At 33.1% G+C, this 144,179-nt stretch overlaps 3 protein-coding genes across 3 annotated transcripts; 1 reads left to right on the top strand and 2 right to left on the bottom strand.

Annotated features, from left to right (window-relative positions):
• Positions 1-45,004: 45,004 nt before the first annotated feature.
• LOC129225627 (glycine receptor subunit alpha-2-like) lies at positions 45,005-101,431 on the top strand. The gene is made up of 8 exons (XM_054860094.1): positions 45,005-45,053; positions 45,781-45,783; positions 61,920-61,987; positions 84,669-84,895; positions 92,124-92,206; positions 94,135-94,269; positions 96,151-96,542; positions 101,261-101,431. The coding sequence occupies exons 1-8, from the start codon at positions 45,032-45,034 to the stop codon at positions 101,429-101,431; spliced, it is 1,101 nt and encodes a 366-aa protein (XP_054716069.1). The 5' UTR covers positions 45,005-45,031.
• Positions 101,432-124,253: 22,822 nt separating this feature from the next.
• Positions 124,254-131,359, bottom strand: LOC129225804 (polycystin-2-like). The gene is made up of 4 exons (XM_054860312.1): positions 131,248-131,359; positions 128,268-128,512; positions 126,779-126,950; positions 124,254-125,734 (listed from the first exon to the last, which is right to left on the bottom strand). Exons 1-4 carry the CDS (start codon positions 131,357-131,359, stop codon positions 124,254-124,256), a joined length of 2,010 nt encoding a protein of 669 aa, XP_054716287.1.
• Positions 131,360-131,951: 592 nt separating this feature from the next.
• LOC129226803 (polycystin family receptor for egg jelly-like) lies at positions 131,952-136,253 on the bottom strand. The gene is made up of 4 exons (XM_054861431.1): positions 136,085-136,253; positions 134,856-134,982; positions 133,320-133,606; positions 131,952-132,011 (listed from the first exon to the last, which is right to left on the bottom strand). The coding sequence occupies exons 1-4, from the start codon at positions 136,196-136,198 to the stop codon at positions 131,952-131,954; spliced, it is 588 nt and encodes a 195-aa protein (XP_054717406.1). The 5' UTR covers positions 136,199-136,253.
• Between the last annotated feature and the right edge of the window lie 7,926 nt (positions 136,254-144,179).

The raw sequence follows: 144,179 nt of genomic DNA, 5'->3' as shown, positions 1-144,179 counted from the left end.
AGAATAGTAGATTATCTACCTTTGATGCCAAGAAAAAATGTTCGGAGAACCTTCACCCGGAATTTCTTTTTGAAATTTAAATTCTAAAAACGAAATTTTACATGATCTTTAAATTATGTAAAGAGAACAGTAGGCACTTCTATGAAATTGATTTTCGATTTTAAAATCCATAAAAACGACCTCTTGGCTATTTTTAATGAAGTTAGGACGCTGGATGGGGTTCAGGACTCTTTTTTGGAATGTTCCCAAAATTAAGACCTAAAAATGCAATTACAGGACAGGCTGGGTTTAGAGAATCGCTCACAAAAATTATTGAAATTGAAGTTCCAAAAACGAAATTTTAGACGACTTTTGCTGATGTTAGTGGGAGGTAAATTAGATGTTAGAGGGTGAATATTTGTAGGGATGGAAGTTCCTAAACCAAAATGAAAGATGATCTTAGAGAGCGTTGGGAGATCAGGTACTCTGGTATAAGGGGGGGGGAGGGGTGATGCAACCCTATAGCCCTTTTCCTTGATTCGCCACAAGGCTCAAGTATTGATACCACTCTAAAATGATACTATGTTTCCCTTATTTTTTTTAATTTTCAATAGTGATATATTTTTTAATGTAGGGATAATGTCGTGACCCCATAAAAAATGCTTGGGGGCCGCGACCCTTAGGTTGGGAGTACTTAACGTGGCATCCCCCAACCATGTTCCGAGCCCGGGTAAAAGGAGGATAGCCCGGCCTGTTTGTCACGGTGGTCCCGCTACTGGTCGTTTTCCTCCTCAATAGAAACTTCTCTGCAAGAAAGTCCCAGGAACTGGTCCACAAGCACTTGATGCTGTGAACATGCAGATGTTGAATAATGGGCTTAAAAAGTTAAGTGAGAGATGTTCTTACTTTTTCGACACCGAAAAGAAGTTCAGTTAGCATTATGTACTCTGATTTTTTTTTTCCTTTTAAGGAGACGCCTGGGCCCCCTCTCGGGCCGGGCCCAGGGAATTTCGCCCCTGCTCCCCCCTCTCGGCGGCCCTGAGTGCACAACAATCAAAATTGATGCAGCGCTCTAGTTTTTGAGTTCTTCTAATCAAATTAGCCTACATCTTATTGTTTTTCCAGTCGTCAATATATTTTACTTAGAGCTGAAACAGGCAGTGTCAAGATCTCCGTGGCTTTGTAGTGAAAGATTCGCTTCATATACCGGAGGTCATCGGTTCGATTCCCACCGGTGCTCTGCGTGTTACTTCTTCTCCATGTGCGGTCAATCTATCTTGTGTTCTCTCATCTGAAAATAAATAAAGAAATCCAGCCTCTCGAGGCAATGACCTCCAAAGTTTTCGCAGTGTTTATTGACTACGGACGCGGCGACGTCAACAACAGGCTGTGTCACTTGTGTTTCAAATTTTGTTTTAATAATTTTAAATTATACATTCACTAGTTGTAGCCATGCCCGTACTAAGAAGTTAAAGAATTTCCCTTGAATACATGAAAATCCCCCCTTCTCGCACACATTATTAAAACGAGCTGATGTGTGCATCACATGACTTCCTTTTACTCCAATTTAATGTCATTTCCCCATTATTCGCTATTTTAATGTGATTCAATATTTATTCTCTAAATATCACCAACAATGGCCAAATTGAAACCAAAAAAAAAAAAAAAAAACTCCGCCAAATTTGTCGCCAAGTTGGCGACAAAACTTGGCGACCAAAAGACTGGCGATATATCGCCAAGTGTCCGACAAATTATAACGCCACTTGAGTTTACATCGAAATTAACAATGATTTCCCCCCAAAAAGGTGCAAAAGACCCCCTTAGGAACATCCGAAAGCAACCAAAAGGGGAGGTGCACAACTAGACCCCACTACGAGTCTATGTACCAAATTTCAACTTTCTAGGACATACCATTTTTGAGTTATGCGAGATACATACGCACATACGCACATACACACATACGCACATACATACAGACGTCACGAGAAAAGTCGTTGTAATTACCTCGGTGATGGTCAAAATGGATATTTCGCGTGTCTATACATTCTTAGGCACTTTTCCGCATGTGGTCGAATCGAAAAAAAAACTCAACATTCATTTGGGGGTGAGCAAAATGGAAATTAAGGGCGATTTTTGAGTGAAAATTTTTTCGCGAATACAATACTTCCTTCTTTGTAAAAGGAAGTAAAAAGCAGTAAAAGTCTCTTCACAGTTAAAAATATTTCACCAAGGAAACAAAAAGCATTAAATTACGTTAACAGTTGCTTTATAATGTCAAATAATCCACCAACGCCATTGTTTATCGCCTACGTTGCCAAGCGACCAAGCTACCAAAACCCAGCCGATTAGAGAACAAAGCGAGCTTCTTCAATAAATTAGCGATTTGATCTTTTTAGTTTGAACGTTTAAATAAGCACCCCGCTCTCTCCCCTTTCCTTCAAAGGAAAATAACGTGAAAAAGAAATACATTATATCTAGAAAAAATGTAAAATCCCGTCCCCCGTAGAAAGAAAAATAACTCAAATACACGCAATGCGAACTACATAAAATTATCATTCCACTCCACCTAGAAAAAAAATGTTTTGAATTAAAATTCACATGTCGAATACAAAATGAAAATCTTGTTCATCCGTAGAATAAATAATTTAACTCAAATACGCAAAGTAGTTTATATTAAACGAGGAACGATAAAAGTATCTATTTTGATATAAGAATCGCGCGTGCCAGAATAGCTCGCTGATGGCAGAATTTTTCCTACTTACTTGACATTTTTTGTTATACATTTTAAACAATTCACACAATATCTTTATAAACTACTAGTGATACCCGCACGGCTTTGCGTTCTTAAACTTGGAATAGAAAGAAAACAAAATCGAATTTTCGAAAAATCGCTTCTAGGTGCACGCCCCCATGCTACAAACTAACTTTGTGCCAAATTTAATGAAAATCGGCAAAACGGTGTAGGAGCTATTAGCGTCACAAAGAGACATCCAGATAGACAGAGATCCAGACTTTCAGCTTTATTATTTGTAAAGAAGATAGCCTATGTGTTATTTCGATGTATAAGTTATACTGTTGTTACATTTCATCAAAATCCATTCAGTAGTTTTTTCGACAAAGAGTAATAAACATCCATATATCCATACATACGAACTTTCGCGTTTATAATAGTAGTAAGATTACTAACGTAGCATGCGACAATAATCTCTTGAAGTGCTTCCAACTTTGCTGGGCTCGAACATGAAATAGAGCCATATTGATAGAGCCGGAACAAATTAAGAAACATTGCAACCATTGAGAAGGAGAAATGGAGAGAGCGACAGCAAATGTCTCAATGAGATAAGCTTGCCACCCGATGTTTCCCAGGTCAGGTGACTAGTTTGGCTGGGAAGTTGTCGCGTTTTGGCACGCAATCGCTCTTTTGGCTTTAAACATTTTTCATGCGACGCGCTATGATGTCGGGGCTACAAATAAGAGCTGAAGAGTTGTAGAAAAAATAACAGACTCTGGCTCCAACTCCTTTACCCAAAACACAGTCCGACTATGATTTCAACTCGGAGTTTAAAAGCCGTGACTCTTTGCATCAAAATCAGTCGGGCTCAGAGTCCGACTCCACAGCCCTGCTACTAATTAGGGATGCGGATGAGTTGGAAGTAAAATGACCAACTCCGAGAATTTAGAGCATTCAAATCCGACTATTTTACTTAAAAATCAGTCCGACTCCGCAGCCCTGCTACGAATTATGGTTGTGGAGTCGGAAAAAAATGCCCGACTCCGACTCAGGGAACTTTAGAGCCTCCAGCTCCGACTCCGAATCCTTTACGCAAAAAGCAGTCCGACTCAGATTTTGACTTGGAGTTTCAAAACCTTTGATCTCTGACTCCGACTCTTTAACTTCAAAATCAGTCCGGCTCCGACTCCGCAGTCCTGCAGCAAATTAGGGTTGCGGAGTCGAAAGAAAAAGAGCCGACTCCATCTCAGGAAATTTTAGAGCCTTTTTTGACTCCAACTCCAACTCTTTCATTCCAAAAGCAATCCGACTCCGAATTCAACTCGGGAGTTTCAAAACCTTCAAACTCTGGCTCCGACCATTTTGCTTCAAACTTAGTCTGACTCCAAATCCGGGATTTTAGAGCCGACTCTGATTCCGAACACGCAAAACTAGCAATCAGTAGTTGTACACCAAGCTTACCAAAGTAGCAAATAATATGCAGTGCAAATCTTTTAATAAGGACTGATTTCGGATGAATTGTATTTTGAATTGTGTTTCTGCACATAATGTAAAGATTTATTAGTGTTTTTTTTTTTTTTATTATCTTGAATTTCGACTCTTAAACGTTGATTGTTTACCAGAAGGTTTTTAGAACGTGTCTTTCTTCCTGTTTTAACTATCTACGTAAATAAATATGCAACATTTATTAGCATTACTAATTTATATATAATTTTTACAAACATTTTCTGGTGGATTGAGACACTTTGTGAAAATTAAAAGTATCTCTTTATTTTGGTAAAGTCTGCCCGACTCTGTTCAGTTCAAATGAATATGAATTGTGAAAAAATATCGTCTGCTTCCAAGTAGCAATATTATTAAAAAAGATTAAAGCCAAGCAAGAAGAAAACAAAGTAGAATTATTCAACTGCTCAATTTTTTAATTTATCGTCTGCGTAAATTTATTTTTATTATGTTTTGGAAACATGTTTTAATAAATAAGAGTATATCATTTTTTCTGAGAACATTAGATCGACCAATTGCGTTGTGAGTAAGCGAAAGTTTTCAGCCTGAATTATTGTGATGAGTTTTTATTGTTGTTCATCGTTACAGTTAAATTGAGCGCGTGTGTGTGTTTTTTTAAGAAATAGTACTGAAACTTTCCCTATAAGAATTATTAGAAGATTAACATAGTTTTGAGCAATGCTGAAAGATAAGTTCTAAAAGGTATCGTTTCTGATTATTGTTACTGGCAAAGGCAACGCCGCCAACCTTTTTCCAGATTTAAATAATTGGACTCCCCCTCTCCCCCTTCTTCCCGGACTTTAAAATATAATGTAACTGCATTGTTCATTTGTTTTGATGTTTATTCCTTGTAATGACGGGTATATAGAAATATATGTTTAAAATGTTTTGTTATTGACTGAAAATTTATGGATTCTTATGTCTTGTAATCAATATTTTGAAATTATTTCATACGCAGGCATACTAATGTTTAAATTCAATCAAATCTAAAACTTGTTTTAAACGCATCAACTGTTCACAGGAACTTGGCGAGAAGCTACTCGCCAACAAAGCAAATGTACACAAAATACTTGAGAGCCGTTAAATCAATTAATAGTTAAGTAGAAAGTGTTTGTATGGAGCTAAAATGTTATTTGCATTCATGATATACAATGTTTTATTACATTTTTAGGTAAAATCAGTACAAACACTTAAAAATTATAGACAACTGTGGGATATGTACTCGTTGAATGCATAGATAAATTTTCTTTTTTTATTTAGAAGTAAAAAAACATTCGTACATACCTGTGAAAAGTTACTGGACCTTCTGGTGCATCTTTTTTTTCAGTTTATAATTCTACAATGCTGCACTAATGCCATAAATCTAATTTTTCCCTTCTACAGTTAAAAGTTTTTATCATTCATGGCTTTAGCTAATGAAAACTCCTTCAGCGGTTACGGTCAATTCGATATTGCTGCCCATGTCACATGGTACTGTTGCCGTATCAGGATAGTAGGGTTGCACTCTCTCCATCGATTCCTTCTCAATGATTGCAACCGCTTTTTGCAAAACTAGTATTTTTGATAGTAATCGGTGTTGTTCCAAAGTTATAGAACAAATTCTCACTTTGTTTGTTTTGGAAAATGTGAGGATGTGGAGATGCTTCATTATTCTTTCCAAAAATCAAACACACTCATGCATATTAACACAAAAATACCCCCCCCCCCAAAAAAAACGCACCTACACATACTCACACATCAATGAAAAAAATAACAAAACATAAACGCACACTAATACACAAAAAACAACAAAAAAGCACAGACAGAAACAAAACAAGTTTTGTGCTTTTCTTGGCAAGTTCCCGGTTTTTGTAATAATATATATTTTTTTCTGCTGATTTTGCTTTTAGTTTATTGTTTTTTATGATTTACTTATATGAAATTCATCAATTTAATTTACTGTATGCACAGATTGTTATGTACTCAGTGTTATTCATTCAGTATGAGGTGACTTCTGAATATTCCTCCTAAATAGATGACTCCCGAGCGACATTAATGAATAATGCAAATTTAAGACTGAACGGCAAATATTTTAATCTAATTGTTAATAAGGAGTTAAGAAAAGAAGAAGAGAGTTTCTCTGTGGTTACTAAAAGTTATGTAAATTTATCTTGAGTTAATATAAAATAAATTAGGGAGAGCGGAGACTGGATAACTACTTTTCCCTGTTTACATTCATTAAACTTGGAAGTAATGACCTGACCTCAATCAATCAACCTTGAAATAAAGAAAAAATAGCTGTTCGGAAAGGAGTACCGAAACGAAGAACATAGCTCTCAATAAACTGTGGAATTTTAGCAAGGAGATTTGCTTTTTATAACCGAAAGAAAGTATCAGATTTTAATTAAATGCTGTATGGTTTATATTAAACATAACAACTTGGAATATTAATTCTTAAAGAAGAAAAATACTTCTAGAACTTATCTCAAAAAGTAACCAGATTAAATTAAAGAGCTCTTGCTTTACATAATGGAAAAATGACGAAATAAATAATTATCTTAGACGTTAGCATAACTTGCTCTATTGCTGTTTAATGTTCTTATTTCTGATGATCTGTTGCCCTTTAATGATCTTATTTCTACATAGAGTTCGGCAAAAGTTTTTTTTTCTTTTTTTTTTTTAAATATCGTTTATCAATAAAAATTACTTTTATATACTTCATTTAGTAGCAATTTCATCAAGTCAAAATATTTTGTGCAGTCGAAAATCTGAAAATTGGCGATTCGAAAGCGTCCCGTGTCATTCAGTTACGGTTTATGCTCTCTAAATTTAAAGTTTAAAAAAATTGTAAAGATTTACCTTCTACTTATTAAATTACGTAAAATAACGCACCAGACCTAATTCTTAAATTTTCGAACAAAAAAGAGGAAAATTTGCATTATTATTTATGTAAATATAGATCTTCCAACTCTCGTTGCTTACACAAATAAGACAAGTCCTTCTCTTCAACGACACTCACATTTAATTTCACACTAAACACAAGTACACACTTAAGCACAAAAGTTGACACTGAATGTTCCCATCTGGAACCATAACATAATGTTCTACAGAGCTCCCGTCTGGAACACTTGCTTGTTTCGACTCAAGCCTCCGACTTCTCTCTCACGCGTTTTCTCACTCTGGAAAGGGTTTTCTCACAAGAGGGCGCTTTGTACAACAGTTCTTTACACAAATCAAAAAACAACACTGCAAAACGTAAGTTCACAGCTTCGGGCATCCTGCAATACTGGCGTCCTCGTCAGCATCACATCAAAAGAACATCTACTTAAAAGAAAAACTGAAAATATAAGAAAAAACAAATTAAACATGAAATTAAAGGATATTTGTAGACCAGGGTTTCATGTGGTCAGCTGCTGTACTAGTTTTGTTTGGTCCGTCGTGGTGTCCAATCTTCACGACATCATAGCGATCATGAGGCTTCACTGCTGTCACACGATACGGTCCGAAAAATTTCATTTTCAGTTTCAATCCAGGACCAAATTGAGTGCGCTGGATGGCTACTAGGTCATCTGTTTTATACTCGCGTGGTTTTTTCCTCTTTCGATTAAACTGACGGCAGTTTTCTTGCTGTATTTTTAAGATATTGTTCTTAGCTTCTTCTCGTAGTTTTTCTCTGTTTGCCATAACACATTTAACAATTTCATCTTCTAACAACTTCTGAATCCTCACATCTTCTTTATTTTTCATCTTTACTCCGGTTAAAAGTTCGAATGGTGTAAACTTAGTACTCTTGGTTGTGCTACTGTTAATGATTCTCTGAACTGTAGCTACGTGTTTGTACCAGTGCTGCGGGTTATCGAGTGAAAGTTTTGAAAGAACTGGAATTAATATTGCGTGAATTCTTTCAATTTGTCCGTTCCCACGAGGAATTCCTGTCGTTATTTTAACATGCTCTATATCTTCATCAGTACAATAATCTTCAAACATCTGAGATGCAAAAGCTGGACCTTTATCGGATATTATCCGCGATGGACTACCGAATACATTGTTCTGTAACTGCAGTTTTTCAATAGCATCTTGAGATGATGTGGATTTTACTGGATAAAACCATACAAATTTTGTGAACGCATCTACCACTGTAAAAATATGTTGGTACTGTTTGTTTGTGGACCGAAGAGGTCCAATAAAATCACAGTGATAAGTGTCTAAGGGGACATTATTCTTAGGGATTGGTTTTAGCATTCCTTCCCCTTTTCCTCGCTTCTTATTGCATAAGATACAGCTTACACAATTTGCCACTACAGTCTCTACTGATTTTCGTGCATTAGGAATATAAAAGTCTTGTTTAAGTACCTCCTCAGTTTTCGATGCGGAAAAGTGTCCTTGATTGTGTATGTTTTGTATAATTTGCAATTTCATAGCTTCAGGTATAACTAACAATTCTCTACCGCTTTCGTATTTATACAATACACCATTTTTAAGAAAATGACCGTTTTGTTCACCGTTTTGTTCAATTAGTGTTTTAAGTGTTTTGACGTAGTCATCAAGTTCTTGAGCGGCTGCAATTTGTGTTGTAATGGCATCTTGCGAACGCGTTATTACGCAAGCAACATTACGGCTTAAAGCATCAACATGCTTCATTCGTTCACCCTCCCTATGTTTAATTTCGAAATCAAATTCTTGTAAGAACATTACCCATCGTGCTATTTTTGGGGTAAGATCCTTCTTGTTCAATGTCTTTTGAAAAGCGCTGCAATCTGTAATTATTTTGAATCTTGATCCCAGTAGATAGTGTCTAAACTTTTTAAGAGCTTCTATTATTGCGAGAGCCTCCAATTCATAACTGCAATACTTTTCTTGTGCGGGTGATGTTTTCTTACTGAAGTAATAAATTGGGTGAAATTGTCCTTCTTCCGATTGTTGTAATAAAATTGCTTCAAACCCATGACTACTAGCGTCCGTGTGTAACTCTATAGGGGCTCCTTGGGTAAAAATATGTAAAACTGGCTTCTGTATCAACATTTCCTTAAGTTTAACAAATGATTCTTCTTGTTCACAATTAAATTCGAAGAGTTTGTTACCTCGCAGAAGATCGCTTAGGGGTTTGGCTATCTGCGCGGAATGCGGAGTAAATTTTCTAAAGTATCCTGTAAGGCCTAAAAATCTTTGAACTTGGCTTCAATGTTTTTGGTCGAAGAAATTTTTGAACTGCATGTATTTTCGTCGGAGATGGTTGAATTGTGTTGTTTTCTATTATGTAGCCCAGAAATTCAATTCTTTTCTTTAAAATCTGAGATTTTCGGAAATTGAACTCTACTCCATACTCGGAAGCTATTTTAAGAACTCGTTTCAATTTAATAAGTCCCTCTATTTCATTTTCTGATGGAATAATTAAATCATCCATATAAATAATGACTGTGTTGTCGCGCATTAAATCTCTGAATATATCGAAAATATATCTTTGGAACACGTTCGGCGATACAGAAAGACCAAATGGAGCTTTTAAAAATTCATATTGACCTTTTGTTGTCACGAAGGCAGTATATTTGGTACTTTTCTTGTCTATGTCCACATGGAAAATCCCATTCTTTAAATCTAACGTTGTAAATACTTTAGCTTTTTCAAGATGATCCAAGACATCTTCAATCAAAAGCAACGGAAATTTATCCTTTATAATTTTTTTGTTTAGTTGTCGGTAATCAATGTATAGTCTGTATGATAAGTCTTTTTTTCGACGTAATACCAACGGCGCGCTATAGTTTGAAGAACTATGTTTTATGACTCCATTTCGTAACCATTCTTCAATCTGAACATCAACAATTAATTGTTCCGCGAAAGAAATACGTCTGGGAGATAAACTAACAGGTTTATCGTCTGTCAAAATTATATTCATTTTCACTTCGGAATTCTTTATCTTGAGTGGTTTATAACACTTAATTAATTCTAAGACCTCTGCTCTCAACTGTATATTAACAATATGAGTCAAATCTAACTCATTGATATTTATCCCGTTAACAAGTGTAGCCAAAACGTTGACGCAATCATTTTGTGATTTGCTATCGTTTATTTCAATATCTTCTAGGCCCACTACTAAAGATTCACTTGGGTTTCTTACTTTTCCCTCCTTTACTTGGCCTCAGCTGGAAAACTTTGACCTTGCATTTCGGCTTTTGAATTAATTATGCCCTCTTCAACTGAAATGAGCGGATCATTTCTTCTCCCTTCCAAGGTCATTTCGCTTTGATCCCTTTTTTCTGCTAGCTGATTTGACATGGATACATTGATGGAAAAAAGATTAACTGAATAATTTTCTCGCAATCCTAGAATCTTTAACGTAGACCCCGATAATGAAATATTAAGTTTGCTAATTACATCCATTTCAATTAAAATATCACAACAAAGATTTTTGAGAACAAACAGTTTCACGCGAATTTTAAAATTATCAACAACAATATTTGAATAAAAATAACCAATAGACTTGACATTTTCATTTCCAATACCATTCAATACTATATCACAAGGTATTAATTCGGGCTTTCCGAGATGCTCATAAAAATTGGATTTGGCAATTGACGAGTCTGATCCGGTGTCAAAAATTGCATTTACAAATTTATCCATAACTTGAATATTTTTGAACAATTTCTCATTTCTATTACTACATGTATTAATTGAAGGTTTATTTACATCATTGATATTAACATTTTTATTACATTCATATTTCCGATGACCATATTCATTACATTTTTGGCACTTAATTCCCCTTGCTTTGTTAGGACACTGAGAAATTTTTTGACCCATAGCATTGCAACCAAAACATTTGATGTGCTGGTTTGAAGAGCTTGCTTGCGAACGAGCTGGCGATGGTTTGGTTTTACCTTCATATTTCAAATTATTTTGAATTTCGTAGGATTTTGGGTTTTTTGAAGTCGGTTTTTTAAGGTGAAATCTTGCAGTCACATACTCATCTAGTTTATTTATTAAATCGGTTACTTTATTTAATTTTGGCAATTCCTCAATAAAATGATCTCTGATTTCAAACGGTATTCTTCTCTTAATTTGATCAGCAACAAAAAGATCTTTTAATTCTTCAAAGTTGTCGATGTCTAATCCCTTAATCCATTCTTCAAGAAAGTTGTTCAATTCGTAAGCGTAATCACGCTAAGACGCATTTGCTTCTTTTTTATGAGTGAAGAAATTCTGCCTAAATTGCTCTGGTGAAAGTTTAATAAGATCTTTTTAACATATTCATAATCGCTGGCTTGTGGGTCCGGTTCTCGCGCTACTAAATTAGCAATGTCTAATGGTAGAAGGCCTAAAAGGTAAACTACCCAATTGTCTTTTGGAATGTCCAAACGACTTATCTGTTTTTCAAATAATGAAAAATAAATGCTCAAGTCACTGTTTTTATCGAAACGAGACATAAGCTTAGAAATGTCAATTTGAGGTGACGGTGTTAAACTTGTAAGCTGTTTAGATTCTAATTCTAATCTCTTTAATTCATATTCCCTATCCTCGAGTTCCGATTTTGCTTTTTCTTCTTTTTCATCCTGCATTCGCTCGAGAATAGCTCTAGTAAACTCTTCATCATATTCTTTCTCACTCGTTATTACTTTAACTAAATCTGCTACTTTAGGGTTTTTACCGACTGTCAGCCCAAGCTCGTCAACTAGAGTAAGAAGATCATTTTTTCTAACTCGGGCTAGGTACGCCATATTTCAAAATTACAGAACTTGGATAAACACAGTAAAAATAAATCAGTAAAAAGTACTCACGGCCACTTCTTGAGACTTTCCAGAACTATATCCGAATTCTATACTAATTCCATCCTAATTCCATCCCGGTCGGGCCCCCATGTAAATATAGATCTTCCAACTCTCGTTGCTTACACAAATAAGACAAGTCCTTCTCTTCAACGACACTCACATTTAATTTCACACTAAACACAAGTACACACTTAAACACAAATGTTGACACTGAACGTTCCCATCTGGAACCATAACATAATGTTCTACAGAGTTCCCGTCTGGAACACTTGCTTGTTTCGACTCAAGCCTCCGACTTTTTTCTCACGCGTTTTCTCACTCTGGAAAGGGTTTTCTCACAAGGGGGCGCTTTGTACAACAGTTCTTTACACAAATCAAAAAACAACACTGCAAAACGTAAGTTCACATTTATAGTTTTTGTTAAACTAAAGAAGATAAAATAATATTTCTCATCGTCAGCACAGTCACAAAGTTTGTCATTGAACCACTTACAACAATGTGAACGTTCAGCACTGGGTCATTTTGTAAAAAACCCATAAATGCTTAAACTGTCAAACAAAAGGAAATAATAATATTATTTTTTACTCAAAGCTATAACGTCATTTTTTCTAATTTACCAACAAATAGTTTCATTGAAAATAGTTGTTTTCTGAAACCTTTAAACAGAAAACTTAACGATTACAAGATTGCGTTGTTAGTTGAAGCTTCCTGCTGTTTTTATAGTCATACAACTGAGATAAATATTACTAAAATAAAATTAGATGAGAAATCAAGAAAAGCAGTAAATTTTACCTACCTTCATTTTTACCTTCTACTTATTACATGACTTAAAACTACACCCAAATCTTGACTCTTAAAGTTTCGAAAAAAAAAGAGAAGACATTTTGCATCATTTGTAATAGTACAAAGATAAGAGGAAAGAAAGAAAACGAAGAGAAAGACGAGTTTTCAAGCATACATGTTTACTTAAAATCGTTAATAAAGGATTGATGCATTTCAAGTCATGTCTAAACAACGTGGTTAAAAGGAGGTTTTGTTATTTAACTTCTTATTTTAAGAAATTAAAATAAGCTGTCGAACACGCATAAATTAAGCATTATATTTTCTTTTCCAATCAGTGCAATATTTGCCATCTTTATTATTCCATTAAACAAAACACAAGGTTCTATCAACAGGGAAATCTTATTTTCCGACCGTCTTTCTTGATTAGGACTAAAACAAACAATTTAAGATAATTTCTAAGACGGTGAAACATGTTTTGAGGGATTTGATTGTCTTAAAATTCGAGTACCAAATCAACAATTCTTGAAACACCCCTAATGCCAATTCCACACCGCTTTGTCCTTTGTTGTTAAAAGCAAATTTTCATTCCTTTGAGGAGGGCTTTTAAGAATCCTTTATCTGATGAAGTATTGGATGAATACGGTTTGCTAATAGAATGTATTAACTTGATAAACTTACTCGTAACTCAGATTCATATGAGGTCATCTATTAATCGAGGCACTGAAAAGCAAAGAGAAGTTAGCACCAAAATTAAAAATTTGCAAGTAACCAGTAGACATGGTAGGAGAACCTCTCCTCTGTCTTGGGGCAAGAGTTGTAGCTCTGGTAGGTGCTGCTGTACAGCATGAATTAGGAAAAAAATCAATAGAAGCGTACCTATGAACTTATCTTTAAACGCGTTTAACTCAAAACTTTAAAATATCCACTTAAATCCCATTGCTTCTCGCTACCTCAAATATGAATTCCTTTAGGAATGTTTACATTGTTTTTAAACTTAAAGCACAATATAACTTATGTTTGAAATGCGTAGTAAAGTGTTTAGAAACATAATGAAGAACGTCTCGTTTGATAATGATCTAAACAATAATGTTTTTAATTAAAATAAATTCGATCAAAAAAAAAAAAACACGCTATTGATAATGGTTAATATTTCGCATTCTTATAGCCAGAGTCCAAATATTGGATTCTACTGCTCTGTAAAAATCAGCAGAAAAAAATAACATTCGGAGCCATTCGATTCTAAATACTTTTTAACCAGTGTGGTATCTGGATAGTATCATATCTGTCATGCTTCGCAAGAAAACTGATTTATTTTCGAAAATAAGAAATGAAGCAGGAAAAAAAAACTTTTTTACTTTGCTTTTATTGAATCATGTAACATTTTCATGACGAACATGAATTAAATTCGTTAGTGTTGAATATAAGTATTTCAGAAATATTAAAAATTTTGTTAATTAAGAAATTGTCTCTGGCTTAAAGGTAAGGCTGCTGTAATTAATCTTTTTTTCGGAGATACATAAAAATTATATGTATTAGTACTGTCGATGCCTCATAATAAATAAATAATAGTGCTCATTAAAAAAAAAATTATCGTTAGATAACTTTGCTTAGCTTAACAGAGAACGGCACTGTGAGATTGTAACCAGGGTTGCCAGAATTAAGAACAATAAATACGGGACAGGCTTCTAGGGTGAAAAGGTGGGAGGGGGAGATATTTTTGAGCAGTCTGTTCATGATAAATCATCTGAAAAATTTAATCGCAACAAAGCATTAAATCTCACGAAAAGTCTCATTATAACAATCGTTTTCATTGCGATTGACGACGCATGCGCAGAGATATATTTCCAACATTAGTCAAAATGAGTAAAGAAGAAGCAACCATTCGGTTCCTCATGATCTGCTGCCAAAACAAAAACATACAAACAAAATCAAAACAAAAATAATTTTTGCCTTTGCTGCCACATGATTTTTTTATTGCTCATTATTTCACATTTTTTTGTTTTACTTTATTTTTTTCCCTTTATATAATGCCTCGTTCTGTAAAATATTGTTATCAGCTAGAATACGGGACTTCAGCCGTCCCGTATGGAAGTTCCCCGGGTTCGGGATAATTTTTCAGAATACGGGACTCTCCCTTGAAATTCGGGACGTCTGGCAACCCTGATTGTAACTGCTTGAGATTAGAAAGAAGGTGTAAGGTCTGACTGTTAAAGTAACACCTAAGCACAATGGGTGGCGTTCAGACACCTAATATTTAGATTTTTATAATTTTTGTATTTTTGTTACTAACGTTAGGGACCCAAATAATATTTCATGTAGTGCTATTACTATTTTGTTATCAAATGATGATTTCAAAACCTTTGTTAACGGTTTTTTTTATCCTCATATATATAATAGCCAATAATCGAGTAACGTTCCTGGCGTCATCAACAATGAAATTTGCGCCACGGAATGATCATTTTATAATATTTTTTGGTAATGTTTAAAATGCAGGGAAATGCTTTATTGTGACAAGGTTGAACTCGATCCGGTAACTTAACTGTTTTACTGGTAAGACTTATTTCAGGGGAATAAAGAAACGAAAAAGTAGTCAGCAATAAACGCTATGGGTTAATCCACTGGAGTCATGTTCAAAATTTCAACTGTCAAAGTATCACCAAACAGGCAATTGTTTCGTTCAAATGTAGAAGCAGTTTTTGCCCGTCATGTCTTGACTGCCGATTTTCTAGCATAAAAATAATCTTTAAAATTATTTCAACATGTATCAACTTGACTCATTGTTGGTCAAGCTGATGCACAATTGAATAAACTGCTATGCAGACGCAATAAGCAAAGAAATGAAGTTCTTGAGAGTTGTTTTTAAGGAAGAGTCTTATAAAGTGATTGAAGTATTAATCCCAGTACAATGATAAACGTAAATCTGATTTGCAGCTAACACAAACAAAAGTAAAATAATCAATTATCCAACGTTTTGAAGCACAAAAAAAAAAATGCAAATCACTGCAGACACGTGTTCCGATGTTACAAGGAACACCTTTTTCAATGCAAAGAAGTGTGAGCTTCTGGATGAAAAGTCATCCGAGAAAAGCAACACGGTGGAACAGAAGATAGTATAAATACCAAAAAATAGAAATTAAACAAAACAAGAAAGATAAAATGACACCTGGAGGCGAAATTTATTACATAATTCCATCAGGAAAAAAAACCGTTAAGTAATAAATTTTCCAAGAAAACTCATAAACAATACAAATAGTCCAAAAATAAATCCACTCTGAATAAATTAGCAATAAATTTACCAGCGGGAAAAACTATGTATGGAAGCAATGTATCAAATGGAGATATGCAGGAAAAAACAGAGTGAATGACAAACAAATTGGAATTAGTTGATCACAAAATGAAATGAGAAAGCAAAAAATGAAAAAAATAAAAGTAAGAAATGTACGATAATTCACTTAAAACTAATAGAAAAACTAATAGTAAATTGTCGTACATTTCTTACTTTTATATTTTTCATCTTTTGCTTTCTTATTTCCTTTTGTGATCAACTAATTCCAATTTGTTTATCGTTCACTCTTTTTTCCTGCATTTCTCCATTTGATACATTGCTTCCATACATAGTTTTTCCCGCTGGTAAATTTATTGCTAATTTATTCAGAGTGTTTTCATTTTTGGACTATTTGTATTGTTTATGAGTTTTCTTGGAAAACTTATTACTTAACGGTTTTTTTCCTGATGGAATTATGTAATAAATTTCGCCTCCAGGTGACATTTTATCTTTCTTGTTTTGTTTAATTTCTATTTTTTGGTATTTATACTATCTCCTGTTCCACCGTGTTGCTTTTCTCGAATGACTTTTCATCCAGAAGCTCACACTTCTTTGCATTGAAAAAGGTGTTCCTTGTTACACCGAAACACGTGTCTGCAGTAATTGGAATTTTTTTGTGCATCAAATCGTTGGATAACTGATTATTTTACTTTTCAGCACAAAGGTATTTATTCGTTGCAAACAAAAGTATCAATATATTCTCCAAAGTACGCCCCTTCAATTATTTCAAGCGGAGTTTCCTTCTTTTCAGTGTTTGTGGTTATTTCTAAGAACGGAAACATATTAGGCTCATCAGCAATCCACGAACAATCAGACAAAAAATTAATTCAATATTGGCATCCCCGCTAGTCAGGGTTCGTTGATTTAAATAAGCTTGAATTAATCATGATTTAATCAAGGGATTTTTTTAAACCACTGACTTAGATCAATTGATTTTTATCAAGTATTTTTTTTTCAACAAAACCATGAATTAAAATCAGTTGATTTTTTTCTATAAATTAATTTTGTATTTCTAGAATGTGTTGTTCTTAATTTAACTACACTGCATTAAACCATCTTAACTTCAATAGGCAAAATCACACAGATTCCTCTTTCTGTGAAAAGATTTTCACTCTTGCAGTGTTGCTTTTACTCCAAAATCAAAGTTCAGAACAAAATAAAGAAAAATTGCAGTTTCTCTTATACACCATGATTATTATTGCTCAACATATTATTTTACACTAAAAACGTACATTGATGATGGAAACCTTATCTTAAAACAAAGCATAAAGCAAAATCACATCTTATCCAAGCATTGCAATGCATTTATAAATCTTAAAAATTTATTGAATAGCTAGAGAATTTAGCTTAATTTTAAAAGTAAGCCAAATCAATTCATTTATTGTATGAAATATATTATGCTTAAAATTGCAAAGTAATTAATATGTAAACATATTTAAAAGTTTTAAAAAAAATTCAAAAATATCTTATTTAAATTAATAAAATCCGACTTTTTTAATTAAAAAAAATAAACGAGCTGATGTGTGCATCACATGACTTCCTTTTACGCCAATTTAATGATAATAGCGCCTTGGAGTAGGCAAGAAAACGCTAAATATTTTCGCCCCTAGTTTCTTCGAACCGAAGCGAAAAAACGTTTTGCACAGATTTATTTTCCCATTATTGGCAATTTTAAAGTGATTCAGTGGTTAACTCTTTAAACATCACCAACATTGGCCGAATTAAAACCAGACTTAAAAATTAAAAAAAAAAAAAATCGCCATATTTTTCGCCAAGTTGGCGACAAAACTTGGCGGCCAAAAACTTGCCGATATATTGCCAAATGTTTGACAAATTATAACACCACTTGAGTTCGCATTGAAATTAACAATGATTTCCCCCAAAAAGGTGTAAAAGACCCCCTTAGAAATATCCGAATGCAACCAAAAGGGAAGGTGCACAACTAGACTCCACTAGGAGTCGACGTACCAAATTTCACCTTTCTAGGACATACCGTTTTTGAGTAATGCTAGATGCATACACTCATACGCACATACATACGTCCATACGGACGTCACGAGAACTCATTGTAATTAACTCGGGGATCGTCAAAGTGGATATTTTGGGTTTCTTTACGTTCCTAGGCATGTATCCACGTGTGGTCGGGACGAAAAAAAATCTCAACATTCATTCGGGGGTGAGCAAAATGGAAATTAAGACCGATTTTTGAGTAAAAATTTTTTCGTGAATACAATATTTCCTTTTTTGTAAAAGGAAGTAAAAAAATCAGAAATCCTGCCGCTAGTCCCCGTTCTTATGTTTTCGTTAACTTCACTGGTTCCCAACCAATGGGCGACTGCTCCCAAAGAGGCGATTCGGCTCCTCATGGGTCGATACATTCGTGAGGGGCGAAAGGGGCAGTGCGTATTTAAAAGATAAAAGAATAATAATAATAAGCCAGCGAATATCGAAATTGTAAACATGTGTGAAACCAACAATTAAGATTTCAGCAAGGAATCACAAGTTTAAAAAGAATCAAATTAAAGTTCAAGAACTTCCCCCTCTCACCTTGGTTGATCCTTAAGGAATATTTCATCGTTCAGCGCCAGCATTAGAATTTTTCAAATTTAAAATTTTTCTTCATCTTTTTTAAATTTAAGTGTCAGTGTTTTAAATTTCTAGTAGATTCCAATTTAAAAAAAGAAATAATTTCTTCAAAAATTTACTTTTTTTTTTGAAAAGTACGTCAATGATCTTAGTTAAATATGCCCCTCTAGATACCTAACAGTTCGTTTTGGAAAAGGAAGAACAGAAAAGAACGTAAAAAAGTTACTTCTATTTATTTATGCATTTTTTTAACTACAGAGTAATTGAATGAAATTGCTTTATCATATATACATTGTATTTCAAATTTGAACCAGGCATTCATGTTTTCAATAACATCGATGTTCACTAGCGCCAAGTTAGTTTTTTTTTTTTTTTTTTTCAAGGAAAAAGGGCGATAGGTGTCAGTGAATCTCTAGACGCGGGTAATGGCCTCTAAAAGGTTGAGAAACTGATTTAATTCAAACATAGTTTCTAAACAACATAACTCTAATTTAGATCATAAGAAAATAACTACATAAGAGGGAAAAACAGACAAATCCCTTTTAGTTGACGCAATAATTGTTTGAATTTTGAATCTAGCCCTAGAATGATATTTAATTTCGTGTGTAACGTTTCTCAAGAAACAAAATGAGGAAACAATTGGAATCAACAACATGTACATTACTTTGAGTACCTGTTTAGTAAGAGCTGCTTGAATAAAAAGTAAAGTGTTGATAGTTTACTGATTCAGTTAATTCATTTTAGTTATGTACCTAAATAAAAAAAAGTGAACGTGTGACGTTGAAACCGTAAAATGTTTAAATTTAAAAAAAGGAAGAGAAAAAAACAGACGGAAGAATCGAATTTTAATACACGCTCAGTCGCGTCATAGGGCAAAATATTTCATATTGCCCTAGCCATATGCTATTCTCAAACGGATTCTATTCACGAAGTATCTTTATGTATTCATAACATGTCCTCTTGGGATTTTATACAATTTTATTTCGGTGATTTTGACAATTCTTATCCAACATTATAATATTCAACAGGGAAATATATGTTTATCAACACAACTCATAAACTGCAGCTCCTTGTTATTACTAACGGTAAAGAGATTTTATTCCAACTTTGAATAATACGTTCCCACTTGTGCTTATACAGCAAAATATATTTTACGACCAAAAACTAAAACCGTAAGTTTTTATCAAATCTGCAATCGCCTTATGGCAGCAGATAAAACAAATTATGTATTTCTGAAAACAAAATTTTTGCTCCATATTTTATCACTTCTGTGAAAAACAAAGCTATTTACGTGGAAAAAAAAACTCGAAAAAGTTTTACGTTTTCCGTGTTTGGTTGAGTAGCATTTATTCGCGTTTCCAGTACAATTATTTCCAAGGTAATTTTGAAAGTTATGAAACGGGTATTGTTCGCAAAAATCGAGGGAACTTTGCAGTAAAGCCGAAATGCTAAGATAAAAAAGTATTTTGTGAGGCTTTTAGGATCAATGTTTAAAACATATCTTGAGATTTCAAAACAATGTTCCAAAGAGCAAATAGAACGTCAGAAAAAGAAACATTTATTATGTCTATTTCATGAATTGACGGCAAAAGTTATGAGAACAACTGCCTAAAATAGTCTGCACTGTTCTTTAATATGGATACATTTTAATCTAAAAATGAATTTTAAATAAAAATTTAATATGTGTCATTTATTTTATGACTCATTTATTTTATTTCCCGGTTAAAAAATAAGTTGTGCTGCTCATTTATTAAACAAAGTTTAATAAATAAGCAGCACAACTTATTTATTAAGTTTAAACATTCCTAAAAAACAGTTTGTGTTGATGCCAATTTCTAAATTAGTTTCAATAATTAGTATTAAACATCAAAAGGTTCGATTTTTTCATTAAAAAAATTAGAACATTCATCAGAATTTTGCACGTGGTAAAAAATAATAAACTATTTATTTAGAAATAATTATAAAAAAACGAAAATTAATTTTGGGGCAACAAATATACATTTAGCTATTGGAACTACATTACTTTTCTAAAACTACAATATTTCTTAACTAAATATGTTAGAATTCTTATTTCTTACAAACTAATATGAATGATTTCGAAATAAGTTCAGTAGAAAATACATGTCTGGTACTTTGATTTCCAACTCATAGGAGAAAAAAATTGTCTACATTAAATGTGTATTTTAACATCATTTGTAATGAACAAGAAATGTTACAATTTATGTTTAAATTCCATCTTGAACGTTACTTAATTTGACTAAAATTTTAAAATACTTCATGAATATTATATTTTAGGTGGGCTCATTTTTATATCTTATATTAATATGCACTATTTTTAAAAATAACTGATATCGGTTGAGCCACATTACATCCAAATGCAAAACAAAAAAAGGATTCTCTCGTCTCGACTTCATTTAAGATTATATCATTACAACTTTATATCTTACTTCATGTAATATCATTCCAACGTTATATCATACTTCATATAGTATCATTCCAACGTTATATTTAACTTCATTTAATATCATTTCTGCGTTCTATCTGCAGTTTAGTTTAGGTTTTAACAATACTTAGCGTAAGATTTAAATTATCAATTGATTCATATAACATATTCAATGACAAGTTTAAGTTTTGAACTTTAATTTGAATGGGGCCGCACGTTGCATCTAACAGTAAACTTAAGTTGCACTACTTGTTGTGGGCAACTATCTCACAATAATGTAACAGTTCTCTTGCGCAGTTGGATTTAAACGTTTTGATGTTACATATAAAAAATAAAATTAGAAATCTGCAAAAACTAAATTATTAGGAGTCAGGAAGAGTTATAGTCTCCAGACAAATTACTTCTCAGAAATTATTAGAAAATTCATAGTAATATGGCTTCTGAAAGGTTCTTTTTCTGAAAAGCTAATCGTCAATGTACTCTTACCTCCCGGGCTTTGTCAAACCCTGTGTTTTTTACACACACACACACACACACACAATAAAAATTCAAAAAATTGAAAGAATTAAACCAAAAACCGAGCTTTTGCAGTTATGTCATCCATTTCAATTCCAATGTTTCTTACATTTTTTTTTTTTTTTGGTTACCGCCGCACTCTTGTGAGTTTTTTTGTTCCATTTTAGTTCCTATTATAAGGCTCCCGGGGAAGTTAGCATGTTTTTAGAACCTTCCCTTACGTTAAATAGAAAAAGATTTGCGAATTAAAAGGGCTGGTCTTCCCCCTGATGACGTATCAATTCCTAGTTCAAGTATTTCACTTTGTATTCTTCTTAAATGTGTATCTTGAAATTTTAGAGTTCTCTATTTCCTGGTTTTCTTGAACACACACACACATACATATATAAAATACACATAGAGAGAGAGAGAGTGTGAAAGGTAAATCAAACAACAATTCAGTCTTTTGGAAAGAAATATTGATAAAAAGTTTCGAAATCATGTTTTACTCCAGATTTTCAAACATTTTGAACGATTCATATGCACGGTTTGTAGGTCTAATTTTATTTCTTTTGGAAGTAGTGTTATGATTTTCTAAAATCTGTATTTATATGGATTCTTGAACACAATTCATACACTTCTTCTATTCTTACCGGGCAGGAAAAAAGTAGAGGAGGGTGGGAGATGTTTCATAATCATTCTTATAGATTTCAGCACGCATTTTATTTGCGTTATTCGTCGTAATACGACTTTTACGGAGAAACTCCTTTAGCAAACGTAGCAATAATTTACAGTAACGCATATTACTTTTGGACTAAAACTCTCTAGTGCAATTCATCCGCATTTTCATTTAAGCGATGGATAGAAATCTCAGATCTCCCCTCCCATGTTTTACCAATATAAAGAATTGATTACGCAGTATGAAGTTTGCTAATAAGTAAAACAGTGTTAAAAAGAAGTGATAAAAATACGCTTACTTTACGACAGTAAGATAACTGTTTTCCAAAAAAGAAAAACTAGTTATTTCACCTAAAAAAAAAAGTTCACAACAACTATCACACAAGCAAGAGAAGTATATTTTAGCTACATGCATCACAAAATAAATACATTATATCAGAAACGAATTTTACTTTAATTAAAATATATATCTTTTGCTGCTTACGTATAAAATGCCACAGAAAAAGCTTGCTATCAGCTGCATTTTAAAATGCAATTGAATTTGCTGCAAAAAGAAGTTGAGTATTTACTCATGCGGAAAAAAAAGAATCAAAATGACTGGAGTCAGTTTATTGAAGTTGAATAACACATAAAGACTAGGTAAGGGAAGGTCTTTCTTCTTGATTTCCAATGAAGACGTGAGGTAAAAGGCAAAGATAGGGAGAGAAGAGGGCGTGACATTTCAATTGTAAGGATTTAAGTTGAATCTGGAACCAATTCAAAGTTTCAGAGCAACAGTGGTGCATATTGTGGTGATGTTTTTTTGACGATTTACGCTTAATCAATTGAGGCTCGGCGTAATTTAAAACAACTTTAGGGTGATTCCATAGAAATGTCAACCTCATCCTCAGAAATTTTTTTTCCACAAAGCCTTAATTGTGACCTATAATTTCATTCAACATACTTTCTTGTATATAAATGCAGTAACAGTTTGCAAAATTTTCCTTCGGTGTTTGTCTTCTGGCTCTAAACGAGCGAGGTTGTAGAAAAGTCTTAGCATGTGCAAAAAACATGCGTCTACGTTTTCTTGTGTAATGTAAAAATTTTTGCAAATTTTTAAAAGAACTATGTTTATTCTAAATTATTAGATGTTGACCCAATAAAATTGACTGCTCTTTTTGCATACATTATAAGATAAGTATTTTAATTAGTTTGGTTATTTCGCTGAAAATATTTACGTTACGTTAGTCACGAAAATGTATTATTTTCTGCTTAAAAACGAAACCAGATGATTGAACCAAACAGCACTTTTTATTTTCTTACATCAGTGTCATATCTACTGAAAAAGTGCATAATATTTATTTTAGTATTAGTAGATATAAAATAATTAGTGTGACTAACGTAACATTTGAGCTGTGACTAACATAACAGTTTGCATGTGACTAACGTAACATTTTAACCCATTCTTTGCACCGGCCGATACAGGATCGGCCGCGCAGTTTGTGTTAATACTGCCCCGGCCGATTCAGGCTCGTCGCAAGAAAATGGTTCCTAACTGCCCTCGACGATCCTGTGTCGTCACGGCGTTTCTAGCAGTTTTTGCTTCGGCCGAATATGTGTCGGCGATCCTTCCAGGGGCAGAACCCTGTAATTGCGCTTCTCTGTTGGGTTCTGGAGCTTTTAGGGGAGCGGTAATCAAGCTCTGTTCTGAGACAAAAGGGATGTAATTTATAGTATTTCACGGAACTTGTTGTAATTTATTTTATTTTACTAAGATATTAACTTTTCAAGTACTCTTTGATGGGACACGTATAATGCTTCAAATAATCAGGTATTATGTTTTTATCTTTTCGTGGAAGCTTTGTTTCTTAGCGTTCTGGCATTTGAACTCCTGATGAACAAGTGTGAAAATATTCCCTTACATATTTATCAATATTTCTATGCCTGAATAAAGCAAATAAACAGAAATATGTTTTTCCTGTTATCAAAAATCCACCTTCTTACGCAAGTATCCTTCCCTAAATTGTTCATAATCCTCAAATTTTCTAATTTATTTTCGCAATATTATTTTTTAAAATTATCTTATATATCTTAATTTTGTACGAGTATGTTTTTTTTTATTATAATGTGTTTCCTACGCTTTTTATTTTTTTGTATACTATTATTATTATTTATTACTTATTTATTTTTAAATCATGATATTTTGAAACGCAAATTATATCTTTTTATATACGCGGCACCATTTGATGGATTTTTAGTGATACGGTTTTGAATATTTTTTATTTCACGAAAAAAAAATGACGACTGCATTGACTATATGTAAAAGTTGACTATGTAAAACATAAAATAGATACGACAGTACGAATAAAATGATAATATCTTGAGCTCTTTTGTTGTACGCTTTACTCATAAGAAACGAAACATTCCTTATCTCCCATTCTTTTTCAGATTTTACTTATTATCTTAAAATAGCTCCATGTTTTAATTGTACCTTCTTTTATGAGATTTTAAAAATATAAATTAAATATTTGGTTTCTTTTCAATAATCAAATTGCCATAATTAGTAAATAATCATATGAAACTAACTAAAACTTTTGTAATCATTTATCTTTAAAATACTTCCCACGCTTGAGCAACTGATATCTGGGCATTCAGAAGGGATTTAAAAGTCACCTGAATTACGATAAAAGTCGACCATAGTCCTGCCATCAAAGGGTCCTGTGTTTATTGGTCGTTTTGAAGTGTCACAATATATCAAAAGGCACCGAAGAATACTTTTTATCCTCTTAGAATATCATTCCCACACTTAAAGCGTTTTTGTCCATTCAGCGTTTTGTCCACTTGCTCACACGTTGGATCGATCAGTCAATTGTTTGAAGAATGTTTTGTTGAGGCCTTTTGAAAGATAGATCATCTTACGTTTAACAGTAAAAGAAAAAAAAAAGATATACTGAGATAAAAGCAAAAAGAAAAATAAATTAATAAAATAATTAGTGTTATGAAAATAATTTCTTTTCGTCCAATCCTCTATTGTTTCTTATTTTCCTGTTACGTACTGCGTAAATGTATGAATATTTCAGCACATATTAGCAACCTTGTATTTTATTGCACTATTTAATTCAGCGCTTAAAAACAAATAAAGCGAAGCGATTTTCGAATGCAAGCTGAACAGCAAAAACAACATTAAAATACCGATAGCAAAATGGGGAGAAAAGTGTTATTACAACGTAGCAAAAAGCAACTCCGTTTCGTTATCTGCGGCATGCGCGTTAAGGGTTTTCGGGCTGGTCATCGAATGGGTTAAAAATGACTGCTAATATGTAAATCTTATTTAATTTAATGTACATTTTCATGAACAGTTTTGAATATGTAGGCATTCTATATTGATCAAAAATTTAATGGGTGAAAAATATCAGTAATATTACATTGTAGATCTTCTGTTTACTTAGAAAAATACTTTTTAAAAGTCTTTAAAAAAATACTTCCAATTTAAAGAATTATTATAAAAAAAAAAAAATCTGAGTAAATCAAAATGGGTACTTTGCTGAATGTGCATTTAACACAAGAATCCAAGCTTAAAAATTAAGATAATAGAAATACAGTCTTAACAAAGGAGAACGTCTCTATTTTTTAGAAAATACATCTCCACCTATTAAAATGAAGTAATGGCTGCTTGTTGGAAAACATTTGAAGATGTTACATGATACAGTGACAATAAGCGCTGCTGCCATATATTTCACAAAATGCAAGAATGATCATTTTGAAATTCAAGCATTTGCGGTGATATCTGGAATTAAAATGCATTCTGCAAAAACGTTCGAATATTTTTTTTTTCAATATTACATTTTAATTCAAAAGGATGTACAACACTATTCGTTCAATGATTCAGTAAACTCTTAAAATTAATATGCCTCTGAAAAGTACTAGGAGTTTCTTATGTCGATAACTTGTATATCTGCAGAATACAAGAATTCGATGAAACTATCAACTTGCATAAGGTTAATTTTTTAAAAGAGTGATATTTAAGATTTAATTAGCCCAAAATGATGTTATTCAGTTTGTAAAAACAGTTTTTTTATTTGTTTACTTTTTTTGCACATTCAAATTGAGTTAATTGAACTGAATCCTTTCATTCAATTTCTCACACTAATATAGAAAAAAAAGTAAGAAAAGAACCATAATGCAACCCAAAGAAGTTTCCTAAAAATATAAAAGTAATAAGAGCAAGAGATTAATTACAAAAGGTTTTTTATATGCATTCATTGCTTGTTATTCGATGGTTACGTTAGTCACGTTACGTTAGTCACACACAGTTTTTCGTAAAAGTACCATTAAGGGCCAAAAAAGCTTCATCTGTAATAAATCTGTAGTACATTTTAAAAAATAGATTGTTTCGCTCTTACAAATATATCGGCCAATTTTAAATGCCTGCGTAAGTTTCAGAAAAATTTGCCTCGTAACATAAGCATTGTTTCTCAGGGTTGCAAAAATGTTACGTTAGTCACGATGCCTTTTTTGGTGAAAAAACACCTGCCAGCGCTTATTTTGCTTCAAATTCTTGGTAGAAATGTAAAATAGTCACCTTGTACATTTTAAATCTGCATATTAAACCAAAACACATTTATTTTTACTCCCGGTGTAAATAAAAAGAGTTTGAAAATCTGCTGCGAATGTTACGTTAGTCACTATGGAATGACCCTTTAGTATCTTATGTAATTAAAAACTGGGCGTATATATCTATGTATTCATCTATGTCTGAATTACTACCTGAATGCCAGTTAACTGATCATCGAACCAGGTATCGATAGATTTGTATTTTTCCCGTCCTTATGTTTGGCTATTTAACATAATCCTCTGATAATAATTAGCAGAGATATGAATTAAAAACTACATTGATTATTATACTTGGAATTCGACATAAAATCCCTATTTTTTGAAGGCTTTCCTCCATTCATATTAGTAATCAGTGCTTCATCTCAACTTTCCGCAACAATGCTTTCATTAAAACTTGTAGCGTGAAGAAAATCATGGAGAAGAAAGATGTATTGCCTTTTTTTTCTCTCGAATATGAAGAAATAAAATTCTGGCTTTTGTTCTGAGGCATTTCCTGTAATCCGAAAATTTAAAATGTTTCCTTTTTATTTATTATTTTGAAATCTGCAGGAAAAATTTAACTGATTTTTTTTCCAAGCCTGATTGTTGAACACGCATCACTGGCACTTGGCGTAGCATTTATTTTCGAGGTGGCCCGTGCAAAATCGGGGGACGCAGCTAGTCTTATATAATCCGAAACGTATGAAAAGAAAGATGTTTTCCTTTTCCTCGAAAATGAAGAAGCAAAGTTCTGGCTTTTGTTTTGAGGCTTTTTGGTTATCTTCCCGCATTCTACAACAAAATTTTACTGTTCTTTTTTTTTTTTCAAACCTGATTGTTGAACACGTGTCACTTGACATAACTTTTATTTTAGAGGTGGGCCGTGCAAAGCCGTGCGACGCAGCTAGTAATTCGTTTAAAATGTGCTTAAGAAGCAAAAGCTAATTATGAAGTAATATTCATCAGGATTGAGGGTCTCCAGTCGCCACGTTGCGACTAAATATAAAAATAGCGGCAATTAAAGATATTATTATTCGCCCCCCAATCCCCATCTCTGTAATTGATTAACGTTTATGACATTTATTCGTTACATACTATAAACCTCCATTTAAACAAATATTTTTTGTATGTTTTAGTAGCAATTTAATAGCTAATTTACTGTTTAGTTCCTTTCTTTTGGTATGCAAAAATTGGCGATTAGAAAAAAAATTGGTGATTGATCCTAGTCTCTACTAGAGACCAGAAAAAACATCCCAATCTTGACCTCCACATCCCAGTCCGATTGGGGTATGTAAATACATCTACTCTTGAGTGCATTTCCAAAATAAAATTATTAGAAAGCAATTCTTACGAAAGTAACTTCCTTGGTAAAACTACCCTTCAAATTAATAAAATTCTAACCTACAAAAAAATAATCGAAATTCCTTCTTAGTTAGATGTAAATAAATTCCTTTACGTTAGATCAAGTGTTAAAAGGAGCGAATTTGCGAAAAGTTGCAGGCAAGTATTTCGGGGCAACAATGAGGTTTTAATTTTATCCATACAAGATAAACGAATTTTTAATCCTTTTTTACTTCTACAAAAAAGGAAGTATTGTATTCGCGAAAAAATGTTCACTCAAAAATCGGCCTTAATTTCCATTTACTCGCCCTCGAATGAATATTGAGTTTTATTTTCAATCCGACCACACGTGGATATATACCTAAGCACGTATAGACACCAGAAATATCAATTTTGACTATCCACGAGTTAATTACAACGCGTTTTCTCGTGACGACCGTATGTACTTATGTATCTCGCATAACTCAAAAACGGTATGTCCTAGAAAGTTGAAATTTGGTACGTTGACTCCTAGTGAGGTCAAGTTATCCACCTCCCCTTTTGGTTGCTTTCGGATGTTCTAAAGAGGTTCTTTTTACACCTTTTAGGGATAATCATTGTTAATTTCATGCAAACTCAAGTGATGTTATAATTTGGCAAACACTTGGCAATATATCTCCACGCTTGTGGTCACCAACTTGGGCGCCAACTTGGCAACAATTTTGGCTGCTTTTTTTATGTGGTTTCAATTTGGCCATATTTAGAGAGTTAACCATTAAATCACATTAATACTGCCAATACCGGAAAAATTTATCTGTATAAAACGTTTTCTTTGCTTCGGTTCGCAACAAACTTGGGGTAAAAATATTCAAAGTTGCTTCTTTGCTTACTCCGATTCACTATTGTCTTTAAACTGGAGTAAAATCAAGTCATGTGATGCACACATCAGCTCGTTCATTTTTAATTTAGAATACCTTAGTTAAGAAAGGGTTAGGTCACTTTTCTTGAGCAAACTAAGCATATTGTGTAATTACCGAGAGTGGCAAAAATTAACTTTTAGCAAGTTAACTTCTTAATCTGCAAATTTTAATGAAACCCTTAACTTATTTTTTATTCCACGGTGCTTAACTAATTACGTTATTACTAAAGTCAATTTATCACTTAAATTGGAGGCAAAAATCACTCGTCAAAATTGATGCCAACTTGGTGATATCTTTTAAATATTTTCTCGAATCCGTAGACACAAAACTAAATGGTGCAAAACGGGGAGAACCAACGTACAAGTAATGCTTCAAAAAGTAAGTAATTTTGGATGAAGATTAATGAAATAAACGCCAAAATTAATAGGATTGCCACAAATTATGCACACAAAAACATGAAAATAGCAACTATTTACAAAATTCACACACAATACGGAGTGACCTTTAGAACGTTCAGTTTGATATCAGTTGTGTTATTTGAAACAGTATATAACCAAGAGAAATTTTTTTAAAAAGATTAAAAAAACGAATTACGCTTAATAAACTAAAGCTTCGCTTCTAAACAGATAGACTTACTCCAAAGCATCACCAAGTTAGGGTAATATTTCACTTCAAATATTCCATGCAAATGCAAAACGAATCACTATAGTCGGTGGAAGTTAAATTGAGTTAAACAACTGAATTTCAGATCAGACCTCGGGAAATGGATAACTGCGCTTGATTTCCAAAATGATGCATATTCGATAACAACTATTATCTGGAAGGTTTAGAAGTGGGTGCCTTTCACCGCCTGCTTATTTCGTTTGTGATAGTCCAAGAATAATTTGTGCTATTTCTTAGGAATTTTAGATAAGTTATGGTAAAAGAGTTGTAATGAGAGATTATCAAGATGGACTTCTTATTCATTGTACTTTAAAGCTGCTACCAAGTCGTAAAATGGATTACAGAAACACTAATGAAAAGAAACATTAAATCTCAATGCCAAATACTAATACAGTTATTTTGGATAGCAAAAACAGAAGGAAAGACAGGTTATTTATGCACAGTCCCCAAACCAATTTTCTCCTCATTTTATCTACGATAAAAACTAAACATACGAAAATAGCTTACACTCACCGTATAAGCCTCATAGTTTATATATATATTTTTATTTTTACTATTATCATTTCATTCATGCGAATTGTTACATGCAGTAGCTACTAAGTAGTGTGGATACTGGCTCATCCACACCCAAAATCGTTTAATAATATTTACACACTTTTCTTCAGTTGCAATCATTTTAGTGACATCAGCATTTTGTTTCAATAAATTACAAGTATTAATTTCAATTTCGATCACTTAAAAAAAATCTATATGAGTTTTTTTGATAAAAAATGGTTCCTTCGGTGAATAGTTTGATTTTAAAATGAAATGTACAAACAATTATTATTTTATAAACATTATCGTATACATTTTACAGAACAGTAGATGTACATCAATTAAAAAAATGCGTTATAAAATTTATACGAGGAATTTTTTTAAGTAAACGTTACGCTGCACTTTTTTTTTTTTTTTTTTTTTTTGTCGCTGCAATAAACATTAATTAATTTCATGTTAGGAGTAAAAGTAAAACCAACAACTTGTACGTAAATATTTCCCGATCTTAACGTCGCTTTTTGCAATAGACGTTTTTTTTTTCATAAAAAGTATCCACTTGTTGGAACTCTTCATGCAAGGATTTTTAGTTCGTTCATTTTTTAGCTTTATCATTAAAACATGTTATATGGTTGAAGTAATTAATTTTTAGCGTAGTGCAAGCTTTTTGCACCAAACATTTTTGCTGTCAACGCATCCACAACTAGGATACAAACTATCATATTTAGGAAAGAAATATAAAACTGGTAGTCCTGGCTACGAATGATAAATTTCTTGAAAATTCGTTGAAACTAGAATAAAGTATTGAGCAGTAAATTACCACGCTTAAACTAGGGCTAAGGCAGAAATGCGTGCAATATACCGACAGCCCGATTCTACTATCCAGAGATTGCAGTTTCGCACTTGTGTTGCTTTTCCTTCCATTTACAAGTTGAACCGTACTATGGCTGTGGGCTCTTGCTGGTGTGATAAATTTACTGTATCTACCAGTTTTTTGGCACTCTCAGTTTCAATGCGATGACATCTGCCTCCATCTCGGTTATTCCCTGTTTCAGCCTGATGAGTCCATTACAAAGCCAAAACTGCAGTCTCTGGATGTCATCACCGGGCTGTCGGTACATTTCATGTAGAATAAAGTGCTAACTTTCATGAAAAATTACTTAAATTAAATGCCTTTTGTTTTTGTGAATCAAAACGCTATTTATTTAAGAGAGACAGCTCATAAATCAGTAAATTGACAGCTAAGTTGACTTTAGAACAAGAAAAGGGAGTCATTGGGTCACGTTTCCCCATTTATGCATCCAAGGTAACGCCCATGCATCTGAAGACCCTCAAAGTGATGATTCGATTTACAGTTTTGCTTGTACCTTAATTTCGCAGACTTGTGGAGACTAGCTAATAACTTCTTAGTGCGCAAATACTGACCACCTTGCAAAACCGCAGCACCAAGGCAATATGAGACGCAGCTTTACTTTTCCGAGGCAGAAAATTAACTATTTCCCTCACACTTCTTCAAAAAGAAAAACGTAAACTGACAAATTACTTTGAAACCCTAATCAGATAAAAGTGTCTGAAAACCAATCCATCCTATTGCAAACGTGAGGAATTTCCCGATGATAGGATTTCACATTTTGCAAGCTTTCGAAATACAGAAAACGACTTTAACAGATGGAACGTCATTGTACATAATAGCTTTTCTTTGAGACTAAATTGATTATCGATAACATCCGTAGAATGGTTGATGTCACTTAGAGAAAATATTGCTTGATAATTGTTTCTAATCAGCAGGAGCGGTGATTCTTCAGAGAAAAAACTTCACCGTCAACATTTTTTCTTAAAAGCTCTTTAAAAATCTTGGATGTTTTAAAGTTATTTAAAGGGAAACTTGTTCTGATGAATAGAACTGTTCAGTCTTCATTCAATGAACCATGTTTGATTTCTATCACAACGGCCATTTAACGTAGAATAATAATAATGACGAATCCACCATTGGCAGTTATAATTTGGTGTTGAATGAGTAATTTTAAATTTATTCTTTCTTTTTTAAATTGCGTAAAAATCATACAATGGGGTTGTTTCTTTCAGTCAAAAGTACTATTTTTAGTCACTGAAATTGATTCGCAACTCCAGCGCTCGAATACGCTACCTTGCGGTAATTTACAAAACTGCCGGAAAAACTAAAACATTGCCACATTGCGTTCCACGTATGTCTGTTGACTTAAACATAGGCAGTTTGATCTGAGTATTTATTAACGCAATCGATGTGTCTTGGATTGCTTTCAGCAACAGAAAGTGTTCGAGCTCTTCAAAATAATGTTAGTTTTCATTATTTCCCTCTAAAAAATGATTTGATTGAGAAATGGTGAAAGCGCGTTAACACCAGAAAACTCTGGATTAACAAACTTGGATAACGTTATACCAGGTAAAAATTTTATTGTTTTGTGTGAATTTGTAAGAATATGGGTTTTTTTTTAATCTTAAATTAATTTAACAAACCATATTTTACAGCAGCATTTAGTTGGAATAGACAGTATGCAAAATTTTTTCGTGAATATATTATCGTAGAACGAAATGAAAAATGTTTAACCGAGAAAGAATTTATTTTGTTGCTTTTATTCTCAGCTGAAAGGTTTCGCCAAATTTGTTTAGGGTTATAGTTTTAGTATTGTGCGAGTTAAGTATCCTTAGCGAGATTTCGCGTTTTTGGTTAAACCATTTTTAATTTTTATCATGAGTGGAATAAAATGGTAGTAAGATTACAGAATTCGATAAGTAAAAAGAAATAATGGTCAATCAACTGAAAAGAAAACTACCACCGTATATCCGTGAGAATTTTGTTGATGATTCGCATAACATGACACAATTAAATTGTAGTTCAGAAATTAGAAAAATCGAAACAGAAAATTTTTAAATTAACCGATTCGGGAATTCGAGAGAAATAACTCAGCTACAAATGCAAAACAATAAGCGCTAGCCAAGCAAGGCAAAGAAGTATCATCTTCTTTTGGTAATAATTTGTAATGTCATATTGAATTATCTAGCATTAATTGTTATTCTTGTCAGGCCACAATTATTATTTAGTTTTATCAAGAATTGATAAATATCGAATTCAACATCGTGAAAATGGCTGCTTAGAACTATGAACTACGTAGTTTGTATTAATGTTTGACGTTTAGTTATGCTTCTTGAATTCTCATTTCTTTCTACGTGGGCCAGAATGTCCACAAAACTTTGAAAATTAATTTAAAAAGAATAAAGCGAAAAAAATTATGCATACGAACAAAATTTACTAGACTTATTACCATTTTCTTCGTTACCACATGCGTTTGTTTTAGTTTTTTCGTTCGCCATTAGTCAGTGACTGCAGTGCCCCCTATAGTTCGTTGGAGTTGCGAATAGAATAAGTGAAAAAAATAACATAGACCCAGAAAATATTTTTATTTTCCCAAAAGTTGTTCAATTTTTTTTTAAATGTCCAATTTTTCAAGCAAGGCGTTGTCTTGATGACGTCACAAATGATGCGTTTTGGCGCATTTTTCTACCAAAGTTTCACGTTATGATAATCAACAAGCGAATTAAAATTGCGTTCTACGCTTGCTATCAACCATATCGTTGCCAATACAAGTGAGTAGAGATGCGAATTAAATGTTTTAGTCTCTGAATGGCAACAATGAAAGGCATTTCATCATTTGTAATGTCATCGGGCAGAAACATAAACAATGAAAGCGTACCGATTTAAGTATTTTTTTTAATATCAAACTTAAACAAATTATTTTAAAAATGGTCAGATCCCATGTTTTTAAGCATGCTCTTTCATAAAAAAATACTTTTAAAATATCGGAAACGATCCCATTAGTACACTACTAAAACAATCGATAAAAAATCAAAAAGATTACATCCTGTTACAAGGCAAACACTTCAACTTCAACTTTAAAATTGTCATCGAAACCATAACTATTACGATAAATTGGAAAGAAAAATGAAACCGTTTACTCAATTGTTTTGAAATTGTGTCACTTTTTTATTCTTACATTGTTTTGCAAAAATAGACCTGAAAACGTTTAGAGCTACTAATAACATAAAACTTGAGTGGTATCGCTATGAAAATAGCCATTACGAAAATATACTTTTTTTTTTTAAAGTAAATTCAGTTTGAATTTTTATTAACGGTATCAGAATCTTGATAGCTTAAGAAACAGATAACAGTCAACACTTTAAAGTTTTACCAAAAACTTCAGATAATGATTTTGCGAGTTTTAATAAACGTTTCTATTCATTTCTCTCGAATGTACTTCACTAAATTTTAAAATTAATTCCTATTTTAATTCACGTAATTTAAGAATATACATTTTCTTAAGCTGTAGTTACCTAAATGAACTTTGAAAAAAAAGTATCCACAGAATCTTTTTACTGATATTATTAAACTCTATTGCAGGAACTAATTTTACGGCTCAATTTGTGGTGCGACCTTTAATTCGAATTACTGCAAGTCTTTAGAAATTCCAGTAATATGAATTGACTTCCACTGATTACTTCAGCTGATTTGTTTAACTCTTAAAACACTCCCTAAAGCCACTCTTAGATATTTGACTAACTAAGCCGAAGTTCCGCATTTCCAATGAGCTGGAACAATAAAGGATTTTCCATTATGCACTTAGTAATATTTTATTAACATTGAGCCAAAGATTATTGGCGGTTTAATTTGAATACTTCCATTTACGTAGTAATTTTCCTCTTAAATTATCTCATTGAAAGAGAAATATATTAAATTTATTCTAGTTGAAACTAACTCAATTAAAGACTGAAATCGTGCCTTCAATCCGATGCCACCCTAACAATCTAAATTTTCAGAAAATGCCTAACATTTTTGTTCAGAGTCCTATGTAATTTTAATGTCACCTGTCAATGACGCAGGAAGATATTACTATATAATGCCTATTCTTTTTTTCCTTGCATTTGATTTCTGTTAGATTTTTGTTTAAACTTGACTCTTAAAATCTGTATATGATTATGAAGTTTAGTTGCATTAAATATTAATTACCAATTCTTATTTACTTGAAATTCGCCCGTCAAGGTATGACAAGTGAAAATTGCTTCTTCATTTGATTGAAGCAATTGCCTGTTTGGTGATATTTTGATAGTTGAAATTTTAACCCTAACTCCAGTGGATTAACCATAAACTCCAGTAGATAGCGTTCATTGTTGACCCCTTTTTCGTTTCTTCATTCCACTGAAAAGGACACATTTTTGGCAGTAAAACAGTAAGTTACCGGATCCAGTTCAGCATTATCACAATAAAGCTTTTCCCTGCATTTTAAGCATTACCAAAACATATTATCAAATTATCATGCCGTGGCACGAGTTTCATAGTTGATGACGTCAGAAGCGTTACTCGATCATTGGTTATTATATATATATAAATGAGGATGTTTGCTTTTAAATTAAACGTGCTTTTAAGAATCATGAGTGTTTTAAGTGAAATCAGACTACAGTTAAAAAACAGTACAAAAAACTTATGAACTTACTTTGCAACCTTGCATTGTGAGAAGTTTTGGCAAAAAAACACTTTTATGTTAAGAGGTGGGACACAAATGAATTCACGCTTTGAGAAGGATGGGTTTCGTGAAATTGTGAGTTTGTGACAAGGGGAGCAGGGCTGTGGAGTCGGAGTCGGAGTCGAAGAGTCGGAGTCGGATAGATTTTGGGGTAAAGGAGTCGGAGTCGGAGTTGTTCAAAAACATTCCGACTCCGACTCCAGGCTTTTTATTTTCTTTCCTTTTCACTGATTCTTCTTGCATTTTTTAAAAACTGACTACCAATTGGTTTGATTACATGTATAAAAAGATACTAATGTGAAAATAACAGCCGTTATGGCAATCAGCTAGCTTGAGTGCTTACCGAACTTTCTGTAGCCGTCCCCTAGTTTGTTTGCTTTTGAACTTAACTAATAGCAACTGTCAGCAAAGGATTTTGTTGCCTAACATTTTCAATTAATCATTTTCAAATAAAAATAGAAATACAGTGTTTTGTTCGATCTCAGTTATAAAATAGTAAAAGAAATGTAACAAATTAGTAAGTGGAGGCCCGTAGAAGGTTAAAACGTTTAAGGGTGATCGGCAAATTCAAAAAAGTTATGCCGCGAAAGCACGAATCCAAAAGATCCGATGAAATAATCTCATGTTTTTTTTTTCTTTTTTAAGACTCTTTCTATAAGCTTGGTTCTCACTAAAAAGTATGGAACAAAATAAGTGTAAATGATTTCTTGATTACAACACTCAATAATAGCAGTTAATCTTAAAATCTTCATATTAAGGTTAATTTTAAAGCAGCCAATAAAATTTAAATTAAAAATTTAGCGAAGAAGAAATATAGGTATAGTAAAAGCTATTCGTATAAATTTGTATACCCCCGTATTTTGTGTAAAATTAGCTCCTGACGTATATGTGCCCTATTTTCGCTGAAATTTTATTGATGAAATATAATTTAAAATATATTCGCGAAAATTTTCAGAATTGAAATATTTATATTTTTTTATAAACTCTGAAATTAACTTGTGGTGTCATCTACCAGATGGGTGTCACCCAGGGCAACCACGCCCTCTCAAGAACTGGGATTTAGAAAAAAAGCTTTTTTTCTCTCAAGTTACAGCTTTCAAAAATTGAAAGCACACGATTTGATCAATATCAGTTTGTTAAACATGAAAGGGAAGGGGGCAAATTACAGATAATCCTTTTCAAATTTTTTAAAAGGGATTTTTAAGTCATCTCACTTTTCAACTCGTAACTATTGGAAAATTTGATTTTTAAATTGAATTTCTAACGTTGTATGCGTCTTAAATTTACAATAAAAAACAAAATGCGAAATTTTCATAAAAGGGAATTAATATTTAAATCTCTTTTTAGAGGTTTCTCCCCTTCCCCTGAAGGGAGAGAGGGAGTTGAAAAAATAAAATTGAAAATATAAAATAAATACGGAGTCGGAGTCGGGCGTTTCAAAATCCAGGATTCGGGGTCGAAGTCGGCCATTTTCCTTCCGACTCCGCAGCCCTGAAGGGGAGGAGAGGGCGTGGGGGTCGTCGAAGTGTGACATCACACATTTTTATAACCATATGCTTTTATAATATTGCTTGAAAAATGACAAGGGGCGGGAAGGGAAAAGAAAAGCCTGACACTTCGTGACAAAGGCTGTAGGAAGTCAACTATGATGGAAAAAAGGGTGGCCATATATGGGCAGCCCTGAAATATATTTTTAAAAATTGTTTATTATATTAACTCACAACAAAAATTAAATTGTGTATTTAAAAGGTATAAATCTTTTCTTTTAAAGCATACATTTCTCTGTCTTGTCCCACCCCGGAAAAAAATGGGGTAAGGACATTTTACTTTTTGGTGGATTGAAGTACTTGTTTTATACACTGTTTTAAAAAGTAAGCAACAATGAGTAAAATTATAATAAATCCAGACGAAAAAGGTTATAGAAGCAAATTTTTCACTGTTCCTTGTGGTGAAATACCAAAGCAGTTCAGTAGTAAAATATCTGCCTAACTATAGCTGGGCCAAAATTAATTTGGCAGTATTTTGAAGGCTACGCAGATCCTAATCACAGCATTACGACGTTACCAGGTTAGGTTTGCTCCAACTGTAGACTTGACTGAGTAATCAGGCTTGATACTGAATAGGCCAACTAGGTCATGGCCCCACTTTTCAGTAGCCCACAAACCGTTTAAATTGTTTCAGCCAATGCGCAAAAATGCAAGGTTTGACTTAGTAGGGGCCGTGAAAAAGTGTTTGGTCTAGACTAGGGCTTCCTGATATCTTAATTGGCCCCTGTGTGTAGTACAATACATGCAAAAGTAGGTTCACTGCATCACTTGCTATTTGCAGTTTTGAACTTGAATACGCCACCTTGCATTGACTTTAGAAACTAAACAAAGAGGTAAAATACTCCATTCAATGATTTCTTGAAAGACTAGAACGTCCACAAGACTTAAAATAATCCATTCCAAAATAAGTCCAATAAGGAACTTTTATAATCACGAAGAAAATTTTCTGTCATTCATGAAGTTTAAAAACAGTTTATAAGTTATTCGATTTGTTTGTTTTACCTTTTTTTTCAACCATTAGCCAGGGACTGCAAGCCCTTCTCTAGTACATTTAAACTGCGAATTCGTTATATTGAATGTTACGTGTGTTTGGTGCTCTTTTCTAACTTCATTTGCTCCCTATTTCTGATAACGAAGTTGAATCTCCTGTAGATGTGGTCACATACTCTATCGATAAATGTTTGCAACTGAACATTACTAGCCCGAGTAAGGAACATCATTGCTTATATTTCTTGTTTGAAAACTAGTAATTAATTTTCAAAAAGAAAATACTTTGGTAAAACTAAAACCTAAGCAACACTGATATCAAATTTCAAAAACATTTCAGACACGTGTTCTTGTGTTTCAAGGAACCTTTTGGATTACAGAATCATGTGAGCTTATGAATGTAAAGTCATCCGGCAAATGTTTTGAATTTTTGTCGGATGACTTGACACCCCACAAGCTCACACCTTTCTTCTATTGTAGAAATACTTTAGATTCATAAGACCACACCTTTCTGCACTAAGAAAGAGGTTCTATGATACCCAAAATATACGTCTCCATTTTATTTATTTATTTATTTATTATTCTATTTATTTATTTATTTATTTTTATTTGTTTATTTTTATTTATTTATTTATTTATTTATTTATTTATTTATTTATTTATTTATTTTATTTATTTTATTTATTCATTTATTTATTTATTTATTTATTTTGAAAATTTGTGATTTTATTACTGTTTTGGTCTTACAATTACTCTGTTGCACAAATGTGCATATTTAATCGCATAAATATTTATTTATTTTCTTTAGAAACATCAACAAAGTATGTCCATCTAATGCCGTTTTGCAGTACTTCTGGAGGAGAATAATAATATTGCACTTTATGCAGTTGAACAGCAAAGCAACAATTTAATCATTAATAGGAAACTCGAATGTCCGATTCGAATGAAATCATGGGGGTAAACACAAAAAAAGAATTATAACAACTCGACTCCTGACAAGAACATGATATCATACAAAATCATCTAATGCGAACTTATAAAATTTCTTAGAAACCCAGCAGTTTATCGCATTAAACTACCTTAACAGAAAAAGTAAGTTGTGATGACATACGGAAGAGAAAAAATACAGGAGATTACTCAAAGTAGTTTATATTCTTATTCAATCCATTGAAAGGAATTGTTGGCAAGAGTTTCTGGAGTTCAATTTCGTTAGTCACGGAAATTATGTTAGACTCGTTGTGGTGAAAGTAATGGTTTTCCTATAGAACTATTTCTGCAGAAGAATTCAAACACATTTGAGGGTTAGAAAGTCTACTACTTCTTTTCTAAGTTGTAGTTTTTTATTTTTACAGACAGAGATATTTAAAATATCTACAGGGTGTTTCAAAAGTTACTCAATAAATGAAGAAATGCTATGAAAAATATTAAAGCAAATAGTTTTCTATTACATGGATAATAGTAAAATTTTTTAGTTTTAAACCAGATTACAAGTCTTCTGGATATACGTCTATACCCTAATTTTGTTCGTCTGATATGCGAGAACTGCCACGTGTTTTTCTTTTGCACAAACAACCTGTAATCACAGAATCCAATAACACGTCCCCCTAAGCCTCCCAATTCCAAATAAGCATTATTGAAAGCTTCTTTCATTTCATCATCAAGCACTTTTTCTTTTCCGTTTATGTAGATTGTAGAACAACGATCTAATACCCGTTCTGGTGCTCCTTTCATACACAACAAGTAGCTTGGATTGCTAGAATCATCTTTTTCATGGATTGTCACGTGATATTTATTAGTAGAATTAAAAGGAATCTCACAAACTTTAGGGTTGTTTTCCCTATACGAATTAACATTTGAATGGTAATGGAATGTGGGCTTCAAAGGAAAACATATCAATGCCCACGTCAGATATACATGCCTTCTCTCAGAGGCGTCCGTTCATCAACTGACTCACTACGGCCGAGTGGCAAGCTCGCGCATGCGCAAACACAACCCACGCTTTTGATTTCTTTACATGCAGCAAAACTCCAATTATCCAAACTGCAACTATACGAGTCGCTGATTATCCAAATCGCCTTCGGAATTTGAGAAAACAAATTAGGGAGATTGCAGTGAAGGAAAAGCGTTACCTTTCTACACTATTTGATTAATTAAGTTTTCATTTTCCAATACTTTTTTCTCTCATTTTCAACATACGTACAGAATTTTTTTAAAATAGCCCTATTTTTGCAAAAATCCAACTATCCGAATGAGATTCGGTGCCAATTGATTCGGATAATTAGAGTTTTACTGTACCATCTTCGAATGCTCCTGCACTCGGTTCCCGAACGTTGTCGTAGACTCGACACCAACTCGGTATCCTAGGCCACCACTTTTCTCGTGCTGTATAGCAATTCTAAGGTTTAGTGCTAAGAGGTCAGGAAATGGTAGGAAAAAGTGTATTTTCGACGAAAGTCACACTGAATTGGTACAGACTCGTTCTTCACGAATTGTAGAACGCCAAGCGATTTTTGTTATTCAAGTTCAAACATTAGCATCCACTCACGCAATTGAATAGTCGGCAGGAACATCGTTGGATGTGATTTTTTTTTAATTGATTTACCGATGAAAAAAATGTTGGTTGCTTAGTTTAAAAAACAAATATTTGTTTATCTTGATCCTTTGGTAAAAACGTTTATAACAGTGAAGCAAAGTTTGATGTGACATTTTCTTGGCATTCTTTCAAATTTAGCTGCGCTTTCTAAAAAATCTCTCTATTGTAAAATTTGGAATTCGTAACATACATCATTGCTCCTGCCGAACGGTCAATTATTCTCTGCGTAGTCACCGTTCTAATTGAGATATCAGTCATAACTTGGCACTTCTTTTTACGCCCCTCGTCATTAGGGTGGTTCAAAAATACATGTAAAAAAAGTTTCTCTTAGATAACAGGACACCCTTCAATATTTTTAGACATGTGGATAGTAATATATTGGAAGAATTTTAGCTTTTTTTTTCAACTGAAAGAAGGTGCTCAACCCTCTCCCCCAACTTCATAAGTATGGGGTGGGGGGGGGGGGTTAAAAAATACAATGAACTGAAAAAATCAATGCTACATATTATAATATACAATAGTAATATGCACATACATTGAAATATAATTAATTTTTACATAAAAGCAGCTGGAGAAAATAAATGTTTCTAAATTTGTGGCATTTTCTATGCTACGGCAAATGCTAAATTAACTGGTCATTGAGCACTGTCGTAAAATTTGAGTAAGAAGCTAAAACTTATACATCATAATACTATTAGTAAGTTTTTTTAAAAAAATAGGGGTGTCCTGGACTCTAGCTGAAAAAAAGTTACTTTGAACCACCGTACTCGTCATAGAACACAATCACTAGCTCTTACAGCCAATTCAAAACGCTGGTTTGAGCCAAAATTTTATCCTCTGAGCTAGATTTTCATGTGAGCAAAAAGTGAAATTGGAAGGAGATTGGATTTGAAAGGCCGAATTCTGGTAAAAACAGACATTCGCCGATAATTAACATTCAAATAGCAAAGAAATCGATAAAAGATCGAATATTCTTGTATATTAATATGCATTCACCTATAAATGTTGATATCTCCAATTACGATCTTTCGCACTAACATATGTATTTTAAACTTGGATTGTTGTCTGTTCAGACAGCACTCCATTTTGATCTAAACTAATTTTAAAGATAATATCATTAAGCTTTCTTCCGACTAATTATGATTTTCTTTCTTATTTCAGAAAATCTCTCCTCGGTATCTGCGAAGAAAGAGAGAATGTTTTGCAACGAAATGTTAAATACACAACATGTTCCTACTTTTACCTTATTTATACTGTTAGTTTTTGAGCTCATATCAAAGTAAGTAATTTAAGTTAGCATTAAAAATGTCTTTAACATCATTTCGATTAAATTTTTAAGCTGTTTGAGGGGTTTTTTTTTTTTTTTTTCATCTTCCTAGGATCTCAAGGAATAAAAAAAAAATATTTAAAAAAATGTCCTTATCTTTTTCAAAAACTGAGTGCAAATTTAAAATTTGAAAAAAAAAATCCTTTTGTTGATTCACTTATACTGCCGATGGCAGGTAAACAGTAGTATAGGTAGAAATGAGTTTTTGAGATACGTGACGAAACGGGTTTCAGATTTAATACTACTAACAGTAGTGAAATTTTAGAATTCCGACTTTTTTTCGCGGGGTTTTTTTTTCGAAGGAAACTAAATAAGCAAACTTGTACAGTAAAGCTAACGTACAATAAATAACAAAAATGCAAAAAAAAAAAAAAAGAAGAAGAAGAAGAAAAGAAAATTTGCAGTAACTGCACCTAGAGTACGTTTGCTTAATTTTATTCATTAAACAGTCAATATTCTAAATATTTTAGACCAATTTAGTATCTAGGTTTGAATGCAATTCGTAAATTGGTATCCCAATGCGGAAACGTCAGGTGTGAAAGTCAGATTTTAGGAGGCACTGTATTCGATAGTTTTGACTCAACTTACTTAACTTTTTTTTAGGAGTTAAAATATCCCAAAAGTAGCCATTTCTTGCTTCATTACTATGACAAAAATTCTGGGCAGTCAAAGTAACTTTAAGCCATAATTTCTCTATTGCAGTGCCCCTCCCCAGTATTTTACAGTTTTATTATATTTGTTGAATGCGAAACAAATCATTTTAATAAAAGCAGTGGATATTTAATGCAGCAAAATAAACGTTATACATATTTTAAAACTCCCCTTTTGTACTTCGCAACACCGCAACTTTCTATAATATTCATAATATTTCAACTCCCGTTCACCACCTGTGGTGGCTCAATGCCACTGTGACAATTAATGATTTTAAATGCTTTTCAATGTCAGGACATCCCTGGATTTCCTCAAGACATTCTCAAGACTGGATGTCCGACACTTAAGGTTTAGAGGGGTGACACAGGGAATAATCACTTCCCCTGGAGAAGGTGCTATAGACGCATAGACAGACACATAGACATACGTGCACAATTTTTAATTGTATAGGATGCTCTTGATCAACTTTTTTTTAAGCACTTTTATTATACTTGGCCTGATTGCCACGGAGAAATCTGAGACCTGGTTTTGCTTATATCTCTGCAACTAGACCACTTAGATACCTCGGGATTTCACTAAATGATTTGCTTAATCTTAAGATACAACATAGCGCTGAAAAATAAAATTCTAAAGTAAAATTATTATTTCAGTTAGGATGGAAAACAGCAAATTTCATGTAATTTCCCTATTAAATGTTTAAATATAAAACCCATTGTTACAAATTTTGTTGCCTTGTAACAGTAATGTTAAAAGCAATCATAATGAAAATTTTGAATCAAGGCTTCTCTGAAGCAAGCATGAAATTAGCAAGCATAAATCCTAGAGAGGAACAAGGATTAAATTTTAGTGCCAACTGCTTCAAGTTTTAGACACGTATATAGGTTTTTTCCCTTTTAGTACCGAGCATTTATATGAAAAAATAAGGTGAAGTTTCGTGAGAGTAAAATTATTCTATTTTTGAAATACATTTACACTAAAAAGAATAAAAAACCAGATTTTTTTTAAAAAACACCAAACACTTTTCATAATGTACTCAAAAAGACAAAATAACTTTTCTGGGTCAGAAAGGACAATTTAAGAATTCCTGTGGTTTTCGAAAATTCCTAGAAAATGACACCGCAAACGAAGAAAGTGAGGTTCTAGTCATTTCAAACCAAACATTCCCAATAAGAAAAATATGCATGTTTCAACACTCAACTTTATGATTGTAAGCTAGATAATGATAAAACATTCTCTACATCACTTGAGCCGCACTTTTCTTCATTTGAGAAGTCTTTTTCTTGGATGCAATGCTTGGAATTTTCTTGATTGAAAACTACAGGAATACTTAAATTGTCCTTTCTGACCCAGAAAAGTTATTTTGACTTTTTGAGTACATTATGAAAAGTGCTTGGTTTTTTTTTTTTTTTTAATTCTGTTATTTACAATTTGAAAGTATATCAAGAAGAACTATACTATGGTAAATGAGCCAAAGGTAACTATAGCTAAACTTCGATGATTTTTCATAATTTTCTAGTTAGATGTATTTGATTTAAATTTTTTAGGTTGAACTTTACACTTATTTATTACCGATCAAGTGCTAATTTGTATAAGATAAAATTTAACTTTCACAGTACAATTTCCAAGCTGAAGCAACCTTAGGAGCATACTGCAGTGGGAAGGTAAAGAGTAGTATTGGCAGAAATGAGTTGAATGATATTTGAAGAAACGCGTTTTGGATTCCATCCTCACAATAGGGAGATTTGAAGTTCTTTGCGTGCTTTATTATCAACGGAAACCAAGTAAGCGAGCTCATATAATAAAGATAAAACACAACAAATAACAAAGTTACAAAAAGAAAAAAAAATCAAAAATTTACAGATACTGCCCTTTACCTTCCCACGGAAGAATAATGCTAAAGACTGAAAGTTTTCATTATCTTAAGCGCTATACAGATTTTAGTATGATTTATGGTTTTCTGTCAGTGTAAATCTTATGTCCAGAATGCTGATCAAAAAAGGTACCATGAATATTTTTTATTTCAGGACAGTTTCGCTGCATGAAGAGAAATTACTGCAGTTTACAGACATTCTACCAGAAGACTCCAAGTCGTATGATAAAATGAAACCACCGAAAAAAGATGGTTTGTATGTTTCGAGTCAGGTTTCACTCAGCTGTTTTTTTTTTTTTTTTTTTTTTTTTTTTTTTGAAGTGAACAGCTTAAAATTCTGATTATTTAATAATCGTGTTTTTTGTAATTCAGATTATTTTTAAATAATATGGGATAATCAAGAAAAGCCTAACTTTGTAGCAGTAAATGAATTTATCAGTATATAATAATCTACATTTAACATACTTAGGGGACTAAAAAGTAATATTTTTTACAAAAAAAAAAATAAATAAATAAATAAATTTTGTAACAAGCTTTTATTTTTAAGCAATGATATTATTCTCCTTGTCATCGAATTATTGGCATCCGATGCATAAATTTTGAATCTCGAATCAAAAAATATCAATTGGTTTTAGATCAAAAAATCTGGAGAAGACATAAGGTTATCCGCTGAAATTTCAAGCTTTTTGGTCACTCAGAAAGTGTTGTAGCCATCGAAGTAAAAGGATACAGTAAACCCTGTTTAAGCCGGCGTTCTCTTAATCCGGACAGTCATTTAGATGCCCACGCAAACTGTATAAATAAAAGGCGGGTTAGCGCAATAATGTATTTCTGTAGACTGCATTCTGTATATTTTCGTTGTACTTTTGTAATTTTCTCCTATGCAGTTTTGTATTTCATTCTCTTGAATTCAATACACAATTTTTTACTGTGTACGATAGAGTAATGGCACCAGTAACAGACAAGGGTCCGGTAACAGACAGTCCTAGTTTGGATTTAAATAATAAGAATTTTCGACTGGTATAACTCATGTTGCAGCGGCCCATGAATACGGTGCAATTATCTAGTGTTATCAGAGTGAATTTTATGAGCCAGCTGGTATTTACAAGGCAGTGGTGGCAGGTTATGAGCAGCTACCACGAGGTTCGCCGGTATTTCATTTTCATTTGAATTTAGTCTTTACTTCTAAAAATAAAGAACTTTTGCACATTTTGCAAGAGAAGAAGGGAATCTTGTCTATTTTACCCATCCCTTCTTCATCCTATCTGTTCTAGGGTATCATCAGATTTTTCTATGTCTGTTACTGGGAGTCGGAACTTTTTTTCGAAATTGAGCAAATACAAATAGTACAATACAATAACCTTATTCGGAGGATCCAGAAGCAGCCAAACGTTAGATGAGATGTAGATGCATGAGAGAAAACAAGTTCAAAAAATCTAAATAATTTAAAAGGCTCAGGAAATTGAATTAACCTGAGAGCGATGTCTTAAGCATGTCTGTAACTGGTGCCGTTACCCTAGTTTATTTACGTACCTAGGCTCAATTTACAGGTTATTTTTTGAATCCACAGTTTCACTAATTCGGATCTCCTATCCCTCGGGAGTAAGGAGGGTATAATGTATTGGATAGTGTAATGTTGGACGAGTATTTTCTAGCAAAATTCAACACAAAAGACGCAATTCTGAATCATGATTGCTCCAAATCACACTCTTCATGACGAAACCTGGAAAAATTTCAATAGTTTATTCACGCAATACTCACCCGACATTGTACCATCTTATTTCCCTTTATTTCTGTCGCTGCACTTTCAATGTGTCCAAGAAATTGAAAATGTAGCAGAAGTCCAAACTGCCACCTCCAGATATTTTACTCAAATACCAATTGATTTTTAACAGTCCTAGAGCGAATATTTATTATCTAGAGCATTGATTCTCTACTTTTTCACTACGGAAGACCATTTGGTACCCTTCCGAATCCTAAGTTGACCACCTACGATAGAAATAATAGTTTTACATTAATCATATTAGGCGAAATGAGTTAAAAACAACCGTTTTCTTTAGTAAATTTCATTACATATATAAAAAGATAAAGGATGAATTTTCACCAGATATTTGCGGACCACATGAAAATTGTTCACGAGCCACAAGTTGAGAATCACTGATGTAGAGTTTTCATTCCAAATATCAAAAGGTTGCTGATAACAAGAATAACTACAATTGAAAGTTGATTGTAATTGTAAGTTCAAAAAAGGGTTGTTTACTCGTTTTTGTCGCAACTCAAAGTTTAGCTACTTCAATTTTTTTTTCGCATAAAATATTTTCCCCAGTGCATCACTCAGTTCAATTGTACACTTAACCTTAATGCACTTGGTAAATGCTTAAGAAACATGCCTCTTAATACATTTTGTTACGTAATTTATCACGAATTGTTATTACAGTTTTTTTTAAACTTGAGAATTTTCGGTTTTTAGATTTGAACGGTAATTATGCTTTCTTTATCCCATTGCAACATGGACAACGGCCTCTGAAAATTCATGTTGTAATGCAATGTATGGTCCCTAAAAGTAAAAATGAAACATTAGATTTTACACTGTAGCATTAGAAAGACGGAGAGGTCTGTGTGTCCCCTGTCGTAGCTTGTTGCTCAATAAATAAAAGAATAAGTAACAAAACGTAATGGGGTACTTTTCAATTTTTCTTAATATGACCCTATTTCAGTGCTTAATTAATCATTTTGTCGTATGCCTAATATTAGTTAACTATTGACCCTCATGCCTAGAAAGTACGCGATAGGCCACATTGGCCCTTGAGGTATTTTACAACAGAGACATTGTTCCTTTCTTCTACTCACTTTTCACTCCAGGGTCCCCAGTACCTACCACTATTTGTGGTTTAAACCAGCTGGATTGGATCCTGAAGACAGCTCTAAGTTTTTGATCCAGACCAAGCACCCAGCACTCCCAGAGGTATCGTTTCACTTGGAGAACATTATGATCACGAGCATATTTAACGTCCCCCAGTCACCAATAATGAAGACGGTGGATCTCCCAGGACCCTCCGGTCACAAGCCCGATGCCTTACCGATCAGGCTACCATGGCCACCTCTCTTTTACTCGCTTTAACATGAACAAATTCTATTCACTCTTTTTTTCACCTTAACTCTTCTTTACTCTACTTTTCACTTCTTCTGGCAGGTTGGAATTCCAAATGCTATATACTTTACTGGTTGTAGCCAAACTTTAGCCATTTCGAAAAACAAGTTAATTCTACCTTTCTACCTTTTGATTTGTGAACATAACACCTCTGAACTTCATTACTCATTCTTCTTTATTTAGCCATAAGAGAAGGTGTATTGGGCATGCAGACTCACTAATTAAGATTTTTTTTCTTAAGAATTCAGTAAAAAATCACAAGGGGCCATACTGGCCTCTTCAGTTTTTCTAGGTGCATGTCAATGTCTTTATTATGTTAGCACACACACTGCTGACTTACACAAAGTCAACTATTTGCAAATCTAACCGAATTAGTGTTTCGCGCGATGAACGTAAAATTTCAACATGGAATAAAAATAATAAAGCTGAAAAACATACTGTTACAAATTCTGTAAATAGTAATTATTTTTGTGATTAATTTGTTGTAATCTAGCTAAATTTGGCGTTTATTCCATTGTCCTTCATCTAAAATTGTCTTAGTAACGTAACCTGTAAATAGTTTCGTGTAATGAATATACAACCCCCTTACATTCGAATGAATGAAGTATATTGTCCCTCCATTGATGATAGATAAGATTTGTGAGTGGAATAAAAAGAAAGTACGAGACATTTGTAGAATGTAATCGAAACTTCTCAATGGAATATTGTGGAAACTTTTCAAGGATTTATAAATATCCTCCGCGGCATAAAGAGTTAGTCTCGTTTTAGTTCTTGCTTTGGAAAGTGCGTTTTAGCCTTGCGCTGTGTTTTTTTGCGTAAATACGTTGTTGATCGTTGAGTATACGGTGTAATCGATATTGCCTAATTGCGATGCCTAATTGCTATGGTTAATTTAGCAGTTGTTAACGATATTTCTTGTACATAGTTGTAAATAAATCCCCTGTGTTTTCTCAAGAACTGTGTCGTCATTTAAAGAAAGTTTGAGGCTGCACGGAATTATAACAATACATTCATTTGAAAAAAAGAAAATAAACTTACATAAGGTTTTGAAAACGTAAGTAAATAATGATAATTGTAATAAATAATATTACGTAAATTGTTGAACTGCAAAATCAGCTTCATAAAATTAAAGAGGATAAAATGCATTTCTTAAAGCAAAACTTTTAAGTTGTATCATTATTTTATTTTTATTTTTTACCCGCAGCATGCATTTTCATTTGTCAAAGCAATTTATTCCAGCAAAGTCATGAGAAAAGTGTTCATTGCCAGCGTCAGAGATTTAAAGTTACAATGTCTTTTTTAATTTGTTTCTTAACTGGCCATACAGTGGAGGATAACAGGAAAAAACAGTTAATATAACAATTTTGACTTGACCACTTGCTAAAAATTGTTGAAAATTTTCCTCCAGCGTTGCACCTCGAGCGTTAAATAATTCCTTTTTCTAATCAAAATACAGAACTGAGTTACTTAATGAACATCCATCTTTGTAATTACCATTCTTTACGTAACGAAGGAACTACTTGAGGATGAAAACCATCTCTTTAGTTTTAATGTGCGTTAATGTCTTAAATACGTTTTCTAGAATCTATAAAAGTATCAAAAATAAGTTTTTAATATTTCAAAGTGGATCCATTAATTTTTCTATTCTCTCCAAGCACATTAGTTAGATAGAGAAAAATGATTGATGAACAAAAATTATAATGGATTTCTTTAATTATATTCAAATTAGAGTTCGAAAAGAAAGTAAACTTCAACAATAAATCCCGCTCGTTGTTTAACATAAATTTCTCACATATTCTGTTGTATTTTTGAGAAAGGAAGCTAAATTCCTTTCATAGTTCAAAGTAAATATCGAGGAATTTAGTTGCAAAAAGTAATGTATTTAATGTAATTGATAGCTTTTGATTGTTGGAAATGAGATAATTATTCTTCATGCGAAGTTTTTTTTTTTTTTTTGAATACCAAGTATTATAATTAATTGCTGAAAAACAAAAACGTTTTATGCATTCAAAATATAATGAGCAATATAATTATTGTTTTTGTACTTAAGTAAACTTGGAAATTATGAAAAATGGCGAAAACTCTTTTAAAAATAATCATTAGAAAATGTCTAACATATGGAAAAAAAAACATATTATGGTGATGGAAAAATTTATAATGATAAAGACAAACAGATATTTAATGAAAACATTTTATTAACAATGAACAGTTGCGAAATACTAACAGCGACATTTAATACACAATACCGAAAAAAAAAACATAACGTTGCAACATCATTGCGAAATTGTTATTTCTGTTCTAAACAACTAAGTGTTGCCATTGAAAAACTATTTTGACAAGTAGCAAAAATCTGACCTTACAAACAGGTATGACGCATTTATTCTGTATGAAATAATTTCATCAATTACATAAATCTGAGGTAGATATACATTTTCAAAGAAAATATAACGAAGAAGAACAAATATAACAATATAACAAGGAAACAAATATCATCACGTTTCAGAGAACTAACTGTTGCCCCATCTTAGTTGCAAAGTGATAACTTTCAAAGTTAAAAGGTACACAGTTGCTGATAAAAATTAAAAATAAATTTTATGTAAGTTTTATTAAAAATACGTTGTTTTTTCTGTATGTACTGAAATTTTCGAAACATTTCTGTGTAGTTAATTTTGAAAAGTGCACGCTATCTTAACTATTTCAATCGGCTCCGCATTCCTCTTCATAAATACAAAGAGCATCTCGAAATCATTAGCAGGAATAAAATCATGGACGATGAAAATGAAAATTACTTTAAGGGGGTCCGGGACACAAAAATCGTCATTTTTTTTTTTTTTTTAATCATATGAAAAGAGTGTTTTTTTTTTTTTGCTTAAAAAGAAGTTTGAATCTTGTTTATATCTTAATTTTAACGAAAGATATACAGGTAGTTATCAAAATAATGGAAACACTCTGTGACAAGTACACTCCTGTTTGTGAAAATTGCAACACCATGAAGGAAGCATCATACTTAAATGAAATTTAATACACGGTTGAGTGGTAATGGTACAAATAAATGATTACATTTTCAAACCAAACAAACAATAAAAAGTGATAGTAGTGATTAGTATTTCCTGTGGCCACCACGCGCCGCAATAAGAGCTGCTACACGACTCGGCATGGAGTGAAACAAAGTTTGAATATCTGCCTACGGAAGAGTATTCCATATTGTTTGTATGCGCAACCAAAGTTCGTCTATCGAAGCAACAGGACGAGGGTCACGAGCGAGACGTCGCCCAACGAAATCCCACATATGTTCAATCGGTGACATATCCGGGCAATATGCAGGCCAAGGAAGAAGCAGTACCTGCTGCGAATCAAAGTAGGATTTGACAGTCCTGGCGACATGTGGATGGGCATTAGGGTGGGCCGAAAAAACTTTTTTTGGAAATCTGTTTTTGGATAGTGCGGAAAAGTTGCTATATGGGCCCGTTATTACCCATAAAAAATTTCACTAAATTTGTTTAATATTTAGCCGGCGCTATTTGACCTTGAAAAACTGAAAAAAGGGCAAAAATGCACTTTTTCCAAAAAAAAAAAGAGAAAAGAAAATGGACGGGGGGGGGGAAGGGGGGTTAAAAATAAAAGTTTGAAGTTAGTTTCAGCAAACATTTGAAGTATCTGTCAGTGAATTAATTGAAATCCTCAAAGACTTTTATACATTTCGTAGAATATTTAGCTGCGCTCCTTTAAGACTGACACATGGGAAAAATGAATAAATAAAATAAAATAAAAATAAATAAATAAATAAATAAATAAAAGTAGTTTCAAAATAAGTAAATATTGAAATGTTACGCAATACGTTATTTAGAAAAAAAGTGAAAATTCAATCAATTTTTTGCGACATTTGTACGCCAATTTTAAAAAATGCACACACTCAAATAAAAAATAGTTACATAAGATACTAATTTTTCAATCTTTGGTTCCAATTGTTTCTCCAGGATAATAAACGGCGCTCAACTGCTTCTATTATTCCTAAGATTATTTTATAACTATTTTATATATGTTTGACAAATAGAGCTATTGAGTATTTAAAAAAATGTGAATCCTCTGAAGTCTTGGACATTTCGAATGTCATTGTATTATTATCTTTGTTTTGGTATACAACACGACTGTTATGTAGAAACGCGCGAAAAAGAAAGTAACGAGAGCAACAACAAGTAGTTTTCTATTTGGACCTGGTAGAGATTTGTCTCCTCCCGATGCTTTATTTCTTCAAACATATGAGGACATTATCAGATGTCACCAAATCACTAAGATGCAAATAAAGGGAGAAGGAAGTAAGCAACCATCTTTTGCAAGTGTGGCCGCTGTAGTTGCAAAAAAAGTTATTGATATTTGGGGACGTGCTTCCCTTCCCCTTGTTTCGATAAGAAGAGTGATTGGCATGATTTTATCTCATTATTCTAAATATAATAGCGCAACAAAAAATGCTAAGAATATAAAGACGCAACTTTTACAATCAAAGCGAGGCAAATTTAAAGCAGAGGCTACGACTTTGATGTTTGTGCCTGCAAATGCGCAGATTTATATTCGTGTAATTGCAGAAAAAAAGCAAAAGTCCCTGATAGAGAAAAACAATTTCTTATTGATCAAAGGACAGTAAGAAAAATTCCTATTGGAAAAGTGGATAAGGTAACAAATAATGCATATTTCGCTCATCCTGAACAGCTACTGTTGACAATGTTGTTTGACTCAAGAAAATACATTCGGGAATTAGCTGTTAGGTGCATTCTGAACTCTAGAAATATGAAGACGAAGAGCTCGGATGGTGTACGATTTTTTAAGCGTCCTAAACTCAATTTTGAAACCGTTGGTTATGTTGATTTAGTTCATTGGCAAACTGTGTTGCAACAGAGCCACCTCTTACAATGCATCTAAAAGACCAACAATTGGAAGAAATGTGCAAAGAACAGCCTACAGAGTTCACTTTCGAGAAATTTCCCTGTCACACGGAAGCTGTGAAACGTTGTGTGAAACTAATAACCGAAGCTGCAATATAAGTTCGTGGTGAAACGGCACAAGATGGATACATTCGTGCCAAACTTCAAGCTAGGAAAGAACTTCCATCATTCGATAACAAGGGACAATATTATTCCAAAAAATAATATTCATTATGCATGAGGTATTATAAATCAAATTTGAAGATTTCTTTTTCAAAATTTTATTATCTTTATATGTAATTCTAGAAAATGTATGATATTATTGCGTGATAATAATTACTATGATTAATAGTGCTATTTAATTAATTAGTCTATGATTTCAATTTAAGAAATAATTTTCACAATGGGTTTTAAAAAAATGCAATATTTTTGCATTTTTATCCAATTTTTGATGTCGGAAAGGAGCGGTTAAATGCTCATTAAAATCAATGAAACATTTTATGGGCTCGAAATGGCTCATTATATAGCATTTTCGGTGCATTCCAGCAAAATATTTGGAATTTAGTTTTTTTAAAAAAATTTCAACAAAACTTCATTTTTCTCATTTTTTTCGGTTTTTTAGTGTCAAATAGCGCCGGCTAGATATTTTTTAATATCCAAGAAATTTTTTGTGAGTGCTAACTAGCTGACCACGCAACTTTTGCGCGCTATCCAAAAATTGATTTCGAAAAAATTTTTTTTTCGGCTTATTTCGGCCCACCCTAATGGGCATTATCCTGCTGAAATACAGCCCCTGACAATCCTTTCAGGAAAGGAATAGCTTGGGGCTGTGAAACTTCGTTTATGTATCGGGTACTGTTCAAATTGCCCACAATTCGTAGCACGTGCTGTTGCCGTGAATGTTCCGTTCACCGGCATAGCGCCTGACACGAATTCGGCCATCATAGTGCCACAAATTGAAACGGGATTCGTCAGAAACGACGACCTGCTGCCAATCAGCACGCCAGCTCCTATGCACATTGACCCACTGCAGCCGCAGGCGGCGATGGTTTTGCGTGAGAGAAATCCTGTATAAAGAAATCCTTGCGCGCAGCCCACGCTGCAGCAAACGTCTACGAATTGACGAAGCACACAATGAAACACCTGTAGCTGTTGACCACTGTGCGGCCAATTGTCTAGAAGAAGCTGTGCGGTCCGTTAGCACCATACGCATACGCACCAGGTGTCTGTCATCGCGAAATGACGTCATATTTTGAGGTCCACTCCTGGATTTCCGAGCTGTCCGACCCTCGTCCGTCCACTGCTTCCAAACACGCATGATTGCGCTGCTGTTACGCTGCTCACGAGCGGCTACTGCAAGATAAGACAATCCAGCTTCACGAAGGCCGATGATTCTGCCCCGTTCAAACTTAAATTTTCTCAAATTCGGCTTTCTTTCGTCGAAGAGGCATAGTAAAGATTCAGTTAAAGTTTACTCTAGCAGAGGACTTCGCAACCGGTGTGCCGCGGCACACTAGTGCGCCGTGACAGGGAACCCGGTGTGAGGCGGTATTTTCGTAGTTATACAAAAAGAAAGAGCCTTGACGTATTTTATTTTAAAGTTCCTACCGAATAGCTTTTGTATCGCTCTGTAACTTTTCAATTCACCCTGTCGATCATGTGCAATAAGACATACGAGTCATTCCATGTCAAGTGATCCAAAGTTTTTTCTCTCACCTTTTTGTATTTCTTTGAACTTTGGCTCATCAATTGTACCCTTTGAGGAGATCAAAAGTCCAAATTTTTAGATTTTTATCTCTATTATTTTTTTATTTATAACACTTTGATTTTTCGAAAAACCCTCTTTTTTTCATAGATGCTTGAACATAAAATGGACGATAACTCATCACGAAATATAGATAGAAAGATTTGGTAAAAAGTATTTTAAAGTACATTAGTTGCTGTTTAACGGGATATGCAACATGACTAATTCCAGAAAATTTTTATTTTTTAAAAAATAAAATTTAAATTTTAAATTTAAATTATTCATAAAAGGTAAAATGAATTTTCTTTAAAAAATTCTCAAAACTTTGTATGTATTTTATGTTCATTTACGCAAAGTTTCAAGTTGGGATCTCAATGGGATCATATTTTTATGAATTTTTAAATAAAATTGGACTTATGAAATAATGACATTTTTCAGATTTTAACTAGTTAAATACGGGGTTCCCTTACTGGGGATGGTCTAGTAAGTAGTAATTGATCATGACAATGCTTGAAATAAGCTGACATGAATTTGTAGATTGGTAAGCTCCCCCCCCCCCCCACCACTTTTAATCTTTTTTTTTTTCAAAACTGTTTTCAAAAAAAAAGCTGGCACGAAAGAGTTAGAATCATAATAAACTGGGACGCACGATGCTAAACATCAGTAGTGACTGAGGCTTATAAATGGGGGGGGGGGAGGCATAAAAACTAAAAGTCAAAAAAACTTTAACATACAAATAGAATCACTCATTTGAAGCTGTTTTTTCTTTCGGAAAGTGGGACGGTAGGGAAGAGGGGGGGAGGGCAATCTGGAATGAAGATTAACAACATGGAAGGTTATGCTCAAACTAGCAAAATTTGTTTGATCTATAATTGCTTTTAATATATATATATATATATAAATAGATCTATCGCTGCATTGCTCTCCTTTACAACTGAAATTAAAAAGAAAACTAGCATTAAAGAAAAGAAAAAAACAGTTGTACTCCAAATATTGTAGAAAGAGTTTTATGCGGACAGACATATGATCTGATACTTAGATTTATTTTTCGTTTAGTGTGAAAAGAATGGAATAACACTGAAACAACACGAGCGGAAACACTCCTATTTTGCTATGATCTCGGGGCAAACTATTTCGTTCCTCCCTCCAAAATTTAAAGTTGGTGCAGAGGTAGAGGATGAAATGAATCATAACTTTCCTTATCAGATAGTGAATTAATCAAGTACACTTTATGACGTTTGGATTGAAAAAGAATCACTTGGTCTGAAAAAAAAAAAAAACATCAGGTGAGGCGTGATACGAGTATAGTGTTAATCGTATGCGTGTGTGGGGGAGAGGGAAATGTACTTCGTCTTGCTTTAAAGAAGAACATTTACCAGGTTTTAATATGCTTTCTATTCATTTTGTTTTATTTTAAACATTTATTTATTTTTTACATTTTAAAAATAGTTTTGAAAAAAAAATAATAAAAGTGGTGGTGGGGGGGGGGGGGTTCTTGCTTTAAAGAAGAACATTTACCAACTTTCGATAAGTTTGCTATTCATTTTGGTTTCTTGCTTATTTATTTATTTTTTATTTTTTTTATTTTTTTCACATTTTGAAAAGTTTTGAAAAAAAAAAAAGATTAAAAGTGGTGGTGGGGGGGGGGGGAGCTTATCAATCTACAAATTCATGTCAGCTCATTTCAAGCATAGTCATGATCAATTACTACTTCCTAGACCATCCCCAGTAAGGGGAACCCCGTATTTAACTAGTTAGAATCTGAAAAATGTCATTATTTCATAAGTCCAATTTTATTTAAAAATTCATAAAAATATCATCCCATTGAGATTCCAACTTGAAACTTTGCACAAATAAACATAAAATATACACAAAATTTTGAGAATTTTTAAAAAAAAAATTCATTATACATTTTCGGAGAAATGTAAATTTAAATTTTAAATTTCATTTTTTAAAAATCAAAAATTTTCTGAAATTATTCATGTTACATATCCCGTTAAACAGCAACTAATGGACTTTAAAATGCTTTTTACCAAATCTTTCTATCTATATTTGGTGCTGAGTTATCGTCCATTTTATGTTCAAGCATCCATAAAAAAAGAGGGATTTTCGAAAAATCAAAGTGTCATAAATAAAAAAATAATAGAGATAAAAATCTAAAACTTTGGACTTTTTATTACTTCGAAGGGTACAATCAATGAGCCAAATTTCAAAGAAATACAAAATGGTGAGGGAAAAAATTTCCCAAATTTTGGATCACTTGACATGGAATGACCCATACCCGACAAGGGGAGAGGCGGGATTTGCTGCCCCACCTCTTTTAAACTTCTTGTGATCCGATTACTTTCAGTTTTTGAAAACGGATTTTAATTTCCACGAAATCAACTAATTATACAGAATTTTTTCCTAAATCTTTCGCAGACGGGAGTATTGTCCTCTTCCCCCGGAATTTCAGCCCCAGCATTAGCTTTTGTTTTCCTCCTTTCCAGTTCCGATACTAATTTCCTTTTATCGTAGTTTCTCAAAGCTCAATTCTGAGACTTAGTAAAATAGAAATTAAAACCATACACTGTTTCCTCCATCGTCAAACTGTCATGGCAGAACTTACCGGATGAGCTAAAGTCAGCTTTGGCTGAAGTCGTGAAAATCGTGAATTTCATAAAATCGAGACCGCATCATTCTCGCCTTTTCTCCGTACTTTGAAGAAATGGGGGCAGATCACCACTCCCTACTTCTTCATATAGAGATTCGCTGGCTTTCGCCAGGTGAGGTACTATCAAGAATTTTTGAATTGAAGGACGAGGTACGACAGTTTTTGATTTTAAAAAACAAAATGCAGTACCCCAGTTTGTTTCAAGACAAATATAGGATGGCAAAACTAGCGTACATGGCTGACATTTTTGAAAACATTAACGAATTGAACCGGAAAATGCAAGGACAAGAAGAGAATTCGGGTTACATAATATGGATAAGCCAAACGGGTTCAAATCGAAAATTCAGCTGTGGAGGGAAGAAGTAGTTCGTGGCTCCTTGGATATGTTCAAACAGACCGTCAGAATGGTATGTGAAGAAAGTGGCATGGAAGAAAAGCTGCTGAATGTGGCGGCAGAACATTTAGTCATACTTCAGGACAAGTTTAAGCACTATTTTAAGAACTAGGGGGCTATCGCCCCCTGCTCGCTATCGCTCGCCAACCCCCGGAACTGCTTACGCAGTTCCCTGTGGATCGCTTCGCGATCCATGCTCGCTTCGCTCGCTCGCTGTATGCCAATACATTAGCCTAGCTAAAATTTTCCGTAAAAATTAAAGTTGGTAATTGCATTTAGGTCACCATCCATTTAACCAATATGAAAATTACGTTCATAATGTTAATTTGTCTGCTTTAGCCAGATTTTCGACAGTTTAACTTTGCTGTATGTAAGATGACTGCCTTGGCAATGTGCACAACTTTACCATTATAGATACAAAAGTGTCTGTCATTGCTTTGGAGAGATTGCACTTCTACCTGTTGGTCCGCGGAAGGTATTTTATTTCCCTTCTACCACCCATTGGAAAACCAATGAAGGCATTCCCCTATCCGCCACCTGGGGACGCGCCCTCTAGGGGTTACAGGCTCCCCCGAGGGATGTATTTACATTATTTACACTCTTATATATATTTACATATTTACACTCTTATATATTCTAATCTGAGAAAACTTCCTCATATACACAATTAAAAATGTCCCGTTTGGGAGCCACAACTGACACTGCTTCAAAAGATCTTGTTCTTGATAATGCCACATAGAGCTGGCCATGACTAAAAACAGGCTCAGAGAGCACCAAACATATTTTCTCAAACGTTTGTCCTTCTTGTTGTTATTCTGAATCCTTGCCACGTCACGAACAAAAAATGGTTTAACTAAAAACGCGAAAACTCGCCAAGGCTACTTTGCTTGCACAATACTAAAACTACTATAACCCTAAACAAATTTGGCGAAACCTTTCAGCTGAGAATAAAAGGAATAAAGTAAATTCTTTCTCGGTTATTCATTTTGAACTGAACTGTCGTACTGAAGCAGAGAATAGACGACGCTCAAAGCGCCTACGCGTTCAAAACAACATTGCCGATGAACATGATTGTGGAGCAATGTGTGAAGAATGCGAATTTTGTGGTGCTCTTTATTGGCAGAAAGAGCGTAATACTGCAAATAAATATACTAAATGTTGCCATGACGGAAAGGTGCGGTTACCGGCATTGTGTGACGCACCTGATCTGTTGAAGGAACTGCTGACTGAAAATTCCCCAGCCGCTAAAAATTATCGGCAGCGAATCAGAGAATACAACTCTGGAAATGGCTCGTCTTAAATTGGATTCAAGAACGGTTTCCTGCCTTCTTTGAGCTTTTCTTTGCTGATTAAGGTTGAAATGGGCCACAGCCCGACTCAAACTCATCTCAAAAAAAAAAAAAAAAGTTCGTTGAGTATTCTGTGATTCAAGATTTCAAAACAACGTAGAAGTTTGTTTACATGATTTATCGGCGAAGTGTTGCCAACAGAGGTTTAGAAATTCACCCCTTCATTTGCCGGCACGTAAGAGAATTTTAAGAATAGTAATATGGAACAGTATGACTGGATTCGCAATTCATTCTCTTCATCTGAGGATGCATCAGTTAAAGACCTTTCTTTGAAGGCGCGAGAAGAATTTATGAACCTCAAGAGCGACCGTACTTTTAAACTTAAGTTGAGCGAAGTGCCTCAGGACGAACTTTTGTTACTAGTTAAAAATGAGTGTCTCACACTCTCTTGTCTTGCTATTGATGTGCTGCTGCCATTTTCAATTACATATCTTTGCGAACTCAGCCTCTCAGATTTCGCACTTATAAAAAAACAGTAAGAGATCTGTTTTTTTATAAGTGTCTCTAAAGAGTCTGGATCAAGGACTCCGTGTAGCTTTTTCCAGCTTAGAGCCGAACATCAAACGTCTTTGCGAAAATTAGTGTCAAACATAAGTTAGGAGCATTGTTTTAATTTCTTGCTTGCGTCTTTCTTGAAACATTATTTGATAAATTGTTTAACTGCAGTGTGCACTTTAATGGCATGTTTGACAGAAATGCTTTGAAACATATGAAGCATAATTTTCTGTTAATAGCTATAGTTTTATTGTTCATTATCAACCTCAATACGTTCGAAATATTTCTGCTTTCTAAATAAATTTAAATATACTACGTTTGTTATAATTGTTTGATTCATATGAAAAAAGTCCCCCCCCCCCGTCTTTTTACCAGTGAATGATAAAAAAATTTCTATATTACCATTGCGAAATTAAGTTCAGTGTGCCCCGTTGATCTAGAAATTTCTTAAGTGCCGCAAAGTAAAAAAGGTTGAGAAGCACTGCTTTAGCATATAACCACCGATAATCATACACGCCTTGCTACAGCCGTCTATTTATATTCGGTTCGATCCGCCGTTCAGGGAATGCTTCTCAACATAAGCATGCAGTCTGCAATTCTAATAATTTGCATATTATGCCCTACATTGTATTTCCTGCAATTTTCAGCTCGCGTAAGCCCTTCGCGGTGTTGCAATTTTCACAAACAGGAGTGCATGTTGAGAATGACTACTCTTATGTAAATGTTCGGTAAATACAGGTGCCTTCTGACTGCAATCACTCACACTGGTGAATCCAGATGGTGATTGAGTTCTGTGGTCACCTTTGCTGCTGTTGTTCGCTTTTTAGACATTACAATCCGCTTCGATACCTGTCGGTTTCTTTCACTGAGCTTCTCTTTCCGTCCACTATTTTACTTTGCCGAACTTGTCGTACTGCGTTGTGTGTATGCTGTCATGACTTCAGATACTGTACCTCTAGAAACGCCAAAAAGTTGGGAAATTTCAGTTGCACTTGCTCCAGTAAGACGCACTCCAACAATTTCGCCTCTTTTAAAGTTTGAGAGGTCCGACATTTTACGTGCTTGAAAAAAATCCAAGTCTTCCAGAACTTCAATTAAGTCACCCTGTACAGCCAGAATATGTACAATGCTATTTATTAAATTTAAAAAAAAAAACAAACAAATATCTAATTTCGTTCTTCATTACTTACGAAGCACATTCAAAAAGGTCACTTTTATTCATAGGTGTTTCCATTATTTTGATAACTACCTGTATTTATTTTGTTGCTTGTATTTAACTAATATTATATTTAACTTTAAATTTTTAAACGCGATTTTCTTCATCATACAATTTTTTCCGATCTCTTGCATTCAAACTCCTACAAGTCAAGAACTGATAAAGATAAAGTAATGAAATTTGGAGCATATCTTTTTCAAACAGTTTACTTTAATTTTTATTCGGTAAATTAAAAAAAAATCTACTTCAAAAAAATGATTTTTTTTAAAGTATTTTTGAATTTTTAAAAATTTTTCTTCAAATATTTTCTACTTTTTTATTGAATTAATATTTTTTTTAAATCGCCGAGTAAAAATTAAAGCTTAGATATTTGGGCATACTTTTTTGAAAAATATTGAAAACTAACCAAGAATATTTTGATTTTTAGTGATTTAAAGCAACCCCATTTTTTTTAAATAAATTTAAATGATTTTTTTTTTAATATTTATGTTATGATTTTTCTTGTTAAATAGATGGTGAATCAGTGCAAACAATATGAAAACTCTAAACTGTTCAATATAATGTTTTCCAAAATGTGTCCCGGACCCCCTTAAAGATTAAGAAAAAAATATTTTTAAGTACAATATTTCATTCTCTTCGTCCGAGGAAGTAAAAAGAAAAACAACAAAATTTCCAAAAAAATGCGGTCAAGTTTTAAGTGAATGCTATGTGACGTGCCAATAAATAACAGAAACAAGTAGCTGTTTCAGTGCATCGTAGCAGTTTTCTAAGCAGGGGAAAGATGCCTTAAAGAAATGCCTGCTTCGTTACAATTTCATCTGTCTACTAATTTTCACTTAATTAGTATTGTTTTTAAAGACATCACACACAAAAAGAAAGCCATTCAAATCTATTAAAATTATACACTTTCGCTAAATTTTTCACCGAGTTCGAAGCGCATATTAAGGATTTTCTATCTGAGAACTATTCTTTAAAATACTTCAATTCTAACTGCTCAGAAACATATTCATTATTTAATAAATTGAGGTCTTAAATGTGCTTGTTTTATCTCAACTGATATCCTGGTGTTTCAAGTTTATTGTACTTGTCAATGGTACCAAAGTGCAGCTAGGGCAGTTTGTAACTATATCTCCGTTGTAGTGTTTTGTCCGTTATTATATCTGACATCACGCATTTATATCGTTGCTCTATTTTTAGGTAATCCTACTACAGTGAGGTATCATGTAACAGTAATGGGACTGGATTCTATCAACGAAGAGTCAATGGTAAGTTTTGTGAAGAAAAACTCTCTTAATGGATGTTCTTTTACGCTGCAAAAAGGTTCTGTGGGAAAAGAGTTTTCCTTAAAATGTACTGTGGTATGTTTTAAGTAACTTTTTTTGCAGCAGAGAAACTAAAAAAGTAAATAAGCAAACATCCTTTTGGCAAGGATAAAATGTGCTGTTTCATTTGTCGCAATGACGCATTAATTTGACAATAAAATATGGATAACGTTTACAAGTCCCTTTGATTTCGCTACTGCTATGATAAATTTTCCTTCCTTGAGAAAATTTCGCTAAACCCTTTTTACCAGTTTTTTACGTATAGCATTGCCTGCGAAAAAGAAACTTTAAAATGCATGTTAACCGGTGTGTCTTTATAATATCAATTTGAATGTGATTTCACTTATTGGAGTAAAGATGATGTGCAACATTATTTGAAGTGAGTCAGAAAAAATATGTATGCTCACTTCGAAATACCGCTAGAAAATTTACTGCCCATCAATCTACGCAATGAAACTTGAAAGAAAAGTAAAAGCCTGATTGTAAAAATAAGGATGTTATAGAGTCTTTCCGGCATCTTTGGAGATGATGCAATGCTTACTTTTCTATATTTCCTGCACTTCGTAGCATGGGGTTCTCTGCGTAGACCTTGTGCCATTCAATTATACTTATTCATTTTTGGAGATCACAGTAAAATTAAAAGGTAAATGAACCATGCTATTTGGACAAAATATTTTTTAAAAATGTACAATGTATTTGCTTTGGACACTTAGATGTGAGGTGTAAAATAAATCATGACTCGTGCTCAGAAATCATCGATGCTGAAGTCCTTCATTGGAAACATTCAACTTACCAAAAAACACACTGTTTGGTACAGTGAGAATAAAAAAAAGGGGGGGGGGAGGAAAAGAAAAAGCGCTGTGTCCGCCTTCACGCCTGATTATTATTTTATCTCAATACGATTACCGTGAAGTCTGTGAAATTTATTCTTTATGTGGGGCTAAAACTTTTTCCTCCATGGTTTTTGTTCCCAATTTAATTTACATAATTTCTTTATAATGTTGTGGCAACAGTCTAAAAAATACTTCGACTTTGATTAATATTCGAAGGGCCGTGGTAGCCTGATCGGTAGGGCATTGGACTCGGGGCCGGAGGGGCTCGGGTTCGATCCCCGCTGGTCGAAGACCCACCGTCGTCATTAAAGGGGACTGGGCGACGTTAAATATGCTCGTGGTCTCAATGTCCTCCAAGTGAAACGATACCTCTGGGGGTGCTAGTACCAGGTAGCTATTAGCTCTTGGACTAGTTCTAAATTCTCATTAACTGTTCGATCCGGTGATGGTGCTGCCATCTATCGGTATATAAAATAATGGAGGCAAGGCACTAGTATGCAGACCTTGACATAAATACAGTTGTAGTCAGTTGTGACTCTTGAATAGAATAGAATTAATATTCGAGTTGATTGTGTTGTGTTCATCGTGCGAGTATTTCTGTGCTTTATTCCTTACAAATGTAAACCTATTCTTGAATTTTTGTGTTTTGAGTTTTTTTGTGCGAATTTACAGTCTACTATTAAGATCGAAATTTTGTGATCTATAAACGAGTCATCATTTGGCTGAGCTTAATTTCTTATTCGTATTCATCACACACAGCATTCGTAAATTTGACTTATATTTCAACTCACAGAAATTACACTTTGGTATTTAAAAATTAAACTGTGACTAAGCGTTCACAGATTTCACACATTTTTGGCGAACACTATTTATTTAAGAAATCTTTACAGTGCACTGTAAGTTTAGACGTGCAGTTTTTTAGAAACACTAAAACATAAAGTTCATTATCGTCAAATATAAATGTAAAGGTTTTTTAATATTATGCTGCTATGAAAAGCTCAACTATAAAATTTATGAGTAAAAATTATCTCACTTCTATATTTTTTGTCTAAAGTTGGAAAATGGAAAATTTGCACTTTTTTTTTCCATGGGGAAAAGTGAAAAAGAAAATATTCTTCTATTATTTGATCGTATAATACTTTATTTTTCAATCAAATAGAAAATATTTTTTATTTGATTATGAATATTTTTTAACAAATAAATGAGTAAATACAAGAATAAATAATGAAGGAATGGAGGAATGAATGAGTGATTAAATAACTGAATTAATAAATGAAAGAATGTCAACGAGTTATTTGGTGAATGAATGCATAAGTGATTTAAGAAGTGAATAAATAAGTAAACAAATTGAACTGTTTCACTTTGCCCCGCATGAGCATGACTGATTCTACCAAGCATTCAAAATAAAAATAAGCTTAATAAAAAAAATTAATGTGAATTTTGTCATCTTGAATTCAATTTATATTTTTTCGTAATCACGAGTGTGTGTGTGTGTAGGCGTGTGTGTTTGTGTGTGGGGGGTATGTGTGTTTGTGTGTAGGGGTATGTGTATGTGTGTCTAGGCATGTGTGTTTGTGTCTGTGTGAAGGCATGAGTGTGTGGGTAGTTGTGTGTATGTATGTAGGTGTGTGGGGGGGGGGTATGTGTATGTGTGTGCAGACATATGTGTTTGTGTGCAGGCATGAGTGTGTGGGTAGTTGTGTGTATGTGAGTGTGTAGGTGTGTGTTTGTGTGTGTAAGTGTTTGTGTATATGTGTAAGTGTATGACTGTGTGTGCATGTGTGTGTGTGTGTGTGTGTTGGTGCGTGTATGTATGCGTGTAATTGTAGGATACTGAAGCAACCTGGAGATGGTTTTCGCTATAGGAGCAGCATCGTGAGGAGTCGGCCGACGGTGGGGCTGCACAGGGTGGCGGAGGGAAAATAAAATCATAGGACATCAAAACAGTCAAATGAAAGCAATAAGCAACCGTGATTGCTCAATAAACAAATACTGCACCGAATATTAGTAGAGTCTCAGTTAATATTTATTTATTTATTTATTTAAATAACAAATTTATTCTTTTACAATGCAAAAAAAAATGTTTTTGACTTACAAAAAATATTGCAAAATGAGTAACAATTTTTGAAAATTGCATGAACTATCGTATGCTTTAATCGTTAGAGGTAACTTTTTCCTGACTGGAATAGACTACATGCATTACTACATGGTTAAAATATTAGCAGATAGGTAGCGAAACGAACAAATTAAATATTTCGCCATTTCACTTTGCCCCACACTTCATTACTAAAAGTAAATTTTACTGCAAGTGTATTATTCAATAATTCGTTATCGAGTAGCTCTTTTAAAATGAGTGTCTTTCATCACTAATTATAGTTTATCCCTTTAATGATTCCCAAACTATAAAGATTTTAATGAGTTTCTTGTACTAATGCAACTTTTGAGAGATGTTTTTATCAGTCTATCTTAAAAATATGGTTATTAACATTTTATCTTAGACATATTAGTTGCAAAAAATGAACCGGTTATTATAACACTAATACGGCCAGTAAACCACACAGTCATTTTTCAAGCTTCAAAATTTAAAATAACACAATTCAGCTATAAACTTTTAATCCTCCACTTATGAAAGAGAAGATAATTTTATAAAAGCGGCTTTAATCTGACATTAGTGGCTTCACAGCTATTAGGCTTTGTTGTATTTTAAACCGTGAAAATGAAATTTCCCGCTTAAAAATTTAATCTGTAATCCTTCGAGTAATATTTTTCGTAATAGGATTGAGTAGTAATTTACTTCCTAAAGAGGTGAAAGAGTTTTAAATGAGGGAAAGAGTTTTAAATGAGTATGCTTTTTTTTTTTTCTTTTAAACTTGGAATTCATCACCGAAATCATTATTTAATTCTTTTTGAGTCTTCAGAAGGAAACGATAAATTAAACTTTTATTAGAGCACAAGTCTCGAACAGATAATAGCTTTAAGCCGTAATTCGGAAAAAGGAGTTTTTAATTTGATGAAATATTTGGTGATTATCCTTGAAAATAAAGAACATTTCGAAAATGATGTACGAGTAATCTAAACTAGTCTATAAAAATATATAAAAGAAAACAGAAAACGATCCTACTTATCAAAAGTTTTAAACAACTAAATCTCGTTTTTATACATAAATGAAATTTTTGATTTCTAAGTATGATTTTTTTTTTTTTTTTTTTCAGTGAAGGACATTTTTCGGAAAGGTAGTGATATTTTTTATTTGAAACTTACGATAAGAATATGCATAACGTATTATATGGGTCATTCTCCAGAAAACGTAACTTTTAAACGCAAATATTTTTCAATTTCGAAACCTTTTGTTTTCTTTTTTTTCATTCTTGCATGAAAGTGTTACCTACTAGAAGTAACCATAAACAATGGCCCAGCTAAGTTCCGATTATTTTACTCATAAATAAAATAATTAAAAAATGCCTTGGTCACGGAAATAAAAAAAGAAAAAAACTTTAAATGTTTAAAAATCGAGACTAACTTAATATGGAAGTAATAATTTTGTTAACTCTGCAAACAATCAGCTATTTTAGTGACTAGTGGGAACATAATATTAAGCTCTATTAATTAAAGTACGGCTTAATTAGTAGTTTCAAATGTATGTTAAAAAATAGTATTGAGAGGGTATGTTAAAAAATAGTTTGAGAATATACTGGCAATTTATAATTTTGGTAGAATGCCTATGATTGATGTATTTAACCTCCATCATTTATTTTCATCTCAGAAATAATGACATTGATAAGGTATGTCACGGAGGTGAGGAATTTTCCATTAATATAGGCCTAATAGATACACTTTTCAGGGAAAAATTGTTTTTCTTCTTTGCTACAATCTGCACATGAATAGCATATGGAAACATGTTCATTTTTTTTTACATTAATTTACATCCTTGAAATTCAAGTTCACGGATGTGAGAAGTCAGAATAACCATAGTCAGAATAACCACACTAAGATTTTGAAGCAAAATCTATCTTCTTGTTTTCTTGTTTATGGACAAAAGTCTCACAGCTTCAACTATGGCTGAAAATAAACAAGGGGGCTCCTTGTATCATGAAAAATAAAATTTAATGTCATTACTGCCACGTGTTAATGAGGAATTACATTTTGTGTTTAGGTAACGGAGGTGAGAATTTATTGTGTGACATGATTCCTTGTCCTACTAAATCGAACTAAAACACAATATTAAAAAAATTAAATATACTTAAACAATCAGTATTTGAGACACTTGTGAAAGGAATAGTAAATAAATAAGTATATACTTTTAATTAAACAAGATATTAAGCAACATAAACAGTCACACAAGGTGTGGGACTTGCCACGGAAGTAAGAATTCACATGTTGTGAACCAAAAATATACTAAAATGAAAATTATTATTAAAAAATTGTTGGTAGGTTTAAGTAGATACATTTTTGATGATATTAAAAATAATTGTTAAATGAATTGCCTCTCAAAGGTTTTACTGTAAAAGGCGTGTGACAGAAAAGTTGCACTTTTTGAAGAAAGACCCATATTTGCAATTACAATATTGCTACAAATCTATCATATCAGTTATATAAAAAGTAATATATTAAAACCCGAAATCACTATGAAATATTTGATATTTTATTGACTTGCTGGGAAATAATTTATTTAATGCATTGAACAACATTTTCAATCAATGTTTTCTTACTCTTTGATAGCGCAGTTCTTTGAAAAAACGGTTTCTTGAACAAATTAAGTTTTAATTTTAAAAATTGCGTTTTAGATCACATTTTAGGTATTATTACGTTTAATTTTGTTATATCAATCACATTTTTTCCCATAAAACCGCGCGTAATACTAGTGATACTATAATTTCAATCTGTAATCCTTTATACTAATTTCTAACTTATATTAAGAATGTGGATGACGTATTATATTTTTTATTACAACATAGCAACAAATCTACCACAGCCGTAATATATTAGGTAATATATTAAAACTCGAATTCACAATGAAAATATTGCATATTTTATTGACTTGCTGGGAAACACTTTTAATGCATTGAACAACATTTCAATCAGTGTTTTCTTACTCTTTGATAACTCAGTTCTTTGAAAAAAAAAGTTTCTTGAACAAATTCAGTTTTACCAAAAAAGAAATTGTGTTTTTGATCGCATTTTAGGTGTCTTTACTTTTAGTTTTTGTTATATCAATCACACTTTTTGTCATAAAACCGCAAGTGATACTGGTGGTATTTTATTTTCAATCCAAGTTGGAATCCAAGCACGCATTTAGCTTAAATATGAATAAACTTTTTCAAAAACGATGACAACATTCTAGTTTTACTTTTTGAGCTGCTTTTCGTGTTCTGAAAATACTTAGTTTATAGTTGAACTTCTATTTCCTCTTTCTCTAAAGTCTGGCATTCATTTTTGTAGGTTATGCATTTTTTTTTCACTTTATTCATTATTAATGTGTCGCTTTTCATACCGATTATTACAATCTGCTAATTTTCTATTGGAATTTAAAAACTTTTTTGTCTCATAATTTTTTTGCGTTGAAGGGGTTAGCGAAATTTTCATTGCCAATTTGTACGGAATAAAACGAATTGTGTCTATGCCTTTCGCATTTTATTATGTACTAGTGGTACCCGCACGGCTTTGCTCGTAATAGAAAAATTAAAAGGTCTTTTGGTTCGCCTGTATATTTACAAATAATGTATGGTGAATTTTTTCGCCAGTTGGCTTGTACCCATGTTACGGTTCCACGTTATTATAATTTCTTATCTCGCCAATTGGCTTATGCCCATGTTACGGTTCCACGTTATGATAATTTCGTAATTTACTCAGCCATCTTATGATAATTTTGTTCCTAAAATTGGAATAGAAAAAGAACCACATCGAATTTTCGAAAAATCGCTTCGAGGTGCACACCCCATGCTACAAACTAACTTTGCCAAATTTCATGAAAATCGGCCGAACGGTCTAGGCGCTATGCGCGTTACAGAGATCCAGACATTCTCCGGACATTCAGACAGAGAGATTTTCAGCTTTATTATTAGTAAAGATTCGGCGTAAGTGACATTTTATTATTCAAAGGTCTTAAACGTCATATTACGCACGAAGTGAAACCATTTGAAACAATGTGTTAGGTAAGAAATAAAAAAACCTTTGTGTTAAAAAATAACAGGAAATATCCATCGTTGTTTAGCACAAATAAACATATTACTGAATACACGTGTTTTGGGATTTCCAGGAAACCCTGTTTCAATTTAAAGTCGTGAGCTTTTGGATATAAAGACATCCGGAAAAAGCCCGGATTATTTTATATCCAAAGCTTTCACCGGATTTCTTTACATCCAAAAGCTCACAACTTAAAATAGAATTGAAAATACTAACACATATAATATAATTGAAATGTGTAATTGAAACATATTACTGAATACACGTGTTTTGGGGTTTCCATGAACCCCTGTTTCAATTCAAAGTCGTGAACTTTTGGATATAAAGACATCCGGGAAGAGCCCGAATTTTTTTATATCCAAAGCTTTCATCGGATTTCTTTACATCCAAAAGCTCACAGCTTAAAATAGAATTGAAAATACTAAAACATATAATATAATTGAAATGTGTAATTGAAACCTATTACTGAATACTGAATTGGGGTTTCCAGAAACCCCTTTTTCAATTCAAAGTCGTGAGCTTTTGGATGTAAAGACATTCGGGAAAAGCCCGGATTTTTTTATATCCAAAGCTTTCACCGGATTTCTTTACATCCAAAAGCTCACAACTTAAAATAGAATTGAAAATACTAAAACATATAATATAATTGAAATGTGTAATTGAAACGTATTACTGAATACACGTGTTTTGGGGTTTCCAGAAACCCCTTTTTCAATTCAAAGTCGTGAGCTTTTGGATGTAAAGACATCCGGAAAAAGCCCGGATTTTTTTATATCCAAAGTTTTCACCGGATTTCTTTCTTTACATCCAAAACTCGCAACTTAAAATAAAATTGAAAATACTAAAATATATAATATAATTGAAATATGTAATTGAAACATATATTACTGAATACGCGTGTTTCGGAGTTTCCAGGAACCCCTTTTTCAATTCAACGTCTTGAGCTTTTGAATGTAAAGACATCCGGGAAAAGCCCGGATTTGTTTTATATCCAAAGCTTTCACCGGATTTCTTTACCTTCAAAAACTCACAACTTAAAATTGAAAAATTGGTTCCTGGAAAACCCGAAACACGTGTATTCAGTAATCTGTCTATTTGTGCTAAAAACATTGGATAGTTTCTTTTATTAATGTGTTAGGTAATTAATAATTTTAACATGAAGAGTGAAGATTTTTGCTATTGTCAAATAATGCGCAGTTAGTTATGAAAATTAACTTATAAAACAAATTAAATGATATTCAATGCTTTCGTAATTGTTTTTAAGTTTGCGCTTCACTGCAAATACTGGTAGAGAACTCATTTCAAGCGTTAGCAATAGAAAGAAGCTTCATACTATCAGGAAAATTGCTGTGGGAAAGTTTATGGAAATGACATTTTTGGATGTATTATAATAAATGCTAGAAATATGCATCCTAAAAGCGTCAGGAAATGGTAATATATTTGAAAATTCGCTTAAAACTCGAGCTCATTTCTGTGCGGAAAATGTACATTACCTTAATCATATGCATTGCATTAAGTGTGAATAGATCTCGTATTTACTTAATGTGATAACTCACAGTTAAATGGAATACACTTTTACGATATTTTAGCGCATATTTTCTTCCTACTGCTTTTTCGAAAAGTGTTTGAGTTAAAAATTTAGCTTACATATTATTTTTTTCTTCAATTTAAGGAGAAAGCAATTTGATTCACACAAAACTGTCCTAAAACTGAAAGCTATACAGCAAGTTTTATTACCAAATATGAAATGAGTTTTTCCTCATACTTTAATACATTCACAAGTAGAGTGTTTAGATACAATAAAATGTCTGCTTGTGGTTTAGGTCAACAAATAATTTGGAAAAAGAAATTTCATGATTTGTTATTCTTGTACGCTTAAGATAGAAAGTTAAAGTTATCTATAATATTTTTGAAAAATCAATTATTTTTTTTATTTTTCTTCTTCTGTTTTTATTTTTAAGCGATTATTTTTAAGTCATTAACCCTTTCGTGACTTATATCACAATTTCCATGGACATCATAGGCCCGGAATTTTTTTCCCATCCCGTGATAAATACATGCATGTGTTTATTACATACCGTTGAAACTTTTACTCGCTATTTCATAGTTGCCTTTTCGGCAGATTTTAAAGAGATAGCTCAACCTCTTACATCTTCAAAAAATAAACAGTAGTTCAGTAAAATTTACATCTTCTCTTTCAATCGAGAAAGAGTCTTGTAGAGTGTTGCTTGTTGCTTTAAAAAAAATTAAAAATAACGAAACTGAAAAATAAAAAAATAAATGTTAAGACTGAATTTGGTGAAGAAAATGCATATAGTATTATTACTTTGCCTTGAACTTAATTTTGACATTTTTCTTCCCCAATGTAGTAAATAATATAAATCAAAAAAGTACATATATTTTTATATTGGTTTTTTGCAATTCATACTTTGAAGTGACTTCGTTAAAAACAATTCATCAGTCAAAAGGTTCATATACTTTATGCTGTCCGAGTACGCCTGAGAAACCATTTTGTTAAATATGTATGCCTGAAAGTCTCGTACGATCTATGCAATTTATTTCAGTTACAGTATAATGGACAAAACTTCCCTCCCCTTCAGCATCGGGTCTAAATTATGCAAGTGGCGATGATTGCTGCCTACATGGTCTTATTTGGCGCACCCACCTTACACTTAAACGCGTCATCATATGTTTTAAACATCTTACGCAAGTAGTTTTAGAAGGCATAAAAATGTCTGTACAACTAAAACATTTCAAAAGTTAAAGAAAAAAATTGTCAAAACATAAAATTTCTCTTTGTATTGTGAAAGAATTTCAAGTTTCATTTCAATGTAAAATTTCTAACAAATTTCCAGTTTTAATAAAAATAAATCTTCCGTATATTTGTATTTTCTGTAACATAATATGTCAGACACGGTTTTATATATGTATTTAATTAATTTACGTAAGTAACTTAAATATTGAAAAAAATGTCAGCATAGATAGAACATTAAAAACCAAAAAAAAAAAGAGAGAAAATAAAAGAAATCTGAGGCATCTGAACTCTATTTATGTGAAAGAAGAAAACGAAAGAGATTTTGAAGATTTATATCGATGTAAACTTTCTACAAATTCCCAGTTTCAATAAAAATAAATCTTTCTGTTCATAGTAAAAAAAAAAAAAAAAATCCCGTAACATCATACGTGCGGCACATCTTTTTACGCATCAAATACGCGAAGGAGGATAAAAACGCGTTGTACCGAAATTTATCTCAAAAATTCAATTTCTTCGAAAGATGGCTTTATAAGTAATCATATTTTAAGACATCAATACTGCTTTTATTGGCGGCCATTTCACTTCAACAGCACATGGGCTTTCACTTATAAACACTTTCCGTCATTTCGGAATTTGTTTTGAAGCTCGTTTTGGAATTTGATTTAAATCTTTACAGCACGATACCCAATGTTCTGTGAGATATGTTTTCGGAAATGTGTTTTAGAAAATCCAGCTGTCGGAACACATTCCAGTTACGTGAGCTTGTTCGATGCTACGTAGCGGAAAAAATAGGCTTTGAGATATACATTTAATAGAGTAGGAGACTAGTGTTGCTATTTCTTTCGTCTGAAATTCAATATTTGTTAAAAGCCTTTTATTTTGGTACGTATTTTTCCTTTGAATGATGAAATATCCAGTATCATACGTATCCGTAGAAAAGTTTCACGCAATCGAAAGAATTTTCAGAAATACTTTGTATCAGCAAAAGAGTATTTTTTCCGCTAAATATGCACTTTCATTCAGTCAGTCAATTTATCAACTTTGAAATTCGTTCAAAAAAGGCAACTGAAACTTGAGCAGATGGAACTTTATTTGTTATAAAAAAAATCAAAAGAGCCCCATCAACTGATCCCCAAATGTAACATATGTGGTTTAAAAATCAAATGAGGCAATGAGAAGCAACCCTTTGATTCTCACTGCCTCATTTGCAAATGCCAAAATTAAAAACTTGAACATAATTAGCACAAAAGTAAGTTAACCTCTCCTCTGTTTTGGGGCAATAGATAGTACTAGTAGTCCTGGTAGGTGCTGCTTTTCAGTAACATTTAGAAAGATTTTTCAATGAAAGCCTGCCTAGGACCGAAACTTTAAACGCGTTTTACTCAAAACTTGAAAATGTCCACTTACATGCCTTTGCTTCTCTCTGCCTCAAATCGAATTGTTAGTTTCGGCTAATGCAATCGTTAATCGAGTATAGTAGTCCAACCACGAATTGTATGGAATTGGAAAACGTCCAGTTACTGACGAGTCTGAATGAGGGGAAAAAGTAAAAATTTGTTGCGCGTGTTCCGCTCATTTGAATGAGGCTCTGCTTAATTTAGAGACTAACTTACATCTGCAAAAGCTGACATCCCTAAAAACTATTAGGTGCGTCCATTTCCGCCTGTAAATCGGAAGTTTGCCTTTCCGTGGTCTGACAGTACTGAGGGCATTTTGACTAGCAATAGGGTGGTTAATCGAGATCCGAAGGGGAGTCAGGTCTAAGGAGTTAGCATCAGAGTTGGCATCAGATTATTTTATGAGATTTACGATTGCCTTTTAAAAAAAATAGTTTTTTAAATCCGTGACACTTCAAGAAGCCTAGGTTGAAGAATTACTTTAGTTTTTCAAAAAAGGTTATACTCTGATTCAGACTGACTTGTTCTCTCGTGCTTTGCAATACAGGGTGTTTCCGAACTCTTGGGCAAACCTTTAAGGAGTGATAGTACATATCAGGAGAAACAATATAATGTCAAAAATATTGGTCCCGGACGTCTTCCAAAGGAGATAGGCGTCGTTGAAGTTTAGGGTCCAAAATTTCAAATGATCAAAAAGAAAAAAAAACGGAAAAATTGGTCGATTCGTTCGGGTTTTCGTTAAATTTATTCTTTTTATCCGTATTTTCTTGAAAATAAATTTTGAAGATGTAGTTTAAAAAATGCCCATAGAGGGCGCTTTAGACTTTGGAGTTACCGAACAACTATTTTTAACGGTATTTTTGAATCTCATTATATTTTTTCTAATTCTTGGACTTAAAGTTAAATTTTCAGCACAAAACCAGAATTATTGATCGTGTTTAAGCTGCAAAAACTGAACTGTCTTCAAAGGTTGAAATGCACTTTGTCACAAAAAAAAAATGTATGCATCGAGAATAAACTGAGCTGCAACCAACAAACTCGGCAGGACTGGAATTCGGCAAGAGATGATTTAAATTTCATCGCCAGTGACGAAAGGGTAAGCGCGCTATGTGCATACAAGATGTTCAGACAGATACGCTTGGTGTCAAAGGGCACTTCGAACGAAACTGTCCAGTTGCAAGGACGCTATTGTAAGTAGAACGACCTTTTAGAGGTGTACGAAGAATTGTTGGACTTTTTAAAGGGACGTACAGTAGGTTTTAGAGAAGCAGGTTGGTTTTACGCACGTAGCTGCCGCCACCTCAGTCGGAGAGATATGGTATTAGCTTAGTGTAGGTAAAAATAATGAATCACGCCATTGCGGTCGGTTAAGGCATTCTAGAAAGAGAAATGAGCGCGAAGATCGCACATCATAAGAGCAGCCACTACCGTATCATCAAGATCGCTAACAATAGTTCCATGCCATTTAACACGTTCCAAAAAACTGATAGTATCAAAAAAACAATCCTGAGTACACTGAAAGACGTTGGTAACTCGAACCAGCGTCCATTGCGATGGATTGGATTTTCATCGATTGGATTTTCGCTGCACTTGATTAGCTGGGTTGTGAGAGTAGGAGGAATGTTACCTTCAACGATGAATCCCGATTTAGTCCCAGTGGTCATAGGTAACCTATTTCACTCCATATCACGCCGTGTTTTTTCTTATATAGCTGCTAGAGGGGCCTATACAACTTATGGTTTTGTAACATTTATTGTGTCATAATTTCTTAATAAAACAGTCTTTTGTTCTGAATTTTTGATCATTTTCTGATCTTGTGATAGGCCACATCCATTTTAAGTTGCGTGAAGATCGCTCGTCTCCTTCTGGGTTAATGTTTTTTTTTTTTTTTTTTTTTTTTTTTTTTTTTTTTTTTTTTTTTTTTTTGACCTAGTGTATTTTAACTTCTGAACACAGTTCAGTTTGCGCGACTTAATCACGCCAATGATTCTGATTTTGAGCTGAAAATTTAAGTTTAAGTCCAAACATTAGAAAAAATCTAATGAGATTCAAAAATAGCGGTAAAAAATAGTTCTTCTCTTCTCCAAAGTCTAAAGCGCTCCCTATTGACATTTTTAAACTACATCTTCAAAATTTATTTTCAAGAAAATACTGATAAAAAGAATAAATTTAGCGAAAACCCAAACGAATCGACCAATTTTTTCGGGTTTTTTATGCTCATTATGAAATTTTGGACCCTGAACTTTAGTGGCGCCTATCTCCTTCGGAAGACGTTTGGGACCCTTATTCTTGCCATTATATTGTTTGTCCTGATATGTACTATCCCCCTCTTAAAGTTTTGCCCAAGAGTTCTGAAAAACCCTGTATAGAAAAAAGGTCAGTGTACCTTGCGATAGACAAAACATTTTTCGATTCAACAGCATTTCTTTTCAGAAGCTAGCATAATTTGCAAGAAATAGAAAGTTATCCGACCAATACTTTTGTTGAAAAAAGTAAGATAATTAAAATTAAAGCTGTGGATATCAAAAGTTTTTTATTGTGGAAAATGTTTCTGTGTAAGATTCAAAATCATCGCTTTCGTCAAGTAATCAAAATGAATTTGAAAATTATACCACTTTCAGTTTTTTGCATTACTTTCTCAATTGAAAAACCATCAGAAGAAGAAACAGTAAAAACTTGAGCAAAGAAAAATGATTAAAAAAAACAGGACGAGTTCTTCAATTAGAAACCTGTATCATTTTCAACTTCGTGCATTGATTTCGCTACAAAGAAAACCGAATGAAAAAAAAACAAGAGAGAGAAAAACAAAAAGAACTGTAACAAAGAATGATGATCGAAATCGAAAAAAAAAAAAGGAATTTTTTTAAGCTAGACATGATTAAACGCCAAAACTTGAATGTTATTAAGAACAATTCTAACCCTATTGAATGGTGATTACCAAGAAAAAAAAATCTGTTTTTTTCTGAAAGGAGCCTTCTTGGTCGAAAATATATCACGGGACCTGTTCCATCAGTAGAATGTAAAAGATTAGTATGTATTTAAGCCTCACTTTATCCTCTCAAAAAGAAACAAAAGGAATGAGTAAATCGAAAACGTTAGATTTTTTTTTCATTATAATCCCATAAAAACTATTTTTAATTACCAATATAGTTTAAATTCAGATAAATTATTTCATTTCAAAAATGCAGCTTTTGTCATAAATTTCAGCAGATAATAATGATCATAATTTTTGTTCCAATGATTTTACAGAATTTTTTTTTTAATTTTAAAAAATACCGAACTTACAATTTCCTTCTTTTTTTGTTAATTGCTGTTTGTAATTAAACTTTCCTTCGTGTTGAAAGTTGTTAGTTTTATGCGTTGTGCAATGCAAATTTAATTTTACTTCCAACCATGTTTTCTAAAAAGTTAATCAAGAAGAAAGTAAATTCTTCTGAATTAATTGCTTTTTTAATATAAAATGGCTACTTCATCGTTAAGACATCAATTGAATTATTACCAAGGTTTCGAGCGGTCATTTTTTTCGTTCGGGTTCAACTGGAAGAAAAGACCATCTATTTTTTAACTCTTGCAGCTTGCTAAATTCATTTATACGGGTGCAACACTTTTATGCTTATATTCGAGCTTTGCTCACGGAGTTTCAAACTTGAACTTTATATTGGGATACACAATGTGTCCGAAAAGTCCTTACATAGTTTAAAAATCCATATAAATGCTACAAATAGTCGTATAAATATGCGGTTTGTGCCATAATACTTCACAGGTACAAGAATTTTGTATAACATCGTAAAAACAGAGAAATAATGAAAAAAAAAGAAAAAGAAGAAAAAAAGTGTAATTGTACGAGGGTTAGTCAGAAAGTTAGTTGCACTGCTCAAGAAAACAAAAAAAGGATTGAAATTTTAAAATAACTTTACTGTTATCTTAAAGTTCCATTCAATATCTACTTTGAAATACAACAACCTCCATTTGTCTAGGCGTGGTACAAGTTCTTCAATGTCTTCTGCAAAGAAATCCCGTCCAATGTCCGATAACCATTTTTGTGTTGCAGCTTTCACTTCGTCATCCGAATGGTAACGCCGCTTTGAAAGTTCTTCCCTCGCGCTCAACGTCGTCAATATCTGTACGTCCATTTTCAAACATGTTGCACCATTTCACGATAGCTTAACGTGATATTGCATCTTCACAATACACTCCATACTACTGCCCATAAATTTCAGTGCAGTTGCATTTTTTTGCCCAAAAAATCGAATCATTGCACACATTTCCATATTGGACGCTACTTGCAGCTGTCGTGACATGTTTGCGACTGATTATCAGAAATACTAAACCCGCCAAGGAGAAGCTGATACGTCACACGATAAAGATACATGTCTGAAGTGTTGCCGCAGAGTTTCATCTAAATCAGTGGTTCCCAACCTTTTTTGGCCCATCGCCCCTTTTGGAAGTTAAATTACACCTATCGCCCTACAAGTTCTTCCCTTAAAAACAAATGAGATGGCGCTGATTTTAGTGAAGAATAATGTTACTGAACGTCTAATTTTAGTTTAAAGCTTAAAAAAGTGCATGATAAAACAATAATTAGATTTAAAACTAAATTTTTTTATTCTTAACCCACTCCCCCCCCCCCCAAAAAAAAAGAAAAAACAATTTGAAGTGCTTTTATTAATCAACGTCATTTACATACTTAGCAAAAATAGAATATAGAATACTACATCTTTCAGTAACATGCTTTTTTTTTAAATTGAAGTCCGGAAAAAATTGAAAATTTTAACTGTTAAGATTTTTTTTTTTAACCTTTTTAATGGCTGCCTTGTGCTTGATGGAACTTCGTTAAAGCTTTGATGTCTGGCTTTATATTAGTGAGATTTAATCTGAGGTCACCTTTGAGGCAGATGTCCAATCTATTTCTTTGCTTCGTGAGAAGCTGCACTACAGAGCTAAATCCACTTTCAACTAAATATGTTGAAGGGAATGAGATGAGGAGCTGTTCAACTTTTTACAAAGTTGTGCGTAAGTACCCATAAGCTTCACCCAGGCAAGTTCGTAACCGTATTGCTTGAAAGTAATTTTTGATTCACAATCGAATTTCAAATCCATAAACTCTGTCTGCAAAGAGTTTTCCAGTTCATCCACATCTTCAAAACTAAATGGATCTAAAATCCAGTCAGGAATTTGTAAGTTGATCAAATCTGCAAACCTTGATTCCATGTTCTTTTTTAACTGATCAAGGTGATCAATAAAAATTTAAATATTTTCTTCAGGAAGTTCATCATCCACGATTAAACTTCTTTTTATAGTCGGAAACAGGATAAATTCTTTACGGTCAATATTTGCCTTGTGGATTTCGAATTTGGCAATGAATGCTGAAATTATGCTTTTGACCTTGATGAGGTTCATCTTGTTTTCTTGAAGCTTAATGTTGACTTCGTTCATTTTCTCGCGCGGAACGATACGCAAGTGTTCCAATTTGCGCTGTTTCAAATTCTCACTTAAAGCAGGATCATGCAAGTCGAGAAACTCAGCTACAGAATCGAATAATTCAAAGAAACGGTGCAAACAGTTTCCTTTGGAAAGCCATCTCACAGACGTATGTAAAAGGAAGCGTTCGAATTTTTCATCATTTTCATGGCAAAGCTTTCGAAACAGGCGATCATTGAGAGAATTAGCTTTGATCTTGTTAATACTAGTAATGACTAATTGTAAGGTTTCATGTAAAACACCACTCAATTTTTTTGCAGCCAAGTGTTGACGATGAATGACACAATAGATGGTAATCACTTCTGGCACTTCTTTTTTAAGATGTGCAAGAAACCCAATATGACGGGCCCGCCATAGTAGGGGCACCATCTGCTGCGCAAGCACTTACATTTGTCAATGGAATTTCTTTTTCTTCAAAATAATCCTTCACTGCTTTAAAAATCGACGATCCCTTTGTTGAGCTTTTAATCTTTAATCATAGGAGGGAGGAGGATGAGTATTTTTTTGAAAAAATAAATAAGTATGAATCTTAATCGGAAAACGATACCACAAAATTGTACTAAAATAAAAATTTGAAGTATGGTCACATCGCTTTATTGCTGAAAAACCTTTATAAGACATTTAAAATAAGTTTTAAAAAACTTTTTTGCTTATACTACGTCATAATATCCTTTGTTTGAAATAAATTTGTGTGCTGGATCAGAGGGTTAAAATTTTCCAGTGGAGTCGTATGGTATGATGTTTTAGATGCTAAAAATTAGAGGAGGAATTGTTCAAACGAAAGCAATTAGTGCGAAATTTCGGTCCAAATCCTCCGACAGTCACATATGTCCACACCTGATTTGGCTAACCTTTTTCTGACTTTTTTTAAATCATATATTTATGATGATGCAAGATTTGGTTCATGAATTTTTCTCTTTTTTATTGGAAAGAGGGCTTAAAAACCTAGACCTTTTCTTTTTCAGTATCAGTAATCAAAGTTCCGGCGAACAACATTTTCTCAGTTATCGCTTTCAGCTCATTAATAAACCTCACGTAAGCTAATAAAATAACTCTGTTATCTGTCACAGTTGATTCATCAATCTCAAGTGCAAATTTGCTTTGTTTCAAAACATTTATGAGTTTGCACTCAACGTTAGCAGCCATTTCATCTATTCTCCTGGAAACTGTGTTGTTACTCAGGGGGAGAGATTGACTTATCTTTTTACTGGAGCCCTCAACAAGCCAAATTTCAACTTTTTTTTTTTTTTTTTTTGGCAACCGGTAGAATAAGAGATTCGCCAATGGTATGAGGCTTACCACATTTTGCTATCAAAAGAGACACTTCGCAAGAAGCAAGAAGCCCTTTGTCATGATCTGCTGCTTGTCTTCTAAGTAATTCACCCAACTTTGGCCGTTTGCGCCAACGGTCAGTCAGTGCTTACAAGATTTTTTTTTCTTCCTCGTGAAAACGGCAATAAAATAAAAGATATTATTTTTCGCTTTTGGGATCTTTTTTATCCGAACAGATTTGATTGACCTGTAAGTCATACATGCCTTATTTTCTGGGAACGACCTTTCTTTGATTTGACGTGCCATATGCTTGGTTCGGTATTACACAACATAGGTATTCTGAAAGATATTTCTGAATTGTGTACCGATTTGTTTTAAATAAATATAATTTTTGAAAGGTCAAGAATTTCCCATTACCAGGTATCCTAATACCGGTCGCCCCCCTATCGCCCCCCAGAAATTTATCGCCCCCCAAAAGAGTTCGATCGCCCCTTTGGGGGCGATCGCCCCCAGGTTGGGAATCATTGATCTAAATTGTCTCAGACGAAACATATTTACGAAGTAGTGCAACTTTCTAACTGACCTACGTATAAATACCGTAAAATGGTATAACTTTGTGCCAAGGAGGCAACAATGGCCCTGTTGCCATGGTGATGATTTTGCTATCTAGTAAGGGTACAACTAAGGGCCACGGGGGGAGAGAATTCCAGTTCCTCTTCTTTCCAACTTTTTTTTTTTTTTTTTTTGACATTTCATTTGAAGGACGAGATGTATAGATACCATTGCTAAAGTCCTCAAAATGTCTTAATCAAAGATGGAAAAGTGGCCCATAGTTGGACCATTTTACGGTAGTTCATATGAACGGTGGTATCATCATAGCAAGAAAAAACAGAAGTCATGTCAGTTGTTTAATCATTTGATTAACCTTTAAGAGCACGGACGGCGTACTGAGTACGCCACCCAGCCAGAAAGTAGATAAGAATTTTCCCTTTTTTCCAAGGTCCTTTAAGTGGCGTACTTGTGTTTAAAGTCGAAAGTTACCTTTTGTCTTGTTCTTTTTGATTATTTTTCATAAAAACCACTCGTGAATGTTCCAATTCCGTATGCAAAAAGTATATAAAAATACAATTGTACAACAAAATACAATTGTGAGAGCTGCTACAAATGCCAAAGAGTTGTCTCAATGACTAAAATATCATTTATATGTATACATTTTTTGTTTTTAATTTATATTTTGTATTCGTGAAATTCGCATATTAAAGGTTATCATTATTTTTTACTTTGTGATCGTATTCATTTTTGTCCCATTAACTTTGCCCCGTATGGACATGCTTAATTGTACAACGCATTTGCAATACAAATAAACTTAATAATATGCAAATAAATACTGCACGGAACATCAGTAAGTCACAATTAATATGTCAAACATTATTAACAAAAACTTTATCATTTGGTGATACCAAAAATATTTTTTGTCTTACAACAAAATATTACAATATGAGTATCAATTTTTAAAAATGAACACTGAAATGAAATTTCACTTTGCCCTACATTCCCCTACAATTTATTTTTTGGAAGTTGATACTTTGTATCGTGATACAAAATGGTTCCTTACTTTCGAACATATCACAATTAAAAGCCGCAGTTTGAAATTCCGACAATGAAGTGCGAATGTATGCGTAAAAATGCTTCATTTGCATCAATGTATCAAGCTAGGGAGAAAACAAAACTCTTAGTTGTAGCATATTTAACACAAAACTGGTACATTTTTTTTATTTTTGCCATTAAAAATACAAAGGGCTTCGTACTAAAAATCAAACTTGAGTATAGATTAATTTTTATATTTAATTGACACTTCATACTGAGAAACATAATGGTTCTTTATACCATGTCACAATTAAAACCCAAAGTTTGATATTCCAACAATGAAGTGCGAATATATGAGTAAATACTTCATTTGTGTCAATGTATCAAACTAGGAGGGAAATAAAACTCTAGTACTAGCATATTTAATACAAAACTGGTTTTTTTTTTTTTTTTTTAATTTTTGGCGTTACAAATACAAACGACTTTGAAATAAAAAATTCATTTTGGATTTTGAAAGTGATCTGCGTCACGGAAAGAGAAAGCAATAATTTTGTACAGTTGAAGTAAAAGCTCAAATTTTGATATCTCATGTTTAATTTTTTCTAGCATCAAAACTTCAAAATAAAACAAACTGCAGAAAGAGCGACGAATGCTTTAAGGTTTAGTTATTTCTGATCGCAATCGAACGGTGTACTCATTTCAAATCCATAATGGTCAAATAAAAGGGAAAAAAATAGGCACGTCTCTAATTAATTGTGCTATTTTTGAATATCTGGCAGAAAACTTGTTATTGCTGCTGAACATTTCAGCTTTAATTTAATTTTACGTGCATAAAACTTTCCCGGAAAAATATTATTAATGAAATGTCTTTTTAAATGTATGACAACCAGAAAATTAAGCAGGCTATTTCAATTAATTTTAATTACAAAAGTGAATAAAACTATCAACACATTAGAAATAAATTAATAAAAAAGCGTTTTACCCAGATGTTTTGAATGATTAATCAAGCATTTTAATGAACTATGCAGGGTGAAAATTTAATTAAATATCGAGTTCTAATGGGCTTCAATGCAAGCAAAGTGTTTACTTTAATAATTTTCGGAAATGAACAGATTTTTTTCTCTTTTCATCTAAAATTCGTTTTCTCGATAGAAAATACAGTATTTTTTTAAAATGTATTTGATAATGTGTGCCTGATTAAATTTAAAACTATTTTTAGGATAAACAATTAAATTCCGCTGTATTATTATACATGGTGTTTATAAAGTCCTGCATTGATGAAGAAAAATCATTTTTAAAAATCTACTTTAAATTTAGACATAATCATTTTTTTTATTTTGATTCTTATTTCGAAAAAAATTTTCACGACGTTAACACACTTCTGCATATGCAACTTTTGCAGTTCTGAGAAGATTTAGACGACTTTCAACTTTGCACCAAGTGCAAAATCGCAGCCAGAATTTATCTTCTGCGGGGTGCGGCTTTGGTCATAGCTTAGCTTACCAGATTTCTGAAATAATCAACCGGGACACCGATATGCCTTCTGCCCCCCTCCCCTTTAGCGTCGCGAGTATTCAAAAAGGCACACACCCCTGGCTGACTTTTATAGTTTTTTACAGGGCAGTTCATTCCCAATGCTCCGGGTAAATTTTAATTATAGACCTAAAACAAGTGTAATAAGAAATGACACAAGCAGATAAATTTTAAAATGTTACTTCTTGCATGTTAGTCTTTATAAATTATTTCAGGGAAAAGAGACACTTCGAATGACGAATAAAGAATTGAACAATATTCACATATACTTTTCATTGACAAGGATTTTTTTTTTTTTTTGAAAAGTCTTTTCTGTTTTTAATCTTATTGTCAAAATTCTCACAAGTTAATCCGATATTAATTTTTCATCTTAATGTTACAAGTGACAAAGTAATTATCCTAGATAATCTTTCTCAATTAATTATTTTTAGACTTTTTTGATCATCTGCAAACAAATTCAGCTTTTACCGGGACGTGAAGTAAACCGACTGGAACACTGAAATTTGTCTGAAAACCGGGTCTTCCCCGGACAAACCGGAACGTCAGGCAAGCCTAAAGCAGTAATATAGAAGCTAACTCCCATATTAGAATTTGCAATATGTGTTGAAACCGAAGTTCTGAGGGATAAATCCAAAGAGATTATAAAGCATTATAAGGCTTACAAATGTCCTAAAATCCTGTTTAAAGATTCATTTTAAGCTCACAAAAATTATATAGCAGTTTAACCACGTGTCGGGCACTAACCGGCATATGATCGCAACAGCAAATTTTCACTATCAGATTGAGTCCGACCCGACGTGACTTAGGAATGCAAAGGGAGCTACTGAAGCTCGATAACTGTACTGCCAATTTGCTGATGTTTTGATAGTGATAAACAAAGGAAGATATTTCAAATTAAATAGATGATAGGATAATTTATGAATATATATATAATTTTCTTTCATTTTCTTCTTTTAATAAAAAAAGAAATGGTTTTAAAATAAATCGTTCATTTTTTTTCTTAGGTCTAAATTACAAATTTTAAGTAGTAATAACGGTTTTCGCCAACGATTTTTTTAGGTATTTTTTTTTGAAGTTTCATATGCTCTCCTTCAAACTCTACTAAGGGAAAAAACGCACTCACACTTATTTACGATACAGAAGAAAGATAAAATAAGAAATGAAGTCACCAAAACTATAAATTAGCACCAACGAATATTTATTACTAAATATCAACAAAACTGGGCCTCTTGTTCTTTGAAAAAAGGAAAAGAGTTAAAGATGGGCTTAGCTTTTAGATTTTTTTAAAAAAAGTAAAACATATTTTATACGAATTCTTTTTTCTATACATAAAACTTGATTTCTACCATCAGCATTTCGGGACGAATGTGACTCTGATCTTGTCGGTATGTTAGAGCTTTTTTGAGGGCCCAGCGCCCCTGATACCCCCTCCCCCTCCCACAGTAAAAACACCTCTGCTGTATAAACTCATTCGTGATTCTAAATGCATGGCTGTAAGTTTCTTCAAATGAACTCTTTTATGCGTGACATCACAGACATATACCACCAAAAACTAAATATTGTGAATAACTTTATTTTTGCAGACCTACGCTGCTGACATATTTTTTGCACAATCATGGAAAGACCACAGGCTTCGTCTGCCGGAGAACATGACATCTGAATACAGGTTGCTGGAAGTCACGTGGCTTAAAGACATTTGGCGACCGGATTCCTTCTTCAAAAACGCCAAAGCAGTCACCTTTCAAACCATGACGATTCCTAATCATTACGTCTGGATCTACAAGGACAAGACGATACTCTACATGGTCAAGTAAATAGATTTTCAAAAGCTTCAGTTTAGATCTTTCTCTCTCACTCTCAATCTGTAAGGGGAAAGAGTGTTTCTATTTTTTTAATTTAAGTAATGTAATTACACTTGCTCTGTTTAAAGTACATGTACAATACTGAATGCATCAACGTTCTATAAATTTCAGAAAATTGTATTTCCCTATTAGTGTTTTATATCCCGGTGACAAGTTCAGAGAAATGTCTGCTTATAATGTACAAACTATTATGTTGAACAGCGTACAATGTACTTCATACAAAATATCAATTTTGAACAATGCTCTATTATGTTCTATCACAATTTTCTGAAAAAATTTTTCTGAATATCATCTGTAGTTTCGGCAAATCTAACCTGGCCACGTTGTGAAAGCTACACCCATCCTAATCACAGGATTGCGACTCTGTCAGGTTAGGATTGCCCCAAAACTACAGTTGAGACGCTAAATAATAAATTCGATTGTTTTAAATTTATCTCCTCAAAATTAAGCACCCGTGCTTATTTCCCCCTCTGAAGATTTATTATTGATGTTTTTTGCCATTTAAAATACTGTATACTCTCGATATCAAGAAGTCGAAGGGACAGTTTAAAAAATCGAGTTTTCGAGGTAGCAAGGTCATAATTATATTAAAATAGTGTTCCAAAAATTAGTCACGATAGCTAAAAAATAAGTGGAAACATGCAATGAAAGTTGAAAAGAAGTCTTAATACAATACCAAAAATTTTTAATTTTTAAAATGAGCCAAACATAATAGAGAAAAAAGAACACTTTAGTGAAGTAGCAAAATGTAGTGATTTACCACGACTAAACTTATCAAAGATTTGGATTACAAAGTTGCAGTACGGTTTCAACCAAATTACGAGCGCCCGGAACAAAATAAGTTGGACAAAGACTTGCACCAAGTTTTACCCGCCATTTTATTGCATATTGCAATATGAAAGCCAATGAGTTTTATCGAGTCGTATCCAACGAAAAATAAATAATTCAATTTCTTTGGAAAAATAAATAATATGGAGAATAACCTTTCCCTACTCGCATAAAGTTAAGTATTGAAACCTGATAAGGCGCAAGAGAAAACAGACGCAGAAAGAAATTTTAAGACAGACTAGGGTAACAACCCCAGTAATTGGCACTTTAAGAGTTTGTCTTTAAACTTACCTCTGTTTTCATTTCTTAGAAAAGAAATATTTACTTCTAAATATTTTTGTATCAAGGAATGCACATCTGTGCATCTATTCATTTCACTAAAAGCAAAAATATTTGAATAGATATTTTTATGAAAATTTAGGTATAAAAAGTTACCAAAATCACCAGTAATTGGCACCTGATACTCCAGTGTATGTACCTTGTGATCCAGTGATTGGCACATATTAATAAAACTGGAAAACCACTTTATTTTTCACTTTTTTATTACAGACAAATTTCATCATCATAAGAAACGTAATTAATGTTAATTTAAATTAGGTAATTTTGCATCAATTAATTGTAAATCATACATTTTGATACTAAAAACGTATTTTAGAGAAATAAAATTTGGAATGTTATATGGAAAAATATATCGGGAATATTGCTGTTTCATCAGTTGGAATGCAGTTTTGATTATACGAATTATAGCTGTTTTCAGATAAAAAGGAATATTAACCGGGTGATTCAAAGGGACCATAAAAATTGGAATAGTTCTCTGCAGTTGCAATATCCGACTGTGATGGCCAAACATATTTGTATTTTACGGTTTTTTTTTTATTTTAATTTAACAGTAGATTCCGGAGGATTCAAACCAGTAGTAGAACCCATATTATATCGTTGCTATAAGAGTATCAGAAACCACACTAGTGACACATTGAACAACACATTAGGGACTATAAGCACATGAGCCAATTACTGGGGACTAGCAAAACTGAAGCACCACTAAATGGCATCCATCAATTCTTCAAAAATCAAAAAGAGACAAAAATTTACTCCTACCTGCTCAAAGTAACACCTTTCAACTAAACAAAACTTTTGAGAACCAAAATTTAAAATAAATTTTAAGTCAGATTTTAATGGATTGATGCGCATGCTTCCCTTAAGCCAGAGAAGAAGCTTTTGCAAAAAAAATGGCTGATTCGACACAAGTCACAATTGTTTCTCTTTCCTATGCACTGCTACCGTTTAGTAACATGAATTGAAGTTATAATCTTTAAAGTAAACGTACATTCCGTTGATATATAGCCTTCTACTTTTAAAAGATATGATGGGAATCTTATTTTATGACATTTTTGTTGGAAGTGCCAACCACTGGTGACCTACCAATTACTGGGGATGTTACCCTATATCCCTGCAAAGGTTGCAGTTGTTAATTAGAGAAGAAAAAATTGAATCTGTTTACGGTCATAACAAAAATAACCTGAAGCTACTCGAGATTTCAGAACTTGCCTGTTATGCTAAACAAGTAATCTTTAACCCTAGCATGTATGTTAACGTACTAAAATCAATATTGGTCCAACTTTTGTAACATTTATAAGGTAGGTGCGGGTAATAAGGTCTACCTAATGGAGATTTGATATAAATAAAAACTATGTGTCCGAATCAACAAATTGTAATATTAATTAAACATATAGATGAATTACTACACGAAACTAACAAAAAACCACTTGTTTTGCAGAAAACAAGCATGATATGAAACATTTTTTAAAACCTTGTCATTAGACCTTATTATACTATGGTAGAATAATAAGGCCTAAGAACTTTATTACTCCTAAATAGTCAACATATGCTTAAAACATTGATAATTGTGATTAGTTGTAATATATATGCATTAATCGCGCTTAAAATCTTCAAAATGACAAAAAATTTGTTTAACAATCGTCAAGGCACTCGGAGCTCAACTTCTCAGAGCCGCACAATGTATTTTGCGTTCAATGTGTTATTTTATTTCTCATTTTTGATTACGCTTAGTTTTTAATTCATTCTTTGAAATGAACTTTCCACCCAAATGTTTCCGTTATGAGAGCATTACATAACTTTCATTTATTCTTCAATATGAGATGTCTTACAAAATTGAATACACAACTCTTCAAAGCGGTAAAATTAAAAAGTTTATTCTTTAAACTTTTGTTAAGTAGTTGCAGCTGTAATTGCAGTAACAATTGCAAGACATGGTCTTATGATTGCCCTTCCCTCCTTTTCTCAAAACTCAAGAAAGTTATAAATACCAAACTTATTTAATTTAGAATAAACTTTGAAATTGATTTTGATACATTTTATAAAGCTTCTGCCTCGTAAAATATGCTTTCTTAATCACGTTAAACTGCAATGAAAGATGTTTGCGTCGAACTATAAGTGTGTATAAGTAATAATGAGAAAAAAAAAGCTCTTTATTTCACAATAAATCTGGATTAAAATACCACAAGCATTACTTGATTTGGAGAAAAGAGATTAATTATAAATTCGAAAATACCTAACTTCGTTTTCTCTGTCATTCTGAAACTACTTGTACTACTTTGTATAAATGCTATACCAAGAAGAATAATTTAAGGTAGTAATAAACTATTTGTCGCACGAAAAAGGGATTATTACAAATATTTCCTAATGTATTTTCTTTTAATACTTTAATCTTCAAGATTTATTATTTTTATCGCGCAACGAAAAATCCCAAATACATATCTTCGCATAATTCAAGTTTTAATGAGGCTATTTTTCAACTTTTATAACTTTGCTTCTGAAAATTTTGTTCACGTTAAACCTTTTCAAATGATAGGAAAACTGATTGTCTGTGGTGCTTCTCAGGAAAAGGACGTCACGTTTTATTCCATGTAATTTGAAGTGCCATATCTTTACTTTGCCCCACTTTAAATATTTCCTGAAAAATAATTAGTTTTTGGTTTATGTTGCAATAAAACTTAACTCGCCCGTATTTCTCACAAATGAAAGCATTATTTCTTTTACGTGCAGTTTTAATCGGAATCGTACAACTTTTGAAATGAAGGCACATTAATTAGGGAATGCAATTACAGCTCGAAGCGGTATCAAGGATTTAAATTGATAATTATTCTAATCAATCTGTTTCATTTCTTTCGTAGTATGAAGAAAATTGGAGGACTTTAATACTGAAAATTTTCACTGCGGCAAAACATTGCAAGTTTAATATCAGTAAGCAATGCTACAAATTAAAAAAAAAAAAAACTTAAAACCAACTTAATGATATCATAAAAACAAAAAATGTCATCCATAGCATTGAATTTTTATCAATTATTGAGAGCAAAACAACACATATTTTCAAATGAAAATTTAAATACAACATTAAGGAATACTTCCTACTTGACAGGTCAGTTTGACAGTTGAAGGTACAACCGGTACTTGACACTAAAACTAGCAGCTGATACTGATATGTGAGTATGTTGTGTTCCGTATACAAATCCACAGTTTACGTCGGATTTCGAACAAATTCGGCAGGGGAGTGCTTGAGTAGACGAGAAGAAATGTAGGGAGGGGGACAAGGGGGGCTAGAGCCCCCCTCCCTTTGAAATTAGAATTTTCTGGCTTTTAGTTCTTTTTTCTTTGCAAAAATGTAAAAACATTTCTTCTCCAGCCATTAATGAATAAGTTATTAAAAATGTCAAATTTTAATGATTCTAATCTGCCCTGAAATTGGTTTCCACGTGGAAAATATCCAGCCAAACCACGGGGAAAATATTTGAGCCCCCCCCCCTTTCAACTTTGCATATGGGCGCCTATGGAGGGGGGGGGGTTCAAACGCAAAAAAAAAAGTACCGAATCATTCGACTTTTAATTTTAGGATCCGAAAATGGCATGAAATGGCTCTTTCTACCCGAAATAATTAACCGATATGCTTTATTCAAGTCTCATTCTAACGCCCGCGAAGAATACCCCTATAGTTTATTTACTTTCCCCAAATTTCAAAAAAAAAAAAGCTGTAAAATCACGGAAAAAAGTTATAAGCATTTTTAAGCCCAATAGAATATCCATATCAAATCTGAAATGCAGAGTTTGCCATAGAGCTCATTTCAAATTAGAGTGAAGAAAGATATGTTTCCTTTTTTTTTTCCCCTCGACTGTGAACTAACAAAAACTCGTGTTTTTGCTTCGAGGCAAACTTTTACCCTTTTGATTTGTTTTTTTACTGCCAGCAGAAGATAATCAAGGATTTAAGTTGTTTAACAAAAAGTTGCGTTTAATTTATACGGGACTTTTAGATTTGCCGTTAATGAAATTTAAGAATCATTATTTTGACGGGAAAATTTACAGTATTTTTTCCCCCCTCTAATTGAAGCCAAACTGTTGCACACGCGTCACTTGATATAATTTTTATTTTCGAGGTAGACCATGCAAAGCCGGACGACGCAACAATTAAATAATGGAATGGTGTTTAAATTTGCAATGCTTGCTTTTAAACTTATTTATTATAAGTGACTACTACTAGCTGTAGTGTCAACTATTGGTGGTTTTACAATAATTAATTTATTTTAATAAAACGTTGTTTGTGCAAGCACTGAAATTTCTTAGTAAAGTACCATAATTATTTTTTGTTTGTTTGTTTCCAAAGGGGCTACTTATTGGTTGATCACAATTTGCAGACTATAGACCACCACCAGATGCTATTATGTTAGAAAGTACCATAATTATTGTATGAGGGATTTTGTGCAGTTTATTCTTAATACGCATCAGAAAGAAAATAAAATCATTTGTGAAGGTTAAAAAACGAGCTGATGTGTGCATCACATGACTTCCTTTTACTCCAATTTAATGTCATTTCCCCATTATTCGCTATTTTAATGTGATTCAATATTTATTCTCTAAATATCACCAACAATGGCCAAATTGAAACCAAAAAAAAAAAAAAACTCCGCCAAATTTGTCGCCAAGTTGGCGACAAAACTTGGCGACCAAAAGACTGGCGATATATCGCCAAGTGTCCGACAAATTGTAACACCACTTAAGTTTGCATTGATATTAACAATGATTTCCCCCCAAAAAGGTGCAAAAGACCCCCTTAGGAACATCCGAAAGCAACCAAAAGGGGAGGTGCACAACTAGACCCCACTACGAGTCTATGTACCAAATTTCAACTTTCTAGGACATACCATTTTTGAGTTATGCGAGATACATACGCACATACGCACATACACACATACGCACATACATACAGACGTCACGAGAAAAGTCGTTGTAATTACCTCGGTGATGGTCAAAATGGATATTTCGCGTGTCTATACATTCTTAGGCACTTTTCCGCATGTGGTCGAATCGAAAAAAAAACTCAACATTCATTTGGGGGTGAGCAAAATGGAAATTAAGGGCGATTTTTGAGTGAAAATTTTTTCGCGAATACAATACTTCCTTTTTTGTAAAAGGAAGTAAAAAAGATTGCTGCCAGAGAAATTTCTTCAACATAGTTCGTTTGACACATTTTGTTTTGGAATGAATTGTTTTTTTTCTCCATAAACAGGGCAGATGCGTTTGAGGTATTTTTGCCAATGGTTTTAATACAATGCATTGCAACTTGCTCGCCATGCTACTTTTGGGCTACTTAAAATTTGAGCGAAGTTGAAAAAGTATCGTCGGTTTTTTTCGGATTTTTGACTCAAAATCCCCATTTCTTATGAAAAAACCCTCACTCGGATTCAAATTGAAGTAAAAAGAAGAAGGGTGGCAACATTTTGCTGTCTTCCGTTACTTTTTAAGGCATTTTGCACTACTTTCTCCTTGGATAAACCGCTGGCAATTCTGCCCGTGAGGTTGTAAAATGTAATTCACCTCATTTTACTGTGCAAAAAAACTCGCAGTTTTTGACGCACCATAAGATGGAAGTTTTTCGGCAAGCGGCTTTTAGCAAGTTTTTACAAATGTCTATATATACAGTACATGAAAAGAAAAAAATCAAAAATGGTGCAGCAACCCAAAATTTTTATTTTATTGAAATTTTGCGGGATGCCACCTTTTTTTCTTTTTCTTTTTTGAATCTTTAAAAAAAAAATCAGCTTTGACAACGTTATTTTTGATGGTATATACAATCTACTAAAAACGTACGGAAGCACTATACTACAAATAATAGTTTTAACACGTAATTATCTCTCCTTTGTTTAAACATTTTAAATCAAAATTCATCAATTCGTGTAGAATTTTGAGTAGTATTTTCCGTATTCTTTTTACTTTTTAAGCGACATTAAACGCATTAAAAATCGATGTAATAACAACGTGTTTTTCATTTCTTAGACTAACATTGATACTATCGTGTGCAATGAATTTCGCAACGTACCCTCATGACACGCAGCACTGCTCATTGGAAATGGAAAGTCGTAAGTACTTTTTTTTTAGTTTTGATTCAACTATATCCATAGGGGAAAGGGGGATGAAAATGTGAAAATTTTTTTTTTTTTTCATTTCTTTGTTTTTCCAAAAATATTATCAATTTCTCCGAGAAAAAATGTCCCCATGATTGAATAGTCTTTTCTTTGTGTCATGCATTTTTTTCAATTATTTCTTTATGGTACTTTAGGTATTTTTAAAAAAGGTCTTCAGTTGTTCACATGAGCTCCCATAAGGGGCCCATACAGTCTAAAACTTTTTCCTTCGAAACTAGACACAATGTCATTGCGAGATGGATTCAATGCATTCTCAGAATTTCAAATGTGCTAATTATTCGGGGGGGTTTCACAAAAGATACAACCATAAGAAGTAAAATATAAAATTGTTTTCGTACAAATGAAATGCTTGACAATCGCAACCGTCGAAAAAAATGCAAAACATTGTTTTTAATGCTGAGTTTTTTTACCCATGAAGCCTTTTCGAAAAGCAAATTACCACGTTCATACATTTCAACACTTGTAAATTGAGACTAGTGGGAGTACTTCTTATTGTCATGTAGTAGCTCTTAAAATTCAACTTCGGCATCATTAAAAAGAAGCGAAGGTAATTTATTTTATATTTCTCGGTTTGAAAAATACTCTCTATACACCACTTTAAGAAAAAAAAACAGCTCATTAGAACAACACGCCACCTCTCCTCCTCATTAGAATACTCAGCCACTTTGGTTCTGCTAAGGCTCCATAGTGGAGGAGCCGACGCGTCCGCCATTTTGTAGCAAACTTGATCCATTGCTTCGCAGCGATAGCATTGCTGCTGATGCTTACATTTCTTTAGCATATGCAAAATTGAGTCAAATGGGTAGTTGTTCGGCTGTTATTGTGAAAACAGCTCCAAAAAAAGGATTTCAGCTCTCTAGATTTCCAGCCGATGCAGAAAGAAAAAAGAAATGGATAAATTAATAACCGACGAATTGACTGACAATCTGGAAATGGAGCTCGCTTGTGTGAGGTTAATATCGATTTACGTAGGTTAGTTGCATTGCTTCGTAAATATTTTCCATCTGAGACAATTTTGATGAAACTCTGTGGCAACACTTCAGACATGTACATTTATCATGTGACATAGCGGCTTCCTCAAAGCAATTTTAGTTTTTCTAATAATTAGTCGCAAACATATCTCGACAGCTGCAAGTAGCGTCCAAATTGGAAATGAGTGGAGTGATTCGATTTTGTGGGAAAAAAAAATGCAACTGCATTGAAATTTTTGGGCAGTAGCATGGAGTGTACGGTGAAAATGCAATATCACGCTAAGATATCGTGAAATGGTGCAACATGTTTGAGGATGGACGTACAGATATTGACGACGCTGAACGCGAAAGAAGATCAAGTTTAGGTGCGAAGTGTGGGATCACCCTCCCTAACAGCCTAAACCTTTTACCTCCTGACTTCCATGTTTTTTGGTTCTATGAAACAAGAACTTTCAAAGCGATGACACCATTCGGATGACGAAGTGAAAGCTACAACCCAATAATAGTTATCGGACATTGGACGGGATTTCTTTGCAGAAAGCATCGAAAAACTTGCAACAGGCCTCTACAAATGCTTAAATAACGGAGGTAGTTGCGTTAAAAAAGTAGCAGTGCAACTAACTTTCTGACTGACCCTCGTATTTCTCATGATTTTACTAACATTACGTTATTAATGCTCTGTAATCTTTGCTAACATGTTGCACTGCTCTACGAATGTCTTTTATTCTGTATTTCCCTGTTGTGCGATAAGTACAATTGTCCCGCTTGCTCCAACATGGCGGATGCGTCGGCCTCTCCAGTTATAGGGGTTCTAGGTTCTGCTTCGGAAGATCGATCTCGCTTGCAAATCAAAAATCAATGATTAGATATTCTTTCGTTTTGTTCCTCCAGTTTCTCACACTACCGACGACTTGATCTTCGACTGGCAAGAGGACGTTCCTCTGGAGGTGAATGGAGATATCGAACTGCCCCAACTCGACCTCATTAGCACGGACAGGAGGGACTGCACTCAAACTTATTCCACAGGTAATGTGAACGTCAAAAAAAAAAAAAAAAAAAAACTCATTACTGTCTTTGCGATATAAACTTTTGGCAGAGATTGGTTGTTTAATGGATTCATAACTCTAAACCGTTTCTTTTTTTTTCTGATAACGAAAAAAAAAGACATGGGTACCATGAAAGTGGTATGAGGAGCGTTTATCCCGATTGGATGTTTCACAAAATGTTATGCTTAAACTTTTTATGCTTGTTTAAAATAAATCACAAAAAAGTAATTATTTTAAAAAACTGGTATTGCAATTAGACTAGCAGTAGATAACTAATTAGTTTTCATTGAATTGATACGTATTTTTTTCAAAAACATTTTACTCGTGTCTGGGAAACATTTGTATTAGGTCATAAACCAAGAAAGTAGCAGAACCTTCAAAAATCATTTTATGAGTTAAAGAATAAATAAATATTATTAAAAACTTTTCAAGAAACAAAATATTCTCAAATGCAATAAACACGAGATGTATCAATTAGTTGTAAACAAAATTGAAGCATCAATTTCCTGTATGAGACAAAACTTGTTCCACTCGAGATTTATTTTTTTATCTATATATCTATCTATCTATCTATCTGTCTGTCTGTCTGTCTGTCTGTCTATCTATCTATCGATCTATCTATCGATCTATCTATCTATCGATCGATCTATCTGTCTATCTGTCTATCTGTCTATCTATCTATCTATCTATCTATCTATCGATAGATTTCGCTTATGCAGCAAAACAAAAAGAGAGAGATAGTGACTGATAGAGAGAGAGAATACTGTTATGAAACTCTTTTAAATTATCATGATGATGTTAATCATTGAAACAAATCCTTCTCCTATTTCAACTTTACTGAAGAAAAAACAAACATTCTTATAACTATAAAAAAATTATCGTATGATATGACAGTAGCATTTTTCAGCATCAAAACCCAAACGTTATTATTACTAAACATATTTAAGGACATTTTTCAAACGCTGCATACAGCTGCAAAAAGCTGAAAACTCGTGAAACATAATGACTAAAAGTAAAATCTGAATATCAAAAAGATAATGTTTTATAGTTTAGGTAAATAAATTTTAGGAAAAGAATTTGCATGTGTAACATACTTTTTTCACTGAAAATTCAGCAGGACAGGGTATGAAAACGAAAATTATCCCGTTTTTGTAGGAACTCTGGAACAGCTGTCAAGAATGGCAGTACAATGAGTTTAATCATAAGTCACACGAACAATTTGAAAATAAAATTTCCTTAAATGAAAGAGTTTGGGATCTTGTTCACTACAAAAGGAATTGGTCCAAAGTTATACGTTCAGTGTGCCTGTACAAAAGACTGCTTCCTTTCAGAGAACTCAACTGGCTTCCTCGGGACCCAATCAAATCGAAATGCCCAGGTCCTGGTTCGTAAAAGATAGTAGCCCCCCTCTTGACCAGAAAAATACTTACGTGTTCATAGTAGTTTTTATATACTAAAAATGCAATCAAATATTCATACCTATATATTTTACAATAACCCAATTAAAATGTACCCTATAATGTTAGATGTGCTTTACCACTTAACTTTAGACTGAAAGCACTGAAGTTTCAGTTCACTATGCAGGTTGAAGTTAGAAATAGGACTAAGGAAATTGATGTTTTTGATGCATTAACTGTTAAAATTTTAGGATAATTGATTTGACCAGAAAAGTACATTATGATTATATTATGTACTTTTCTGTTTTGCTTTCAATGACGAAGAATAATGTTGTTTCATTAAAATTGAAAAAAAATCAGAATGCATTTGATTCTGGGATACTCATATATTTAGTTCATACATTCGCTACACAACCAGTTGGCTTTCAATGTCTTATGCCCTCACTCAGAAATACCTGTTTCAGGAAATTTCACATGCCTACAAGTGACCTTTACTCTGAAGCGTCGCCTCGGGTACTACATGTTTCACACATACATCCCCACGTGCCTCATCGTCATCATGTCCTGGGTGTCTTTCTGGATCCGGCCGGAAGCGGTTCCTGCCAGGGTGACCCTTGGTGTGACCTCTCTCCTCACCCTCTCAACCCAGCATGCCAAGAGTCTGTCCTCCTTGCCACCAGTTTCTTACATCAAAGCCATCGACATATTCATGGCCTCCTGCACGATCTTCGTGTTCTTATCCCTCATGGAGTATGCCTTGGTGAATGTCATATTGGAGGACTGTGCGACCATGAAATTGAAGCAGAAATTGACGAGACGGAAGTTGGAAGAAAGTATGAGAGAGCTTGAAATACAGGTAAGTACACATTCACTTGTTTGTATGTTTCAACATAAAAAAAAACTGAAATTCGTCCACATACTCATATAATATAAAATTGCGAATGACCGAATAACGCTGTTGAACATGCAGGGAAACGCTTTATTTTGACAAGGCTGAACTGGATCCGGTAACTTAACTGTTTTACTGGTAAGACTGTGTCATTTCAGAGGAATGAAGAAAAGAAAAAGGGTTAATCAACGGAGTTAGGCTTAAAATTTCAACTATCAAAATATCACCAAACAGCCAATTGCTTCGTTCAAATGTAGAAGTAATTTTCACACGTCATACCTTGACGAGCGATTTTCTAGTTCTATAGTAATAAGTTTCATGGTTACAATGGGAATGAGTGAGGGTTTGTAATTCGTGGCAAAAGAATTTCTTCAATTTCACTGGCACCTCTTAGAATACAGTAGCTCTTTCCGTCCCTTCAAAAACAAAGCCAGTGTTAAATTCATTGGCTGTTCGTTTTAGCAGCATGATTATTTGGTGTCATTACGAAAATGACACTGAAATTACTCTAAAGCCTTTGAACGAATAAAGCTATCACAAATATTGAACACTAGCAGTAACCGAACAGCGATGCCCGTGCTAAAAATTTAATGGAAGTCCGTTGAATAAAAAAACTTGACGCTCCCTCCCCCTCTTATGAAATGATCATTTTTCTTTGTATAAAATGCGTACACACTTTTTCAAAAAAAAAAAAAAAACTATTTAAGTTTCTTTTCAATTTAAAAGTTTTTCTCAAATCATTAAATTAGATTTACAGTTGCTTTAAAACTCTATTTAACAAGTGAAGCGGTTTTTACTGCAATTTAAAATATTCAAAATAAACAATTCAAAAACGTCCCGTAGAACATTCAAAAATCGTTGTCAGGAAAAAAAAAAGAAAATGTCGTACATTTTACTCGGATAAAAACAAATCAAAAGTTTCTTTTCTTTCAAAACAAATCGCCATAATAATGAATTACATTAACGGTTGCCTTAAAACAATAATCCCAGACTGAACTGCTCAGCGCCTAACGCGCCAAGCGACCACGCTACCGGAACCCAGCCCTTTTGAGAGTGAAGCGGATGTTTCTTCTTTGGCAATAATAAATGTTTCGCCAAACAAACAAAAAGGCATAAAATCATATTAACAATAGCTTTCAAATTTTTATATATTAAGAGCTGAATTGCCCAGCTTTGCCCGGTCTACCTTGAGAAAAAAAATTGTGTCAAGTGACATATATTCAACAATCAGGCTTAAAAAAAAAGAAAGAAAAACACCATGCAAAATTACCCTTCCAAACAATGACGACAGACATTAAAATACTTTTAAGAATTTAAAATGCGAAAGATGGATTTTAAAAGCGTAACCATGGAAACATGAAATAAAAAAAGTTTGAGAAATTAAACGCAAAATAAGGAAATAAACAACGGATTCAAAAAGTGTAATCGTGGAAATGCGAAAATAAAATGGTTGACAACTTGAATCAAAATGACATATTTTGAAATTGATTTAAAAACGCTTGTAACTTTTTTTTGTTTGAAGATAGAAGCTAATTTTTTCGACAATAGGTCGAGAGAGATCTGGAGTAAAAAATGTCGCTTTTTCCAATGGTGTCAAAAAGAAAACTGTGGGACAATTCCTTCACTTTTTATTGATAGATTTAATGAAGAAAGTAGTGCCTAAATTTCAGCTAAACCTAAAAACGTTCGAGCTAAAAACGCAAATTACTCCCGCCGTAATTAAGTTAGAGCATTGAAATAAATTGTTTAGAACGTAGAAAATTCCACCCTTTTCAAAGATACATAATATTAATAGGTGCAAGTAATTTTTCACCCCTTTAGTAGCCAATAAAGGTAATTTACGTGAAATTTGCGCTTAAATTTGAATAAAAATAGAACTATTTATCGGATTTTTTTTTCGAATTATAGCCTACGTTACTCAGTAAGAAAGCACCTTTCATATAGTGAAGGAATTTTTCAAATAGGTGTAGTGGTTCCAGAGATTACCTCGAACATATAAACACACAAAAATCCGCCCTCTCTCTTTATAATATTAGTATAGATTAACCAGTTTTTCCTAAATGTACGTATGATCAAAACTACTTAATTTGAACAACCTAATGTGGTCTGTTTCCGAACAATTTCCTTTATTCTTTCCTAAAATTTTAGAACCACGAAGTTAAACGCAAAATATGCATACTTTTTCGTTAAAAATTTAAACTATCATGAAATTGAACCAATAAAAAAGCAATGTTATTTACTTTACCAATTATTTACACAATACGTCCTACAGGTTCCTTAACATCTTATACATATAAAATCTGAGTATCTATCTATCTATCTATGTCCAAGCTTCTTCTCCCGAACGACAGTGAACTGACCATCGAACCAGGTATCGATGGATTCGTAATCCTCCCGTCTTCATGTTTGGCTATTTAACATAATTCTCCGATAATAATTAGCGGAGATATCAATTAAAAACTTTTAATTATGACTCTTAGATTTCAAAATAAAATCCATATTTTTCGAAGGCTTTCCTCCATTCAAATTATTATTCAGTGCTTCATCTCAACTTTCCGGATGAACGCTTTTATTAAAATGTATAGCGTGAAGAAAATTATTGAGATGAAAGATCTGTTGCCATTTTTTTCTCGAATACACACAGGTAAAATTATTGTTTTTGTTTTGAGGCTTTTCCTGTAATCACAGGAGATTTAAAATGTTTACTTTTTGGGGTTTTTTCCGCAATCTGCCGCAAAATTTCACTGATTTTTTTTTGTTTTGGTTCAAGCCTGATTGTTAAATACGCGTCACATGACATAACTTTCATTTTCGAGGAGGACCGTGCACGTCTTAAAGTAAATGAGTGATTTACATGCAGTTTATTTTTAGTTTGCATAGTACTGATTTAGAATGTGAGTTTCCCTGTTTTCGTGTGGACAATCTTAGAGAACACTTCCCACTGATATAAATCTTGGTGGGAAGATTTTGATAATGGGGTTATTTCCTTCAGTGAAGAGTACTACTTTTCGTCACTGAAATTGATTAAATAAGCAAAAAATAAAAAAATAAATAAAATAACATGGACCCTGAAAATACCTTTTTTTTTTCAACTTATTTTTTAAATATTTTTTTATATGCCAGATTTTTCAAACTTTGCGCTGACTGACTTTTGTGCTGACTGAAAATGTACTCATAACTTGTATCATTGATAACGATTATTAACGTTGATGAGGTGTTTTGGCAAAAATATGTTTTACTGGTGTTTTGCAAACCTTGCTTTACGCGCATTTATTTATTCCTTAACGCGTTAGAAACTAGTGTCAGTGTACTACAAAAGCATCAACTGGACTGCTCTTACATTTTTTAGGTAGCCCGTGCAACGCCGGGCACGCAGCTAGTCTTATACATATAAAATCTGAGTATCTATCTATCTATCTATGTCCAAGCTTCTTCTCCCGAACGACAGTGAACTGACCATCGAACCAGGTATCGATGGATTCGTAATCCTCCCGTCTTCATGTTTGGCTATTTAACATAATTCTCCGATAATAATTAGCGGAGATATCAATTAAAAACTATTAATTATGACTCTTAGATTTCAAAATAAAATCACTATTTTTCGAAGGCTTTCCTCCATTCAAATTATTATTCAGTGCTTCAACTCAACTTTCCGGATGAACGCTTTTATTAAAATTTACAGCGTGAAGAAAATCATTGAAAAGAAACATCTGTTGTAATTTTTTTTCTCGAATATAAAGAAATAAAATTAGGCTTTTGTTTTAAGGCTTTTCCTGTAATCAGGGTGTTTAAGTTGTTTACTTTTCGATTATTTTGCCGTAATCTGCAGCAAAATTTTGCTGTTTTTTTTTTTTTTTTTTTTTGTTCAAGCCTGATTGTTAAATACGCGTCACATGACATAACTTTCATTTTCGAGGAGGACCGTGCACGTCGTAAAGTAAATGAGTGATTTACAAGTTATTTGAGTTCTTTGAGGGTTTGTACCTGGAAAACGGATTGATGTATTTCTTGTACGACCATGTGGATAGAATCCATCCAAATATTTATCTGAGTGGTATGTTGCATTAATAAACACCCGGGCAACGCCGGGTAGTAGACTATTTTATGTAAAAAGCGGATTGTTATTGTGCATAAATATTTCCGATATAGTTTATCAGATGTAATTCAGTTTAACGTGAGTAAAGATTATAGTTGATAATGCATATATTTTCCCCTTTTGTGCTGACTGAAAATGTACTCATAACTTGTATCATTGATAACGATTATTAACGTTGATGAGGTGTTTTGGCAAAAATATGTTTTACTGGTGTTTTGCAAACCTTGCTTTACGCGCATTTATTTATTCCTTAACGCGTTAGAAACTAGTGTCAGTGTACTACAAAAGCATCAACTGGACTGCTCTTACATTTTTTAGGTAGCCCGTGCAACGCCGGGCACGCAGCTAGTAACATAATAAAAACCATTGCTGAGAATATTATGTTTGGATATGCCTTTTTAATATGTTTTTAATCATGGATTAGCAGGCACAGTCCCTGATATTTTCAAAAGGTAAACATTGCTTGAATACTTTAGGGATGATTTATGAATTAAAACCCATGATCAAAGCTGATAACTTTTATTGCTACTAAAATCTTTTAACTTTAACAATGATTTACAAGATGTTGATGCATTTTCTATTTTTCCAGAGTGATGCACACATAATAAATATGGATATGAAGTCGAACGCCGTGTCTTCAATTGTCAAGCGGCGCCAAACTTGTGCATCGAGGATAGATAAGGCATCCAGGATTTTGTTTCCTTTCAGCTTCAGTGTTCTTTCGGCAGCTTATTGGATTTATTACGTTCTGTGCATTTAATGATTAATAACTCTAGATTAGTCACTACTTCAAGCTCAAACTCACCAGAAGCTGAATTTTTATCTAAGCAATAATCAACAATTATAAATTTTAAAGTGTTGTTCACGCTTGAATTTACGACATAATAGCCGATTATAGTTTTTCTTCCTGTTATATTATTCCCAAATGGCAAGTACTGCCATTGCTTGATTTGTGGGGAAGTTCGGCAATAAATTTTGAACAGATATAGAAATATAAAATTGACGGCTTCGCTTAATAAGTTTGAAGATAAGATGTCAATTTTTCAAACATGTGGATAAAATGTTATAACTACAGAATTTGTCAAGCATGGTTGTTCCTTTTATTAAATGGAACAAGGCAAAGAATGCAGATTATGTTGAAAAAATATTAAGAATCTAATCCAGATAAATTTTATTTTACGAAAAATTATGAAAATTTCTTTAAATATGTTGTAAGAAGTGGTATTTCATATTACAATGATTATAATGTTTTTTGTGACATGGTAAATTATTTAATAACTTTTCCACTTCCTCAATGATGATCAATATTATTTTAGTACCATTATCCTATTTTAGTTTTAAGAGCATATTCTAACTCCGATTTGTTTATTATTACTTAAAGCCACTCTACACTTCTTCGTCAATTCTGGCATGTTTAGTGCAAAATTATTTATTTCGCCAGCTACTAATTACTGAATATTCCAGAAACTCAAAAGACCATTTTTTGTGGGTTCCAGTGAGGATTCCCGTTTATTATTTTTACCATTCTTCGCACAATTTATTCGTAACATTTACTTATTTACAATTTACATTTTGATACATTTTTACCTCTAAGCATGGCAAAAATTTTATGTCAGACGAAAAACTGGTAATTAATTATGTATTGAAAAACAATTCAACATGAGTAGAAAATAACGGTAGACGTTAAATCCCGGTTATCACAAATTTGCCATTTCAACTGCGCTTGCGGACTTTTTGGGCTTTCTGTTTTAAGATTTTGTGTTGCTTGTTTATATTTAGGCTGAGCTCGAGTTCCAACAAATTAATGAATGCAATTAGAATATTTTCACAGCGATTTCGTGATATATTATATGAAACTACGGATATGAACACCTGATAATCTTTATATCGTAAAGGGGAAAATGACACTTCAATATTTATTGGTTTAAAAACATTTACTTAACATAAACGTAAAACACGTTGTGTACTTCAAAAATGATTGGAATATGAGTACAGATGTGCGTCTTTGGCGGATATTTTACGTTAGGCGTAAACAGCAGTATTATACATTTTTATTTAGGTTGATGGTTCGACTTTGTATTAAAAGTGATGCTGCAATTCTAGTACGCTCTTTTGAGGTTGAAATTTTGACCCTGAAAAGGGAATTTGATAGAAAAATCAGACTTCGAATCCATTAATGATTAAGACTCAATACTCAATCTTTACCGAGACCTAAAAACTAAATCAGAGAAAGCTTTGTGTTATTTAATTTTTGTCTGTTGCAAAATCATATTTATTAACCAATTTAAAATGTTTGTAATTAATTTTAGCAAGATTTTTGAAATCAGCGCGCAAGCGCAGTTGAAATGGCAAATTTGTGGTAACCGGGATTTAACGTTGAGTGAAAATAACTGCTTTCATGACACTGTTTCTTTTTTCCATCAAGTCACTTGTTTTTCTATTTGTTTTTCATTTTTCGGATTGCTAATTTTGTGCATTATTTTTTTTTTTTTAAGTTATTGAAAATAATGCTAAATAGTCGACAAATTCCAATGAGTATCTAAAGGTGTAGATGCTTCCATTATCATTAAACTTGCAACAATATTTCGTTGAATTTCTAGGAAGAAAAAAAGCCATTAAACACGCCAAAACATTTTTCGTGAGATTTTACAAAACATATTTCACGATAGTCGAAAAACATTTTATTTTACGGCAATAATATTTTACCATTGCAATGCTTTTACTTTCTTTCCTATATTGTTAATTTTTAGAAGTGTGAAGATAGTAATGCATATCTCCCATTTAGTTTTTACGAAATTTGCATGAAGCTATTTTAAAATGGATCATAAAATGTCAATAAAATATAATCCGTGAAAAAAGTTCCAAAGTTTTATGCAAAAAGAAAGAGATAATAGCAAAACTTGTAACGTTAAATAGACAATTAACTAATTTGAAAGTATTACAATTTAATCTTGATAATAATAACAATTTTAACTTCGGTTATCAAATTTTTAATGAGGACCATTATTGAAAGATAAGTTAATGTAGTATTATTTTTTACAACTCTAACAAACGAAAGTCTACAAATCTTGATAAAGTTTTTCCAAAAATAGTTGGAACTTGATTTCAGATATTTTTTAATCACGAATCGTAAAGACTTAATTAATGAATGAATAATGAAATGACTGCTAGAAATGACATTTCCATAGAAAAATTGCTTTGAATAAGGCCACGAAGAATTGCATATAAAGTGGAGGAAAAAACTAAGAACGCTATAAAGTTATTTAAACTTTTTTCCTGTGATATTAGACATAAATAAAGATTCAATTTAATGGTTCCGTACAAACGATCTGCATTAACCTCTACAGCTCAACTTATTATGAAATTCATGCATGCATTTAAATTATGCATTTCTGATGAATAATTTTTAGATTGTTGTTTGAATATTTGAACATGTTTGCGTGCTAAATATGCTTTTACTGTCACTGCCAGCTTGAACATTCAGAAAAGAATTTACAATAAAAAATATTACGAGGCAAATTAAGTTTTAATATATAAACTTATATGCGTAATTAGAAGTTACGTTGGAAGACACTAGGTTATAAAGAGGAAGGCATGGAAGCAGATCAGTCAATAATTTGAGTTCGATTGTGGCCACTGCATTTAAGCTTGAATAAAAAGAAAAGGTGTTCAAATTTAAACTTAATCAAAAACTATATGATACTTTTATGTAGTATATATTCACTGTAAGAAAATATTGTGCAACCTTACTCCATAAAATCGGTGGCAGATTAGCTGTCTTCACTGCTCTGTAGTAACTTAACTAATATAACTGGTGTAAATTTACAAATCGCTTGTGGAAAGTTACACCATGGTAATGTAACTATAGCGTAACGTCTCGCTCATTTCTGCGTAAGGTCTCACCAGTATTTTCTGTATGCTTACAAAGAAATTGCTTGAAAGGTTACACATTAGTAAAAATTAAGCTTTCATCTGACTTTCTTGAACGACTTATAAAGTTCATGCTTTTTAACAATCAACATGCACAGTTTATTTATTTATTTTAATGCACAAACAAGACATTTTTATTGCACTAAGAGACGCAACGCGAGTCTCACAGAGAAATCCGCGTTTCCCGCTCGGTCACCAATGACGGATTTCGAGAGTTTACATGCTCTGCGCCGATTCTGATCCTTACGCATGCGCTTTGAATTCTACTGAACCCATAGTGCAAGGTTCCTCCAACAATTTGAGTTTTTAAAACAATGATGTTTCACACTTCAGAATTCGTGTAACATTGCACCATTAATACTGGTAACCAAACACTTTTTTTTTTTTGCAGCGTTGTGCCATTTTAACGAAGACTATACACTTTATAATTAACTATTAGTACTTATCATGATTAAGAAATTTATCATAAATCGCAGTTCTAGGGCTTAAATACGCCATCTTGCGGTGATTTAAGAAAATAGTCGAAGAGGTAAACATGCAGATGTCTCATTGGACAGATCATATCCTACGTAAATGGATAGCTCTTTGTTTTTCCTCTTTCTGTCGCCATTAGCCAGCGATTGCAGCGCCTCCTGCTGCCTATTTGAAATAAGAATTCTTCAAAAGTTTTTTTTTGAAAGAAATCTTCAGCACTAATTCCAACAATGCACTTAGTTTAGTATTTAAGCTACTAGTTGGTTGCGGCCCTCACAAAACATTCTCTACATCTTACAAATAATATCAAAAATATTAAGATTTGACATTTTCGCTGCATTTCAAATGCAATTAAAGCTATAAGTAGGGTTGATACGATTCGGTCTTGCCACAATTTTTTATTTATGTATAAATCCCAAGTTTAGAATAACAATAACAAAAAAGTCGCCATTAACTTCAAAACTATATAGTGCCTTTATCGTTCGTAAAATATTAAGAAAAATCCAAATCCTAAGTCTTAGAATCTGTAACAAAATCAGGAACACTAATCTTATTTGTTGACGAAATGACAACAGTTTAAATTCATTGTGTTTTGTTGTTTACCACTAGAGAATCCGATGGTGGGATGAAGTTATCTGCTATTTCAAATTCTCAGCAACTATGGCTCGGAATCCAAGAAAATTACAATCTTAATTCTCAATGCTTTTTGTGGCAATTAATTAGTTTGCTATTTTATGTGCTTCACTTTTCTTTTTCTTTTTTTTTTGTAATTATGCACACTTTTCGCCTCATACAAACATTATATAATAGAGATTATTCATATTGTAGCGTTACATCGAAGAAGCAATTTCCATGGCAGGAAAAGCAACTTAGGCGACAGCTTAACCCTTTCCCCTTCCCAAAAAAACTATTTATCTTTTTTGGCATTTTACCACTTTTTTGCATGTTTTTAAAAGTTTGTTATTAACACTTAAAAATTTAAAGTATAAATTGAAGCTATTCTTGTTTTATAGTTATGCTATGAAAAATTATGATCTTTTAATATTTGAGACAAAATCAAAATTGTTCTGCAATGGGGGACCCTTAACTCCAGCTCCCCACCCCCCGCCGAAGTAGCATCTCGGCTTGCCCCTCCCTAACGTGAATTCTGGCTACACCCTGGAAGCGGTTACATGATATAACTACCTGGAGTCTGGAGATGGTACTAATAGCATTATTGCTTAGAGCTATAGGGCATGATTTATAAAAACTTTTCTATAAAAGGTTACCTAGGGTTTGAACATTGCTCAAAAATTCCTAATTACGTCATTTGATTCCCACTGCCTCAAATGAGATATGGAGGAAAGTAAAAAGAGGGAAAAGTTATTTTCAACCGCAATGACACGAGTCTACAATTTTCAACACTGCTGAAATGTTCAGAAAAATGTTGAAACATTTCTCACAAAATGCTCTGTTGTTCGTCAGCATTTTTGAAATTTCAAGTCTATATAATCTTCACTAGTTACCATGAAATATAGTATCATTTAAAACTTTATTCAATCTTTCTCGCACATTCCTGAAATAGCAAATTAGATCCAAGAACTGATTCAACGTACATTATACTTTTAATGTTGAAAGAGTGAATCTTGACTTACAATTTTTAAAAACAACCATGTCATCATTCTATGTAAAATGTATTTCAATGAAACTTAGACAACGGATGCAAAAATGACAGACATGAGAGACAATAATCATTTATAAAATGTGAAAAGTTATCTGAATAATTTTTTACAGATATGCGCCAATGAAATCGCAGCATCTGCCAAGCTGAGCTGTTAAATGTTACAAAAATTTTGTTAAAGTTTACTTATTATAGTGATATATCTAACATATATTAAAATGCCTACAGAGACATTGTGCTAAACTGCACTTATTATTGCAGAAAGGCATTATATTATTATTTCAAAATAATAGTTGCCTCAGATTTGAGACGCTAGAAAAACCCTCTCTAGAGACCACTTTATTGAAATTTCATCAAAAACGTTTATAATTTTTGTTATACACTGTTAAAATAAAGATTCATTGTTTCACCAAGATTCCGTTTAATCCACGGACCTTGAAGATGATTCACCATTTCCCTGAATTCAAAGTGCAAATAGTGAGCGGGCAAATCGTATTTCGTCGCGTGAAGAAGTTTCGTTTCAGATATCATCTAACTTGGTGAAAGGAAGTTCATTTTTGTAGTAGTTTTTGATGTGGACAATTTGATTAATGCAATATATCCTATCTACAGACTGCAGTTTCGTCCTTGTTATGGACTCATCAGTCTGGAATAGGGAATAACTGACCTGGAGGCAGATGTCATCTCATTGAAACTGAGAGTGCTGACAAACTGTAGATAAAGCAAATTTATATCACTAACGAGAGTCCTTATCCATATTGCTCTTCAACTCATAAGGCAAAGCTTCAGTACTAAGCCAAAAGTTACCGCCCACAAGCCAGGGTTAAGGTAGAACTACATGCAATGTACCGACAGCCTGGTTATCCCACCCAGTTGGACTATAGTCTCTGAATGGGATAACCAAGCAGTTGGTATATTGCATGTAGTTCTACCTTAGTCCTGGCTTGTGGGCGGTAACTGTCTGCTAAATTTGTTTAATATTACACATTCTAAACTAAGAAGTAAACCTAGCTTTTTTTTTGTTTTGTTTTATTTTTCTTTTCTTCAGAAATAATTATTTAAAAAATTATATTTTTCATGATAATGTTAAATATTCATTTTACTGATTCAAATCCTCTAAAATTCTTCCAAAAGCTTTCATGCGTTAAGTATTTCATTTCACGTGCGATTTGTTTTTTTCGTGATTTACTTTCAATCTGAAGAACATATTTCAAAACAATTCTTAATCTGGGTTTCTTGCAGTCAAGACTTTAAATTTAGTAAGAGAAAAAGCAGTATAACAAGTAAGAAAATCAACAGAATGTTAGATTAGATAAGGCTTCGCTTTGAGTATGCTCTTCAATTTTGGTTTCCTTATCGTGAAAAACGATATTAATTTATTGGAAATGGTTCAAATTAGGTCTACAAGGTTAGTAAATGGGCTCTCTAATTTAGATTGTAATTCCAGGCTTAGAATGCGTAAGGTTAAGTAAAGGAGAGTAAGAGGGGGGTATGATCCAGTTAATTCAATTTCTTAAAATGGAAGATGTTTATGGGTTAAATTTTGACACAGATAAACTAAAGCAGGAGTCCTTATTTTAAGATTTTCAAGTCCCAAGCTGTCCTTGAAATCAGGAAAAATTACTACTTTAACACGGTTGTATGCATTTGGGATAGTTAACCGGGGGTAGCTGTTACTTACAATGGGGTGGATAGTTTCATAAGTTCTCTTGATCTCATTGAGGATTGATAAATTGATTAGACGAAGCTTAGCTTCGCCGAAAGCCTGTTGATGATCATCACTTTTGTATTTGTATAAATATAACATAAACATTATGATAGCAAGTTCGTTAATGTGGTTAAGCTTATTGCAAATCAAATCCAAGATGTTTAATATTGTACTTCAATTAATCAAATTCGAAGGGGGAGGGGGGAATGTACTGTTTAAATCAAGCGCAACGAGCCCAATGTAAAAGGATGTATGCATTAAATGATGTAACATTAAAATGATTTCCATGAGTGAAATTACTTTAATTAATACAATTAACTAAAGGGAAAAAGAAAATAATATCAAAGCAACATAAACTAATAGGATAAAACTCAACTAAAGCTTCTGATATGAAATTTCTGAAAACTGTGAGAAAAGCAAATAGGTGCTTATCTATTGCAGAAATCCGGCATAGAGACTAGCATAGGAAGCTTGCATTTAAATAGCTTGTTTTTAATCCCCAAGAGGAGATGCTTTTTCATGGACAACGTTCTTGGAAAAGATAAAACATGGTTCAAACTTTTACCATGAAATTAGTTCAACATTTCACTAATCTAATGGTATTAGTGAAAGCAATTAAAATTGGTGAAGCTTTTTACCAATGTGGTGGTTACAACTAAGTTTTTGCTGGTGAAACTTTGAACTTTACTTTTGAGCGTAAATTTTTATCTTTGATCACTTATGTATTATTATAAAAATAAAGCAATATTTTAAAATGCATGGAATGAAATGGATTCTGATCATGTATATATGAAAACTGTAGTGTACAGTGCTATGTCTTTTAACGTGTTATACTGTTGGACTTGATACTTAAATTTATCTTCAAAAAAGACCAATATTCAAATTAAGACATCGAGATTTTGTAAAAGAAGTTATGATGAAGTCTTTTCAAGGGCTGCGATTTCTAATTTACGTGATTTAAGATGAACATTTTCATTTAAAAAAAAAAAAAATGGGAGGATTTAAAAATAAATGTCTCTTTTTGTTTTTCAATTACCGAATTTACCTCACATTTCAAGGTGAAAATTAAAGGGAAATCTCCCGAGATACGAATTTTTATAGTGATCAATGACAAAAGAGGCTTCATAGCTCATTCAGTTGTTTCAGCAAAATACTGCAAAGGGCGAATGCCAAACAATAACATTGGTTACCAAAAATTTAACTCGGCTAATCAAATCATCATGCTGATTTTTGAAATTCGATACGCAATTTTTTTAAAAAAATCTTTTAAAAACCGGGAGAAGTAAATTGCAAAGGGGAGAGCGGGAGAGTCTGCCGATAAGCACTATATTCCTGCCCAATTCGGAAGAGTTGATAGCAATAGGTTTCGCTTTTAATTTCAAGAATTTGGCAGATTCTTCCTTCTTTTGCATCAATAAGACTCGACAGGTCATTTAAATTTTTATTCACACTGCGCTTGTAGTCTTTGTTTTCTGAAAAACTAAGTATTTTATATTTTTGTGCATACAAAACAAAAACTAATGACTTTAAAGCACTTTTAAGTAAAATCAAGTACTAAAAGGACTCTTAAAAACAAAAATCTAAATTAAAAGCACTTTTAAATCACCAATCACCGCAAGGGTGCCCACGGGGGGGGGGGGGGGTTATGGCGCAAGCTGCGCCATCAAAACGGGGGGGGGGGGGTTTAATTTTTATTATTTATTTATTTAAGTTTATTTACTGATTTATTTTTAATTTCATTTATTTATTTAGTATGTGTGTGTGTATGTGTGTGTCATTGGTGTAGCACAGAAATTTTCTAATGAAATAATAATAACAATAATTTAAAATAAATAAAGAAAGAAAGAAATAATATTTAAAAAAATAAGTAAAATAAAAAAGCGAGCTTAAAAATAAAAAAGGAAAAAAGGATTGAGAAAAATTTGTGGGGGGGGGAGGGGATTTGCGCCATTGAACTTGGGGATGATGGCACCCCTGAAGCACCGCACGAACGCTAGTTAAAAGTCTTCACATTCTTCATTTTATTTTATTTTATTTATTTATTTATTTTATTTATTTTTTTTACCAAAAAAAAAAAAAAAAAGACGCTGAAGTAGAAAAGTTCATATAAGTTCGAAAAAGAAATTGACCTTTTCATATAACATCAGTTATATAACATGACATCATCATGATTCTATTACATCTTCTCGATGATTTGAGCTATTACTACACTTATTCCCTGTTGCCAATACAATTGTTGTAGTTCTCTCATAGAAATCTAACCTATATTTACAAGTGTTGCCTCTGTTATTTTATTCTTATTAAAGATCATATCTTTTGTAAATCTCTTGCTTTCTTTCAAGTGTAACTGAAGCAATTACATTTTTTTCATAAGAATTTACTACAGACAAAATAATGACACTAATAATTACAATAGCAATAATAACAAATAAATACTCTTGCCTCCTCTGGGAAAGCAAAAACACACTAATTTCTTGACATCGCCAGGCTATACAGAGATAAAGAAGATATAGAAGCTCAACAATATTTTCCTACACAATACTTCTCCAGAAAAGTAACAAGGAAGCCTATTTTGAATCATAAAGGAAATGATTGTAATAGTTAGGGATGTACCGATTAATCAGCAAAAGAGATATCAGATACTGACAAATTATAATTATAATAATTTTAATCCACTCTCCCGTAAAAGTAAAGGAAGGAAAAAGGGAAAAAACTTAAAAGAATGCTTTATGCGTCCTAAAAATATTGCCAAAAACAAAAAAATAAATAAATAAATAAGTAAAAAATGTGCAAAATTATTAAATAAATATTAGCAGTAAAAATTGAAAAAAAAAAAAAAAATTGCAGATTTTGAATTCATTCTCTGCTTTTGATTTCAAGACACATAAAAATTTTCATATTGCATCATATTTTACGAAATTTCTAAACTATTTGTTATGATTTCACTCTGTATACTTTCGCACTACATGTAAAAGTAATGTTTGCAGAAAATTACATTTTTTTATAATGTATTCATAACCGTACTTTGTTGAAAGAATACTTAAAAACGATTAGTTTCGAAAATATTATTTCCGCGGATTAATCGGCAAAATTTGGCCGATTATAAATAATCGGCAAAGTGGCCAATTAATCGGTGCTGCCGATTGTTTAGTGCATCCCTAGTATCGACTTTCTTTATTATGGCTATAGCCATAATCCACTATGAAATTATATGGTAGTCCTAAAGCAGAATGATAAAAGTAAGGTGCGGAGAATAAGTATTGAAACTTTGAGATTTGTGTATTTCTGTATAATGTATATATGATAGATGTGTAGATCGATATGAAGTAGAAAATTAAGTTTAAAAAAAAATTTTTTAGAGTTCATAAAATTAAAAAAAAAAAAAATCAAAACATATGAATCGTTTTTTGTTAAAAGGGCGTAAGTCAACTGTTCGTAAATTGATTCAACCCTTTCAACAAAAACTGATTTATAATTAATTTTGCCAAAACTTTTACTGAAAAAAAAATGATTTTAAAACAAAGTTATGAAACAAATGTCGTAATTGTAAGCATAAACTGAATACAGTAGGTACCCTGCATAACAAAAAGGAGAGTCTGAATCGGAGTATTCTTTCAAACGTTTGGGGGAAGTGAAAGAACGAACACACATATACCCCCCCCCCCCATCTTTGTTTTAGATATAACATAACCTCATTTTGAGGCACTAACTCAATGATTTTAAAAATGAATAGTTTAAAATTTTTAATTCACTATTATTATTAATTTACTACACTAGCGGCCCTACTCCCTGCTCACTTCGGTCGCCAACGCACGTTCACCACCTGCGGAGGCGGCTATTTCATTTATTAATTATATTAAGTGTAGAAGTGAAGCAATTCTAAAAATTAAAAATACCCTTAAACTCCAAATTTCAACACAAAAAATAAATGTATAAAGACCGGAAAACATTGCATGCTTGGCCTCGAGAAACAAAGCTTTCAAAATTTTCCAGTTCCAAAAAGGCAGTGCAGTTTTTTAAATGGAAGTAATTTCCGGTTTTACTAGCAATGATTATTCGTTCTAGGTGAAAACGTGGCAGATAGAAAAAGTTGTATAAACATTCATCAGTTTTTGGTAAGTAGCCTAAAATTATTTAATTTTCTTCTTATTTTAAGCTCATCAGCCAGGAAAGAGAACACTGGCCTTTATTTTTGAACAGTTAAAAGGGTTTTTTTTGCAATCATTTTTCTTCCCCTGTAGAAACAGAAACTGGAATTTAATACACTATGAAGCGCTAAAGAAAGGCACAACATATTATCTATAAAAATAAGTGTGTGAAATAAATTTAATTCAAAAATAGTTGAATCAGAGGCAGCGCCATATACGCATCTAAAAAAAAATGCATTGTAGTTCATATCAAAAATTTTAAAAAGGAAATCGAAAAGAATTTATAAACATTCAGAAAAATATTTTTCAATAAACTAATTAATGAAGGCATGAAAGGAGTTTTTAAATGATACTGATGTGACAGCAAAAAAGAAAATATAAACGGAATTCAGAGGTGCACCTGAACATAGCCACTTTTCTCAGCAGTCACTTAAAAAAAACCAGGAAAGAAATTTATTGAATCTTAATCCATAACGTTGTGTTATTAACTTTCTCTAAACTTATGTAGATACGTCTGTCAGATTTCATTCACTGGAGTGTGAATAAAGTTAAAATAATATACAGTAGAGAACAAATTATTCGGGATGTTCGGGAACAACGATGCCCGGATATCTGAATTTCTTGGATTTCTGTATCGTTAAAAACGCTGTTTTTCGATAGTTTATACAACTCAAATTACAATAATAAATGGTAATGTATCTTAAAATATGAAGAAAACAGTTCAGAAATCGTTATAAATTCTGAAATGTTATAAAATATTTAATGAAAGAATCATTTAAAAGAAGAAAAATTTAAAGCATTTACAAAAACCACAAATAAATAAATAAATAAATGTATATATAAATAAAATAAAATATAAATCACGCGGAGTTCGATAATGCCTTACAAAGAAAGAGACTGCAGGGTACGAAACATGTTTATGATGAACATATTTGTGCGATTTTATTATTGGATGTTTCCGTGAATGTAGATTTTTTTCTTTTTTTTTTTTTTACATTTCATTTTTGCAATTACGTTAGTTGTTAACTGTTGATTTTGCATTGCATAAATATTAGCAGAAATTGGTTTTTTATAAGTTCTTGCAGCCTTACTACTTTTTCCACCACACCAACTGTCGTGAAAGTTCAAGAATCTGGTATTCGGCGTTTTTCGCACTTTTTGCGTAGTCTCTTATGCTCTAAACAGCTGTAATTAACGAACATTCAATAAAAAAAGTGCATTACACTGCGTCAGTACTATTTATTTAGTTTTAAGAAAGAATAATGTATGGAAAATATCATTTTTTTTAGTAGCCTTCTTAAGTTTCGACCAGGAAAATATTTCGGAAATTTAGCTTGTAAAGAAGCCGTGAAAGATGGCCCTAACCTTCAACATTAAAGCTTTGTACTAAATTTCCAGAACTATATGCGTGTAATACTGTTTTTTTTTTTTTTTTTTTTTTTTTTTTTTTTTTTATAATGGAAACCATTCTATTCTTTTAGGTAATTCAAAAAAATGCTTTTTTTTTTCCTTCAAAAATTGACAAAAATACGTATTTAGGGTCACAGTACAGACTTCATCAAAAAAAATTTCAAGGAGTCCAGGAGTAAACCAAGAAGTACAAAAAATATTAAAGAGTTAACATAAAATTAAACACACAACAAATGCTATAGCATCTTACATTATATTCACTTTGAATGAGGATAAACCAATTTGCTTTTCTTACAATAATGCATCAAAACAACTGCACTTTGCCATGTATGCCAAGTTAATTACATTTTTTCCAATATTTTCACATCTGATAAAAAATGAAAACAACTCTATGTTTTACTTCAACAGTGACAGAACCTCCATACACTAAAAAAATAATCATATTACAGTCGGACCCCGATTTAACGAATTCACTGGGACCGAAACTTTTATACGTTAAATCCGGGTTATTCGTAATATCGGAGTGTGAAAAAAAAGGCACTTACCTTACCTAAGACCCCTATAAGCAACTGTGCAAAACTATCCATAATTAGGAAGTGTACACTTTTTTTTCTGCATTTCATGACTTATTACACGCTTTGAAATTTTAAACTGCTGAGTAATATTTGTTTGACAATTTCCTTAATACTTGACTCGAAATAGTTCCCTTTCGACTTTATGGAGAGAAGAAAATAGTCTTTTGCAGGCTGCTGCATGAGATACGTTTTTGGTTTCCAGGCCATGTAAAGCATTTGAAAAAGTAAATTTTAATGGGAGTTTCACTACCGCGTTCTGCATCAAAATGACGATTCGTCGGCGGCCACTTCGCCCGTCAAATATTGCTGATTCCAAGAAAAGTCTTTTTCTGCTTCGGACAATATGGATGTAACATTGGGAAACAATCCAATATTTCCGAACTCAAATTAACAAAAAAAAAAAAAAAAAATCTTTCGGCTGGTAAAATAATTTGTTATTTTAGGATTTATTATTCGGTAAATAGGGGTTTTACAGGGATCGGAGTGGTAATTTCAAAAACTTTAGGATAAAATTTAATAAAATTTTAGGACATTTTTAGGACGACAAAAATCAAGATTTTTTCAACTTAAATGTTATTTATAAGCATGATTTTCGTAGTAGATGATAAAACGTTTCAAATTCAATCTTGAAAACTATAATAAAATGCATTCAATTTTTCATTCTTCAACACTGACACATTATGAAGCAGAAGTGTATACCACAAACCAATAGGATGAATGTGTGTCCAATTGCTTCTTTACTTGCCTTGTTGCCGTTTCATCAAAGCGAATTACAAAGAATGATGAAAAAATATCCTTAATACAGAGGGATTTAAAGTAAGGTGCAAGTTCAAAATTTATTATGTACTAAACTTTTATCAGACAATTTGATACTTTTTGTTACTTCAGAATCACAAAAAATATCCCTGTAAAATTACAGATAAATTATTTAAAGATGCAAATGAATATTTTTTTACGGCAACTAAAACTATGAAAACCTTCGCTTTCGTCATGTTATCTTGGAGTGGATTTGGAACAAAAGCTTTGAATTTCTTCATCATAATAAATTCGTTTTTAGTAGAAGACGTAGCACAAGGGATTAAAACTACAGCTTGATTTTTCAAGCTACTTGTCAAATTCTTACGTCTCGCCGCATGAGCATGAAACAATACCTGTGAAAATCCTTGATTATCAACGCTAGAAATATAATATACAAACAGAACAAAATGCTTTAAATTCATCCTTTTCTGCACAGCACGATGTGCTGATCTTGCATTCATTTCTGTCAGCTTTTACCAACCACAAAGAAGAAAATTTCATTTCCCGTGGCATCTTAATAAAACAAGTTACTATTTACATTTTTAAGGCAAGTGACTAAATTTAAAAATTACACGTGCAAGAAATAATTCAACTTGACTGAACTCAAACACAAAGCAAACTGACTCTTTGTACTGCAAGAACAAATGAATGCCCAAACCACACACAAGATAAGCACAATAAAAATAAAGATCACTTCCCACCTGGGAACAAATCTTTTAAATCTTGCTGTAAATAAATTTTTTGAACCAAGTGTTTATATTGGGTTGGAGGGAAAGTTCTGTCGTATTCTAAAGAAAATATTTGAATTCATTAATAAAAATGTGTTAAATATTAATCAATTTATATGTGCTCCGTTTTTTGTTACAACTTGTTGCCATCTTTCAGGTAACCAGTGAATAACTGTTTTGTAGAAGTTCTCGTCCTTAGAGTTAAAATAGTCAGCAACTGCCTTAGAAATACTTTCAAAAGACTCGAACTTTTTTCCCGTTATATAATTTTGCAGTGATCTGAACAGGTAAGACGCCCGATATGGTGCAATGTCAAGTGAATATGCAAGGGTGCCAACCCCCCCTCCAAGAGCAAGGGCACACCGCCTCCCTAAATATCGCAAAGACCCCCCCCCCAAAGTAAAAAATACCTCTCAAAACATGCCCCCCCCCTAAAAATTTCAATGGCACAGTCAGCCCCATGACGGTCCCCAGACCCAGATGGTCCCCCCTGGAATATGGTGGCTGACTAAGGACTTCCCATCCTAACGCATTCAGTTTTTGTTGCGTCACCATTGCAGTATGCAGTCGAGCATTATCGTGGTGGAACACTATTCCTTTTCTGGACACTAATGCTAGCCTTTTTTCTTTGATAGCTACATTTAATTTATCTAGCTGTAGCAGTACAGATCTGCATTGATGGTTTTTCAATGTTTCAGCAACTCATAGCACACTGGGCCTTTCCTGTCCCACCACAAACTAAGCAGTACTTTTCGTTGATGGATACTTGGTTTTTGGAACTGTTGCTGAATTCAAATATTTTCTTAAAATACGACAGCACTTTCCTTTCTTTAAAAAATACGACAGAACTTTCCCTCCAACACAATATTTGGGTTCTAGCTCAATACATTGTATTTATTTTATTTCAATTAACAATGATACATTTAAGCCCCTCCCCCCTTTCTTTGGCACGGAACTGCAATTTGAGAAAATCAGGGAATACCCCCCCCCCCCCTGGTTTACATATTTTTCGTTTTATTTTCAAAAGGGAAAAAATCAAAAGCATCAGATTATATTCTTAACTTTTTTTCTGCAAAATTTGCTGCACAGCTATTTTTATTTTCTTTATTTTGATATATTTTTTGCAGAAGAGGAATGACTGCAAGAGTTACAAAGTATAGATAAAACAAACAGCTTCATGTTGAGTATGTGCAGAGGCGTGCGCACAGGGGTCACCAGGGGTACCACGGTACACCCTTTAGATCAAAAAAAAAAAAAAAAAAGCTGCTGATATTAAAGTTTCATAATGTTAGGCTGCAATGAGACTCGGGTGACTGCGGATAATTGGCGAAGAAGCTTCTCCTAACCAGCTTCTACATCACACACCCAGCTTCCATCATTTCTTCCTGTACATGCATTTTCTTTTATACTATGATAGTCTTAAAAAATCATTAAAGTAATTAACTTAAAAATCATAATAGTTTTTCGGAATAATCTTCGAAAATTACGTCCCCTCCTCTTGTTGCACCTCCTTGGCGAGAGCCACTCCTGTATTACTGAAAGGTATCTCATCAATCTACAATGTTCTATTCAAGAGTCACAACTGACTTCAACTGCATTTATGTCGAGGACTGCATACTAAGTGCCTTGCCTCCATTGTTTTTATATACCGATAGATGGCAGCACCATCACCGGATCGAGCAGTTAATGAGAATTTAGAACTAGTCCAAGAGCTAATAGCTGCCTGGTACTAGCACCCCCAGAGGTATCGTTTCACTTGGAGGACATTGAGACCACGAACATATTTAACGTCGCCCATAGTTCATTAACGCTCAAAAAGACTAGTTCTAATCAAAAGAGCTTTAATTTCCTGGATATCAACATACAAATTGACTCAAATTGTTCCACTACAATCTATGATAAAAGACTCGAATTTAATTTCACAGTTAACAGCTTACAGGATTTTACCTCCTGCTTAAGTAAAAAGGTTTTTATTGGCATCATTGTTTCGCAAGCTATCAGAACAAAAAGAATTTGCAATACCATTTCTGCATTTGAGCAAGAAATTTCAGTACTCAAAAACTTACTTTTTAATAATAACTTCCCTAAAAATCTAGTTGAAAACATTTGCTGAAGTATAGCCTTCGATGAGCATTTCGCTTCTCTTGAAACTGTTTAACTGTGTAAATGTATGATACAACCGTGACAAACCATTTTTTATGAATCACCGGGGTGGATGAATTTTTACACGTGGGAAACAGGCAACTTGGTATGTCTATGGATTGGTCCTCTGGATATGTTTTATCTTTCTTTTATTGTTATGTTGACAACTGGAATGGAATTTTATCAGGTTGAACAATGGAATCGGCTTTGTTTACATGGATTTCAAGGTAAGACAATTTTGTTATAGGCAGGTACTGTCCCGTGGATGGCCAATTATCGGAACTTGTTTTCCTAATTAGTCGAGGCGAAACCCCCGCTTTTAGTTTTAGGTTTGAGCGCTAGTTTATTGGTTTTAGTTTAGCAAGTGATGCTTTTGCCCATTGTTACTCTATATTGCATGTACTGGAGCTTAAACATTCTCTTTTAGTTCATAGTTAAAATTTTGGTTTTTTGACCATAATTAATGAATCCTCCACGGCTGATGAGCTCTGGATTCAATCTTTATCTTTTCCTACTTAATAGCTGTCTGCATTTTTCCTTTTTATCATCATTAATTATTTATAATTTGTTTAATATTTGAAATTCTGTTTGCTTAATTTTATATTTACTTGGCTTTTTAGTTTTGCTGCGTTGCGCATCTATGGGCTTTTGGTGTGGTCTTTTCAATATTTTTCACTTTTATTATATATATATATATATATATATATATATATATATACTCAAGAGCCAAAACATTATGACCACCCCTAACTTTTTCAAGGAATTCGTCTGGATGACGTGGAGACTACATGATGAAGTGGGGTTGGTATACAACTGAGGCTGGAGAAGGCCAGGCTTAAATTCGAGCACTTTCTTTTGCGAATTATGGGAAAGGGTAACAATCTCAGTGAATTTGATAGAGGGCAGAGATTGTAATGGCCCGAAGACTCGAAACAAGTATCTCAGAAACTGCAAGACTGGTAGGTTGTTCATGATCTGTCGTTGTTAGTACTTATGCAAAGTGGAAAAAGGACGGTGAAACCAACAGTAGGCGTAAAGGTGCGGGACGGCCATGCATCCTCAAGGATAAGGGACGTCGGAAACTAGGTTGCATGGTAAAGCAAAATCTGAGGCAGACAGTTGATCAACTGACAGCTCAATGCAATACAGTAGCAAGTGAAAGTGTTTCCAAATGCACAGTTCAGCGGACACTGTTGGATATTTGACTGCGCAGCAGACATCCTACTCATGTGCCTGTATTGACCAATCGTCATTGCCAACTACGCCTACAGTGGGACCAAGAACACGGAGACTGGTCCTTGGATGACTGGAAGAGAGTTGTTTGGTCCGACGAATCACGATTTCTCGTTCATCACATGAATGGTTGTGTCAGGGTTTGCGGTCTTACAGGCAAACAGTTACTCCTGTCTTGTACTGTTGGTCGTGAACAGGCTGATGGTGGCATTATTATGGTCTGGGGGACTTTTCCTGGCAGGCTCTGGGACCCTTAATTGTGGTAGAACATACCATGAAGGCTGTGGACTGTCTGAACATCGTGGCAGATCAGGTGCTCCCGTATATGGCGTCGGTCTTCACTACTGGAAATGGCATCTTCCAGCAGGACAATGCCATATATCACAGGGCTATAATTGGGTTGGAGTGGACCCAGCAGCACGATGAAGTATTCCAATTAATGCCCTGACCACAAAATTCACCGGATTTAAATTCTGTCGAGTACATTCGGGATTTCACAGAAAGGCAGCTCACAGCTGAAACACTCCCATGTCAAGAAATCTCAACTTTGCGTGACCGCTGCATTAACATTGGGTACAATCTATCTCCATACGTCTACCAAGAGCTCTTGGTATCCATGCCAAGGCGAGTCACAGCTGTTTTGCAGGCCAAAGGTGGCACAACAGTTTATTGACTGGGTGGTCATAATGTTTTGGCTCATCATTGTGTGTGCGTGTATATTTATATATAAACAGTGGACAAATACTTAGGACTGATAAATTTTCATTGTAGGGCATTCATATATGTTTTGATAATCATTTGGATAACACACATAAAAGCAATTTATGTAATGCATTAAAACTAATTTTATTGTATCATTAATTTCAAAAGTATGCAAGAAAAATGCTCAATAAGAACAGAAAAATGTTAATGCATGAGTATTTAACAGCAAAGTATTCAGATAAAACACACAACTGTAATCAGTCAAAAAACTAATAGAGCCGTTGAATTTCAGTTCAACCACAACCCAACATGCACCGTCTCAGACTTTAAAGAATCTTACTTTTCTTTATATAATTGTGAGTAACCTCCTAAAACCTTATTTCTGTGTTATTATTATTATTTTATTTTATTTATTTTTGTTGTCATTTACAGTTCTCTTAGAATGAACTGTAGCTGTTTTCAAAAAAAAAAAAAATAATAATAATAATAATAATTAATTAATTAATTAAAAACAATCAATGATAAAATTGTTTTGAAAAACTTTACATAAGATATATAGATTTTAAGAATTTCAGAAAAAAAAGCCAACAACTAGAAGTAATACTTAGTATTTTAAAAATTTTAACACACTCAAAATATTTAAAAATTTTTGTTAAACAACTTGTTAGAAAATACAAAATGAATTGGAGTTAGAACTTAACTGTATACAATTTAATGTTCAAGTTTTTTTTTATTGAAAAAGTTAAATTAATAATAAAAAATGAAAATAAGATTTGAAAATTTTAAAATTTGCATGCAGCATTTTATACAAACAGAAAATCATTACTAGTTTTTCCTAATATGAAAATGAAACATTTTATCCAACTCTAATTTATAATTAGTCAATTTACATAAAATATTACGAATCCTATGAATTCCAGCTCATAGTTCTTCAATTCCTTTCTGTTTGTTATTCATTTTCTTTTCTACTAAGAACATACATTCATTTAAAAGACCTATGTCCTTCGAGTTTCAATCTTTCCGTTAAAAATCTTCAGAATATTTTTGAGAGGAGTCGTGGATATTTGAGAGAAAGCTCTACACACGGATTATATGAGGAAGTGGGATTCCGATTCCATGTATATCATCAGAGCGAGGCCAGTAAAATGAAGGTGAAGATCCATTCAGATAGACAGAAATTTACCAGCAGTCTCTTCTATCTTAATTGACATCAGATACCATTCCAAAATACCATAACTTATCATAAATACAAGCATTGAAACACCTAAGAAATAAACTATCCATATTTTTAAAAAATATATCTTGACTATTTTTTAATTAAAAGAGCAAGTTTTTCATTAGAGTTTATTCTTTTTACCTTCATTTTGCCTTTACGTCCAGTAGTTGAAAATTATGAAAATTTTCCCAGGAGGTGTTTGCAGATGTTTGTAAGATGTTTCGATTATTGAACAAGTTAACTGTAACTCATCTCTATTAACAAAATAAAAATTAATCTTTTAAACATGTTTGACACAGACATCAAAAAATAGTTTGGTAGAAATAATTTGCTTATCCAGATGTTTTTTAAAGCTCTCTTTCCGAGCTAACCGTTTGGCAGTCCCGCCGATTCTATCATTCTGATTTCCATGACAGACAGCCAAAAAGTACCACATAGCTTTCAAGTAAAAATTATTGTCATTATTGTAAAGATATTTTTTAAAAAATATACTCATTTTTGCATTGTGCTGCATATTCATCACTGAAGTAGAGTATTTCTTTCAGACAAGGGAAATTCTCTTTATATATTGGGTTGTTCGGAAAGTCATTTTGTTTTTTTTGGGGAACATGAAAGACAGTTTTCGTATAATGAATAAATATTTTATTAAATTATATATTGGCCATTCTGGTCCAACACCTTTTGCCATCTTTCTGGCAGTAACATAATTCCCCTCTCATAAAAGTTTTGGTCCTTGCTGGCAAAAACTGGTTCAGGTGGTTTTTGACATCTTCATTTGAGGTAAAGGTTTTGCCATCCAAAAAATTTTGCAGGGACCGGAACAAATAGTAGTCGGAAGGCGCCAGATCTGGAGAATATGGTGGATGTTGCAGTACGTCCCATTCAAGCTGTAAAAGTTTTTGGCGAGTGACCAAACTTTTGTGAGGTCTCGCATTATCCTGGTGGAACACTATACCCTTCCTGTTGATTAATTCGGGCCTCTTCTCTTTAAGTGAATCATTCAATTTGTCCAGCTGATGACAATAGACTTCTGAATTAATCGTTGTATTGTCCGGCAAAAGCTCAAAAAAAAAAAAAAACGATTCCTTTGACATCCCACCAAACGGAGAACATCACCTTTTTTTGGTGAATGTTGGCTTTTGACACGCTTTGAGCCGGTTCATCTTTTCTGCTCCATGACCTCTTGCGTTTAACATTGTTGTATACAACCCATTTTTCGTCCCCAGTAATAATCCGCTTCAAAAATGGATCATTTTCTTGACGTTTGAGGAGCGAATCAGACGCGTCAACGCGACGACACAAATTTCGCTCCGTAAGGACATGGGGCACCCACACATCGAGCTTCGAGGTTAAGCCCATGCCTTTCAAATGGCCATAAACAGTCGAATTTGACAAATTTAATCTCTCACCGATCTCGTGTGGTTATTCGCCGATTTGCATCAACTAATGCCTTTATCGCATCTTTGTCAGCTTAGACCGGCCTTCCAGACCGTGGTGCATCTTCGACATCAAAATTGCCGGATCGAAATTTTGCAAACCAGTTCTGGCACTGGCGTACTGTTAACACGCCTTCTCCATACACATCCGTCAATTTTTTTCTCGCTTGGACAGCATTTTTACCTTTTCTGAAGTAAAAAAGTAAAATATGACGAAAATGCTGCTTATTGCTCTCCATATTTAAAAGGGCACCAACCAAAAACTACTGCCTAGAATTAATAGAACTTTTTCACACACAAGCCTTGCAATATCAGCTCTCAAGACATATAATGGTTATGCGGCTTAAGTGTGAAGTTGGTTTCGAAAAAACGTAATTAAGTCCTCTGACGGGAAAAAACGAAATTACTTTCTTAACAACCCAATATATAACATATTTCAAAAGTTTTCTTTCATTTTATACACCATGCTTAAATTATCTTAAAAATTATCATTGATGACACTATGAGATGATAAAATCTTCATTCAGTCAGAAATTTCATTACTTTATTAATGCACAGTGCAAGACTTAGATGTCCAGTGATAGTACTGAGCTTCATCTTGAATAATAAAGGCTGTGCTCTCTAAAGTCCATCAACATTATTCTTGTGTTGAGCTGCATGCTTTCTTTCAAGGTTTTTAAAAATGAAGATTGGGATTCAGCTATAAATAAGTGATGAATCAGTAAAGTTCTATCCATAGAGATCTACTGTGAAAATTCAAAGGATTCGTTGATATCATATTCACGATTTTTTGCTTTTAAGTAAATTAACTAGAGCCATACTTTTCAGGACAGTTGAGACAATGTCTGAGAAATAATTTTCCTTTTGACTCTGTACACACAATAATTTCATTATGCTCTTTTACGTGTCACTAGATTGAGTCACAAATGTAACATTTTGATGATCACAAAGTGGCATTCAGTGCCACCTGAACTGCAAGCTATATGTTACTGAAGAAAACCAATGTAATTAAAGCACAAGTAAACAGATTAAGGTTTACATTTAGTTACTACATGGTTTACATTTAGTTAGTTGTTAACTCTACGACAATATTGCTTTTGTGTAAAAGATTCTCCACTCCCTCCTACCTTTAGCTCAGTTCCCAGGGGCAGAGACTTTTAGTTTGTTTACTTACTAACTACCCCTAACAATATTCTGAAGTCAAAAATTATCCCATATTTCATGCAAGCTACAATGTATTCGTTGACTGGACTATATATAATATTTCTTATTCCATAAGGAAAGAAAAATAAACGAAGTTTTATCAAAATCCACGATGGGTGTTTAATAATGTCCCATTTTTATGGTAGATCTGACATTGACTAAGAGAATTGAAAAGATTCTCAGATACATACTTATAACAAGTGCATCCGAGTAGTGCAGTTAGAAATCATCAAATCGCTCAGACAAACTTTTTGGTATTTTACTTTTCATAGCTTTCACAGGTTTTGCTTTTTTTCTCTCAATCTTTGCAGTTGAAGTTTCCATATTCATCTTTTTTAGAAAATCTTTGCTGTTGAAATCCATCTGGTTATCGAAATAAAAATCATTAATGAAATCCACCAACTTATCGACTTTGTCCGGAAAAGAAGAGACAGTATCCTTCGGCTTCTTTTTGTCACGGTACATGCTTGGCAATGGCTTAACCTTAGCTGTGCCAATCCCGGTATACATTTTCACTCTGTTGATGAAAAAGTCCAAAACTTCATATTCATTACTCTGCATGCTGACATCATGTTTCACATCCTCAAAAGAACGGATGATTATGCTTAACAAGATATTGATGAGGATCACAGCAGTAGCAAGAGAAAAAGTGAAAAATGCAATAGGAGTAAATATTGGCTGAGCTGCATACATATCTTCATAATTGAATTTCTTCAGCATCATGCTGATTGAGGATTCAAAAGAATAGATGAATGTCGAAAACTCTCGGACGAATCTACCGAGAAGAAGCCAAAAAAGTATGACAAAAGCCATGAATACTACCATCAAACAGACAGAGTAACTTTGCAACTCCTGAGCACACATTCTCAAAGTGCTACTTAAAATTCCAATGCGTTTGTTGAAACGTAGCAACTTCAAGAATTTTAAGGTAGAGATGGACATAACCAGACCAATTTGGTAGCAGAAAAGCTCGTTAAGCAGCACTGCCTCCTGGAGTTTGACATACCCAGTGCCTTCTGTTTCAGTGAAAATCCGCAAAATTTCAGCGGTGACAAACAACTTATATACATGATTTGCGATGCCTGTGTAAGAAACAACAATACTGACACATTCGGCAATATTCCAATACTGCTTAAAATATTCCATCCCTTCTTGGTTCATACACCTCAATTCCTTTACAGTAAAGAATATGGTAAAAGCAACAAACAGGACCTCTGTTATGATCTGGAACAAGCCAGAGCCAGTGTGATAATTTAAAAGTCTAAGAGGATCAATTTGGTAGTAAGGTACAACACCACCACCGGGTAAAAACTCAGCAAGAATTGTAACTGCACAAAAAAGGTTTATTTGAGCATTGTAAATGCCAAATTCAACAAATATTGCACGAGTGTGTTTATCAATCCAACCTTCTCTCTCCAATCTCTCAAGTTTCTGAAGAAGCACTTGGACACCACTATCCCTTGTGGCAACAAGAGGTACAACATAACCACCACCACCATACCAATCCATCTGTCCCCAGAATGGGTAACCTTTTAGTTGGGAAGCTGTCAGGTATTTGTACTCAGGAGGCACAAGTGTCTCATTTGAACTGACCCTTTTCCATCCTTTAGTGTACAAAGTCCCATCTTCGAAGACAACTCCACCAAAAGCAGCACACTCAGGAGTAATAGTTTCCATTAGCCAAGAAACTTTGCAACTTCCTAGAAGAAAAGAGAAGTTTCATCCAGTAATTGTTGCTATAAATGTTTTAACAATAATAACAATAATGTACTACACTCATTTTCAACTGAAAACCCTTGCTTAGATTAAGTGATTCACTTTTTATGAACTTCATGAAAGACTATAAATACATAATGAACTAAAAAGTTTTATGAGCATAAGAAAATATGAATTTCAAGTATGAACAATGAGGTCAGATTCCTTTGAGATTCCGGATAACCTGAAATTTACAAAGATAAAAATATTAAAGAGCCCAAAATAGATTTTTTTCCTCCAAAAGACAATTATTCCTACATATAAAAATTACTTAAAAAATAGCAAATCATTAATAAGAACTTGTTTGAATTAATAATATTCATTCAGTTCTTGGTACCATTACAGTATACAGTGGACTTTACAGTGGACTGAAAGCACTTCAAAACCGATAAGAATTAAATATTTCAACCAAATTCTGAAGATAAAATATTATCAGAGGTTGTGGTATTTAAAAAAACAAGTTCAATGAAAAACAGAAAACAATTCATACACATAGCAGTGCACCTAAAATTGTACCCCAGGATCAGGGCCGGATTTGGAAGTGTGGAGGCCCCGGGGCAACGAAGGAGTGGAGGCCCTTAATCAAGGTTCAAAAAGATCATCATATTTTCGAAAATATCCGATACTTTGATATATATCCGAATATTTTGATATATATGTATATATCCGATATTTTCGATCAGCACTTTAATAGTAAATACATTCCCTGACCCGTAAAAGTTAGGATATTATGTAAAAAATTTATTGTGGAGGCCCCGGGGCAGTAGCCCCGCTTGCTCTTCCCTAAATCCGGCCCTGCCCAGGATACTCTAGCTTGTGCCGCAACTAGAAAAAAGGTACATACAGTTACAATAATAGTGACATGAATATAATAAGAAATAAACCATGGAGTTAAATATAATTGCTCTTAAGATATATTGAGTACATCACCATCAAGTACTTTTATTATTCAGACTGAGCAGTTTACCCCAGCAAAGAAAAATACTCACTTGGTTGTATCCTGACTTGACGAAGAACAGCATATCCTATTTTTAAATTGCTACGATCATCCAAATACAAACGTAGTCCTAGTGGATCTCTGCCATTGTACCATGGTAATGCAAAAAGTTCAGGCACCAAAGCATTATAAGTCCAATTCCAAAAACGCTTTTCTGTATTAACCTGAAATTATCAATAATAATAATAATAATAACAATAACAATTCCAGCAATTTAGCATAAAGAAACATTTCAGATTATTTTCCTTTAAAAAAATAAATGAATCATGGTCAAAAAGTATAACAAGGGTATTAATATTTTTCACATGCCATAAACTAAGTGCATAAACAAAAGTTAAATCCACCACCAACAGAATATTTCTTTTTCGATTAAGGTAGATTCCCCCCCCCCCAAAAAAATTCATTAGTTTAATCAAAACAAATAACAAATTCATACAAAATTAATTTGTTACTCTAAAAATAATTTTCAACGTACATTTTATGTTTATTTGATTTTCCTTTCTGTATATAATTTTTTACAGAACAAAAATAATATCTGACTGACAAATGACAGGTTTAAAAAAAGAAAGTTAAAATAATTTCACCTTATTGCACAGAGGTGAATATTTTTCGTGGCAGATTTACAGGCTTGGGGGCCTGTTGAAACACATTTTTAGGGGCCCCTAAGAGACGAATGTGCGTTTTTGGATCCCTTACGTGGTAAGAACCTGGAACTTCTTGTAATTGCAACATGGTAAATCTGCCACTTTTTATTAAGTTAAAAAGACACAGCAGAACAACTTAAAAACCCTTTGCAACGCAAGTAAGAATGCATAAGAGTTTCTATAATTTTTCTAGAAAACAATTTTTTGCTGACACTAGTAAAAGTATTCAACTATATTTCAAGGAATAGACAGTGGCTGATTTGGATAAGTGAAGACCCGGGTACAAAATGAAATAGCCTGGGATCCGCTTGAAACAGATTTTAACAATTTTTAATCTGAAATAGAGTTTGTGCTTTCAGAGGACTCCAGGTCATGGCTCTAGAACACCTTGCTTGACTTCCAGATTGTGAATATACCACTATGCCATTATCATGGCATTTCTGACTGACACTTTACAAACAAGTTTCATCAAATATGATCAATAAATCAGTTTCTCCAAACAATTACATACATTCCCTGATTGATTTTGTGGCTTTGGATAAGCATTTGGTACAATATCACAATTAGAGTTTCAATTTGGCACAGAAAGTCAGTGCGGGATTCCTCCAGTAAAAAGTAGCCATTTGTGCTGATAGAAATAAGTGTTATTCGGCAAGAGCTAAAATTGTTGACGAACAATGAAAATTTGGGCGAAACTCTTAAATGAGGGGGGGGGGGGGGGTTGGCACAATCACTGAATACATCTACAACAACCTGGTCAGAGAGCACCATTTTTTTTTTAAATATACTAAAAGAGAGGCTTTCGGAAAATTAAATAATCAAAACACAAATAATTACATTGTTGAATTCCACCCACAAGTCTCCAGGCTTGATGAAACCATTTATCAAAGCTTCTCGCAAATAAAAATTGTTAGGGTCTCTATTACCATAGCTTAAAATCATAATAATCCATAAGAAAAGGAAATATGCTGATATTTCTCTGATAAGGCTGTACATCTTCACTTCCTTCTCTCTTTCTTTTCGAGCTTCTTCCAACGCATCTAGATCCATTGGCTGATAAGTTAGTTTCTTGCTTCTTTTATCTGTGCATTGAAAGAAAAATAATTATAATAAAATTAACTTCTCATTTTCTACCATTTTAAATCATGACAAATAAGCAGTAAGTTCATTAAAGCTTTATGGGATTTTACTTTTCCTTTTAAAGATATATTAAAACAGGGGTTCCACCTCCCCCCTAAGGGCAAGGGCGCACCCTCCCTTAAATACCAAAGAACCTTGCAAGTAAGATGGTTTAAGATAAGAAATTCATTTAAGTTATTGACTAAAATTAATTTAGTGTTAAGTATACTTCCTTTAGCTTTTGTAAAGTCCAACCGCATCAACTTGGCACCTGCCAATCATCTGTGGCATAGGTAGAAACAAGATGATTTCATTAAAATCAATAGAGAAATAAGGAAGGATGTTCGCCATATTTACAAATTTTAGCAACATTTTGAGAATATGAATATACTGTAGGCTCCGCTTAATCGAATATCGTCGGTTCCAAGAAATACTGTTGATAAAACGGGGTATTTAATTAAGCAGTGAAATTTTCTTTGCCTTTCTAAATTGACAACATTAAGACGTAATAATAATAAATCAATAGCTACATTAAGGAAATAATTAATGTTGTTGCTAAAAATGTTTGGAAATAAACCAAATAAACAACAAAATAGTTTAATAGTTAGTATATGTATTACAAGTATGTACGAAAATTATAAAAAGTAACTTAAAACTTGAGTTATGAACTCTTTGTTTTAGCATCTTTTTTCAGTACATTATTTTTTGAAAAATTCCATAATAGAGGATTGCTTGCTCAAGGTCTTTTGGGAAAACTTTTCTGACTCCCTTCTTGTCCTCCTTATCTACAGTATCTTACATTTAACATTTATCAATTTATTATAGTCTAAACTGTGTATATTCATTTGTGTTATTCAATTTAATTATCGATTGCACTATTTTTTTTTCTTTGTAATGGCGAAATCATAAGAAATTTGATAGAATAGTGGAAACGTTTTGATGGATTATGAAGACTGTTTTTATCGCTTCTTGTCTGAGATAAATATTAACTTTATATTTTAAACATCAATTGTTTTTGCATTTTTTTTTTTTCGAATTTATTCAAAATTTTCCTCAACAAAAATATTTGCAAAAGCTGATCAATATTATTCGATTATGTAGGGAAATTATTCAATCAAGCATGGATCTTTAACATTGTGTCTATGGGGAAATATTTGGCTCTGGGAGGTTTTATTCGTATAAGCGGAGTATTCGTTTATCCGTTACCCGATTAAGGGAGGCTAACAGTACTTTATATCAAAAGATTTATAAAAGACGAAATTCTACATCTATCACACTAGGTTTAAAAATATTCGTTACACTGTGAAAAAATGACAATTCTTATCTTTAAGATTCTTTCAATACTTTAGCTATATGACCATTCAAAATTAACTGTCTGCAACATTTGTTTCATTATTTAACAATTTATTTCATTGAGATTGCAGTAAATATTTTGAATAAAATAATTTAATTTTTAACCTTTTCTTACTATTGAAGTTTATTGATATTTATTTTTACAATTAAGAATGACATACACAATTTTGATATTTGGATCCCTCACTTGCCAAATTGACTAACTCCATAAAACAAAAAGTAGAGAATATTTATGAAGAAGATGGTGTTATCCATAGGAGTAAATAGGCCCTCGTATTACATTTTCTGCCATCACAAGGTCAGAAATGTACTGAACCAAAACTTTAATATAAATTCACATGCTAAGCATTGATAAAGCACTATTAAAGCAGAAATGAGGATTTTTTTAAAAAGTGGAGTTAATCAATTGAGCAATTGAGGCATCCATTTAACACTCAAGATTATTAGAGTAAGTTGAATGAAAAATAATGTACTTCTAACAGGTTTCGTTATCTGGTTGTTTACTATTGAAATAAAAAAGGTGTGGCAGTAAGTGCTTTTAGTTGGCAAAAAAGTAAAAAATACCAAGCTTTATAAAGCTTGCAATTTTTGCTTTGAATAAAGAGTTTAAAAGTTATTTTTTTCAACCCAATTTTGTCCGTTCCATAATTACATTTTCTCTCTATTATATGCACCTTCATTAAAAGGGACACTTCTGAAACAAGGTGTGGTCAACAGTCATCTTGTGACAGCCAGACTACCATCTAACTAGATGTGGTGAAATTGTTAACTATAAAATTTAAAAATGGTCAAATTTAGAGCAAAGTACTTTTTTCACAACCCAAATTCAATCAGCGTCAGTATTAATGACACTTCAAAATAAAGAAACAAAACCAGAACTATCTTAATTTTTAGAGTGGGAAAAATACAATGAATAATATACTCCAATGATTAAGTGATTTGCATTTATAAACTCAATCAAGTCTTATTTCCTAACCAGTTTGATTTCCATGTAGTACCATTTATTAGACTTACCAAAATGTGAAATATTATAGTTCTTAAATTTAAGCACGAATGGTTGATCAGTCTTAACCTAGGACTTAATGACTTCTGTATTATTGGTAATTGTGATTTCAAAGAAAAATTAGAGAAATGTTAATACTACAACCAATACAGAAAGCATTAAATTGGCCTTATTACTGCTTAATTGGATAAAGCAGTAACTTTGCTAGCATAATTTTGAGGCTTTGAAATTCATGAAAGATATATTGGAAAGCACTCACTACATTATACTTCAAAACTTTTCAAATAAGAAACAAAACATGAAATTCGCTACATGATGAACTGAAATTTTTTGAAAGCATACAATTATGCAAATATTCTTCATCAGCTTGAAGGTGAGGATCTTCTTCATCTTCATCAGCATCATCTTCATCATAATCAATGGATCGACACATGCAAGAAACGACTATTGCCATCAGTATGATCTAAAAATAAAGACCCTAATGTTAAGATAAATAGCAAAAAATTGGGAAGGGGTAATATTAGAGATAAATTTTTTCAGCAGCAAAATACTCGAATACAAGCTGAAAATACAAAGTCATATATTTTTAATTTTGTGAAGGCAAGAGCCAATTAGCGATTTTAAGAAAATACACAAATTCAGATAAAAATGAAATATTACACATGAGTGCTGAAACTAAGTGGGCTCCAGTTACAACCCGTGGCAGAGCCAGAGGAGGGATAGGGGGTCATAACCCCCCCTCCCTCTACATAAAACAACAACATTATATGTATGAACAGACATGCAAAGTCTTCAACTTGGGCTTTTTGTCCTTTATTTTGAAAATTTTCATATAATCCCCCACCTTCTTTGAAAAAATTTTTGCCATGCCATTGGTAACAATCATTAATGCAATGACATGGATGAACTAAGATTACTCTATGCTACATCATACTTCAATACTAAACAGTAACTGCAAAGTTATTTAGACAACGTTATGAGTACTGTACTGATTAAGTCAATAAGCTCAGGAGAATGGTTGTAGTCAGTAAAATTCTTCTTAATTGTCATTTAGAATGTGATGGAATCAATTTACATTGTATATTTTGAATTCCTAACCCTTCACTCTAAATGAATAAAAGACAAAAAAAAAAACATGAAAGTTAATCAGAAGAACAAATATTTTTCATAATTATACCTGTGTCATAATAAATTAATTCATATCATAAGAGCTTTTAAATGTTATTCTAAAAATGCGGACAACTGGTTTTTGTCACCAATTCATGAGTTTCTGCTCAGATTGAGAAAGTCAGGTACAAGAATGCATAGTTAAGATGAAAAAATAATTTTGAATGTTGGCACAATGTTTTTACATTTACTGCATATTAATCATACTAAGTAAACTTAAATGAATATTTAACTTCAATTTAATTGGACAATACTGAGGCAAAAAACAAAGATATAAATATATCATTTTCCCAGAAATTATGTACAGTCCACTTCATGATTGTTGGCATTTCTCTTTGGTTGAGTCCACATCAAAACGGGTTCAAAACAAAGGAAGCGAGGGTTGTTGTTATGATGTGTTGGCCAAAAAAAAAATTCTTTTTTTTTGTTTAGTGGCATGTTTTACAATTTTGCTAGTCTAACAAACTGAAAACAAAGAAATTTTAGCTAAAAGCTTGTGCCAAACCTTTCCCGGTGCGCCACCTGTGGGAGTCTTGATCAGTGATCATTTTTATTGCAACTCCCTTTTTTATGTATTCAATGTTGTTGAATGCTTTGAAGTATCAATACTGGTGAGGTATTCTTTAATGTTGAGATATGGCTTAGTAGTGTATCCCAAAAATTAGAATATCAATAATGCCAATAAAACAGGTTTTACTATAATATCTCAACAGTAAAGATACACCATTAAAAGCATAAGAAAAGCACTATTATTCAATACTAGTGGTACCCGAATGGCTTTGCCCGTAATAGAAAAATAAAAAGGTCTTTTGGTTCGCCTGTATATTTACAAATAATGTATGGTGAATTTTCTCGCCAATTGGCTTGTACCCATGTTATGGTTCCACATTATGATAATTTCGTATCTCGCCAATTGGCTTGTGCCCATGTTACGGTTCCACGTTATGATGATTTCGTAATTTACTCGTCCATCTTATGATATTTTTGTTCTTAAAATTAGAACAGAAAAAGAACCACATCGAATTTTCGAACAATCGCTTTGAGGTGCACACCCCTATGCTACAAACTAACTTTGTGCCAAATTTCATGAAAATCGGGCCGAACGGTCTAGGCGCTATGCGCGTCACAGAGATCCAGACATCCTACGGACAGTGAGACTTTAAGCTTCATTATTAGTAAAGATAAAGATAACTGAGAGGGCAGCTATGCTGGCACAGAATTAATATACTCCAACAAAAGTAACATACCTTTATGGGTTGGGTAATAAGGACAGAAGAAAAAAATGCTACTATCAATGATGTTAGCCATTTTGATGTTTTTTCATCTCCAAATTCAATGCCATATGCCCACATGAAAAAAAGGGAAGCTCCTATAGAAGCTATAGCAAGCAGCCAGCCAAAATACACACACCACCAAGGCAAGGAAAACTTTTTCTTTCTATGATATAGCTGTGCTTCTGTGTCATTTTTACTATTACGTTTTTTCCTATTAATTTCAGATGGTACAGTAGGATTTTTCTTTCGCCATTCATTTCCTGCAAAATGAAAAGAATAATAAATATAATAGCAGACTATAATGCACATACAGTGGTCCTCTCATTACTGCATAATGCCTGTCATGAGACAAAAATAAAATTAAAACATACCCTGCAAATGATGGGTGCGTCTGCAAAAGTTCTGTCAAATTGTACATATAAATGGTTTTCTTAGTAGTAAAAAAAAAAAAAAAATAGGTATAACCATTGCTTGTTCAAGGTAAAATATATTTTAAACATTGCCATTATTTCTTTAGCAAAATAAGAGTCAAAACATGCAAATTTGTTGTGCTGTTTGGTTGAACTACAGTGAATTCAGATGAATAGACTATATATACGTAATACATTTTTAAATATATATATATATATATATATATATATATATATATGTATATATTTTATATATATATATAGATTTATAAAAATGGATTTTTTTTCTGCTGACAAAACAAAGAAGAGACTTTTCCTGAGAAATAATATTTTAACTTTTTCATTAGCATAAAATTTAAAGAAAATATTTTTTCAATTTTAAACTTTTTCCACTTTTCAGAGATGAAGTAATAAATGAATTTCTGAAATATGCCAAAGAGTGAACAAGACCAGTACAGAGAAGGGCATATTCACAAAGGCCTGTACATACAGAGACAAACACAATTTAAAACCTTCAAAGCAAGGAAAAACATTTTCGGAGCCAAATTATTTTGCAGAGTGCATTGGAAAATTCAGTGTATCATGGCTTCTGAAAGATTCTTGCTCTGAAAAACTAGTGGCCAGTGTAATTCCTTAGTCAACCGACCAATCTGGCACCCAGGGCTTGAGGCATCTGAAGTTTTCCTGTGTATGTGCATTATTAAATTAGATACCCCCTATTTCCATTAGGTAAAAATACTAAACATACATTTTCCCCAACTTGGATTCGCATTGAAAGTTGCAAAGAAGCAACAATTTACAGAATCCTCACAATGCATACATGAAACTTTTACAAACATCACAATAAAAAAAAAACATACATGCTAAAACACGAATAGCACATTTCCTAATCAAAAGGAAAATAGCACATTTCCTAATCAAAAGGCTTATTTTGAGCTTGAGTGCAATTTTAACACAAATTGTATTTAAAAAGGTGTGAGTTTAGGATAATTTGGTATGAATGTATCAGGAAAGGAAACAATTTCTTTTTAAACAAATATGTTCAGCATCCAAACAAAATATAAATCAGAGAAGTATAAAAAATGCTTTAATGACATACTTTGTGCCTTAAGAGCCTCCTCAATTCGAGAAGGCCGCAAGTTTCTTGGTCTTGATTTGCGGAAGAAAAATATCATGACAAATGTAGGTGGAAAGATGAGAAAATTGGTAACAATACCTACAGCAACCTAAAAATAATGAAAATGGCTTCAAAATATGGCAAGAAAACTTTTGAAATCAAATACTAAATTAAGGAAGAATAAGGGATTGATCATTAAACTTTTAAATAGCTGAGCATATCCTATAATCAGTTGAAGGTAAATTCTGGCAGATCTAATTATAATAATAATTGAAAAAATTACATGATTTCAGTTTAAAATGCTTCAACTGTAAACATGCTTGAAGACATTTGTACAGACTCATTATAAAATGGATACAAATATATGCAGACACAATAGAAATCCATTTAAACCAAACCGAATATATGAGAAAATATAATACTGCCATGCTAAGCACAAAAGTCGCATCTGCACTTTTTATCACAATTGAGTTATGGTCATAAGGTGGTTCTTTGTCACATATGTCACCTAAATAAAATGTTTCATGGTCATTTGTCAATAGGAATTTTTTTTTTTTAAATTTTAAAATAGTTATATGTGAATCAAATACATGGAGATGCACAGCTTTAAACAATAGTTCCTCATTTTAAACTCGGCTGCAGATACATACTTTTACGCTTGGCACAGCAGAATGCGGAATAATGCAGCTAATTTTAAAGCTAAATTCAAACTTTTAACATTTTGAATTTTAACATTTAATGATCCCCTCCCCGTCCTTCTCCTCCCCAATCCTAGTTTTGGTCACCAATTTTTCATTTTGAAAGAAGGAAAAAAATAATAAAAAATACTCTACACTTTTAAGTCTTTAAAACAGGTGCAACAAGAAAAGAAGTACACTCAAGTTAGTAAATCTGTTGAAACAATAACACAAAACAAAAAGAGTACTGTAAATGAAAAAGCACTTTTTTTCTTGAGCACTTCTTTGGAAAAAAACCAAAACAATGGTTATTTTGTGAATTTTGTATGAACAGAATGGAAAACTGGTTACATATTGAAATATTTTGTAAGGCTTAAATTTTGACAATTTCAATGGAATTTTAAATCATGAAAAATAAAACCTTACGAAAATAAGTGTTTTAACAGTATTTATATTACATTGGTACACTAAGAGAATTATTGTACATATAAATATGATGTCTGCAATGAGGGACATACAAATAAAATCCCTTACCTGCTCGGGACTCAGAGATAAAGGCCCAAATTTAAAGCCGCCAGAAGACGGTTTTGCAGATGTTCGCTGATAATACATGGCATTTGATAACATGGAAAGACAAAGGACAGCCATACAACAGCAAACTCTTTGCACTCGAGTGAAGCGACTGCGTGCAGGTCTCAGAAAAATGGAAAACCACAGGTGGCTGTCTGCCAAATTACGCCTGGATGTAGTGGAAAATAAATGGGAAAATTCAGTGACTTGTTCTCTACCAGCTACAGGAACCAGTCGATCAATCTATTAAATAAAAAGATGTTCTAAAATATGAATGAGTAATATATTAAACAGAATTAAGTTAACATTAAATGAATAAAAATGCAGAGAAAGAAAGCAATTCAATTTAAGCAGCTGAAACAGTAGTTGTGAGCCATCATGGCTACTGTTTTGAAATCATAACTTACAAATACAAAAGTGACGACCAGCAACAGGCTCTGGGCCCAGCTAGATTGGTCCTAGTCAATTTACAATCCCCAGTGAAGATCAATGGCCCTCTTAAAACTGTCTACTCCTTTGCTCATTACCACCTCTTCCGGTAAGCTGTTCCAAGGTTCCACTACCCTGCTAAAATAATAATTTTTCCTAATATCCAAGTTAGCCTGAGATTTAAATAGCTTAAAACAATGTCCCCTTGTCCTGTTTTCAGTGCTAAACTTTAGCCCCGTAACATCTTTCATTTTAATAAATTTAAACAGCTGAATCATGTCCCCTCGGTCTCTTCTTTGCTCAAGACTGTACATTTTTAGCCTTCTAAGCCTGGAATCATAATCTAAGTGGGGAAGTCCACTTATTAGCCTTGTAGCCCGCCTTTGAACCCTTTCCAATACATTAATGTCTTTCTTAAGATAAGGAGACCCAAACTGAACAGCATACTCCAAATGGGGTCTTACCAAACTTCTATATAAGGGCAGAAGAACTTCTTTAGATTTATTTGAAATAGATCTATTGATAAACCCAAGCATCTTATTGGCTTTGTTGCTAGCAATGCTGCACTGTTGGCTAAACTTTAAATCCTGACTTATTAGGACCCCCAGATCAGTAACTTTGTCTGCCTGACTAATGACTGAACCTTGCAAATAATAACTTGTACACTTGTTTCCATGCCCTAAATGTAGCACTTGACATTTCCCAACATTAACAGCCATACCCCATTTATCAGCCCACTCCGTAATATGATCTAGATCCTCTTGCAGCTGATTTGCTTGTTCATCATTTTCTACAGTCCCCATAACTTTGACATCATCAGCAAAACAATTCATGTTCCCAGAAATATTTTTTTTTTAAGTTTTGATCAAATGTTAAACTTCTTACTGTCAATTACAAAGTCATTATAAATGTACTTTTATTAATTCAGTTTTAAAAAGTGCCTTGAACATTGAAACTCTTTCCAAAAAAAAAAAAAAAAATCAAGGAAAATCAGTAACACATGAGCCAGATCTAATAAACTGTCTTTAACTATACTAGTGTGACTAAAACTGAAATATCCATGCATCAACATTTGCTAAATAGAGTGTTAACTTCAAAATCAAGTGTTTCTAGATTGATTTAAACTACCAGAGTAAGCATGGTGGTAATTTCTTCAGTTTGAATAAATTTAAAAAAAAGATTTTAAAAAATGAATGGAACATTGTGTGTGTGTAAAATAAATATATAAAATATTTATTCAGCTTTTGTACAGACAATATCATATAATAGAATATTTACCATTCCATCTTCATATTCAACACCAAACCACTTGTTTATAATAAATTCGTATTTTAATCCAGTCTGTACATCACGAAATATTATGTATTGGCAAAACCAGGAGGACCATTTGCCAGTTCCAGAGTTATCATGCCATATTCTCAAATAATTCAGCTGACCCAGTGACCTAAATAAATAACATAAGAGCACAAATACAGTAAGGTTAACTGAACATGACACATAAAGCAATTTAAAAAAAAGTGCATTAAGATTAAAAGGTTATTTAAATTGAAAAAAAAAAGCAAACAATCAAAGCACAAGACTTCTGTGAAGCAATGCTTCTAAAATTTGAATGTTGACAAAATTTCAAATTTTTAACTGTGATGCATTGAATTATAATCCAATTTTTTTATGCGTGATGAGAGCAAGCAAACAAGCAATAAATCAGATGTCACTTGAGTTTGTTTGTTTCCTTCTAACATGTATTAGGTTAACAAAAATAGCTCAAGATTTACAAATGTAATAAAACTGTTTACAAGGGCAGATACCATTTCTGGTTTTGGAAGGATTGCTATCGGAAAGAAGAGTCACAAGTGTAATATTCGTTCAAACTTTTCATAACTTAAGTCCCTTAGAACCTTTAGGCTATCTGTGGTTACTTAAAGGCCACGCTCTCCTTTAATAGCAATGTCATGGGAGTCATACCCCCCCCCCCCCCCCCGGGTATAACTCCCATGACACCTCCACTAGATCCGTGCTCGACAGTTTAGGACTGATCAATATGAACTCAAAAATATCAATTGAATAACCAATCTTAAAAAATATTTATTTTATTTGAAACTGCATGCATTTCATGAAGAATGTAAGTTCTTAGCTTCAAAAAATTTCTAAATAAGACACACAGGGAAAGCTTTGCAAGTTTAAATTATTTTTACTTCTCCTCCCCCTCCCCCTTTTTTCCTTGTCAAAGTTTATAATGAATTTAGGGGGGAGGGAGAAAGAAAAGGATTTTTTTCACACATTACTTTAAAAAGGGAAGGAGGAAAATTCAATAAAAATTTTACCAATAAAAATTTTAACAATAAAAATTTTAAATCCCCTAAGTTTAGCTTCAACAACTACAAGATACTGCATCTTATACAACAATAGAATCTAAGCCTAATTATTGATCTTAAAAATTATTACCAATGAATTGAACTTAAAACATTTTCTTAAAGGTTTAATGTGAGGGCTGGTTAGTTCTCGGATCTTTTTCCTTTCTATACTCGTGTGGGCTTTTTATTGGTACCTCTTTTGACGGTGAAGATGTTGTGATACACATTGACTTAAAGCAGTTACCAGGTATTCATAGCAAATTTGAAAAGGCCATTCTTTCCAATTCTCGGTCAGCAATTCAATCAATTAGCACTGTCGCTCATTCCTTAACACCCGAAGAAATCTCACTTTAAAAAGAGAACAATTGTTTTCCAGTGGATACTTGGTCATCGCAACATTTGGGGCAATGAACAAGAGGACTTCTTAGCAAAAAGAGGCACTAGCATACTACAACATCCTAATTCAGCCATTTCTTACTAGAGGATTAAGCTGTTTTTTTTAAATGCCTTACGAGATCTTAAAACCTGTACAGCTCTAAAAAATGGAAGAGTTTAAGTCCTTCTTTTACCTCTACATAGTTTAAAATGAATTCTCCAAAAAGCTTCTGTTTATGTGAGCGTGCAAAACTCGAGAACTACCCGGGCAATTTCACTGAAATTTTCAGAGTATCTTTCTTTCAGCACTGGAAAGGATTGCAGACCGGTTTGAAAAAAAATTTCATAAATAGTTCTTTTTTTATTCCAATTTAGGCGCAATTTTCAAATAAATTCCCAAATACGGGAGAGAAAAATTACTTGAATATATTAATATTATATTATTATATATTGTTGGAAAGGGTAGAATTTTCCGTGTTCTACACAATTTGTTTCAATACTTCTAATGGCGGGAGTTTAGCTCGATTTTTTTCATGCTTAGCTGAAACTTAGGCACTACTTTCTTCATTAAATCGATCAATAAAAAGGGAAGGGATTGACCCGCAGTATTTCTTTTAAGCCCATTGGAAAAAGCAACATTTTTTACTCCAGATCAATCTCTACCTATGATCCAAAAACTAAGCTTCTATCTCCAAAGGGAAAAAAAAAGTTGCAAGCCTTTTTAAATCATGTTCGAAAAATCTCATATCCATTCAAGTTGGTAGGATTTTATTTTTGCATTTACACGGTTATGTTTTTTGAATCCATTGTTTCTATCCACCTTTCTCATTTTTAGCCTACTGTCCCAGTAAAAATCAGAGAAAGAAGAAAAAAGCATGAAAGAAGGCTTAATACATCTTAAAAATATCCCGAAAAACAAAAAAAAGTCAAAAATAAATAAAATAGTTAGATAAATATTGAAAAATTAAAAATTGAAAAGTAGGGTATTAAGATGGGGGAAAATGTCTGTCGGTCTGTCTGTCTATCTGTCGGTCTGTCTGTCTGTCCCCCCCTAATAACTTTTGAATGAATAGTCCGATTCAAACAAATTTTTTTTGTTAGAAAGATCTCGGCGAGAACATCTCATTCCCATAATTCATTTTTTGATTTGAACAATTTTTCGTTCAATTTTGAACAGTTCAAATCTCTTAACATTAGCGCCTAAGGGGAAACTGAAAGTCAATATAGATTCCGAACTTAAAGGCGGATTTACTTCAAACAAACTTTGTTGGAAATAGCTCTTAACGACCTACTCCCGACTCCGACTCCGAGAATTTAGGGGCACCTGACACCGACTCTGACTCCTGTTCCCGACAATTAATCGGACTCCGACTCCCCGACTTCGACTCTGACTTCGTAGCTTTGGCAAACATTGAGTTGGCTAAATCAACGTGCAAGGTGTATGAACTTGCTACTGAAGTCAATTTGCGAAAAGCGCAGTATCAGGTTCACTGATGTATGGAGTCATTGTAAACGGGATTGGATTGCTAGGGATGGCCTGCATCTGAGCTCTACAGGGGTCAAAATTGTTAGTGGATTAATTTTAAGGGCTTCGGAGTCAAAAAACTAAGTTGGAATGGGGGGCATGGTTCGAGCTTCAGGTATCGAGAGAATGAAATTTTTTTGGGTATTGCTAGAAATGGAAATAAAGTGACGAACAAGAGTAATAATGTTAACAATTGTAATTTAGGAAATTTCAGGGTGTTAAATAAAAGCAACTTAGGCATGCTTAAAGTTTTCTATACCAATGCTCGCAGTATTAGGAACAAGATGGATGAATTGAATAGCATAGTTATGGATGAGAAGTTGGATGTTATTGGAATTACAGAGACATGGGCTACCGAATCTGATGCAGAGTTATTACATATTGCTGGGTATAATTTGTTCAGACAGGATAGAGTAGGTAAAAGAGGTGGTGGGGTTTTATTTTATGTTAGAGACAATTTTATTTGCAATGAATTGGTCATAAATGATAAGCCTACTGATATTGATATGGTTTGGCTGGAGTTGATGAGCAGTAAGGGCAAAAAGCTACGGTTTGGAAACATTTATAGGCCACCTAATTCAAACCAGGGACAAGATGAACAGATGTACCGTATTATTAGTGACATGTCCAGTAAGGGATCCGTTATCATAATGGGGGATTTCAATTTTCCGGGTATTGATTGGAATAATTTTTATTCTGGTAATGGCAAAGAAGAGGAATTTTTAAAAGTAATTGGTGACTGTTTCTTAGATCAAGTTGTAACTCAGGGAACTCGAGAGGAGGCAATTTTGGATCTAGTTTTTTGTGACATAGGTAGTTTTGCTCAGGGGTTGAGTGTAGGGGAGCATATTAGAGATAGTGATCATAACAGCATTAGGTTCCGGGTTAAATTTGAAGTGTGTAAAGACGATAATTTTAGGTTTGTGCCCAATTTCAGAAACACTGATTTTGTTGCACTTAGGCAGAGCTTGAAAGAGGTTTTTTCGTCAGGGTTGGAAAATAGCGACGTAGATCAGCAGTGGACGGAATTTAAGGATAAACTTGCTAAAACCGTTGGGGACTATGTTCCATTTAGAAGAAAAGGTGTTAGTACCAAAATTTGGCCCATGTGGTTCTCCAGGGAGACTAAAGAAGCTCTTAATTATAAGCAAGCCACTTTTCGTAAGTTTAAAGAAACTGGTCAGAGTGCGGAGAGACTCCAGTATAGTAAGGCAAGGCGAAATTTTAAGTATTTGGTACGGATTCAGAAAAGGGAATTGGAGCAAAGGCTGGCAGATGACATTGATGGGAATCCTAAGAGGTTTTTTGCTTACGCTAATTCTGGGAAAGCTTGAAACAGTCAAATTGGGCCTTTGGTTGATGTGTATGGAAATTTAATCCAAAACGATAGGGATATTGCAAATGTTCTAAATAACTTTTTTTACAGTGTGTTTAACGATAACTGTATCTCAACAGTTGACACTAACAAGACACAAGCTATTATACAGCTTGAGGATTTTGTATTTTCCAGGGAGGAGGTTTTATTTCATTTGAAAAAGATTAAAGCAACTAAAGCTCCGGGACCAGATAATATTTATCCAAAAATTTTAGTTGAATGTGCAGAGGAATTAGTGGATGTTATTTTGAATATTTTCAATGCTTCTTATAACTCGGGGACGGTGCCAGAGGACTGGAAGCTGGCTAACATAACGCCACTCTTCAAGAAGGGGTCTAAAGGTATTGCTGGGAATTATAGACCTGTAAGTTTGACTTCGGTGATTTGTAAGATTTTCGAAACTTTGATCAAAATTAAGATCATGATGTTCTTAGAGACTAATAGTCTGTTGACTAGTTTGCAGTATGGTTTCAGGAAAGGTAAATCCTGTACTACTAATTTATTGCATTTCTACGACGATGTTACCTCAGCTTTAGATAACAAAAAATGTGTGGATGTTGTTTATATTGATTTTCAAAAAGCTTTTGACAAGGTACCGCATGTTGCTCTTCTCAGCAAGTTAGCTGACATTGGAATAGGAGGAAAAACTTTACTTTGGGTTAGAAATTGGCTTACTGGTAGGAAGCAAAGAGTAGTTGTGAGAGGAAATCATTCTAATTGGAGTGATGTTTTAAGTGGGGTTCCTCAGGGATCAGTTTTAGGGCCTCTTTTGTTTATTATATTTATGAATGACATCAATGAAAATATTTCTGGAAGCATGAATTGTTTTGCTGACGATGTAAAAGTTATGGGGATTGTCGAAAATGAAGAACAAGTAAAACAGCTGCAAGAGGATTTAGATCATATTACTAAGTGGGCAGATAAATGGGGTATGGCAGTTAATGTAGGGAAATGTCAAGTGCTACACTTAGGTCATGGAAATAAGCATATGAGATATCGTTTACAGGGTTCAGTCATAAATCAGGCAGAAAATGTTATGGATCTGGGTGTCTTTATAAATCAGGACTTCAAGTTTAGTCAACAGTGCAGTATTGCTAGTAACAAAGCCAACAAAATGCTTGGGTTCATCAATAGATCTATTTCAAACAAATCTAAGAAAGTTCTTCTGCCTTTATATAGGAGTTTAGTAAGACCTCATTTGGAGTATGCTGTTCAGTTTTGGTCGCCTTATCTGAAGAAAGATATTTTTGTATTAGAAAGGGTTCAAAGAAGGGTAACTAAATTAGTAAGGGGACTCTCAGATTTAGATTATGATACCAGACTTAATAGGCTTAACATGTATAGCCTAGAGCAAAGGAGAGTCAGAGGGGACATGATTCAGTTATTTAAATTTATCAAAATGAAAGATGTAAATGGATTAAATTTTTGCGGGGAAAGCAGGACAAGGGGTCATTGTTTTAAGCTATTTAAATCTCAGGCTAACTTGGAAATCAGGAAAAACTACTACTTTAGCAGGGTCGTGGGCACTTGGAATAGCTTACCGGAAGAGGCGGTAATGAGCAAAGGAGTGGATAGCTTTAAGAGGGCCATTGATCTTCATTGGGGACTAATTAATTGACTAGGACCAGCCTAGCTGGGCCCAGAGCCTGTTGCTGGTCGTCACATTTGTATTTGTATTTATTTGTATTATACACGGAGGACAAATGACTGACTCCGATTTTTGGATATTCGACTCCGACTCTTTTATCCCAAAATGAGATTGACTCCGACTCCGACTCCGCTGCTGTGGTTTTAACTGTGAAATAATTATTGTTGATATGATTTGTTTTTATTTTCACGCTAAAGTTTTAATTTAGGTATTTAGTTTTCGGTGAATAAACTCGAAAAATATGCTCAGACGATTTTTTTTTATTGACAATGAAAATTATTTCTTTAAGTTGACAGTTTATTGTTTTTTTTATTTTGGTAAGTGCATTAATTCGTTTAAAAAATTATTTTTGGCAA

This window comes from Uloborus diversus, chromosome 7, assembly GCF_026930045.1.
Source record: "Uloborus diversus isolate 005 chromosome 7, Udiv.v.3.1, whole genome shotgun sequence".
Classification (NCBI taxonomy): Eukaryota; Metazoa; Arthropoda; class Arachnida; order Araneae; family Uloboridae; genus Uloborus; species Uloborus diversus.
Note: the sequence above shows the minus strand (reverse complement) of the source record. Positions and strands in the feature narration are given on the sequence as shown.

Coding starts and splice junctions, on each gene's coding strand:
- LOC129226803 (XM_054861431.1), bottom strand. CDS start 136,198: ATGGCTGTCCTTTGTCTTTCCATGTTATCAAATGCCATGTATTATCAG. Junction 134,983..136,084: donor TATCTCTGAGTCCCGAGCAG/GTAAGGGATTTT, acceptor CATTATTTTTAG/GTTGCTGTAGGTATTGTTAC. Junction 132,012..133,319: donor TTATTACCCAACCCATAAAG/GTATGTTACTTT, acceptor TTATTCATTTAG/AGTGAAGGGTTAGGAATTCA.
- LOC129225627 (XM_054860094.1), top strand. CDS start 45,032: ATGAAACCACCGAAAAAAGATG. Junction 94,270..96,150: donor CACTCAAACTTATTCCACAG/GTAATGTGAACG, acceptor TACCTGTTTCAG/GAAATTTCACATGCCTACAA. Junction 96,543..101,260: donor TGAGAGAGCTTGAAATACAG/GTAAGTACACAT, acceptor CTATTTTTCCAG/AGTGATGCACACATAATAAA.
- LOC129225804 (XM_054860312.1), bottom strand. CDS start 131,359: ATGGCAATAGTCGTTTCTTGCATGTGTCGATCCATTGATTATGATGAA. Junction 126,951..128,267: donor TGTGGGTGGAATTCAACAAT/GTAATTATTTGT, acceptor TGATAATTTCAG/GTTAATACAGAAAAGCGTTT. Junction 125,735..126,778: donor TCAAGTCAGGATACAACCAA/GTGAGTATTTTT, acceptor CTTTTCTTCTAG/GAAGTTGCAAAGTTTCTTGG.